Source organism: Microchirus variegatus (assembly GCF_963457635.1).
Source record: "Microchirus variegatus genome assembly, chromosome: 20".
In the NCBI taxonomy this organism is placed as follows: Eukaryota; Metazoa; Chordata; class Actinopteri; order Pleuronectiformes; family Soleidae; genus Microchirus; species Microchirus variegatus.
Genome location: NC_139821.1, coordinates 20,691,681 through 20,835,859, shown reverse-complemented (window position 1 = coordinate 20,835,859; position 144,179 = coordinate 20,691,681). Strand labels below are relative to the sequence as shown.

The 144,179-nt window shown below is 40.3% G+C and overlaps 6 protein-coding genes across 7 annotated transcripts; 1 reads left to right on the top strand and 5 right to left on the bottom strand.

The window, feature by feature from the left end:
* Positions 1-11,661: 11,661 nt before the first annotated feature.
* On the bottom strand, positions 11,662-32,270 carry gys2 (glycogen synthase 2; the record flags this gene model as incomplete). Its single annotated transcript, XM_083907112.1, has 16 exons — positions 11,662-11,871; positions 12,620-12,697; positions 13,827-13,990; positions 14,688-14,783; positions 15,727-15,853; positions 16,251-16,364; positions 20,131-20,209; positions 20,320-20,379; positions 21,515-21,621; positions 22,406-22,526; positions 22,606-22,723; positions 22,815-22,959; positions 25,815-26,000; positions 26,141-26,332; positions 29,107-29,288; positions 32,147-32,270. 16 exons carry the CDS (start codon positions 32,268-32,270, stop codon positions 11,662-11,664), a joined length of 2,103 nt encoding a protein of 700 aa, XP_083763238.1.
* A 4,945-nt stretch (positions 32,271-37,215) lies between these two features.
* On the bottom strand, positions 37,216-47,220 carry ldhba (lactate dehydrogenase Ba; the record flags this gene model as incomplete). The annotated part of the gene is made up of 7 exons (XM_083907311.1): positions 37,216-37,383; positions 43,209-43,332; positions 44,156-44,273; positions 44,350-44,523; positions 44,596-44,769; positions 46,042-46,159; positions 47,092-47,220. 7 exons carry the CDS (start codon positions 47,218-47,220, stop codon positions 37,216-37,218), a joined length of 1,005 nt encoding a protein of 334 aa, XP_083763437.1.
* A 14,765-nt stretch (positions 47,221-61,985) lies between these two features.
* On the bottom strand, positions 61,986-72,830 carry slc25a3a (solute carrier family 25 member 3a). Of its 2 annotated transcripts, none has more exons than XM_083906581.1 (8): positions 72,732-72,830; positions 72,060-72,226; positions 70,850-70,974; positions 67,427-67,606; positions 64,986-65,167; positions 63,673-63,845; positions 62,901-63,011; positions 61,986-62,454 (listed from the first exon to the last, which is right to left on the bottom strand). In XM_083906581.1, exons 2-8 carry the CDS (start codon positions 72,199-72,201, stop codon positions 62,294-62,296), a joined length of 1,074 nt encoding a protein of 357 aa, XP_083762707.1. In that variant the 5' UTR covers positions 72,202-72,226; positions 72,732-72,830; the 3' UTR covers positions 61,986-62,293. The 2 variants fall into 2 exon arrangements, with proteins under 2 accessions (XP_083762707.1, XP_083762708.1); XM_083906582.1 differs by lacking the exon at positions 70,850-70,974 and adding an exon at positions 69,625-69,749.
* A 5,780-nt stretch (positions 72,831-78,610) lies between these two features.
* On the bottom strand, positions 78,611-96,472 carry tmpoa (thymopoietin a). Its single transcript, XM_083907025.1, has 6 exons — positions 96,208-96,472; positions 87,979-88,096; positions 85,759-85,890; positions 85,209-85,372; positions 80,598-80,701; positions 78,611-79,669 (listed from the first exon to the last, which is right to left on the bottom strand). The coding sequence occupies exons 1-6, from the start codon at positions 96,454-96,456 to the stop codon at positions 79,249-79,251; spliced, it is 1,188 nt and encodes a 395-aa protein (XP_083763151.1). The 5' UTR covers positions 96,457-96,472; the 3' UTR covers positions 78,611-79,248.
* A 1,258-nt stretch (positions 96,473-97,730) lies between these two features.
* strap (serine/threonine kinase receptor associated protein) lies at positions 97,731-103,526 on the bottom strand. Its single transcript, XM_083906594.1, has 9 exons — positions 103,125-103,526; positions 102,487-102,622; positions 102,050-102,131; positions 101,808-101,880; positions 100,596-100,695; positions 100,374-100,511; positions 100,021-100,157; positions 99,602-99,751; positions 97,731-98,493 (listed from the first exon to the last, which is right to left on the bottom strand). Exons 1-9 carry the CDS (start codon positions 103,234-103,236, stop codon positions 98,432-98,434), a joined length of 990 nt encoding a protein of 329 aa, XP_083762720.1. The 5' UTR covers positions 103,237-103,526; the 3' UTR covers positions 97,731-98,431.
* A 2,037-nt stretch (positions 103,527-105,563) lies between these two features.
* Positions 105,564-125,079, top strand: LOC310941915 (protein bicaudal D homolog 1-like; the record flags this gene model as incomplete). Its single annotated transcript, XM_083907168.1, has 11 exons — positions 105,564-105,785; positions 116,107-116,319; positions 116,466-116,618; positions 116,690-116,994; positions 117,525-117,687; positions 119,188-119,694; positions 119,802-119,980; positions 121,742-122,135; positions 122,343-122,537; positions 123,188-123,339; positions 124,107-125,079. The coding sequence occupies 11 exons, from the start codon at positions 105,564-105,566 to the stop codon at positions 125,077-125,079; spliced, it is 3,456 nt and encodes a 1,151-aa protein (XP_083763294.1).
* Positions 125,080-144,179: the final 19,100 nt, after the last annotated feature.

Below are 144,179 nucleotides of genomic sequence, written 5' to 3'. Positions count from 1 at the left end.
CAGATTTTGGACGACATAGTAAAGTATGTCGTTTTTGTCAAATTTTGGACCAATTTTTTTTTTCAAAAAATGGTCACATTATGGACGACATAGTATAGTAGGACGTACTACATAGTATAGTATGACGTTTTTGTCAAGTTTTGGACCAAAAAAACGTTTCCAAAAAAAATGGTCAGATTTTGGACGACATAGTATAGTATGTCGTTTTTGTCAAATTTTGGACCAATTTTTTTTTTCAAAAAATGGTCACATTATGGACGACATAGTATAGTAGGACGTACTACATAGTATAGTATGTCGTTTTTGTCAAATTTTGGATCAATTTTTTTTTTCAAAAAATGGTCACATTATGGACGACATAGTATAGTAGGACTGCTACAAAGTATAGTATGACGTTTTTGTCAAGTTTTGGACCAAAAAAACGTTTTTAAAAAAAATGGTCAGATTTTGGACGACATAGTATAGTATGTCGTTTTTGTTAAATTTTGGACCAATTTTTTTTTTCAAAAAATGGTCACATTATGGACGACATAGTATAGTAGGACTGCTACAAAGTATAGTATGACGTTTTTGTCAAGTTTTGGACCAAAAAAACGTTTTTAAAAAAAATGGTCAGATTTTGGACGACATAGTATAGTATGTCGTTTTTGTCAAATTTTGGACCAATTTTTTTTTTCAAAAAATGGTCACATTATGGACAACATAGTATAGTAGGACGTACTACATAGTATAGTATGACGTTTTTGTCAAGTTTTGGACCAAAAAAACGTTTTTAAAAAAATGGTCAGATTTTGGACGACATAGTATAGTATGTCGTTTTTGTCAAATTTTGGACCAATTTTTTTTTTCAAAAAATGGTCACATTATGGACGACATAGTATAGTAGGACGTACTACAAAGTATAGTATGACGTTTTTGTCAAGTTTTGGACCAAAAAAACGTTTTTAAAAAAATGGTCAGATTTTGGACGACATAGTATAGTATGTCGTTTTTGTCAAATTTTGGACCAATTTTTTTTTTCAAAAAATGGTCACATTATGGACGACATAGTATAGTAGGACGTACTACAAAGTATAGTATGACGTTTTTGTCAAGTTTTGGACCAAAAAAACGTTTTAAAAAAAAATGGTCAGATTTTGGACGACATAGTATAGTATGTCGTTTTTGTTAAATTTTGGACCAATTTTTTTTTTCAAAAAATTGTCACATTATGGACAACATAGTATAGTAGGACGTACTACATAGTATAGTATGACGTTTTTGTCAGGTTTTGGACCAAAAAAACGTTTTTAAAAAAATGGTCAGATTTTGGACGACATAGTATAGTATGTCGTTTTTGTTAAATTTTGGACCAATTTTTTTTTTCAAAAAATGGTCACATTATGGACAACATAGTATAGTAGGACGTACTACATAGTATAGTATGACGTTTTTGTCAGGTTTTGGACCAAAAAAACGTTTTTAAAAAAATGGTCAGATTTTGGACGACATAGTATAGTATGTCGTTTTTGTCAAATTTTGGACCAATTTTTTTTTTCAAAAAATGGTCACATTATGGACGACATAGTATAGTAGGACTGCTACAAAGTATAGTATGACGTTTTTGTCAAGTTTTGGACCAAAAAAACGTTTTGAAAAAAAATGGTCAGATTTTGGACGACATAGTATAGTATGTCGTTTTTGTTAAATTTTGGACCAATTTTTTTTTTCAAAAAATGGTCACATTATGGACGACATAGTATAGTAGGACGTACTACAAAGTATAGTATGACGTTTTTGTCAAGTTTTGGACCAAAAAAACGTTTTTAAAAAAAATGGTCAGATTTTGGACGACATAGTATAGTATGTCGTTTTTGTTAAATTTTGGACCAATTGTTTTTTTTCAAAAAATGGTCACATTATGGACAACATAGTATAGTAGGACGTACTACATTGTATAGTATGACGTTTTTGTCAGGTTTTGGACCAAAAAAACGTTTTTTAAAAAATGGTCAGATTTTGGACGACATAGTATAGTATGTCGTTTTTGTCAAATTTTGGACCAATTTTTTTTTTCAAAAAATGGTCACATTATGGACGACATAGTATAGTAGGACTGCTACAAAGTATAGTATGACGTTTTTGTCAAGTTTTGGACCAAAAAAACGTTTTTAAAAAAAATGGTCAGATTTTGGACGACATAGTATAGTATGTCGTTTTTGTCAAATTTTGGACCAATTTTTTTTTTCAAAAAATGGTCACATTATGGACAACATAGTATAGTAGGACGTACTACATAGTATAGTATGACGTTTTTGTCAAGTTTTGGACCAAAAAAACGTTTTTAAAAAAATGGTCAGATTTTGGACGACATAGTATAGTATGTCGTTTTTGTCAAATTTTGGACCAATTTTTTTTTTCAAAAAATGGTCACATTATGGACGACATAGTATAGTAGGACGTTTTTGTCAAGTTTTGGACCAAAAAAACGTTTAAAAAAAAAATGGTCAGATTTTGGACGACATAGTATAGTATGTCGTTTTTGTTAAATTTTGGACCAATTTTTTTTTTCAAAAAATGGTCACATTATGGACAACATAGTATAGTAGGACGTACTACATAGTATAGTATGACGTTTTTGTCAGGTTTTGGACCAAAAAAACGTTTTTAAAAAAATGGTCAGATTTTGGACGACATAGTATATAGTATGTCGTTTTTGTCAAATTTTGGACCAATTTTTTTTTTCAAAAAATGGTCACATTATGGACGACATAGTATAGTAGGACTGCTACAAAGTATAGTATGACGTTTTTGTCAAGTTTTGGACCAAAAAAACGTTTTGAAAAAAAATGGTCAGATTTTGGACGACATAGTATAGTATGTCGTTTTTGTTAAATTTTGGACCAATTTTTTTTTTCAAAAAATGGTCACATTATGGACGACATAGTATAGTAGGACTGCTACAAAGTATAGTATGACGTTTTTGTCAAGTTTTGGACCAAAAAAACGTTTTTAAAAAAAATGGTCAGATTTTGGACGACATAGTATAGTATGTCGTTTTTGTCAAATTTTGGACCAATTTTTTTTTTCAAAAAATGGTCACATTATGGACAACATAGTATAGTAGGACGTACTACATAGTATAGTATGACGTTTTTGTCAAGTTTTGGACCAAAAAAACGTTTTTAAAAAAATGGTCAGATTTTGGACGACATAGTATAGTATGTCGTTTTTGTCAAATTTTGGACCAATTTTTTTTTTCAAAAAATGGTCACATTATGGACGACATAGTATAGTAGGACGTACTACAAAGTATAGTATGACGTTTTTGTCAAGTTTTGGACCAAAAAAACGTTTTTAAAAAAAATGGTCAGATTTTGGACGACATAGTATAGTATGTCGTTTTTGTCAAATTTTGGACCAATTTTTTTTTTCAAAAAATGGTCACATTATGGACGACCTAGTATAGTAGGACGTACTACATAGTATAGTATGACGTTTTTGTCAAGTTTTGGACCAAAAAAACGTTTTTAAAAAAAATGGTCAGATTTTGGACGACATAGTATAGTATGTCGTTTTTGTCAAATTTTGGACCAATTTTCTTTTTCAAAAAATGGTCACATTATGGACGACATAGTATAGTAGGACGTACTACAAAGTATAGTATGACGTTTTTGTCAAGTTTTGGACCAAAAAAACGTTTTAAAAAAAAATGGTCAGATTTTGGACGACATAGTATAGTATGTCGTTTTTGTCAAATTTTGGACCAATTTTTTTTTTCAAAAAATGGTCACATTATGGACGACATAGTATAGTAGGACGTACTACAAAGTATAGTATGACGTTTTTGTCAAGTTTTGGACCAAAAAAAGTTTTTTAAAAAAATGGTCAGATTTTGGACGACATAGTATAGTATGTCGTTTTTGTCAAATTTTGGACCAATTTTTTTTTCAAAAAATGGTCACATTATGGACAACATAGTATAGTAGGACGTACTACATAGTATAGTATGACGTTTTTGTCAAGTTTTGGACCAAAAAAACGTTTTTAAAAAAATGGTCAGATTTTGGACGACATAGTATAGTATGTCGTTTTTGTCAAATTTTGGACCAATTTTTTTTTTCAAAAAACGGTCACATTATGGACGACATAGTATAGTAGGACGTACTACAAAGTATAGTATGACGTTTTTGTCAAGTTTTGGACCAAAAAAACGTTTTAAAAAAAAATGGTCAGATTTTGGACGACATAGTATAGTATGTCGTTTTTGTCAAATTTTGGACCAATTTTTTTTTTCAAAAAATGGTCACATTATGGACGACCTAGTATAGTAGGACGTACTACATAGTATAGTATGACGTTTTTGTCAAGTTTTGGACCAAAAAAACGTTTTTTAAAAAAATGGTCAGATTTTGGACGACATAGTATAGTATGTCGTTTTTGTCAAATTTTGGACCAATTTTCTTTTTCAAAAAATGGTCACATTATGGACGACATAGTATAGTAGGACGTACTACAAAGTATAGTATGACGTTTTTGTCAAGTTTTGGACCAAAAAAAACGTTTTAAAAAAAAATGGTCAGATTTTGGACGACATAGTATAGTATGTCGTTTTTGTCAAATTTTGGACCAATTTTTTTTTCAAAAAATGGTCACATTATGGACAACATAGTATAGTAGGACGTACTACATAGTATAGTATGACGTTTTTGTCAAGTTTTGGACCAAAAAAACGTTTTAAAAAAAAATGGTCAGATTTTGGACAACATAGTATATAGTATGTCGTTTTTGTCAAATTTTGGACCAATTTTTTTTTTCAAAAAATGGTCACATTATGGACAACATAGTATAGTAGGACGTACTACATAGTATAGTATGACGTTTTTGTCAAGTTTTGGACCAAAAAAAACGTTTTTAAAAAAATGGTCAGATTTTGGACGACATAGTATAGTATGTCGTTTTTGTCAAATTTTGGACCAATTTTTTTTTTCAAAAAATGGTCACATTATGGACGACATAGTATAGTAGGACGTACTACATAGTATAGTATGACGTTTTTGTCAAGTTTTGGACCAAAAAAACGTTTTAAAAAAAAATGGTCAGATTTTGGACGACATAGTATATAGTATGTCGTTTTTGTCAAATTTTGGACCAATTTTTTTTTTCAAAAAATGGTCACATTATGGACAACATAGTATAATAGGACGTACTACATAGTATAGTATGACGTTTTTGTCAGGTTTTGGACCAAAAAAACGTTTTTAAAAAAAAGGTCAGATTTTGGACGACATAGTATAGTATGTCGTTTTTGTCAAATTTTGGACCAATTTTTTTTTCAAAAAATGGTCACATTATGGACGACATAGTATAGTAGGACGTACTACATAGTATAGTATGACGTTTTTGTCAAGTTTTGGACCAAAAAAACGTTTTTAAAAAAAATGGTCAGATTTTGGACGACATAGTATAGTATGTCGTTTTTGTCAAATTTTGGACCAATTCTTTTTTTTCAAAAAATGGTCACATTATGGACGACATAGTATAGTAGGACGTACTACAAAGTATAGTATGACGTTTTTGTCAAGTTTTGGACCAAAAAAACGTTTTAAAAAAAAATGGTCAGATTTTGGACGACATAGTATATAGTATGTCGTTTTTGTCAAATTTTGGACCAATTTTTTTTTTCAAAAAATGGTCACATTATGGACAACATAGTATAGTAGGACGTACTACATAGTATAGTATGACGTTTTTGTCAAGTTTTGGACCAAAAAAAACGTTTTTAAAAAAATGGTCAGATTTTGGACGACATAGTATAGTATGTCGTTTTTGTCAAATTTTGGACCAATTTTTTTTTTCAAAAAATGGTCACATTATGGACGACATAGTATAGTAGGACGTACTACATAGTATAGTATGAGGTTTTTGTCAAGTTTTGGACCAAAAAAACGTTTTTAAAAAAAATGGTCAGATTTTGGACGACATAGTATAGTATGTCGTTTTTGTCAATTTTGGACCAATTCTTTTTTTTCAAAAAATGGTCACATTATGGACGACATAGTATAGTAGGACGTACTACAAAGTATAGTATGACGTTTTTGTCAAGTTTTGGACCAAAAAAACGTTTTAAAAAAAAATGGTCAGATTTTGGACGACATAGTATAGTATGTAGTTTTTGTCAAATTTTGGACCAATTTTTTTTTTCAAAAAATGGTCACATTATGGACAACATAGTATAGTAGGACGTACTACATAGTATAGTATGACTTCTTTGTCAGGTTTTGGACCAAAAAAACGTTTTTAAAAAAATGGTCAGATTTTGGACGACATAGTATAGTATGTCGTTTTTGTCAAATTTTGGACCAATTTTTTTTTTCAAAAAATGGTCACATTATGGACAACATAGTATAGTAGGACGTACTACACAGTATAGTATGACGTTTTTGTCAAGTTTTGGACCAAAAAAACGTTTTAAAAAAAAATGGTCAGATTTTGGACGACATAGTATAGTATGTCGTTTTTGTCAAATTTTGGACCAATTCTTTTTTTTCAAAAAATGGTCACATTATGGACGACATAGTATAGTAGGACGTACTACATAGTATAGTATGACTTCTTTGTCAGGTTTTGGACCAAAAAAACGTTTTTAAAAAAATGGTCAGATTTTGGACGACATAGTATAGTATGTCGTTTTTGTCAAATTTTGGACCAATTTTTTTTTTCAAAAAATGGTCACATTATGGACAACATAGTATAGTAGGACGTACTACACAGTATAGTATGACGTTTTTGTCAAGTTTTGGACCAAAAAAACGTTTTTAAAAAAAATGGTCAGATTTTGGACGACATAGTATAGTATGTCGTTTTTGTCAAATTTTGGACCAATTCTTTTTTTTCAAAAAATGGTCACATTATGGACGACATAGTATAGTAGGACGTACTACAAAGTATAGTATGACGTTTTTGTCAAGTTTTGGACCAAAAAAACGTTTTAAAAAAAAATGGTCAGATTTTGGACGACATAGTATATAGTATGTCGTTTTTGTCAAATTTTGGACCAATTTTTTTTTTCAAAAAATGGTCACATTATGGACAACATAGTATAGTAGGACGTACTACATAGTATAGTATGACGTTTTTGTCAGGTTTTGGACCAAAAAAACGTTTTTAAAAAAATGGTCAGATTTTGGACGACATAGTATAGTATGTCGTTTTTGTCAAATTTTGGACCAATTGTTTTTTTTCAAAAAACGGTCACATTATGGACGACATAGTATAGTAGGACGTACTACATAGTATAGTATGACGTTTTTGTCAAGTTTTGGACCAAAAAAACGTTTTTAAAAAAAATGGTCACATTATGGACGACATATTATAGTAGGACGTACTACATAGTATAGTATGACGTTTTTGTCAGGTTTTGGACCAAAAAAAGTTAAAAAAAAAAAAAGGTCAGATTTTGGACGACATAGTATAGTATGTCGTTTTTGTCAAATTTTGGACCAATTTTTTTTTTCAAAAAATTGTCACATTATGGACGACATAGTATAGTAGGACGTACTACATAGTATAGTATGACGTTTTTGTCAAGTTTTGGACCAAAAAACGTTTTTTAAAAAAAAGGTTAGATTTTGGACGACATAGTATAGTATGTCGTTTTTGTCAAATTTTGGACCAATTTTTTTTTTCAAAAAATGGTCACATTATGGACGACATAGTATAGTAGGACGTACTACAAAGTATAGTATGTCGTTTTTGTCAAGTTTTGGACCAATTTTTTTTTTCAAAAAATGGTCACATTATGGACGACATAGTATAGTAGGACGTACTACATAGTATAGTATGAGGTTTTTGTCAAGTTTTGGACCAAAAAAACGTTTTTAAAAAAAATGGTCAGATTTTGGACGACATAGTATAGTATGTCGTTTTTGTCAATTTTGGACCAATTCTTTTTTTTCAAAAAATGGTCACATTATGGACGACATAGTATAGTAGGACGTACTACAAAGTATAGTATGACGTTTTTGTCAAGTTTTGGACCAAAAAAACGTTTTAAAAAAAAATGGTCAGATTTTGGACGACATAGTATAGTATGTAGTTTTTGTCAAATTTTGGACCAATTTTTTTTTTCAAAAAATGGTCACATTATGGACAACATAGTATAGTAGGACGTACTACATAGTATAGTATGACTTCTTTGTCAGGTTTTGGACCAAAAAAACGTTTTTAAAAAAATGGTCAGATTTTGGACGACATAGTATAGTATGTCGTTTTTGTCAAATTTTGGACCAATTTTTTTTTTCAAAAAATGGTCACATTATGGACAACATAGTATAGTAGGACGTACTACACAGTATAGTATGACGTTTTTGTCAAGTTTTGGACCAAAAAAACGTTTTAAAAAAAAATGGTCAGATTTTGGACGACATAGTATAGTATGTCGTTTTTGTCAAATTTTGGACCAATTCTTTTTTTTCAAAAAATGGTCACATTATGGACGACATAGTATAGTAGGACGTACTACATAGTATAGTATGACTTCTTTGTCAGGTTTTGGACCAAAAAAACGTTTTTAAAAAAATGGTCAGATTTTGGACGACATAGTATAGTATGTCGTTTTTGTCAAATTTTGGACCAATTTTTTTTTTCAAAAAATGGTCACATTATGGACAACATAGTATAGTAGGACGTACTACACAGTATAGTATGACGTTTTTGTCAAGTTTTGGACCAAAAAAACGTTTTTAAAAAAAATGGTCAGATTTTGGACGACATAGTATAGTATGTCGTTTTTGTCAAATTTTGGACCAATTCTTTTTTTTCAAAAAATGGTCACATTATGGACGACATAGTATAGTAGGACGTACTACAAAGTATAGTATGACGTTTTTGTCAAGTTTTGGACCAAAAAAACGTTTTAAAAAAAAATGGTCAGATTTTGGACGACATAGTATATAGTATGTCGTTTTTGTCAAATTTTGGACCAATTTTTTTTTTCAAAAAATGGTCACATTATGGACAACATAGTATAGTAGGACGTACTACATAGTATAGTATGACGTTTTTGTCAGGTTTTGGACCAAAAAAACGTTTTTAAAAAAATGGTCAGATTTTGGACGACATAGTATAGTATGTCGTTTTTGTCAAATTTTGGACCAATTGTTTTTTTTCAAAAAACGGTCACATTATGGACGACATAGTATAGTAGGACGTACTACATAGTATAGTATGACGTTTTTGTCAAGTTTTGGACCAAAAAAACGTTTTTAAAAAAAATGGTCACATTATGGACGACATATTATAGTAGGACGTACTACATAGTATAGTATGACGTTTTTGTCAGGTTTTGGACCAAAAAAAGTTAAAAAAAAAAAAAGGTCAGATTTTGGACGACATAGTATAGTATGTCGTTTTTGTCAAATTTTGGACCAATTTTTTTTTTCAAAAAATTGTCACATTATGGACGACATAGTATAGTAGGACGTACTACATAGTATAGTATGACGTTTTTGTCAAGTTTTGGACCAAAAAACGTTTTTTAAAAAAAAGGTTAGATTTTGGACGACATAGTATAGTATGTCGTTTTTGTCAAATTTTGGACCAATTTTTTTTTTCAAAAAATGGTCACATTATGGACGACATAGTATAGTAGGACGTACTACAAAGTATAGTATGACGTTTTTGTCAAGTTTTGGACCAAAAAAACGTTTTAAAAAAAAATGGTCAGATTTTGGACGACATAGTATAGTATGTCGTTTTTGTCAAATTTTGGACCAATTTTTTTTTTCAAAAAATGGTCACATTATGGACGACATAGTATAGTAGGACGTACTACATAGTATAGTATGACGTTTTTGTCAAGTTTTGGACCAAAAAAACGTTTTTAAAAAAAATGGTCAGATTTTGGACGACATAGTATAGTATGTCGTTTTTGTCAAATTTTGGACCAATTCTTTTTTTTCAAAAAATGGTCACATTATGGACGACATAGTAAAGTAGGACATACTACAAAGTATAGTATGACGTTTTTGTCAAGTTTTGGACCAAAAAAACGTTTTAAAAAAAAATGGTCAGATTTTGGACGACATAGTATAGTATGTCGTTTTTGTCAAATTTTGGACCAATTTTTTTTTTCAAAAAATGGTCACATTATGGACAACATAGTATAGTAGGACGTACTACATAGTATAGTATGACTTCTTTGTCAGGTTTTGGACCAAAAAAACTTTTTTAAAAAAATGGTCAGATTTTGGACGACATAGTATAGTATGTCGTTTTTGTCAAATTTTGGACCAATTTTTTTTTTCAAAAAATGGTCACATTATGGACAACATAGTATAGTAGGACGTACTACATAGTATAGTATGACGTTTTTGTCAAGTTTTGGACCAAAAAAAACGTTTTTAAAAAAATGGTCAGATTTTGGACGACATAGTATAGTATGTCGTTTTTGTCAAATTTTGGACCAATTTTTTTTTTCAAAAAATGGTCACATTATGGACGACATAGTATAGTAGGACGTACTACATAGTATAGTATGACGTTTTTGTCAAGTTTTGGACCAAAAAAACGTTTTAAAAAAAAATGGTCACATTATGGACAACATAGTATAGTAGGACGTACTACATAGTATAGTATGACGTTTTTGTCAAGTTTTGGACCAAAAAAAACGTTTTTAAAAAAATGGTCAGATTTTGGACGACATAGTATAGTATGTCGTTTTTGTCAAATTTTGGACCAATTTTTTTTTTCAAAAAATGGTCACATTATGGACGACATAGTATAGTAGGACGTACTACATAGTATAGTATGACGTTTTTGTCAAGTTTTGGACCAAAAAAACGTTTTTAAAAAAAATGGTCAGATTTTGGACGACATAGTATAGTATGTCGTTTTTGTCAAATTTTGGACGACATACTAAAGTATTACTGTTACTTAATGCTTATTCACTCCAAATAAATGCTATTAGTAAATGACTACTAGAGACATTATTAATGGTTTACTAATTAAGTAATGTGTTAAATTAATTAATGCTGAGTCATGCGTACATATGATTTTGCAGTTTTGATAAACCACAAGGTAATGATCAGGATTATTTTCCACGGTGGAACCGGGTCATCTGTTACTTCCACCATTGAGTTTAAGAATTAATCAAAATGTTTGTTTTACTCAAGGTCGCTTTTTGGACATGTTATGTATTTGACAACTAAATGAATTTCAATGACTTTTCAGTGTAAACAAGAAACCAACCATTGTTTAATTTTTTTATTTTACTGAAGGAAATTAAGGGTGATGTAATGATTGTATTGCCCTGGAAAACAAGATGTAGCTGAAGACAACATCTTTATTCTGTACAGTCACAGAGAAGAAACAACAGCGGGCCAAGGATAAAGCTCAGGGGAACACCACAGTTAAACTGAACTAGTGAGGAAAAGGTGGAGGTCTCGTTTTCTGTCGGTATTTTTTAAATAACTCAGCGAAGTGTGATCTCCACGACCTTATTACAGTACAGTTTATCTGATAATGAGTCAGGAACATTCATTTCACTCCATGTTTATTTCATACACTGAGCAGAAGCACTGAATAAACCTGTGAACCACCAGCACATCATGAATAATGAACGTCAGCATCCTTCTGTTATATTATCAGCCGCATAGTTTTACCGTATATGTTTTTTTCCTTTCAATTCGGCACAGCGCCCAGCCCAAAAGGAGCCCTGATGTTCAGCCTGTCCCTCTCCGCCTCCAAGTCTTCATCGTAGGGCTCGTGTTCATCATCATCACCACCATCATCATCATCGTCCTCCTCATCACTGTGGTGAGGGGTTGAGTGGACGGAGGCTGAAGGAGAGGCTGGCACCGAGTAGGGCCGTGGGTAACGGTAGCCCTCTGTCTAAGGAGGTAAAATGATCATTTAAAATGGGTTTTTAAAAAAAGCTAAAACAAATATAAAATACCCTAATTACTTTCAGGGTTATCTTTTAGGTAAAATCCAATTACGTTGTTCATCACTACACTTGCTTTGTGGATTGTACACCTTTCTTGTTAGTAAGAGGCTAATATTTATTGTGTTTTCTTCTAACACCTCAGTTTTGCTCTCCTTTCTCTTTCCTTCCTTACTTTCGTCATTTTTCATTTGAAAACATCTACTTTTAATCTAAAAACCCAATTGCAATTACAATTACAATTGCACATTTCAAATCCAAACAATAAACTGAAGAGAATAGTCTTGTTTCATGGAGCTCAACGGTGTTCGGCACCGTCCAACATGACGACCTGTCATTCATCCAAATGTTATACTGTCAATTAAAGCTTGACAAGTGTGGATCAAGTCCGTCAGTGAGCACATGAGAAACGTTATCATGTGAACACAAGCACAAAGGAGTGGTGTTTCTGAGATACTGGGCTTCACATAAGTCTGTTAAGGTTTTAAAAAATAAACTAAAAAAAAACTTGTTAGTCTAATTTCCTCCTTAGATGATTGGATCAAATAAAATGTCAAGTCAAATTTATTTATAACGCACATTTTCAAGCGGCTGAGCCGCAACCAAAGTGCTTCACAGAAAGTGCTTATGTGCAAATACACATTGGTCATTTGAATGTGAGAGGCCTGGTCCATTCACACACCGTCATGCACTAACCTTCAGAGTGATGGGGTCCATGGTGAACTTCTCGGGGAAAGCTCTGCTCAGTGCCAGGTGACGAGCGTGAACGTAGAACTGTCGAGTCAGCAGAGATTTACGTCAGCAGTTGCACAACATCTATTTCTTTCTGTGTTGTTTGCTTTTTTTTCATTTCGCTTCCAGTCGGAAAATATAAACGGTAGCACGATAAAGGGCTGAATGCACCGTTTAAAGCAGGCGCTTGTTTGCACTGCGCCACATGGACATAGATGAAGCAAAGGGACACAATAACAACACCAGTCAAACTGTAACTTCAGCAGAAAGCTGACCTGAAACCAGAAATGACATAATGCCAATGCAGGCAATGCAGACCTGATCATTTGAAGCTTTAAATCCTACATTTCGCTTTAAAGGTCTATTTTTTTCCAATTTAAGTGTCAGGGCCAATTCCAATTTCTATCTTAATCCTTAAAGTAATCCATAATATGGGCCTAAACTAAGATAATACAATAATTTTTTTATCTCTATTAACAAAGAAAATTTGTAGCTTACTCGTTTCGCTGCTTTCGGCGCCATCTTTGCTCTGTCAAAACACGCAATGCATTCTGGGTAGCCTTTATTACTGGTCTCGGAAAATCTCAATATTGAGGGCGATACAGCCCTTAAACTTGGCCTCCACTTAATTTTTCTGAGAATCAGGACAGCACTTGCACTAGAGGGAGCGCATTTTTGAGATTGAGGATTAAGCAAGGAATTGGAATTCAATCTGGTGACAATGTTACAGAACAGTGGTTTCAAATCTTCAAACTCAAGTCAGTCTTTCAAACTGAACAATTTAGGATTGCTGCCTCGTAACTTTGTTGTGGAAAAGGTGCAGACAACGATAAGATAAAAAAAGATAAAGTTGGAAAGGATGAAATTAGCAGATTTTTAGCAGATTTTTGTAAATATTCCCATTGCAAACAAAGGCCAGATTATAGCAGGTGTTGTATCAGATGAAAAGGGGATTTAGACAGAAACCCAAATCAGTCACAATCAATACCATTGTGACGTGATCCTCTCTATTAAATAGCATATTTAAATAAGTCTTAACTTGGTCTTTTCTATCTGAACCACAGCTCAAATTCACACCCGTGTCGTTCCAAAGCCAGTATGGTCTTTCATTATGGTCTGACTGTATCCCTCACGCCAGTCTTTTGATTGCTGGTGCAGCAGAAACCCTTACCCGGCCCAGGTATCTCCAGTCCAGCAGGTCAGACAGCCTCTCAGTGCGGTTACGCTGGATGATGCGCTGACGCCGCGACTGCTGGCAGAAACTGAACATGTACTGGGTCAACTGGTGACAGGTATCCTCAGGGGAACAGTACCGCCGGTCCACAATGTAGATCCCTGAGAGAAGGGAAAACAATGATTTTTTTTATATCACACATTTATCACCCTATAAATAACTCTAATGTACAAATACTGTATATGTGTGTGTGTGTGTGTGTGTGTGTGTGTGTGTGTGTGTGTGTTTGTGTGTGTGTTCTTGTACTTGCGGCATACTGAGGACCAGTGAGGGTTTTTAACCAACAAAGTTAGGTCATTTTTACGGAGTGAGAACATTTTGGCCGGTCCTCACTTCAAATCACTTCCTTAGGTTGCTATAACATGCTATACTCAATTAAAAAAAAAAATATATATATAGCATGGACAATATAGTATAGTATGACGTTTTTGTCAAATTTTGGGTCAATTTTTCAAAAAATTTTGGACGACATAATATAGTATGACGTTTTTGTCAAATTTTTGACCAAACATTTTGGGTAAAAACTATTTTTTTCACATGTTGGACAATATAGTATAGTATGACGTTTTTGTCAAATTTTGGACCAAAAAAAAAAAAAAAATCTAAAAAGTTTTCCAGCTCTTTTTGCTCTGGGGCTCCACCTGCAGACATTTTATGGTACTGCAACCAGTAGTTCTTTGTAGATGTCATTCATGAAGTAGATATTTGTAATTGTGTTGATTTATAAAGTGGAAATGCTGGTCCTCAATATGCAGCAAGTACAAGAATGTGTGTGTGTGTGTGTACGTGTGTCCGTACCATAGGCAGCAGGGTCAGACACATGCTCCTCCATGAAGCAGCCAAAGCCGGAGAGGTTGGTGGTCACACTGGGGATGCCCATGACAGTGCACTCACCTGGAAACAACAAAAAGCACAACTGCACAGCTAAAAAAAATGCAATCTTAGTCAATTAGTCGAACATGTAAATTGGCAACAATTTTAATATTTAGTCAAAGGTGCATTATGTAATAAATCATAAAATCCTCCTAATATGTCACAGAGACTCAGGAATAATGTTCATATAACTAACTGAACTCACCAACAACAACAGTACAGACAAAATATTTGCATTAAAAAAAAACATTTTGCAGACTGCAAATCATGTTTATGTTTTGAAATCATGTTTTGGCGCCACCTACCGCCGTCTACCAATCATTGCAGTCAGTAGAGTCTCAGCTGCCGAGCAACCACGGGTTGCCAGTTAAGTCAGAAAACCAAACCTAAAAGACCTCGGTATTTTGAATGTGAATGTAGTAACTGTTTTTGGCCACATTCTTACATATGGTGCCTTAAATAATAGCAATTGTTTAGATTTTACTAAGATTTATTTATGCAGCTAAATGCTGGTTTTACTTTTACAAACCTGTTCAACTATCTCAACAGGGTTTGCAAAGACGGGGCGATCAGGATGTTGCAGGTCAGTGTTATAACTTCAGAGGCCTCGTCTACTCAGAGTCACATTATCTTATGATCAGACGCTTTGAGGTAAGGTAAGTTAACTGTATTCCTGTGAGGACATTTTATCCATCCTCCACTGGGAACCTTCCTAGAACTGAAAGCAAAGGGCAGTCAGTAAGCAGCGCCCCCTGGGGACCAACTCCAGATTGAATATTAGTGCCTTGGTCATGGGCACTGACCTCCAAACTCAACACAGAAAGGACAGGGTTCAAACCTGGCACCTTCTTTTGCTATGAGACAGCAGCTCTAACCACTTGTCCACCATGAAAAATCTAAGGGAATGCAGGGTTATGTACTGTATATGTGTGTGACAGGTAGCAGTGTGAGGCTAAAAGGCTACCAGGTGTGTATCCCCATGGTTCGTAGTACGAGGGAAACACTCCGAGGTTACAGCCACGGACAAAGTCCTCATAGTCCATTGGCAGCAGAGGACTGGTGGAGGACAGGAACTCAGGGTGGAAGATGATCTGAAAGGAGAAGGAGAGGTTCAACAGAACAGCCTCAAAATACATAATGCACATATATATGGAGGATAAAGCAGTAGAAGATGGACGGATGTATAGAGTTTTTAGCAGTGATTTAAATAAGAAAATACAATAACAAAAGACCCAGTTTGATGATGTTGGGAAGCTAAAATCCAAAGGTTCATGAATGTTTTAGGGCCTATTTTTCCTGAACAAATAGTGAAATCTACCAACTGGCCAATTGCCATGAAAATAACGTATATAATATAGACATAAGATAAACTGAGATGGATGTTTGGTAATGTAACAAATGACACAGCTGTTTTGTTCTCACACAAAGGCCTGTGAAGGCTTGTGAGATAACCGTGACACACAGTTGGAGGAACATGGTTCTTTATACCTTAACACGGTCGCTCCTGGAGTTGAAGAGGCCAATGCGTCTGACATTAGTCAGGATGGGATCCGTCGAGTCTTCCAACATGTTGTGAGTGGTCACTGGAGGGAGGCTGTGTCTCTGCAGAACAGTGTGTGTGTGTGTGTTAAATAAGAGAATAAAATACCAATCTTGTTATTCTTGAAAATAAAAATATAACATATTCCAAACCCCCACCCTAAAATATACTTTTTCATCTGTTTGACTTGAAGTGGTTGTAATGGTAAATTCAATTTCTCTGTCTCAGAGCTAGAACTGCCCATCACCCGATACCTGCCCAGTACAGAATACCAGGTCCTTTGTGTATAGTGTATTGTATATTGTGTATTGTGTCTAGCCTGGGAGCCAGCTCCCCGATGCCTACAGTAGACAAAGAGGTGTGAAAGCATCATCTGAAGGTAGGGTCTTTGTCTATTGGAGGAATGCCAAAGGGAAGTTGCTCAGGTATAAATGTGGAGTGCACAGCAAGGATCACTCCTGTGAAGATTGACCTTTTCCTTGCAATGAAAATAAAAAATTGTCGGCCGGTAGAAGTTCTGTATTTCATTCTTCACCAGCAGCAGAGTCATATTTTATAAAAATGGACATCATGCTGTATTCAAGAAGACCTGGAAATAGTGACATAGACTTAATTTCATCCCAGAGAATGAGACCATGTCATACAGTCCATGTATGACTTGGTGTATGTGATAGTTGAGCAGTAGTAGAGTTGAAGAGGTTGCACCTCTCGTCCAAAATGCTCCTGTTGTTCTGAATAACTAGTATCTAGTCTCATGTTGTCTTGTTGTCTCATGGATGAGAGGTGAAATACTTCAGCTACACTAAAGCGAGTCCATTTTCCTACACCTTTGAAGATCTTCACTCGTGTTCCTCTGTGTTCTCGGCAGTTTCAGCCTTTTCCAAGCGCTCCGGAGAAACCCAAGTCTCCGTCATCAGAGGATTCCCAATCAGCTGGGAGTGCACAACAACAACAACAACAACAAGCCGTGGAAACTAATCCTCCTTTGAGTTCTTCTGTGTAGCCTGTAAAAACACTGCCAAATCAATGTGTCCCCTTAAGGATAATAATGTGATTCAATTAATCATTTAACATTTAGCTTGTTCCCAATGCATCAGGATAAGAGTCTTGACTGCTGTGAACTAAACACGACAGATAATCCATGAATCTACAGCAGCAATCACTAAAAGTACGACTTCTCCTGATGTGAGAACAGCGTCCGCTCAGTTCCCATCAGTGAGAATGATTACATGTCTGTGTTCATACATCACAAGTCCGACTGCACTGCATAGAACATCACACACTTCATTAGTGCAACGGTGTGATATAATGTGTTTGAGTCGGTGATATTTACTTTGAAGGAGCTGTATCTTCATAGGAAATTGATGATTTGACTTAAAGGTCCAGTGTGTAAGAAACAGTGACATCTAATGGTGAGAACGAAAATTGTATCTCTCTTTCTCTCTGCCTAAGGGAAAATACTGCGGCCTTTGCATATCTGATCCAAATTATTTCATTATAAAGTGATTATATATATATATATATATATATATATAATTTAGGTTACTCCCACTTGGCAATCACAACAATAAAAGTGAACCTGTAGGAGGTCATTTAACAGTTTAACAAACACAGAAACAGAATATACCAATAAAAATTGACCGTAATAGACGCACAGACAACGTTTTAACATCAGTTTAACTGCACGACTATACATGCAGCGCACAACACTTCAAATAATTTAAATGGGGAGCTACGATTCAAGGCGATATCCTTCCTAACTGCTCTTAGAAGTTTGTGAAAAAAAAACAAGTCTGTAATATAAAAGTCAGAGTGCAAGACGAATGACGAGGGCTACCAATGAAATGAACGACAAACTGAGAAGTAATCACGACGACAACGTCAGGGTGAGCCTCATATCCATCACCTTTCTCACAGTAGCAGTCGATACCACTCACACTTCATTTCCAGCGCCTGGAATATTGACGTTGGCATAAATTAATTTAATTGAGGGAGACCTTTTGTGTGGACGCAGAGCTTGTAACTGCGTTGCTGTAACATACATCACCTGGACACAGCAAGGCTATTGACCCACTGTCTGTGCCACAGGAAGCTAATCAAACTAAGCTGGTGACGTTCATTCATGCTATGTGCTCCATGGGATCCCCCTCAGGTCGTCCTGTAATTCATCTACAGCAGAGGCCGTCACTCGCATCGACCACTGCTGAGGAAATGTCTCGGCCATTCATAAAACGACAGCCTAAGAGAGTATGGAGATCAATCTGCTGCAGCATCTTCTACCTGCTATTTTCTATACATAGACACGGTATAACATACACATTCATGTATACTCAACAAAAATAGAAACGCACAAACTTGAAATGGTGAACAAAAATAGAGAATGTCATGTCATTTGCTCAGATTCTTTGTTTTGCTCAAACCCAGTAGTCCAGCGTCACTCAGCCACTCCTATTGACGACAATCTCAGATTGAGTATTTCAACTCACCAGAGTCATGGAGCATGGCAGAGTGGTGGTCAATATGTGTGACCAGTACACAGACACTCCTTATGGTCTGGTCAATAAAAGGGCACACCAAAATGTGGACTTTTGTCACTTGTCAATATGCCACAGATGTCACAAATCATGATGGAGCGTGCCATTGGCTCATGCTGAGTGCTGGGCTGAGCGTTACAGCTGTGGCAACACAACTGAATGTGCATCATTCCACTGTCAGCCGCCTGTGGACTCTTTTAAGAGAGACTGGAACCACAGCGAACTGCGTTCCAGTTCCTCGGAACGGCCGCCAACTTCAAGTGGCTCTGCAGGAGGAACGGAACAACATCCCCCAGACCACGATGGACGACCTGGTGATGTCCATGCGTCGCCGGTGTATCGCTCTGCATGAGTGGACACACACGTTATTGAAGTTTGTGAACTTAGACCATCGACCCCCATTGTGTTCTTCCTGCCGTTACTCCAGGACTTTTGTTTTGAAATTGATCCTAATGCTCGCAAATTAAAGCCAGTTTATTGAAAAAGGTAGTACTGTTATTTTTGGATAGTTACTCTGTTTTGTTAAATTTTAAGTTTTTCTTTGTGAGTGTTTATATTTTTGTTGAGTGTTAATATATGATTTATAGTAAGTCTGCATGCGTAAATATTCTTATCTATGTGTTATCGTATATAATACAAAAACATATGTGTATTTGTGCGTTAGGGTTAGCATTGGGTCTATGATTGTCCTCACCAAGTTCGCTGTACAATTGGGTGAGTGTGTAAGTAGATGCATGAATGTGTGTTTATCTGTGTGAATGCATTTACATTTTTTACTAGTATGTCGTCCAAAATGTGGTATAAAAAAAAATCATGGTTTAGTATGTCGTGGTAAAAAAGTCATAGTATAGTAAGGCGTCCAAAATGTACAAAATGTACACAAGTATACATACGGTTTATAAACCGTTTTTTCTAAACCAGGTAAGCGAGTGCTGCACCCTCGTACCAAAAACGCCATTTTAGCTACTCATTATATTATTGTACACTACATGCAGTCTTGCTTAAAACGATAATTTTCCTATTATATAATATTGCCAGTATACAATATTTCCAAAATATGCATAATGACTGCAAAAACACCATAGTAAATAGACAGTCAAAGCTTAAACAACAGCTATACATTCATGAAAACTCCACCATCCATGTTTGTATATTTGTCACCGGCCATTTTGCTATTGTGACATATTTCATATCCTTATATACACAGGATCATGTGACCTCGAACTGCTGGTAGTTTTGTCAGACAATCTTTAATTCAACAACACACAAAGACAAATCTGCAGCGCAACTGTACCTGAGTGGCGTAAATGGCTCTCTTCATCATGGTGAAGTCGTCTCGCTCCAGGATGGAGTTCATGTCCGGGATCGTCCCTCTGGTTTAGGACAGAGGACACAACATCGACACATTATCTTCATCCAGAGAATCATGTGGATGTATGAGGCTGATCTGAGATCAATGTCATCTCATCAATAACATGCTTACGTTAACAGAGCTTCATACAGCTTCTTTCCAAACTTCTCTTTCACAGTGTGAGCTGTGTCCCTGTCAGAGGCAAAGGGAAACCAGCCTTAGGACTTTTCATTCCAGACTTTGGGTGAATTCCAATTCCTTGCTTAAACCTCACTCTTAACCCTCAATCTCAAAAATGCTCTCCCTCTAGTGCAAGTGCTGTCCTGATTCTCAGAAAAATTCAGTTGAGGGGCGAGTTTAAGGGCTGTATCGCCCTCAATATTCAGATTTTCTGAGACCACCCTTGGGAGCAAGGGCTACCCAGAATGCATTGCGTGTTTTGACATAACAAAGATGGCGCCGAAAGCAGCGAAACGAGTACGCTACAAATGAAGTCTTTTCTTTGTTAAAAATCATTATCTTAGTTTAGGCCCATATTATGGATTACTGACGTCATTGTTGCGTAACATTTATTTTTATTTTACGATCTTTTGTCAATAGTCGGCCGGTGTGATTTACTTTTCAATAAGTCGTGGTGTGTGGTAACTGTCAGCTGAATATTTGTATGAGTATCATCTTATAACTAACTGACAACCTAATAACTTGACTGACAAACGGATCGTAATAAATAATCCTGACGTAAATGTGTTCTTCTTCTTCTATTTTTTTGGAGTTGACAGACTGGACGCAGCTTTGGCGTTATTCTGCCCCCTACAGTCTGAAGACGTATCTGATTTTAAGTGGCGTCCCATTTCTAAGTGACAAAATAACCCTCAACACTTGGTTTTGAGGCCAGTTAAGATTAAGGGTTGAGCTTGAGGGTTAAGATAGGAATTGGAATTGGCCCTAAGACTGGTTTAGGATTTATCTTCAGGATAACACAAACAATGTAAGCTGCCAAACTGTATCCAACAATTTTCAGTCAAAGTCTTCTCTCTGTACGGCCCTGAAAATAGATCCAAATGGATAGTGCGATCTGACATACTGATGGACTGCGCTTTATTGTTCAAACGTGTTAACACAACACATGCATGTGGTTTAAAACCAGTGAGTTATGTGACACAAGCTCTCTCCCCGGAGCCTGGTAAAATGATGCATCAAATCTACTCCTGGGGTCTGTGTCATACAACTTAATGTTCAAAAATCTGAACTATGCCTATTTGCTGCCTACCTGCTCCACCCTTGTACCTATCAATGTACTGTAATTCGGGGCTACAGTGTGACCTACCAGAGCTGTTTGCGTATCGCTTGTCCCTTCAACGACTCCACATTGAAGTTGTTGGTTTGTGCCGGCATGATGAAAAACACCACCACTGTCACATCGTTTTTGTGGACCTGTGGAGACAAGAGGAAGAGGAGGAAGGAGAGAACAGGACGGAAGTGGAGATGGACTAATATCAGTGATTCTCAACCCTGATTGGAATGATCAACGTCTAAAACATGCAGGGCAGTGGGTCCCCAGGACCAGGGTTAAGAAACCCCAAGTTAAAGACTTGGACAAGAATGCATTCTATACAGTAATGATGTTCCAACTCAAACCTTAAAAATCAACTCACGGTTAAAATATGGAGCCGAGAAGCAGAAGCTCCCCACTTAATATCATGTTACAATGAAAACATGGTCCGAAAGCTCACTGTCTTTTAAACACAGTCTGTAGCTGAGGCACATGTTTGTTAGTATTGTTTATTATAACAGTAATAATAAGACATTTGGTCATAATTATCCCATTATTAATTGTATCATATATAACATGCATAAATACACTTGTTAGGGCCCGAGCCACAAATGGAAGTGGCCGAAACGGCTCCTGGTATGAATTTTAATTACACATTCCACATTATTATTTATGTCATTTAAAATAACCGTCTCTGTTTTTTGATATTAAAAATTAATTTTGCATCATAAATAGTATTATTAAGTATACGTGTGATATCATGATGTAATATTGAGAACAGGACGGCCCCCTCTTGACAACAATAGAAGCAGTTTGAGACACCTGCCATAGATGGCAAAGAAATGTACGAAATGTTGTTGTTTTTTGTTGAAATTCTGTGTTAGATTTGTCTGTTACATCGTTACAGTGTCATGAGGACGTGCCAGTGTTTTTATTTGTATTTACCTGCAGCAGGTAGTTTAGTCTGGACAGTGACTCGAGGAAAATATCAGCTCCCTTGTTGGAGAACTCGTAGCGGCCAGCAATAAAGAAGAAAAGTGTTTTATCCAGGTTGAAGTCGAGATGACTGTTAGAAGAAAAGATGTCGTCACAACCCACATACGTCCTTTTTAGGCGATGACGAGTCCAGAAATGAAAACACATACCCATAAAAGTGTCCTCGGATAAACTCCTGGATGCGTGCCTTGCTGGTGGAGTGCAGGTTTTGGAACTCGTGCATGGCTGAGAACTTCTTCACATTCAGCCCGTTTGGGGTCACCACATCTGCACCATCAACACAGAAGAGGAGGGTTTTTAATGTCAGCAGGACGATCACTGAGGAGAGCAGGGCGGCTGTAAACGTCAGTTTCCTCACCTGGCCTCCTGTGCAGCATGTGGTTGGCCTCCACAGCAGTGATCTCTGACACTGTGGTGAAGACGTGAGCACAGTGGACTGCAGCTCTCTCCAGACAGTAGCGATGGTAGATCTGTCGCTCACCTGCCTCCTTGTCAATGTTGAACTATATCACAAACACACACACACACACACACATATACACACTATAAAATATATAATCATGTTTCACCGTCTATCGATCGACTCCGCTCCAGTTCACTAGCGTAGCTGCAGCAGAACAGACTCAGTGACACAAGAATTATGATTAACACGTGGTTGAAAGGTCAACGTGACGATCATGATGATGATGATGATGATGATGATGATGAGCGTGTGTGACCCCTGGGTGTGTTCTTGTATCTGCATCCAAAAAAAAACCTGCATAAACCATACACTCTTAGAAATAAGGGTTCCAAAAGGGTTCTTCTACAAGGGCTAAAGTTCTACCTGGAACCATTTGCTTCTGAAAGGGGTTCTTGGTAACACTAATGGTTCCAGTAAGAACCATTTTGATCAATTTTGAACCCTTTAAAAGCCCTTTTCCAGAATAAGGGTTTTAGAAGGGTTCTTGGTGGAACCCTCCAAAAGGGTTCCAGCCAAAAAGGGTTCTCCTATGAGGACATGCAGACCTTATATGGTTCTACTTAGCACTTTTATTTCTAAGAGTGTAGGGAGTGAGGGTTTTTTGGCTGGTCTTCACATATGGGGGTTTTCGGGGTTAAGACCTGGTTTTAGGGTTAGAGTTAGAGTTGGGTTTAGGTTAGGGTTAGGCATTTAGCTGTAATGGTTAAGGTCATGGTAAGGGGCTCAAGATCCTCATCATAGTGTAGAAATACTAATTCTAGATACCTGAGACTAAATGTTAGCGCCTTTGTAGATCTACTGTGATCTGTAAGTTGTAATGCACAATTATATATGCAAAAGTTCAGTAATATTAAATGTATATCAAGAAATGTGAGGTTGTTCATAATTTGTTTTGTGAAAAGAGAATTCATTAAATGTAAAACACAGGAAAGACTTTGGAGTTCTTGTTGTTTATAGGTTATTATGCTGTTATTTGACAGATCTGGCCCTCTTCAGATCAAATTGGGGGTCCCATGTGGCCCCTGAAATAAAAATTAGTTTGACACTCCTGGGTTAGAGTTAGAGTGTCGACACAAAGAATGCAAAAATGTTGTGGAGACATAAATCTTTTTTTTCTTCCTCTTTTAAGGAAAGGGACAACACATATTCATCAGCATTAAAATGTAAATATGTCAGGTTGTAGCCTGTAGTCCCTTGGCAAGGTTGATAAGGCATAAGGCACATGTGTCAAACTCAAGGCCCGGGGGCCAGATGTGGTCCGCCACGTCATTTTATGTGGCCCGCAAGTGATTCATTTGTCTTAAAAATCTGTGTTAAATTGGTCTATGCAGGTTTAAGGCGCGCATTGACCATAAACTACATTTCCCACAATGCATGGCGATTGCGTTACCCGCAAAGTGACGGCACCGCCGCTAGATGGCAGTGTATCATTGTATATGCATCATGCGACAGTGAAATTGAATAAGTAATAAATACAGAAAGTTATTTAGTAATATGTTACAGAGTAGTTACCTTTACATGATCTTTTGTTACATTTAGTTAAATTTATTCTGTATGACGGTTACATCTGGCCCTTTGAATGTAACCATGATGCTGATGTGGCCCTCAGTGAAAATGAGTTTGACAGCCTTGGCATAAGGGATAAAAATGAAAACTCAATGCATTATAGGGACTTGTCTTCCTAATGGGGACCAAAAGTAAGTCCCCATAATAATATCAGTAGTAGTTCTGGTTAAAGTTTGAGGAAGTCTCCAGGAAATGAATGGAAGTCAATGTAATGTCCACAGATATGGGAAGTGGTAGAGCCTAAAGTCCTAATTATTATTCTTCATTCCATACTCTGAGTTTGTTTGTTTGTTTGTTTGTTTGTTTGTTAAGTAACAAACCTGGGAATGCATATTCATTCTGTGTAAATGCATCTGGACTTCCTGCTCAGACTGAGTGGATCACTGACAGATAAGGCCCACGTCAATTATCCGTCCACAGCGAGTGGCCTTTAGGCCCACGCTAACCTTTCAGATTTGGGCAAAGCCAAATCAAAACAGCCCCGCTGACATGTCCACACGGCTCAGTATCACTCATGATGCTCTAAGTGGTCGTAACAGGCAGCGAGTTCTGGCCTGAACTTTACAGTCTGATAATTCATCTGACAGCTGCTACATAACAGACGTGATTGACAGGTGGGTCAAAGGTCACGCTGTGTTTTCTGATGTATGTGTGTGACTGAGTATAATTGTATTCCATTTCGGGCTTAAACAATAACAAGTTAGTCCTCAGAGGACATGTATTTATATCTTTGTGAGGTCCAAAGAAATGTACCAACTGATTTTTGTGAGGACATTTTGACCTTAAAGGAAAATGTGTCTCATCCACACAAATGTAAAGGCCCTTTTCAGGTTTTTTATGGTTATAACTAGGTTAAAGAGTTCAGGTTAGGCACTTAGCTATGTCAGAAATGCTTCACTACCCGTCTAAAAACACATCTGGACCAGATAAAAACAAGGGTCTGCAGTGGACTTGCCTTAGAATATAGATGGCTCAATGCAAAGAGAGCATTAAACACAGATGTGCTGGTGTTTTGAACACTTTGGGTGATTGTTATACATATTTTCACAATATTATATATTTAATTGATAATCAGTGATATCTGAATGGGAACAACAACGTTATAACGTTATAACCTGGGACAGTATGGAGCAGTCATTTCCAGAGACCGGGTCACATGAAAATTCTTTGGGCAAATACATTTCCTGAAATCTTCCCCAAACTTTTACTTTGAATTGCTATGTGTTTTATATGATATGCATAAATTGAATTGAATTGGGCCACGATCATCTTTCTAAAAAGAAATAGAGTCATTCTGTAGTTGTGTCAGTGTACAGCACGGCCTCTCACCTTGTCCAGGTTATTATAAAAGTCGGCGTTCCCAGCACAGAGGTATCGTCCCAACAGCGTGGCGTGTGTTGTGAACACTGTTGCCATGGGAATCCTACGGGAGCGGGACAGAATAAGGCCAAGTCCTGCCTGCCACTCGTGGAAATGACAAACGACATTTGGCTTGTCTCCGAGGTTGTCTGTCAGCTGGAACAGCAGATGAAACAGTGACATGGGGTCACATTCTCTAACTACATTACTGTGAAGCTGCGTCCATGCGTTTATGGACAGATGACAGTTGATCTGAGCAATGTGTGCTAAACATCAATCCAAAAACGGGGACTGACCTCTTTGAAGAACCAGGCGATCAAGGAGCCCAGGATGAGCGAGTCATTGGCCTCGCGGTCATGGTAGGGCAGGCCGATGTGGCAGGTGTGCCACAGGTCGCCCTTCCACCGATCCAAGTTCCAGGCAGCGGAGGCGATGTCAAACAGGACCACGTAGGGGCTCCCCTCGATCAGCCAGCGTCCAAAATGAACCTGTAGCATCAACACAAACACATGCACTGTTGGCTTTAACCCATTTAGGTGAAAACTGTGCCAAACGAGAGAACACCTAGACATCTCTTTACTAAAACCTCTGCCATTTTACTCTGCTTCACTTCAGCAGCATCAGACTTTGCACAGCTCATATCCACATGTTGTTACATGACCTCCATGTGTTTTTAAGCTCCTACTGCATGATTTAAAGGTGATATTTGCTTTAAAATGCGATATTTTTTAGGCGTGAGAAAAAAAATCCTTTATTTATGCTTTGTTCCATGTACATTTACTCTGACACAGTGGCATCTACAGTGAAACTTACACCTCTGGTGGAATCTCACAAGTGTTATCTTTATTTTGGTACTAAGATAATTCACATAGAGCTTGTAAGTGCAGAGATTTATACTATTTAGTTTGAGAATGTCATTTTAGAGCAAGGACTCCAAAAAGAGGGTCAGGGAAGAAGTGGTTAATGTGAGAATGTGATGTAGGCCTGTCATACTGTATGTTAACAACTGTTCTACTGTTTGGGTTTAATGGCACTTTGTGCAATAACATGAATAATTGTGTCGTGCAATAGCGCCGATACGCAAATAAAACATTTTGTCTACACTGTTGTATTGCGTACAAGCCTTTATAGCTCTGATGGTAGAGCTTGTATTATAGGCAGTATTTTGCATTGAAAATAGTGTTTTATAATATCAAAAAAAATGTGTGAATGTATATCTAAATAAACTCAATTTCCCAGAAGAAAAGCCACATGTGTAAGCTCTCAAATACCTTTTGAATTGTGTTCCTATATCTGCTACAGAGGCTGAGAACTCAGTCATTTAGTCAGCATTGACACAATTGCTGAATGTGAACCTCAGGTTTTAGAGGTCCTTTCTGTAATCACACATACATTTTCCAGGCATTAAAAGATGAAACATCATTTGTATGCGACTGTCAAACAAATATCAGCCTGGACTGAGGGAGCATTAGTGTGTATACAGCAGCAGCGCAACAGGCCAACAATCATTTATGAAACTACTGTTTGCTTTCGTGACATACAATCATTTGCACAGTAAATCTATTTTGAAGAAAGCTTTAAAACAACACTATTGCTACAGTTGCAGATACACACATACACAGACTATTTCACTATTTCACTTCAATAACTGAAGTAAGAGGGGGGTAAACATGTTTCATAGAACATGCACACCAAGGGTTGAACTGAATAAGAGCGTATATTTGTATATACCTTCAAAACAAAGACTTTTAACTCAAACATGAATGCTGGCACACAGACTCTTCTGTTTGATGCAGCCATTCAACCTGCACTGCAACAGATCATTAGTTTTAACAGTTTAACGGCTATTTGACTTGAGCGTGGAGTCTCTGTTATTCCCACTCTGCACCTGAACCTCTGTCCTTGCATCATGTAAAGCCATTTTCAGCCATGAACTCTGGATCGTGTAAAAAGAACTGGGTCATCGGGACATTCAGATGTCTATAGCATGCAGAAAGTGGTTCACTCTGCCACTCATCGCTGTATTTGCTGCATACTGCTGCATCCTCACGAGCTCACATGACAATCTTTGGAGAATGTCCTTCTGCAGACATCCAGAAAAGCTGCATAGTGTTGCTTTAAATAAAGCCATTAATTCCTGATGAAGCAGAGTTTTCATAGAGTTTTACACATAAAGCTCACAGTGACCACTGACTGACACATGGACGACCACATGCCACAGTGGCTTGACTTAGCATCATCAGGTTCTTTAGTATATTGCTGCCATCTAGTGGCTGATCATCACTGGGTTGTGAGAGACCAACATTTCACATCTTCTCACGAGCCACGAGGTCAACAAAACTCAGCCACTTCATTCCACAGAAACAACACCTAATAAACCTAATAAACTGGCACCTGCTACAATGTTCACAGGTCACTGTCTTTATACCAAGCAGGTTATTTAAGCTACTGTTTTTCTACCATTTCAAACCAAAGCCTCCTCTGACGTCTGGCATCAACACGACTTCTTCACCCAGAGAACTGACGCTCACAAGATGTTTCCTCTTTTTCAGACCTCAGCAGATCAGCTGATCAGTCTGGCACCAACAACCTTGTCGAGTCGAGTCGAGTCAGTTTAATTTCTATAGCCCGACGTCACAAACACAGGTCGCCTCGAAGCCTGTACAGCATGTAGAGTTGGAGCAAAAGTCCCAGAATCTATAGGAATAGGAAACGTTCCAAAATCTAAGTAACTTAAATACAGCTGGTAAATAATACACTGTCGCATAATCTTTGGCTAAAACATTCACATTTGATGCAAATACAGTTGAATATCAATGATCTCAATCACAGACACATTACTTACAGTGCTGCAGGGATAGTGAGGCCATAGCTATATGAAAGTAACGCTCCACTGGATCAGTAGATCACTTTATTCTTTATTGTGTGTCGGCAGCTGCTGAATGTAACTAAGAAAGTAACTTGTAATCTGAAGTTGCTAAATGACGTCATCGCCTAATTTGCATGATTGACCATTTGCCTGATACAAGTGTCCGAGTGTTTTTTTTTTATTTATTATTATTGAATGTATTGATAACGCCGAAATGACGTTGATTATCGTCGTAAATTTCGATAACAATACATTTTCCATATATCGCCCAGCCCCTAGCCATAACCTTAAACTAACCACTTCCTCAGAGATGAGGCACGAGCTCATTAGGACCAGGTTTGGGTTATAAGGTAAGAAACACACACACACACACACACACACACACACACACACCTGGCAGCCATTGTGGATGAGAGCGTCCATGGCCTTCCTGATTGCAGGGTTGGGCGGCTCGCAGGCTTCCACCTGTGTCTTGAAGTTCTGCTCAAAGTACGGCCCCATCATGAAGTAGTTCTCCCCCCACTCGTCCACGGTGACCTTGGCCTTGGTCTGGATCACGGTGTAGATTCCTCCCACTGCAGAGAGAGGACATTTAACTTTAAATAATAATAATAAAAAAGAAGCAGTTATTGTGGTCTGATGTTGTTCTCCTTAGTTTACAGTTACAAGTCTTTAGATTCTTTAGTCTCAGCTTCTATGTCCTGAATCTATGCTTTTTAATTACTACTGTTGTCTTCTTTGTATGAAGAAATACCTTTCAGTCATGTAGATAAATATAGATTACTACATGTAGATCATGAAGGTGTAGAAACATTTCAGATTGTTGCATTGTTTTGTTTTGGTTTTTTTACAGGACTATGATATAATGATATAATATACTAAAAGTTAGAGATATTCGACAGGAATATCTCTATGAAAAGTTCATGCTAGAGTGATATTTTACCATGAAAGCAGGGCCTTTACGTAGAAGGATGCAACAGTCATTTATTTATCTCAAACAAGAGCGAACAACAGTGAACAGAACATCTCAACGTCTCAATAACTTGGTAAATTTTAAAGTGTTCTCTTGGGCTCATGACGTCAGCATTTGAATACAAATTGTCATTGAGGCAGAACTTTTACATCAGACAGTTTTGACGGTGATTTTTGCAGTTAATCACCTTGTTGGAGAACAGCATGTTATTCAATAAGAACTGAAACATTGAACATTTGGACATGTGCATTCAAAAGTTTAGAGAAGGTTCACTTAAAAGTTCACTTGTAAAAGTTAAAGAGCATTTTAGGTGCATTCTGAAATTGAATCCCTAACTTTTTGTGAGTATATAACGCAATAAGGATATTAAATCATCTGCATCGGGATGGAAAAAGGAAGTGTGAATCCTGAATTGTTTCTAAATTAGTAGAAAAAAACATTCGACCAAAAACTGATGAATTGTCTGATGTTATCGCGTGAAATCAAAGCTGTCACTTTGATCACAGATTTACACTGAATTCAGTTTTCGGTCACAGCTTTTCTCCTGTGGTCCATCCACAAACAAACAAACATGCACACAAACACGAGGCATACAAATAATACAAACATGTTTTAGTAATAGAAGAAACCTTCTCTAAATGCTGGATCAAGATAAAACCTCATTTAAATCCTGTGTTTATCTGACGTTTACATATTTGCTCACACTGATGCTCAGTAATCAGCAGTGTTTTCTTCCCTATGCTGTGTTTAGTGCTGTGAGTCAGACTAAAGCACAGGGAAATATTTTACCCAGATGCCCATTTGGCAGCGAAAAGACAAATATTGATAGAAAAAAAGACTCTGAGCTCATAATGACGTCCAAACTGCATCACAGAGCGCTGGATATCAGAGGCGAGGGGGGAAACAACAGCTAATAACCAACCTATGACCAATCACCTGTGAACTGTTCGATAACAAGCGCATGTGCATGATGCATTAGAAACATATCAACTCAACAATCACTTTCAACACTCAGAACTATAGGAAACGCAGTCAAATTCAGTTTTAACTGATTAAAAACATATTTATGGGGTGTGTAAATATCGTCTGAGGCGTAGTTTTGTTAAAAAAGATATTATATATTGTGTAAATATTGAAATAATGATATATGTTAAAAAAACAGAATAGGTTTATACAGTAAATCTATATGCAACAATATTCTATATCATTCAATTTGGGCTAAACTAGAGAGGCTGGGCACCATGTGTGTGCGTGCGTGTGTGTGTGTGTGTGTGTTTATGTGTGTGTGTATGTGTGTGTGTGTGTGTGTGTGTGTGCGGTGTGTCTGTGAACAACAATCAACAACTGTGCTGAATGAAAACAGGAAAACTAAAATTCGACTGAAATCAGGCTCCCTTCAATCTGGACTAAAACAAAAGTCGACGGATTTGGTTTGACTGGATTATTGTAACAAACCTTAAAGGCGTCATATGTAAGAATGTGGCAAAAACAGTTACTACATTCAAATTCAAAATACCTAACTGGTTCAACCCTGCAATGATTGGTAGACGGCGGTAGGTGGCGCCACATGACGCCAAAACATGATTTCAAAACATTAACATGATTTGCAGTCTGCAAAATATATATTTTTAATGCAAATATTTTGTCTGTACTGTTGTTGTTGGTGAGTTCAGTTTGTTATATGAACATTATTCCTGAGTCTCTGTGACATATTAGGAGGATTTTATCATTTATTACATAATGCACCTTTAAGTTTGCTTGGTTTGACGTCACCACTGCATAACAAAACGTGAAAGCAGAATTATTACGAGTCAAAACCATCAGTTCTCCATTGAATTACATTATTAATTAATAATTGTACCTCAAGGCTCGATTCTGGATCCTTTTCATTTCTATATTTATTCCCTGAACATCTAGATTGAGCTATCTATCCATCCATGCATCCATAATAATATTATAGTTATAATTATTAGCCTTATTTCTTTGTTGTTTACTTATAAGGTCAGTATTAGCATAGTAATGGTGGTAGCAGTAGTAGTAGTAGTAGAAGTAGTCGCAGAATCCGTCTGAGCTTGTTATGATATTCACGACAAACATGTGAGGAGAATCCGTCAGTTCATAACTTATCAGCAGTTTAATGTTTAACTCAAACAGACTCTGACTCTATATTCAGTATTTGCTCAATGGGGGGGGGGGGGGGGGGGGGCAAAGAGTCAGATTTCACCAAAGGTATATTCACGTATTATGCCTCACTTATAAGCTAAATAAAAAAAAGGTATTAAAATGCTTTTGTGCAATTAGTTCAAATTTGTATGATTATTATTGTACGTGAAATGGCAGCCAGTGATAACTGACATTAACGGTGCCGCTGATTTTATTCCTAAACGAAAGCCTTACATTCACATTTGAAATTAAACAGACAGCGTGTCATCGGTATGAGGAAAAGTGGGTGTTGGTGACCTTTGTTGGTGACCTCCCAGGCCACCTCGAAGAGCAGCAGGTCCTCCACGGGCAGCTCGTCCTCCTCCCAGGCCGGCAGCACCCCGCTCAGGGACGTCATGGACAAGGACCGAGACAACGGCATGGTGAGAGTCAGAGTGGAGGAGCAGGACGCAGCCACTGGAAACACCTGAGATCTGATCTGGGAGCAGCGCGGAGAGAAGTCCCTCTAACTGACCTGCAGAGTAAGAACAACAGGAGTTGGAGCTTCCCCACCCCTCCTACTGAGGCTAACACACACACACACACACACACACACACACACACACACACACACACACACACACACACACACACACACACACACACACACACACACAAGCTTGATTGGGAAAAACAGTGTGTACAGTATTTCCCAATGAAAGAGAGTGGCACCATTTAATGCTGAGTCAGTGATTTCCAACTATTGTTTTACTCTTTTAGCAATTCCCAAATGTTGTTTTCCTGGTTTCTATGCTTAAGTTGTGAATGCTGAATCCTCTCCATTCACATCATTTTTCAGCCAATTTCAACACCTCAAACGTGCATCATATAGTCACACGTGTGCTGCTTATCTATCTGTGATGACAAGTAGCACTTTAAGCTTCTACTATGCTCAATGAATCCACTTGTGTCAAAGTAACTTGACTCCATCACCAGTTAATACCCTAACATAACCACAATCAAATCTTGGCTTTGAACTTAAAACAGTTCCTCAGAAAGATTAGGTTTAGGTCTCCATGAGGACGACAGATCCTGACAATGTCAGTGTTTATGCTAGAAAAGGACACACACACACACTTTTTTTTTTTTTTTTCACCTTTGACTTCTAACAAACAATCTCTGGTTTCCCTGTGAGGCCCCACGGTTAATCACTTACAGAAGCCACTTTTACTTTTGATGCTTTAGCGCCCCCACTGCAGCAGGAGTGAATTTAAATAACATTTTGGTGCTAATAGAACTTTGTAATATATGAACGAGGGTCGCAGGAGCATTGTGCTAATCTCAGCTGGACAGTTCAACAGTCAAATACACCATAAAATGAATGAATTATGAATATTGATGTTTCATGGGGGTTTGCCATGTGATTATAAGGCAAATAAAATGAAATGTCCAGTACAGTGAATAAGAATATGGATTTCTATCAATGTAAATAGTGTAGGAATCATTTTGGCTAATGTAAGTACTCAACAAAGTACCATTAGTTGTGTTGTTTTGGGGTATTTTCATGCAGAAATGTTCCATATTACACTGTATCTTCATTCAGCTAAACCTCAACCCCGTTTGTGCAATTACGTTACGAACGTACACCGACACGCAACCGAAGCCGCAAGCATTTCTGAGAAAATGTGATATGAATGATGCATTTCAGCACCAGAGGTGGCGGACAGCGTCGCAATTTACAGTGCAGAGACGCGGGGAGCGGCCGTGATTGGCTGAGAGCAGGAAGAGGCCGAGGTCACCTGGTGGAAACATAAAACAGGTCTGACGGAGGGAAGTAGCGTTAGTAGCTGCTGATGAACACTGTCACACAGACGCAGGACCTGGATGTCGTGGTCAAACATGAGGCTCGTGGCTCTGGCTGTGGTGTGTGGTCTGATGGTGGGTCAGGACGGAGCCAGCGGGGGATCAGTGGATCTGCCGCGGTACGACGCCACGCAGAGGACACGAGCAACAGGTGGGTGACCTGAGGACGAAGACAGCTGTTAGAGAATGAAATATAGATTTACAGTCCACAGCTCAGGGTTAGGAAGAGCAGCATTAAGACTTTCAGACACATTTTACATAACCAAACGGATTCAGTTTTAATGATTTCTTTGTTATATGGAGCAAAGAAATCATATTCAAGACGCTGTTTGTGTGTGTGTGTGTGTGTGTGTGTGTGTGTGGGCTTTACAGCACTCTATATACAGACACAAATATATACATACATCGGGCAAAAGACAATCAAGTAAAAATTAACTCAGAGTAAAAGCAGTAAAGAGGACAAGGGAATATAAACACTCATTTACTAATTAAAGTGCAATAACAAACAAAGAAGAAGAATATTCTCGGGCTGCTGTCATAGATTAATCTGTCATTTATTTATTAACTGGATTACTGGAGTAGTTGTTGTCTTGTTTTTGTCCACAAACAAAAATGATTCAGTTTTAATGATTTCTTTGTTATGAAGCAAAGGAAACAGACAGTATTCACATTTAAGAGGCTGAAAAAAGCAGCGAGATTGTTTTAATTATTAAACAAACAGACCAATTTAGTGATTATCAAAAGTAGTTTACAATTCATTTAGTAATTAGTAATTAATTTAGTAATGATTTTCTTCGCCAACAACGAAGGAGGCAGCTTTGTTATTTTGATACCCAGTAACATATAAGAATAAAAATGACATTAAAACACACTCACATTTAGGGCTGCAACAATAATAATATAAGTTTAAGTGTTGTTATTGTTTTCAATAACCAAAACTACTTTCTTTGATTTTTCAGCTTCTTAAATGTGAATATTTCCTTACTTTGCTCCATATAACAGAGAAATCATTAAATCATAATTTGTGGACAAAACAACACATTTAAGTATGTGTGTGTGTGTGTGTGTGTGTGTGTATATATGTATGCATGTATGCATTCATAGAATGTATAACTTTCATGCTGAGAAGAAGATAGATATTTTGTCAATAATTTGTGGCATACGATTGTTTTTCAGGGACTAATATGAAAATACTATTTATAATGTATGTATGAGTCTATACTGAATTACAAATATATTCCAACATTTAATAATTTAATTGACAATATACAGAGGAGTATTAATGTATTTTCAAATTAAATATTAATCAAGCAGTGACACTGCTACACAAACAACATGAAACTGTCAAAAAAAAAGTGAAAAAATTAGTAAGGGGATTTAATAATATAATAAAAAGTCATAATTATGAGATAAAAAGTCGAAATTATGAGATAAAAAGTAGAGATTATGAGATAAAAAGTCGAAATTATGAGACAGAAAGACGAAATTATGAGATAAAAAGTCGAAATTATGAGATAAAAAGTCGAGATTATGAGATAAAAAGTGGAAATTGTGAGAAAAAAGTCCTAATTATGAGATAAAATAGCCAAAATTGAGATGAAAAGTCATAATTATGAGATAAAAAGTCGAAATTATCAGATATAAAGTCATAATTATGAAATAAAAAGTCATAATATGAGACATAAAGTCGAAATTATGAGATATAAAGTCATAAATATGAGATAAAAAGTCAATTATGAGATAAAAGTCATAATTATGAGACAGAAAGTTATAATTATGAGATAAAAAGTCATAATTATGCGATAAAAAGTCGAAATTATGAGTTAAAAAGCCGAAAATTATGAGATAAAAATTCAATATGAAATAAGAAGTCGATATGAGATAAAAAGTCGAAATTATGAGATAAAAAGACGAATTTATGAGATAAAAAGTCGAAATTATGAGATAATCGTTAATGACTTTATAACTCATATTTATGAGATATAAAGTCATACTTTCGACTTTTTATCTCATAATTAAGACTTTCTGTCTCATAATAATTGTTTCACCCTAGGTGACAGAACATTTGTGTTGAATTATTGTTTACTTGTTTCACTCGTGTGTTTCCTCAGGGTCAGTCCTCCTCTCCGAGCACCGGAGAAGCGGCTCATCATCGGCGGCAGCAGCAGCGGCTGCGGCGGCGGCAGCAGACTTCGTGTCGGAGGAGCCGAGCCTGTGTTTCTCCCTGAGAGAGAACGAGGAGCCGCGGCTGCAGCTGTTGTGTAACGACCGCCGGAGCAAGTTCAACTTCAACCCGTTCGGACTCCGCTTCGGGAAGCGCTACAGCTACAGGAGAGCCGTGACGAGAGCCCGGACCAACAAGATCTCACCTCTGTCTGTGTTCTCGCGAGAACTGGAGGTGCCAACCTGAGGCACAGGTGTCTTTGTGGGAAAAATGACAGAATGAATTATCCTGATTAAACTTTTCTACTAAAACTTTACTGTGGAATTACTCTGTGCTTTGTGTTTTCTAAGTAGTTATAGAAATAGAGATATATATGTATATATTATATATAATATATAAAATGATGCACAAATAAATACATAAAAAATGATATATATACTAAAAGTAACACTTACCTAAGTAACGCTGACAGTGTAATATCCTGCAGTGGCATAATTAAACCACACGGTGGCACTGCACCTTTGCCTGCACTGTGATGTCACTGAGTACATGTAAAAAAAAAAAAGAAAAAGAAAAAAGAGATAAAATTAAATTAAAACGTGTATGAAAACATGAAGAGTTATAAATAAATATTAAATATTAAATAAAGCCTACAATTCAATTTTGTGTTTTATTTGAGGACTTTTGTCCCTTTATTTGGACGTTTAATTCAATTCTATGTAATTGTAACACTAAGCTTTAATGCTTTTTTATGAGGATAAATTGGTAGGAAATGGATGGATATGTATGTATATATGTATGTATATAGATACGTATAAAACCTGGGATTAATAAACAGTATACACTGCTCAAAAATGAAGAAAAAATATAGTTGTGATGATAGTATAATAATGATAATAATGGCAACAGATGTATATCTGCACCCTGAAGTTACAGGTTCCTACAGAACGAGAACAGAAGGCTTCATCAAAATAAATACATTCATAAATAAACAAGTGACATGACGTAGAATACAAGTAAATAAAGAAGCACATGCAGAGCTTCCTCCTCACAAGCTTCACTTTATTTTACACTTTCTCACACACATAAAGAGACAGACTTTACCAGTGGCTCATGGGTAATGAGGAAGAGGAAGAAGAGGAAGAGGACTATGGTGCTTTTTTGATAATTGTGCTTGATCCTGGTCTAAAAGCAGCTGAATCTCAAGGATCCAAACAGACACGTACATGTCCTAAAACAGTCTTAAATACAGAGATAGGTGTGATATAAAAGGAGAGTGTGCTTCATCATCACTGCTGTGGTCCTCGTGTGCTGCTTCAGATGTCCTTCAGATGTCCTTCAGATGTCCTTCAGATGTCCTTCAGATGTCCTTCAGGTCCTTCTGGATGCCCCACAATGTGTCGGCGCTCTTCCTCAGCTGAGAAACCTCGTCGTCGGTCAGCGTCATGTTGATGACGCTGCTCACGCCGCTGCTGTTCAGCACGCAGGGCAGAGACAGGAAGACCTGCTCACCGATACCATACATGTCCTGAAGAGACACACACACACACACACACGGTCAGTGTGTGAGGCTCAAATATAGGCGTATGGCAGGTGATTAGTGCCATTACAGTTAAACAAATCACATTTAGAGAAATACTATGAGGCACTGATTGTAAAGTTGCGCTAACATGCTAAACATGCTAAAATAAACAGCAACTTTTTGCCACATTTAGCAAAAAAACGTGAATTTTTTTAATGTTAGTTTTGACCAGATTTACCAGGTCTACTGAGGACTGCTGGGGTCTACGGAGGACTACTGATGACTACTGAGGTCTACTGAGGACTACTGAGGACTACTGAGGACTACTGAGGTCTACGGAGGACTACTGATGACTACTGAGGTCTACTGAGGTCTACTGGGGTCTACTGAGATCTACTGAGGACTACTGAGGTCTACTGAGGACTACTGAGGTCTACTGGGGTCTACTGAGGTCTACTGAGGACTACTGAGGACTACTGAGGTCTACTGAGGACTACTGAGGACTACTGAGGTCTACTGAGGTCTACTGAGAACTACTGAGGTCTACTGAGGACTACTGAGGACTACTGGGGTCTACTGAGGTCTACTGAGGACTACTGAGGACTACTGAGGTCTACTGAGGACTACTGAGGACTACTGAGGTCTACTGAGGTCTACTGAGAACTACTGAGGTCTACTGAGGACTACTGAGGACTACTGGGGTCTACTGAGGTCTACTGAGGACTACTGAGGACTACTGAGGTCTACTGAGGACTACTGAGGACTACTGAGGTCTACTGAGGTCTACTGAGAACTACTGAGGTCTACTGAGGACTACTGAGGACTACTGGGGTCTACTGAGGTCTACTGAGGACTACTGAGGTCTACTGAGGTCTACTGAGGTCTACTGAGGACTACTAAGGTCTACTGAGGACTACTGAGGACTACTGAGGACAATCAGTTTTGAATTTAAATCAGTTTTGACCAGATTTACAGCAATATTTGTGAATTTTGTGATATTTACTTCTCTTGTGAAAACATAATTTCATTGTATAATCTGAATAAAAAAATCTAAATCTAAATGATAAATATTAAATCTCAATGTTGAATATAAATGTTAAATATAAATCTAAATGTTTTGTTTGAAACTAAATGTTTAGCTAATATGCAAATTCACACTGCCGGTAAGCGGATGAACCAAAATAAAAGCTGGAGGAGGTCAGGCTGTGTTTATAAACTTGAACATTATGTTCAGGTTTATTTCCCCTGCTAGAGTGGATTCAATTTGTTATTTGATTGTATAAACACAGCCTGACCTCCTCCAGCTTTTATTTTGGCGCCTCATAAAATACATATTAATTATCACAGAACGTGTGAGCAAATAATATGGTATCTCTAGAGTAAATACAGTCTGTGTTCATACAGCACTTTCCTCACAGCTGCTTTACGCTACAGTTTTATCCATTTACACATTCATTAAGATCATCTACAGTATGACCAGTGCATTTTTATATCACAAGTCTTCCACATGCTGGGCTTAGGTACCTTTATTTCAGGCCGTTTCTCACCTGAAATAAAAACATTTCTGTCCCTGAACTCAGTTTTAAGATCATTTGAGGCAAGAAATTATCCATTTAGAGTCCAAACGTGTGTGTATTATATAAAATGTGTGAAATAAAATGTCATAACCCCCTCCTGTCATGTCTGTGGGGGGCCGGGGGGCTTGAGCACAGCCCCGATCTCCCACCACAGTGACTAATCTCTTGGGACTGCGAGGTGGAATCGAACCAGCCACCACCCGACTGGCACAACCTTACAGGTGCGAATGAAACCATTACGCCACACATCCCTTTGTGATTTAGGATACTGGTGTTTTTCAGTATTCACTTTGGATGTGGAACCTTAAATGTTGGAGTATAAGGGAATTGAACCCACAAGCTCAAGATCCTGAAGACTTCTCCTTAACCAGTTGAGCTAACCACACACTCTTGCTTTCATTATCAAACTCCTTTTTACTGTTTGTGGTTGAATATTGTATTCAAAAATCAGCCCATGCAAGACCCAAACCTGTACTCACAGGAACCAAGGGTTGGACCCATAATCTCAGGATCCTGATTCTTAACCTGTTGAGCTAATTCCACACCATAAAGGTACTTGTTCCAAGCGGGAATCAAACCAGGGTCTCCTGCTCCAAAGACAAGTGTGTAAACCATTACACTAACTGTTTTGCTGGGCACGTGTGCTGAACAGACGTTATCAAGTAGTTCAATACGTTGAAGTCATAGGTTCGATTATTGAAAGGCTTCCAAATTTTGCAAATAAGCACACAAGGACAAATAGCTCATGGGACTAAGAGAATGACTCAAGTTCCTGAGATTCGTGTGAGTATGGGTTCAAATCTTGCATGGTCTGATTTTTAGATACAATATTCGACCAAAAATAAATAGGAGTTGGAAGAATCAGCGAAGAGTCTGGAGTTAGCTCAACTGGTTAAGGAGCAGTACTCAGGATCCTGAGGTCTTGGGTTCAACCCTTGGGTACTGTGAATATGGGTTTGAATCTTACATGTACTGAATTTTAAATACAATATTCAACCACGAAGAGGAAATAGGAGTTCGAAAAATGAAAGAATGAGTGTGGAGTTAGCTCAACTGGTTAAGGAGTAGTCATCAGGACCTTGAGGTTCTGGGTTCGATTCCCTTATCCTCCAACATTTAAGGTTCCACATCCAAAGTGAACACTGAAAAGCACCAAGAGCTACCAAATCTCTCAGGGATGTGTGGCGTAGTGGTTTCGTTCACAACAGTAAGGTTGTACCAGTCCGGTGGTGGCTGGTTTGATTCCACCTCGTGGTCCCAAGACATTACTCGGTGGTGCGGAGCGGCAATAAAGTGGTGGAGTGGTGGGACCGGGGGAGGGGCAGGAGCTCCTGCCCCGGCGTTTCCAGAGACATGAATGGAAGCGGTTATGCCATTTTATTTTTAATTTTTTTGGTAATTCGGTGTGGGTGTGTCCCACGCCACCCCACCACACCTCCGTAAATCGGTGTGGGTGTGTCCCACGCCACGCCACCACACCTCCGTAAATCGGTGTGGGTGTGTCCCACGCCACCCCACCACACCTCCGTAAATCGGTGTGGGTGTGTCCCACGCCACGCCACCACACCGCCGTAAATCGGTGTGTGGGTGTGTCCCACTCCACCCCACCACACCGCCGTAAATCGGTGTGGGTGTGTCCCACGCCACGCCACGCCACGCCACGCCACGCCACGCCACGCCACGCCACGCCACGCCACGCCACGCCACGCCACGCCACGCCACGCCACGCCACGCCACGCCACGCCACGCCACGCCACGCCACGCCACGCCACGCCACGCCACCACACCGCCGTAAATCGGTGTGGGTGTGTCCCACGCCACCCCACCACACCTCCGTAAATCGGTGTGTCCCACGCCACGCCACGCCACGCCACGCCACGCCACGCCACGCCACGCCACGCCACGCCACGCCACGCCACCACACCGCCGTAAATCGGTGTGGGTGTGTCCCACGCCACCCCACCACACCGCCGTAAATCGGTGTGGGGTGTGGTGGGACACACCCACACCGAATTACCAAAAAAATTAAAAATAAAATGGCATAACCGCTTCCATTCATGTCTCTGGAAACGCCGGGGCAGGAGCTCCTGCCCCTCCCCCGGTCCCACCACTCCACCACTTTATTGCCGCTCCGCACCACCGAGTAATGTCTTGGGACCACGAGGTGGAATCAAACCAGCCACCACCGGACTGGTACAACCTTACTGTTGTGAACGAAACCACTACGCCACACATCCCTGAGAGATTTGGTAGCTCTTGGTGCTTTTCAGTGTTCACTTTGGATGTGGAACCTTAAATGTTGGAGGATAAGGGAATCGAACCCAGAACCTCAAGGTCCTGATGACTACTCCTTAACCAGTTGAGCTAACTCCACACTCATTCTTTCATTTTTCGAACTCCTATTTCCTCTTCGTGGTTGAATATTGTATTTAAAATTCAGTACATGTAAGATTCAAACCCATATTCACAGTACCCAAGGGTTGAACCCAAGACCTCAGGATCCTGAGTACTGCTCCTTAACCAGTTGAGCTAACTCCAGACTCTTCGCTGATTCTTCCAACTCCTATTTATTTTTGGTCAAATATTGTATCTAAAAATCAGACCATGCAAGATTTGAACCCATACTCACACGAATCTCAGGAACTTGAGTCATTCTCTTAGTCCCATGAGCTATTTGTCCTTGTGTGCTTATTTGCAAAATTTGGAAGCCTTTCAATAATCGAACCTATGACTTCAACGTATTGAACTACTTGATAACGTCTGTTCAGCACACGTGCCCAGCCAAACAGTTAGTGTAATGGTTTACACACTTGTCTTTGGAGCAGGAGACCCTGGTTTGATTCCCGCTTGGAACAAGTACCTTTATGGTGTGGCATTAGCTCAACAGGTTAAGAATCAGGATCCTGAGATTATGGGTCCAACCCTTGGTTCCTGTGAGTACAGGTTTGGGTCTTGCATGGGCTGATTTTTGAATACAATATTCAACCACAAACAGTAAAAAGGAGTTTGATAATGAAAGCAAGAGTGTGTGGTTAGCTCAACTGGTTAAGGAGCAGTCTTCAGGATCTTGAGCTTGTGGGTTCAATTCCCTTATACTCCAACATTTAAGGTTCCACATCCAAAGTGAATACTGTAAAACACCAAGAGCTCCTAAATCACAAAGGAAGCAGAGCCTATCGAGTTTCAGCTACTGCGCAACCCAGGAGTTCTGCCCCCTGTTGACAGTCTCCCCGTCCTGGCCCCACCTGGACTGACCATGGACAGGCAGACGTATCTTTTTGAAAAAATCAGACCTTTCTGTTCTGATGAGGCAAAAGACTTCACATGCCCAGCACCAAAGGTTACAGCACAGAAGAGGAAGCAGAAGAGGGTGCGTTTGTGATGTCATCATTTAGTCCGCATATCAACTGTGATGGACAGAGTGCGTACAGTCACATTGTGGGGGAGGAACTGGTATTGAGGATGATAATATAGTCCATGGTCTGGAAAATATTGAACTCTCCTTCACACACTTAGATATATTTTATTTGATATTTGAAGTATGTATCTATCTTTCACCTTTCTTGTTTCTCATTTTTATTCAAGTGCTTTTTGTAACAGAAGAATTTCCCTCTGGGGATCAATAAAGTAAATTCTGATTCTTATCAGTCCACTGAAGTACTTACAGCAAATAACATTACATTGACATGAACTACATTCATTCCTTTGTTTTCAAACTGCTACACTGTTTCTGTCCTGTGGGCTAACAGACATCAGATGTCACTGACAGCTAGACTGGGTGGGGGGTTGTGACCATGTTAATGTGATGTAAATGAGCAGCTATTGGCCTGGCTCCTCAAGTTGGTCAAGATCTTTCAGGCTGAATTTCTCCCTAAAGCAGTTTGAGGAGTGCCTACATTCAAATGGCCACATCTTCTTCAAAAATGATCAGATGGACATGTGTTTGACATTGTTGGAAAGCTTAGAAATCACTTACAATCTGTAAATAACTCCAAATGTCCCAAAGTAGACTTGTGAACCCTTTTGCCATGGCTGGACACATATGACATATTTATAGTTTGGCAGCGACGTTGTCGGCGGTGATCAGCGCCGATCAGGCATAGGCTTGTATTTGTAGTGTATTTATGTGATTTGTGCTTCTTTCAAACAAAGACAAATGAACAACGACACGATCCCGGCGGTTGGTGACGATCGCGGTAACCCTGACAACAAACGGCGGCGTCCCCGAGTGAAGGCTGAGTTTGTGTGACCGACCTTGACCATGGTGGAGACGGGGTGAACGCGGCTCATGTTCTTCACGATGCTCTCAGTCAGGTCAGCCACGCTCAGGCCGATGGCCCAGTTGGTGAAGCCCTTCAGCTTGATCACCTCGTAGGCACTGAAACACAACACAACACAACACAACACGCAGCTCAGTGGAACATATTAAACAAACCTTGTAGACCTGTCATGTGACCACATTCCTGAGCATGAACACAAATCCATGGTCAGGACAGATTATACACTGATGCTGATCCTCTGATCTGCTGCAGTGCAGAGGCGATTCTAGAGTCTGTAGGGGCCCTAAGCAAAAATTCCCAGGGGGGGCCCTTCCTTCCAACCAGTGTTCATCACCATTATGTTACAAATAATCTGACACCAACAAAAAATGAACGATGAATGTTCAAAAATGTTTTTTTTTTCCGAAATGAATGAAATAACATGGAAAAACTTTGTAATTAAAAAGTTTGTGAAAATATAAATGTAAAGAACAATAAAATACTGTAAATAACGTTTAGGAAATTAGATAAACTTAGTAAAAAAAATTCATTACACTGTAAAGAAGCCACATTATAAAACAATATAAATATATAGAACAATAAAATGCTGTAAATAACTGAAAAAAACATATAAACTGAGTAAAAAAGATATGCATTACACTGTAAATAATCCTCTTCATTTTCCAACTTGCAGAACAATAACTTCACACAGGTTAGTGAGGTGGGGCCCCTTTAGGGGGGTTTACTACTGAGATGTCATTGTTGTTTAAGGGGGACGGGGAGACGGCTGCTCACTGCACATTTCAGTAAAAACAGCCCTCAGGATCACAGACCCTGGTATATACAGTGGAACAGAAAAAGTACCCACACCACAGTTTGAGAACCATGGTTCTAGAGGTAAGCACACACACACACACACACACACACACACACACTGCGTACCTGTCCACGACAGCCTTATGTGTGTCCTTCCACTGCTCTTTATCAGCGTCCGTGCCGATGTCAGGATTGAGCTTCTGCAGGTTGACTCCAGCCACGTTAGCACCGCTCCACACAGGCACTGGACACAGTGACATGACATCAACACAGTGTTCATATAACCCGTGTCATTGATGACGACACCAGTGCGTACCCACCGCTCGTGTCTCCGTGCTCGCCCAGCACCCAGCCGTTGAAGGAGCTGGTGTGGATGCCCAGGCGCTCGGCCATCAAGAAGCGGAAGCGGGCCGAGTCCAGGTTGGTGCCGCTGCCGATGACGCGGTGCTTGGGCAGACCGCTCAGCTTCCAGGTGACGTAGGTGAGCACGTCCACTGTGGAGCGTTCAATGGTTATATTTATACGTCATTGTGTCATTATAACACGTCGACAGTGAGCGTGTTTACCAGGGTTGGAGACCACGATGAGCGTGCAGTCGGGGCTGTGCTTGACGATCTGCGGGATGATGGACTTGAAGACGTTGACGTTCCTCTGCACCAGGTTGAGGCGACTCTCTCCCTCCTGCTGGCGAACACCGGCCGTCACCACCACCAGGCGGGAGTTCGCTGTCACTGCGTAGTCTGGAGGAAGAGGAGAGTGTATGGTCTTTAAAGGTGCCATATGTAAGAATGTGGCCAAAAACAGTTACTACATTCAAATTCAAAACACTGAGGTCTTTTAGGTTTCCTTTTCTGACCTAACTGGCAACCCGTGGTTGCTCAGCAGCTGAGACTCTACTGACTGCAATGATTGGTTGACGGCGGTAGGTGGCGCCACATGACGCCTAAACATGATTTCAAAACATAAACATGATTTGCAGTCTGCAAAATGTTTTTTTAATGCAAATATTTTGTCTGTACTGTTGTTGTTGGTGAGTTCAGTTTGTTATATGAACATTATTCCTGAGTCTCTGTGACATATTAGGAGGATTTTATGATTTATTACATAATGCACCTTTAATGTACAGTATTTATATATTAATGAAGAGTTCTTAAAGAGAAAGAGTCTCTTAACAAAAGGCTCACCGAATAAAAATGATGTCAGCTTTTTCTAACTTGAACCTGAAGTTTGTAAAAACACTCTCACTCTCTTGTGCCAAACTCCATAAAGAAAATAGTCGTTTTAAAGGGACACTGTGTAGTATTTATGGGTTTATATGACTCAAAATCCACCTGCATTGTCTAGTCGCTGTATAATATTCTTTGTTTCATTTTCGTAGTGTTTCAAAAAGTCATGTAAAATAACATGGTCGCGGGCTGCTACTGCATTGCCACGACGCCATGTTTCTACGGGAGCCTGTATATGGTAAACGCGAGAGAACAAATCAAGCGTCGCTTTACTTGTAGCGGAAGTCCCGCCTCCTCTCTCTCCGCTACGTCTGCTACAGCCGCGGTAGCTCGCCCTCTCCCTCGACATTTGACCGGCTGAGGATACCGTAGCGCTCAGGGAAGGGAGGGGGTGAGCAGAGGAGCAGTACTTTGTTGTAAATTTCAGCCTCTCCTCTAGATGGCACTATAAACTACTTACTTCACCTTTAAGCTCACTGGGACACATGAGCCTCGTTTGGTTCGGTTGTGTCATTTCACTAAATCCAAACTAAGGATTTCAACAATCAATGTCACAAAATAACACATTGATTGTACTGTGATGTAAAATCACTGATTTTCTCTCTGAACTTTGCTGCAGGAGAGTGAACGGTTCACAAAGCTAGACAAAACTTCAGTCTGTCTAATGGCAAAAATGTGTTTTGCCAAGCTGGTGCCGCAGCAGCAGCAACAGCTGCAGCAGCAGCTTCAGCAGCTTCAGCAGCTTCAGCAGCAGCAGCAGCTTCAGCAGTAGCAGCAGCTCCTGACCTTTGTCAGCGACGATCTTGGAGGTCTTGAGGAAGAGGCTGCCGTGCTGCAGATCCATCATCTCTCCCTTCAGACGATCTTCCATCACGTCGACCAGAGCCAGCTCGTCACACAGGTCCTGACCACAGCACAATCACAAAAAAAACAGGGATTACTTCTATTGGTCAGCAGGGCTGGCCCAAGGCATAAGCGAACTAAGCTGCTGCTTAGGGCCCCGTGACCACTAGAGGGCCCCAAAGAGCAAATTGCTGTAGTTTATTTAGAATTTTTCTCCCCATTTTTACCAAAGCTTTTTTCACAGTTTTTACATAGTTGTCAGATGTGATTATAATTTATTTATAAAGCATTTTTATGACCTTGTTCCAGGTGCCTCTGTTTGTAAGTATTTGTTTATTTTATTCAATGCTGTGGTTTTTTTTACATATAAAAGTCAAATCTTTGTATTACAGGAGTGTATTTTGAACCCCCCCCCCCCCAAAGATTGTGCAAATTTTTTGATTTTCAGACCTTAATATCTTAATATTTTATTTATAAACCCTTTGTTTTTATGTATTGATTCTCTGTGTCGCCAGTAGGGGGAGTTGCTGATTTTGCCAAATATTAATTGAAAGATTTTTCTGTAAATTTTTTGTGTCAAACTAAAAATTCTCACATTTAGTTTTACAAGTGTATTTGTATTGGTGACAGAGTAGAATAAGTAGAATACCTTAAGTATAGCATGTGTGTGAATGATCAATAATCATTATTATTATTGGCAGTAACAGAGGGCCCCAAAATCACATTTTGCTTAGGGCCCCATGGAGGCTTGGGCCGGCCCTGTTGGTCATACATGAATATGATTTTGATGATATGAGTATTTAAAAATGCTGTGTATTGTACACACGAACACGACAAAGATTTACAGAGTTCACACAGTCAAAGGTCTCATAGATGGAAATAGGAAATATTCTGAATTTGTTCCGTGAAATACATACATATATGTGTATAGAAACATATACATATACATACTTTATGTAAGGACCATGAGTGTGTGTTGTTGTTGCTTCTCACCCGCAGCAGGATGCTGACTGCACAGGCCATGCCCACCATGCCCACTCCCACCACCGTCACCTTGTTCCTGGGAGCCTCGGCGGCGCCGCTGGTCATCGGACTGATGAGTTTCTCCTGAACTGAGGACATGATCGCAGCTGCAGGAGAAACACACAGAGGACATGTGTCATCATCATCATCATCATCATCATATGTCATAAAATAAGCTGCCTGTGGGGGGCAGTAGTGAGTCTGGATGGTTAAGTGCAGCAGCAAACGACCTACACCTTTATTTCAACAGGTTGGATCTTCAATAACAGGAGTTTACTATAATTTAAATGTAAAAACCTCCAAAAGGAGTCATGAAATAAACATTTAAAAGAGTTAAGAAAAAACACAAAGTAAAAAAGCGCAGTAAAATTTGCATAAAATACTCAAATAAGAATAGTATTGTTGTTATTGTGAACCCAGGTAAGCCATTGTCAATAATTGTTCGACCCAGTTTTTTTTTTTTTTTTTAAACAATCCAACATTCCAAACAAATAGGAGCTCTGTGAAAATGTTTCATGTTATTTTTTATCTTTTACTTCTGTCCCAAATTAAAGTCTCTATCTCTTATCTCTATTAAAATGAAATAATAAAAAAGTCAGGTTTGATGACTGAGCTGAAGCTAAACAAGCTGTGTCTTTGAGTAAAGGTTGCCCTTCGACTTCATGTCCTGCAGTGCAGCCAGCGGCCAGAGGGGGCGCCACTCAAACACGGAGGAAAGTGTGTGAGGGTCCGAGAGAGTCTGACCTGCTAACTTTAGTGTGTGAAGCTCAAAGATGGAGGAGAGAGTCTTTATCTGTGGTCTCTGATGTGAAGATGAGTGGAACCAATAAGTCATGGAGAGAAGATAATAATACATTCATTTTATTACTGAACAGTCTTTGATGACCTTTGATGTTCATCAAAAGTTTCCCCAAGTTTAGAAACACGAGTGAATTGATCTACAATGGGAAGCTTGTGCTCAAGAACCAGGGGGGAAACGCAGATTAGGATCCAGAAGAATTAAGAGTGGAATAATCCAGAAGGATTAAAGCGGACCTAGACCGGAAGTTCCTATTAACACCGTTTTTTAGTGTGTATCTGCGTCATTACCTTGTTTATGAAGCCCTGAAGGTTCAAAACAAACAGTTCAGTCACTGCTGAGAACGCTGTGTTTTATTGTAATCTCGGGCTCAGTGAGATCTCTGAAAAAACCTGGTCCGGTTACGTAAACAGTGGTTCTCCTGAACAGCAGATCGTCCTGCTCCGGGCACTAGTCCGGGCACATTTGGTTGCGTACATTGAACCGCAGAAGAAGAATAACGTCCGTTGTGGAGGTGTTTCACGAGCGACAGTGTCTTCTGACTCTGGGTCTGACTCCGGGTCAAAGTTCGTCAAAGGGACTGCGGCGGGGAGTTGTGAAGAAGCTATTTTTAAACATTGTTAAAACAATGTTTTGGTAATGAGTAGCAGTGCATCCACTGTTCCAGAGGGGGGAGCTGCGCTTCTGAGAGCTGACTTAAGACACTGAGGAGACGAGAAAGCAGTTGGGTGGAGAACTTTGACAATGAAGTTGTAAGAACTTTACACTCTACGCTCACAGCTCCCTCTTCTGGACAACCTTGTAATTACTTAAAACAAACTGGTGTACCTCTAATCCAAGCTGTATGTTTTCAACTGGTATGTTTTTGTTTTTCTGTCGACCAATGACTGTCCTGTAGAACACTGTGATCATATTCAAACCATTTCCACACTTTTCCAGAAAACACCGCCTAAAAGGGTTGTTAGTGTGATTTTAGTGGACAAAGCTGTTACACAGTGTTCACACCTCACCATTTACTTCATTTCCAGTACACATAAAAAAACACATTTGGTCCATTTTTTTTGAGGATCAGCGTTAAATAAACGACGAAAGTGCAGAGTCACAAAGTATGATCATGTGGTCAAAGGAGAGGAAAACAACATGATGACGGCTAATGCAGAATAGACTTTTTACAGGAATTCATTAAAATGACCTGAAGCTAGACCAGCTCCACCTGGTGGTCGGAGGGGTTGTCTGGCGCACATTGACAGCCACGCTTCCCTCAGTCTGCTCCAGAGCAGCCGTGGCTACACGTAGCTTAGAACCACAAGTGAGAATGTGTTCATTAATAATGGGTCATTTGTAAAGTACTTTGGGCGTCTAGAAAAGCGCTCTAGTACGGAAACATATTGCAAGGAGTCAATAACAGACCATAAAAGCATGATATACTTTAAACAGTCACCGATAAAGGGAAAGAGAGTAAGCTAACCTCGGCTTTAGTTCACCGTTTTGTAGTATCCACACAAACATGTCTGTCGCAGTCTGACACAAACTTCTTCTCTGCTCTCCTTTCAATTCTCCTCTGGTTGAGAATTTTTTAAAGGGGTACTGAGGCTTTTTAGCATTTTGACTGTGTTGGACTGCTGTTAGCTAATGCTAAAGAACATACTGGCTGCACCATCACTGTCAGTGAGTCCAGTATTCAATTCCTATAATCTTCAATGACAGACATTATCTTACATACCTTTTATCTAACATGTTATATCCAGTGGTGTGCACAGATGTTTGGAAGGGCAGGGGCAGAAGTTAAAGGGGCACCTACTGTGCCTTTAGGCAAGCATGTCCAAAGTGCAACCCAGCCCTTTTTTAAAAATATTTTGCTTTTGAGGCACTTTTTTTACCACTCTAGAGGATACTTTAGCCTGAGTCTTATGACTTAAATTGGACAATTTAGCGTGCAGTGTTTTGCCCCCATGGGTACGCCCCTGCTTATAATAAACTGCCATTGAGTTTTATACAACAGTTACAGTTAGTTCCAGTTGCGAGTGCACAGTGCACATTTGACCCTGTGACCTCTGTGGGAGAATTGAGAAATGTTGATACGACACATTTGCCAAATTGTCACATTCAGAGGCACAGTATATGAACAGGCAGGGCAGGCAACTGCTTGGGGCCCCGAGCTGATAGGGGGCCCCCCAACACTCAGAGTCTGAGGGCTGTTTTTACTGAAATGTGCAGTGAGCAGCCGCCTCTCCATCCCCCTTAAACAACAATGACATCTCAGTAGGGGGGCCCCACCTCACTTTAACCTGTGTGAAGTTATCGTTCTGCAAGTTGGAAAATGAAGAGGATTATTTACAGTGTACTGCATATCTTTTTTACTCAGTTTATATATGTTTTTTTCAGTTATTTACAGTATTTTATTGTTCTATATATTTATATTGTTTTATAATGTGGGTTCTTTACAGTGTAATGTATTTTTTTTACTAAGTTTATATAGTTTTCTAAAAGCTATTTACAGTATTTTATTCTTTATATTTATATTTTCACATACTTTTTTATTACAAGGTTTTTCTGTTATTTCGGGGAAAAAAATCACATTTTTGAACATTCATCGTTAATTTTTTATTGGTGTCAGATTATTAATAACATCATGGTGATGAACACTGGTTGGAACAAAGGGCCCCCTGGGAATTTTTGCTCAGGGCCCCTACAGACTCTAAGAACCCCTCTGATCACATTGTGCCATTTTTTCCACACAACCTCATTTTGAGGCCACATGTTCTAGAATCTAGAGTCTAGATCCAGGTCACCTTTATTTATAGAGCACATTTTAACCAGAGCTGTGGTCACTATTAAAGTTGATATAAATGAATCACTGTATGACCGTATATAGATTATCCTGTCGCGACTTTTCCCCCAATGTGTTCACACTACCATTTAAAGGTTATTTAAATGGATTATTAACAGATTTGAGGATGAAAATGATTTCTCCAGCATATCTGAACTGACGAATAAAGTTTCACATTTGCATACCATATACATTTCTTTCATATTAATAATTATTATAATGTACTAAAACAGAAGGACAAATGGAGGTGATGTTCATAACAGGAGTTATATTCAACAAAAGTGTTTCTCAGTGATGAAGGTTCTTCATTCATGTGATGAGAAATACAAATAAAGTCTATTCAGATGCTAAATACATGAATTATGAAGCCTCAGATTATGAGGATATTTGAATCTCTTCAATTTAAATCTCAGAATTATCTCCTTTTTTTTTTTTTAGAATTTCAACATACATTTCAGAATCATGACCTGTTTTTCCCATAACTCTGATCTACATTATATATATTCCAATTATTTAATAACAACTCCAGATTATCTGTTTTATTTGAGGATTCTGAAATACTTTTGTGCTCTAAAATCAGGATTAAAAATCTAAGATTTATGAGCTCAGTCATGTTAAATGAAGTTTCATTAAACCTTACTTTACTGACAATAAATCTGATTCTACATTAACCGCGAATAATGACCACTATTCTGCAATTCCAGGGGTTAAAACTTCAAAATATAAAATCTTTCCAATGAATATTTCTTCTTCTTCTTTTTTTAATGTTGTTCAGAATTGTGATTTTAACAAACAAAGGTTCAGCCCTGATTCGTATTGTTAATAAACCTTAAAACCTCAGAATTCTGACCCAGTTTTTCAAAAATTGAAATGTGTTGTTAAAGATAATCATTCTAACTTAGTCACTCAGCGTGTTCAAACAGAACAAAGACACCAGACCACAGTTTACAGCAGATCAGCTCACATCAGCGTTAACGTGAGATATGTGGCGTAGATTCAGACGCCTCGTGGTCGCTCACTTGTTCAGGAACAATGGAGCAGCCCAACGAGCACAAAGCCTCGCTCTGGCCTCCAAATTCACTGTTACATAAGCAGCTCAGCAGCTTCACTCACTTATTCACTCACTCACTCACTCACTCACTCACTCAGGGACCACGGCCATTTTCATTATCAAGTCAACCTGTCTTTGATTTAATCACATCAGTCACTTGATAATCTGGTTTTTTTCCCACTCTGATTTCAGAGCAAGTGATGTTATGTAACCACCTGTGTGTGTGTGTGTGTGTGTGTGTGTGTGTGTGTGTGTGTACGGTGATGCTGAGATAAACTCACATCCATCCAACCATAAGGAAAGAGCACTGCATGCTTTCAACTGTGCACAGTGAGAATAATAATAATGATAACAATAACAATAATATTAATAATAGTATAAGATGAATTCCCTCAGAGGCCAAGTTCAAGTTCACTGATGCTTCTTTGTCTGGGTCTCACACACACACACACACACACACACACACACACACACACACTACAATTGTACAACATGTGCCCAGAGTGATGGAGTGTAACACAACAGCACAGTGTGTTGCACCAAAGGCTGAAATAATAATCCACATGTATTAAATTAAAACAATTGTACACAATCAGAATGTTGACAGTCTGCTCTCTGACTGGAAGAACAACACATCAACTCCATCAGTGTGCGCGTGCACCTTTGTTTCCAACTGTCTCCTTCAGTCTCCCTGACATTCCACTGAAACTTGGCTTTTTTTTTTATTCACTGCGCATGCATCGCTGCGGAGGCGCTCGGGCACGCGCTCGTGACCACACAGCACAAGAACGAGGCAAAAAAAAACCAAAACAGCGCAAATACTCACATATGACAGGTGATCCTTTAAAGGCAGGTGTCCGCGTAGAGCTGAGAGTGCGCGCGCGCGTGTGTGTGTGTGGAGCTGAGCGCGCTGCAGTGAGGAGGAGGAGGATGAGGAGGAGGATGAAGAGGAGGATGAAGGTTGGAGTCTGTGACCAGACTCTCACACTGGCGGGGGTATGTGGGCGAGGGGAGGGGGGGGGGGGGGTGATGCTGCAGACTGGCACCGACTTACGCGCGCCGTTTAAATGGAATTTATTTATTCAGAATATACGATGACGGTTAACGCATTCTTTTCATTAGCAGGGGCGTCTATAGAGGCTTCAGGCCCCACAAACAGAGTTAGTATTATGGTCAAAGACCAATGTTCTCAATTGTAATTTCATGTGTTTTGGGCAGCCATCTTAGATTTAGTCTTATTCTTTTGCACTAAAATGCTTATTAGTTTTAGTCAAATTTTTGTAATTTCTATATGTGATATAGTTTTAGTCCAGTTCTAGTCGACCAAAACTCAAAAAAGGTTTCCGTCTAGTTTTAGTCAGTTGCACAAACAATTATCTGAAATGTCGTGCATTTTTTTCGTTTTTTTTTCGTTTTTAACTGGTCTGTTAAGTTATTGTTTACAGATTTTTGTTTTTTTTACTGGTCTGTTAAGTTATTGTTTACAGTTTTGTTCCTTGTCTTTAGCTGGTCTGTTTAGTTATTGTTTACAGTTGTTGTCCTGTTTGTCTTGTTTGCCTAGATTTATCTTATTTTTACCTGAACCTAATACGCACCTTATTTACATTCACTCTTATCTTATTTCTTTCTATGTACAGTTTTTATAACATTGTGTAATTGTTCATCTGTATACGGAGCTGCTGAAACCCTGTACTCTCCCCACTGTGGGATAAATAAAGCTATCGTATCTTATCTTATCTTATTTTGAACGTCTGAGGGATCACGCACTAACATTTATGTCCATTCTCGTCATCCATCCATCCATTATCTACCGCTTCATCCTCCATCAGAGGGTTGCGGGGGGTGCTGTGCCTATCTCAGCAGACATTGGGCAATAGGCGGGGTACATCCTGGACAGTTCGCCAGTCCATCACAGGGCCACATATAGAGACAAACAACCATTCACTCTCACTCTCACACCTACGGTCAATTTAGAGTGACCAATTCACCTAATCCCCATATCGCATGTTTTTGGACTGTGGGAGGAAGCCGGAGAACCCGGAGAAAACCCACGCACACACGGGGAGAACATGCAAACTCCTTGCAGAAAGGCCCTTGTTCCGAAGTTGTTCCAAACGGGGCACGAAACCAGGAACCCAGGTCTTCTTGCTGCAAAGGCAAGAGTGCTAACCACTACACCAACCGTGGGCCCCCATTCTCGTCATGTTTTAGACAAAGATTCACGTTTATCTCGGGCTGCATGTAATCCATTTTGGGGTGGGGCCTCTGTGCTAGTGCAATCAATGCACTATTATCTACGGTGGCCCTGAGATGCAAAACACAAACGCAAATCACAAAACACGAACGCAAATCAACAAAACACAAACACAGATCAACAAAATGCAAATCAACAAAACACGAATGCAAATCAACAAAACACAAACGCAAATCAACAAAACACGAATGCAAATCAACAAAACACAAACGCAAATCAACAAAACACAAACGCAAATCAACAAAACACGAACACAAATCAACAAAACACAAACGCAAATCAACAAAATGCAAATCAACAAAACACGAATGCAAATCAACAAAACATGAATGCAAATCAACAAAACGCAAATCAACAAAACACGAATGCAAATAAACAAACGCAAATCAACAAAACACGAACGCAAATCAACAAAACACAAACGCAAATCAACAAAACACGAACGCAAATCAACAAAACACAAACGCAAATCAACAAAACACAAACACAAATCAACAAAACGCAAATCAACAAAACACAAACGCAAATCACAAACGCAAATCAACAAAATGCAAATCAACAAAACGCAAATCACAAAAACACGAACGCAAATCACAAACGCAAATCAACAAAACACAAACGCAAATCACAAACGCAAATCACAAAACACGAACGCAAATCACAAAACACTAACGCAAATCACAAACGCAAATCAACAAAACACGAACGCAAATCAACAAATGCAAATCACAAAACACAAATGCAAATCAACAAAACACGAACGCAAATCAACAAAACACAAACGCAAATCAACAAAACACAAACACAAATCAACAAAACGCAAATCAACAAAACACAAACGCAAATCACAAACGCAAATCAACAAAATGCAAATCAACAAAACGCAAATCACAAAAACACGAACGCAAATCACAAACGCAAATCAACAAAACACAAACGCAAATCACAAACGCAAATCACAAAACACGAACGCAAATCACAAAACACTAACGCAAATCACAAACGCAAATCAACAAAACACGAACGCAAATCAACAAATGCAAATCACAAAACACAAATGCAAATCAACAAAACACGAACGCAAATCGCAAATCACAAAACACAAATCACAAAACACGAACGCAAATCAACAAAACACAAATCACAAAACACGAACGCAAATCAACAAAACACAAATGGTTTTGCATTTGTGTTTTGCACCTCAGGGCCACCGTAATTATCACTGCATAACAATGTTTATTTTAGCGGACATAAACTGGTTAATACGGTGGCCCCACACACATTGTGACGAGCCAGAACACAAGCAGCTGCAGATTCATAAACGCTGCAGATTCAAAAGCACAAACAAAAACACGTGATTGACAGAAACACGCTGCAAAAACAAAACGATGCAAAACTGAAAACACCAGCAGGAGAGAAAACACCAGCTTATTCAATAACTGAAGTGTTATGAGGACGATCGCTGTCGTGCAGCTCTACGATGAGCTGTTACGATACTCGGAGACGACTTAATTCTTACTTACTTACTTAAAAGTGTCTTAACTTGGCAGGAGTTTGCTCTGTGGTAAAGCTGTCATCATGTGACTGTGTGAGACCAATAAGGTGACAGCTTTTTATAAATATAATCCAATCTTCGGGAAAATAGTCGCAAAGACGAGGAAATACGCAAAAAAATGTCACTTTGATATTCGAAGTGAAGCACGAAGTGTGGTGATAATGAACTGGACTTAAAGGGGAAGTAAGTAGTTTATAGTGCCATCTAGAGGAGAGGCTGAAATTTACAACAAAGACCTGCTGCTCTGCTCACCCCCTCCCTTCCCTGAGCGCTACGGTGTCCTCAGCTGGTCAAATGTCGTTCTCGTTGTCTTTCTCCGTGTCAGCAGATGAGGTTCGTGAGGCGAGGGAGAGGGCGAGCTACCACGGCCGTAGCAGACGAAGCGGAGAGAGAGGAGGCGGGACTTCAGCTACAAGTAAAGAGACGCTTGTTTTGTTCTCTCGCGTTTGTCCTTACAGGCTCCGGTAGAAACATGGCGTCTCACTGCTAACAGTGGCTATGCAACCAGGGCCCGCGGTCATGTTATTTTACATGACTTTTTGAAACACTACGAAAATGAAACAAAAACTATTATACAGCGACTAGACAATGCAGGAGCACATAATATGTATAAAAAAGTGGATTTTGGGTTATATAAACCCATAAATACTACACATTGTACCTTTAAACCAGGTTTGAAGTAAACCGGTTTAATGATTTTAGTTTTTAAAACTCAGAACAGACTCCAAAATGTGCTCTAAAGGAGCAACTCCAAAATAAAACCAACCAAACACTATTTAGATATCTAAATATATAAGTATATATATATATATATATATATATATAAAATGCCATCTATCTCTGCACGTTTAAAGGGATTTAATTCCTCGCTTTGAGCCGTTTGTTTTCCATTAGAATAGAAAAAGTCAAAGACACATATCTGACTCTTCCTTCCTGCTTCATAACATTCTTATTTCTTTCTTTAGTTCATTTCACCTCCATTGATCCACATGAGACGACGTGTGCATTAAACAGGACATTAAATGTGACGCATTAGAATCCTAGAAACTTCCTCTCTTTCCACCACATGAAGCTGCTTCACTGAGCAGTTCAAGAGCATGTGAACACACTGTTCTCTGCATTCCCCTGCTGACGCTGACACACATGATGATGGTGATGACGAAGGCTATGGTGACAGAGGCCGGTGCCCAATAGGACATCGCCGTCCTGGCCTCTGTCGTTATCCAATGGGATTAGAGGATGCTGATGTCTGAAAGGCGTCCGCTCAGCCGTGTTCAGGGCCTTTGTGTTCACGTCTGTGTGCGTGATGAGGTCCTGCTGTGACCAGTGGGGAGAGCCGGGGGAAGGGATTTGATTGGCTGGTTTGGGAGGGGGTGGAGCTAACGGACTGTTACATAACACACACACACAGCCTGGTATATCCTTAAGACTGTAGACGGCTATAAGAAGGAGCACAGATATTAGTGTGAAAGAAAAAGATCACATACTGTGATATCTTTTAGGTTTCGTTTTCTGACGTAACTGGTTCAACCCGTGGTTGCTCGGCAGCTGAGACTCTACTGACTGCAATGATTGGTAGATGGCGGTAGGTGGCGCCACATGACGCCAAAACATGATTTCAAAACATAAACATGATTTGCAGTCTGCAAAATATATTTTTTTAATGCAAATATTTAGTCTGTACTGTTATTGTTGGTGAGTTCAGTTTGTTATAGGAACATTATTCCTGAGTCTCTGTGACATATTAGGAGGATTTTACGGCCAGTTGATTTAGATTTATGATGCTTGATGCGTATACAATGATACAGTGCCATCTAATGGTGGGATGCTGTCACTTTTGCGGGTAACGCAATTGCCGTGCATTGTGGGAAATGTAGTTTATGGTCAACGCACGCCTTAAAGCAGCATTGACCTATTTTAACACTGACTTTTAAGACCAATTAATCACTCGCGTGCCACATAAAATGAGGTGGCGGACCACATCTGGGCCCCGAGCCTTGAGTTTGACACATGTGCTGTACAGAATATACCACTTCAGAAATGTAATGTAATGTCATTCATTTACCAGCAGATACTTTCACACAGGATGTGGATATGAGACACAGATTCACAAGAAAACAAGTTCAGCAGAATCTACGTACGCTGGAAAGAGTAGTGAAATATGGTATATACCGGTCAAAAAATGTACTCAAGTTAAAGTAAAATAGTAGCTCATTTAAAATGTACTCAAAGTCAAATCTGAACCTTTACAAATGAAAGTGCTGACAAAATAAAATATGTAAAGATATCAGTAAAAATAAAAAAATTCTGCCTCTTTTTTTTTTAAATCTGACGGCTGATAAGAGATCAGTTTATTTATTTCAAATGTCAGTTAACCTTATCAGAGATGCTGCTGACTCTGGGAACTCCCTGCATGTGTTGTTTTTGTGTGTCAATCTCTACAAAGGTCACAAATGCTTTAACGTTGAGGGTCGCATGGATTCCACTCAATATCAGCAGATTCTGGAGAACAATGTCCAGGAATCAGTGACAAAGGTGAAGTTGTGTCGGGGCTGGATCTTTCAACAAGACAACGACCCTAAACACTGCTGACCTGAATATTATTGAAAATTGAAAATTTGTAGTGTGATTTAAAGAGGGCTGTCCATGCTCGGAAACCATCAAACCTGACTGAACTGGAGATGTTTTGTAAAGAAGAATGGTCCTTAATACCTTCATCCAGAATCCAGACTCTAATTAGAAGCTATAGTTAGCGTTTAGAGGCTGTTATTTCTGCAACAGGAGGATGCACAAAATGTTTCTAAACGTATGCACATGCCTAATTCTGTTTAAATAATTCTTGCAGACTTCCTGTAAATCATATAAACTTTATTTCACTTCTCAAATATCACTGTGTTTGTCTCCTATATGATATATTTACAGCCAATGATTTATAAAGGAAAATCATGAAGATTTACATTTGCATACCACTGTATTTGGACACATTTACATGTTGTTTATCTTGTTTTTTGGTTTTATTTTGTAGTTGAAGATTGCACAGTTCAAAGCAAAGCTATTGAACTGGTTTGTCTGCTGTTGTATTTAATTATTGTTCAATTCAAGTTCAGTATCACCACACTTTGTGCTTCACTTTGCACGTATTTTTGTCCATAATAACCTTTAACATAAGGCAAATCATGTGATGAGTTAGACAGTACTGTCAGTACTTACAGAGATGCAGCAGTCGCCTCAGTCATCGGTCACGAGTGAAGCCTGTGTCCATGGGGGGTGGGGGGGGTGGGGGGGTTGCTCAGGACAGAGCGCCTCCATCTCAAAACCTGGAGATGAAACCCAACAATCAACTGTGAGGCTCTGAATTGCTCAGAGGTTAATATGTAGTGCAATTTCTGGCCTCTGGGGGCAGTGAATCATCCATCCATCTTCTACCACTTTATCCTCACGAGGGTCGCTGGTGCCAGTCTCAGCTGACATAGATACACCCTGGACAGCTCACCAGTCCATCACTGTGACACAAAGAGACAAACAACCATTCACACTCACACCTGTGTCCAATTGACCTAATCCCCACATCGCATGTTTTTGGACAGTGGGAGATATGAGGCGCCGATTGTAAAGTTGCACTAACATGCAAAAATAAACGTGAATTTTTTTGAATAGTTAGTTTTGACCAGATTTACAGCAATAATTGTGAATTTTGTTATATTTACTTCTCTTGTGAAAATATAATTACAATGTTAAATCTAAATGTTTAGCAAAAATGCAAATTCACACTGCTGGTTATTTAATTGTATAAACACAGCCTGACCTCATGCTTTTATTTTGGTACATCCGGAATACATACATGAATTTGCATATTAGCTAAATATTTCGTTTCAAACGAAAGATTTAGAGAAATTTAGATTTGACGTTTATATTTAACATTTAGATTTAGATTTTTTATTCAGATTAAACATCGAAATTATATTTTCACAAGAGAAGTAAATATCCCAAAATTCACAAATATTGCTGTATATCTGGTCAAAACTAACATAAAAAAAAAATTCATGTTTTTTAGGCTAAATGTTGCTGTTTATTTTAGCATGTTAGTGCAACTTTACAATCGGCGCCTCATAGGGAGGAAGCCGGAGAACAGCCTCCATCATGACTGACAGCACACAGCACTGTTTTATAACTACAGTATGTTCCTCTGTCGCAGATAAAAGCACAAACTCGTGGTGACGACCCATGAAAACTGAGCAGGACACTGATGTGACACACTCTGCTCGGCTCCATCCAGACTTGGTTCAGTAAAACGGAAAAACATTGTTGTCTGTGATGATATAAAGGTGACGGTGATGATGGAACTCTGACCAGATGTTTCAATCATGTGCTGGAGATAGAAGATGTGTGAGTGGATAACGTCGCACATATGAAGCTCACACACACACACACACACACACTCTCTCACACACACACAGGTGCACCACTAAATGTGTAAATGACAGCTGCGAGCGGAGCTCTGGGAAACATTGTTATCCTCACTGTTGCTGATGTTTGATTCAACGAGGCAGCAGTGACACCGTGATCTCACAGACACGGGGGAACAAGTAAATGGACTCCATTTCCCATGACCCCTTGCAACCTCACCCTGTCAGCAGGCCCTGCAGTGCTTTCCAACAGAAGAGGAAAAAAAGAGCGTTGTTTGCCATTGTGAGGAAAGAACAACAACACATTGGAGACTAATGACGACAAGCAGCACATGATACACTCACACAGTTGCATTAGTCCATTACCCTAAAGCAGGGCTTCTCACTCCTGGTCCTGGGGAGCCATTGTCCTGCAAGTTTTAGATGTTCTCCTGCTCCAACACACCTGGACCATTCAAATAAATGGGTCGTTATCAGGCTGCAGCAGAGCTGACAGATGAGCTGACCATTTCAATCAGGTGTGTTTGAGCAGGGAAACATGTAAAACGTGCAGGACAATGGCTCCTCAGGCCCAGGAGTGAGAAACCAAGTCGCCCCAGAGCAAAAAGTGTGTGAAACACCAGGGCTGGAAAACGGCTTTTGTACCAAATTGAGGAGCTCAACATGTTTACAACCTAAGGAAGTGATTTCAATGAAAACAAAGTGAGGACCGGCCAAAATGTCCTCACTTTGTAAAAATGACCTCACTTTGTTGGTTAAAAACCCTCACTGGTCCTCAGTATGCCGCAAGTACAAGAACACACAGATCTACAAGATGTTTGAGTCTAATCAAATATTTCAGAACCACCTCATATTTTCATTAAGATAATAATAATAATAATAATAATATAAGGATAAATTGTTCACTTCCAAAGTATCTATGATTTATTTCAGGCCCTTGATGAAGAGTCCTTGCTCCGCTGAGCTAAAAAGCCAGTTCCTCTTCATGAGAGGACACCCTCTAGTGGTGATTTAACCACAAAAATGCAGTACATTAACAGTAGTAGTTTTGTGGTCTTAAAACACTAACATGTGATACACACTGTGACCTCAGGCTATGGCATCATCAGTGTCTCAGTTCCTTTTACAACAAAAGCAAAATGGCCTTTTAAACTAGAACCATTTTTAAAAGGTCACAGTTGGGTGTAAATCAGAGTAATGATGGCCAGGTTCAGTTGAGCCGTTTCACAGTGTGTTCATGCTGACTCACTGTCACACTGTAATAATAATGTCCAGGTTGCTGCACACTGAGAGGCAATGCTGCCCTCTACAGTACAAAGCTCGCCAACGCAATCAAATCAAAGTCCTGCTAAAAAACATGGTCAAAATGGCTGCTGAGAAAAAGAAAGACATTTAGACAAAAGACATTTACTAAACTGGATTAAGTTTAACTGTCCAATACTGAAGAGACACGGGTGTTAAAATGCTTACCATTTCGACTTAATACTTAGATTTCATTTGTTCACTTTCTCTGTGGCCCATATTATCAATTCTTAAATTGATAAGGCCCCGAAAAATGCATTGGAGTTGTCATTTCTGAGAGAAATCAGACCGATTAAATGAGATTCCATTGTGACATGGAGGAGTCAGACTTTAGACTCAACACACCTTACCAACTCCGTAAATCTTGCTCAGTGGTACTTTTACAGGGCCGTTTAAACTATTGCCAAGTTATTTCGACACTTCATGAATTCCATTAACCTTAAATTTCGCAGACGGACAATATTTTTCAAAGCACTTGAATAAACCAGTGGCGATGACTCCACCAGCTGCTCACTCTGGAGGATCCGCCCCTTGGATTGCAGCACATCTACTGTGTCCAGAACCAGTTGTGTAGCCTGCACTTGTCTCCCTGCAGAGCCAACAAACTGGTACCATGCTAATTAAAAGCTGTACACAACAGAAAAAAGAGAGCAGAGGAGATGTTTGAGGGAATTTCATTTTATTAGAATATCCACATTTATAACTACTGACAAACCGATAAAACCAAACCGGTGAATATTTCCACGTTGGTACTCTTGGTTAGCCGAGAGCGACAGCCCCACTGTTGTTCTTTTCAAATATACAGGAGTAGCAGCAGCTTTGCTCTCTGTGCAGAGCAGTAATTCGCTGACAACATAAATATAGAAAACTACTGTGTGTGTGTGTGTGTGTTTGTGCACGGTGGACCTGGGGAAACAGATGAGTCGGCTGGAGGCTGAGGCTCAATTAAAGGAATGAAGGAGAGGCTGAACTTTTTTACTCTGTGAGGCCGAGCTTCTTCTTCAGGGACTCGGGCATCTCGGGGGGAGGAGGGCGGGGCAGGCGGAAGTACACCTTGACAGAGTCGTAGATGAACCACTGCAGTGCGGTCAGTGTACCGATCATGATGATACGGGCAACCAGACCCTTCCACACACCTAAACACACACACGCAAGGAGATAAACGGGATTAACAAAGAGTACAATTCAGCCCATGTCCTCACTGTGATCAGACAAACGACAACAGACTCAGCTGGGCTCACACGAGGGCTAAGCCTTTTCTGGGCAGACAAGTCAACAGATCACAGTGATAAAACACAGATTCCTTCAGTGACTTCAAACACATAAACCAGCACATGCTGTGTGTCCGTCCTCCAGGTTTGCAGCACTGGGAGATTTCTGTCTGTTAGGACAGTTGCCAGTGATGCAGGTGAGCTGGAGGACAGGTAGACTGCTCTCACACGCCAATGACTCAAGCACCTCCAACTGTACAGCCAGAAAGCTGCTGAGGAGCGCTGCTCTGAGAACAGCGCCCTCCAGAGGTGGATCTAAGGAGCGTGTTGATCAAACTAAATCATGACCGCTGGATACTGTAGATACAGACCTTTGGGCCCAAGTTTCTTGAGGACCTGGACAGCAGTGCTGCCCTTCTCCTTGTTCAGCACAGACACCACAGAGTCAGCAGGGTGAGACACGATGGCACAGAACACACCAGCTGCACACAGAGAGAGAACAAATGTTCAAATTAAAACATGTTATACAATTCTACATTTGCATGTATAAAATACGTAGTTAGATTTTACCAATATGTCCCATTATAATATACATTTGTTTACGTCTTTGTGGCAGCAGAAAGAAAACGTGACTAACCAAATAAGTACAAGTTCCTTTTCATGCACACTTTTATAATACTATGTATTACAATATATTAGAGCTGCAACGATTAATCGATGAATTGATTATTAATCGATTACTAAATTAATTGCCAACTATTTTTATAATCAACAATCGGTTTGAAGCTTTTTTCATTATTAAAACAAGATTTCTGATCGTTTCAGCTTCTTAAATGTGAATATTTTCTTGGTTTCTTTGCTCCACATAAGGAAATCATTAAAACTGAATCATTTTGGTTTGTGAACAAAATAAGACATTCAAGAACATCATACTTTCCAGCTTTGACAAACACTGATCAACCTTTAATATTTTCTGACATTTTATGGACCAAACAATTCATAGATTGAGAAAATAATCCACAGATTAATCGATTACGAATATAATCGTTAGTTGCGGCTCTATAATATACATTACTTGTATTTGCTTATTGAAAAATGTAGACTTTATTATATTTGTGAACTGTAAAGTGGATGCAGACTCACCGATGTAACCTGCCACAAATGTGACGACCAGCTGCTCAGGTTTGCTGCACTCGCTGCGAGGTTTGGGAACAACAAATTTGTAGAGCAGCTCGACCGTGCGCTCAAAGCAGGCAAACTTCATCATGGTGTAGGGGATCTGTCTCATCCACAGGGGAACCACACCCTTGTAGAACCTGAAATAACAGCAGCAGCGTTATTCATTTTACAGATCAGTGGCAGTTTGTTAACTTTGTGCTCTTTGCTCAGTGTCCGTCCTCCAGGTTTGCAGCACTGGGAGATTTCTGTCTGTTAGGACAGTTGCCAGTGATGCAGGTGAGCTGGAGGACAGGTAGACTGCTCTCACACGCCAATGACTCAAGCACCTCCAACTGTACAGCCAGAAAGCTGCTGAGGAGCACTGCTCTGAGAACAGCGCCCTCCAGAGGTGGATCTAAGGAGCGTGTCAGCATCAAAAACAAGTATTCCATTTCATTTTGAAAAAAAAACACGACTGAATAATGGAAGTGATTAGTGATGCGCGGGCCGACCCGTAACCCGCGGGTCTCGCGGGTTACCTGCGGGTCGGGTTGGGTCGGGTCAAGAAATGTTCACTTTATTGGCGGGGCGGGTGGGGCGGGTCATGAAGGATTAAATATGTCTGGTAAATCCACCTGCGACCTGACGTCACAAAAGCGCCAAGCAGCGGCCACAACAAACCAGTATCAAAAGAAGCGGGGAAGATGGAAGAAGTGAGGGAAAGATTACCGTCGGGAGAATACAAAGTTAAAAGAAAAGAAGGACAAGCTGCTAAATCTCATGTTTGGGACAATTTCTGTGAGGTAATTAGTGCAGTAGACGACAGCAGCATTGGTTACATGAAGTGCAATTCTTGTGATACGCTATCCAAGCATGAGAGCCACAAGACGGGTACGTCCAGCATGACACGACATGATTGTGGGGGGTCTCAGAGTAGTGTAACCGGCTTCCTAAAAAGTAACAAAATTCCAACGCAAGTCATTATCATATTATTTTATGATTTATTTAATTATTTATTGTTTATTTTTTATACGTAGGCTATATATATATATTTTATTAAGATTTTAATTTGTCGTTTCCAGTGCCGCTGTGTTCAAGCACATTTGTCAGACAGAATAAAAGCCTTGTTCAATGACATATTTAACGTGTATTTAATAGCAGCGGGGCGGGGTGGGGCGGGTTGTGAAAACAGATGCGATTGTGCATGCGGGATGGTGCGGGTCAAATGATTAAATAAATGCGGGACCCGCGGGTTGGAAAAAAACCCGACCCGCGCATCACTAGAAGTGATCACTTACGCCCAGATTCCCTCCTCATTGTACATCTTGGGAAGAGCCTGTCTGAGGGTGTTGGCGAAGCCCGGCTGGGTCTGGACACGGACTTTGACAGCCTCCATAGGAGCCAGAGCGATGTCAGCAAAGAACTCTGCGCTGGCAGAGGCAGCCAGGTACAGCGATGTCCTCCACAGATAGGTATTCTCCTGTTAGTGAGACCACACAAAAAAATGGTCAGAGAGTTGAAGTGAACAGAGCTATTGTAACTCCACAAGTTGTTCCCCGACTGGCTGCAAAAAGCAGAATGAATTTAACAGAGGTCTGCCTCAATGAGACACGCAATAATGATGCACGCCTCTGTTCAGCAAATCCAGCCCACAACTAGCAGGCGAGCATTATTGACCATGGGCCTCATTTATAAAACTGTGCGTACAAAATTGGCGTTCGCCGATTTCCCTTTATAAATCACAATCCACTCTAAATGTGGTCGCACCTGTTTGCGGGTCATGCCAAGCCCATATTTGCCTATAAATATTCAGAGAAACGCCCCTTATAAATATTGATTCATGACTGAAATCATGCCTAAATCAGAGAGAAAGGCCAAGGACATGTGAGGTGGAAGTACTTGTCGGGGGAGTAGGAAGGCTTTATTGTTTGGTGTTCTAGAGTGGCAGCATGTGGCGGATAAGGTCAATGCGGTTGACTCAGAAGGTGGACGAGGTGAAAAAAAAGTGGTCAGACATTAAAGTAGACGCAAAAAAGCGCCTGGTGTCACAGGCAGAGCGTCTGTGCCACGGGCGAGGAACGGGCCAACCGGAGCTCACCCTGCTGGATGAAACACTGGCGGGGATCATTGGGGAATCCCTCCCGAGTGGAGTGGTGACGGAGGTTTAGGGGGACACCCATGCAGGTGTTGCGCCAATGAAGGTATCCCCGACAGAAAGTGTTGCCGCGGAGGCGGAGAAACAGTGGTGCGCTTGCTTTCACCCAAGTAAATTAAAACAATTGCATTGTTTAACTATGTATTTTATGAAAACTTCCCATACTACTCTATAACCTCTGGCAAAGATATGGGGGAAACACATTATTTCAGACTGTTTACCTGTCCGCCATAATTTGTATCCCCCCATATTGTTGGCTAGAATAGAAGAAAGCTGTTCATAAAGAGGTTATAGAGTACTATGTCAAGTATGCATAAAAAAAATCATTAAACAATGCAATTGTTTTAATTTACTTGGGTAAAAGCAAGCGCACCACTGTTTCTCTGCCTCCGCGGCCAGGACAAACACTTTCTGTCGGGGATACCTACATTGGCACGACACCTGTCGCCAGAAACCCGAGTGTCGTGAGCACTTGAAGGACTGGCACGGCGTGGTTTCTGCGGGTGCTCCTCTCTAAGGCTGGCCCCAATGCCGCACACAGATCCAAGAGGACAGCTCATGGGAGTCGGAAACGGCTCATCGGCCACTCATCACTGTTGGCCAGTGGATCTTGCTAGTCTCAGAAGTTCCGCTCCCTCCGCATCCTTCCGTTTGCCACATCCTCCAACAGTGCCAAAGCAGCCATTGTGCACCATGACGCATTGCGAGTATCTGCCTTTATATGCCCATCGATTAGGTATCCTGATATCAGTGTATACATAATTTGCCCTACTGTTGTCTTACTATTGTCCTAAATCATATGTTTCCCGTGTGCACTCCAGGGAGTTTGTTTGTTTGTTCATTGTAGAAATGTATTTTTTTTTAATCCATTTCTTGCAAATAAACTGTTCATATATGAGAGGTAAAATAACTATTTATTTTACACGATCAGTTTCACACAGTTTCTCCCGTTTCTTTTTCTGCCATCAGTGGCGCAGTTTCTCCTTACCCCAGGTATGTGCGTACGCATGGGTCAGAGTTGGCATGGAGGACCGCACATTTTTCCGTCAAGTTCTCTTTTTATAAATCTCACGGTTTGCGTAGAGAGTGGCGTACGCCTTCTTTTGTGCGTACGCAACGTTTATAAAGAGGCCCCAAGAGTTGAGAAGATCAGTCCCACAACCTCCTGCAGCCGACGTAATCCCAGCGTCACCGTTTGAAATAGACTGCTCACTGACGAGAACAGTACCGAGTGTGTGTGATTTTCCGCCCGCAGTAGACAAAGTAAGATGGAGTGAATTGTGTGTTTTTGTAGATTTGTCACGGTTATTACAACAACAAAAAAATGGCCAGGGGTCTGTAAAGTCACTGTTAAGTTGTATATATACACTTGCCTGTATAAAGGAGTTTATTAAATCCTTATATAAAATGTATATAAAATCAATAATAATGATAATATTCAAGCAAACAGAGCATCCATATTGGTACAGTATCGTATTGGAAGTGAAAAAAGTGATGGGTGCATCCCTAATGATTGATTAATAATGAGTCTCGCACATAAACGGATGGCCTTGGCTTGTTTGTCGATTTCCTTCATGGACTCACCTCTCCCAGCAAATCACTGTAGAAGACCTTGAACACTTCGTAGAAGCCAAACTTGCACAGTCCCTGCATGGAGTAGCCGATGAAGGTGGGAGCCCAGCCCTTTGCCAAGCCTCTGACGCCATCTTCCTTAATGGTCAGTGAAAAGCCTTTGCCAATGCTCTTATATTTATCTGGGTCCACCTGAGGAGGAAAAACAACACGGTGAACTCACAGGACAATGAGTGATATGGGAGATGAAGCTCAGTACATACGGCACAGTAGTCCACTTGTTTTACTTCCTATGTGATTTAGATGGATGGTTTGGTTCAGGAAAGTTTATTTTCTGATACTAAGGCAATGAGTAAAAATGCTTTAAATGAGACTTCAAATGACTTATCTTTTTTAAGTGGCATTAGACAATTTTTCAACATCTAAGTGTTCCCCCGGCTGTGCCATGGTTGCTCAACTCGGTTTACAATCCAAACAGTCTACACGGTTTGGTTTGTTTCCCATTACTATAGAACCTTCTAAAAATGGACATCACAGTACGGCTGCATGATATTCTTTGACACAGACTAGTGACTAATAAAACAGTTTTCAGTGTATCGACTAGTGACAGTCACTGAAATGAAATACAGTGGAAGGGGTTGTGATGTGGCTCGTCGCTTGTTAACGTCGCTTTCAGCAGTGCTGCCGTTAAATATTGAGATTTTAGACATTTCCAGGATTTTTAAGTCTTTAATCTAAAGTTCGGCATCATTTGACGCCGTTTGATTCATGAATATTTTGACCAATACGTGTCCAGCAGTGGGTCAACATCCCATTTAGTATCTGCTCAGCTCATTTGGAACCTCACGAGAGCAGGTACCAAAAAAAAAAAAAGAGTGCCAGTTACCATCACTAATCGAAAATCAAAACGTTGAGTCGTGCACATCCACGCACCATGTGAACAATGTGAAAATCAATTGCATCATCGATGTGCAGGCTGTGTGTGCAGCCCTGATCTCGTTTGTGCATGCACCGTCCGTGGACAAACTGAACTTCCGCCCCACCAGTAGGTGGAGTATTAAGTAGGGCCTCGACAACTTATCCATTATAACCAATTATTAAACTAGTTGGCAACTAATTTAATAGTCAATGAGTTGGTTCTACGTTATTACACGTATAGTTGCAACCCCCTAATGTGGGGCAGTAAGCTGGATGCTAACTGCCATAAAAGAAGAGAACCAATGCCACGCCTTACTTGATTCTTGAAGAAGAAAAATTTGAAAAATGGTGGAGGCGGACACAGCAGAGAAAAAAAAAATGTACCGCTCAAGTCGTCAAATGTATGGGACCACTTCACTTTAATGCCTTCAAAGAGCAGTGTTCTGTGCAAAATGTGCATGGCTGACCTTGCATTGCACAGCAGCACAACATCGCTGCATGAAGAGGAAGCATGGAGCCATGGGTGAAGGAGATTCAGGCCAAGTCATCCATCAACACAACTGGAGGAAACGGAGCGTATTTCTCCCCATTAAGTATGTTTTTAAATTAGAATGAATTTGTGCCGTCAAAACTGACAAAAAATTGCAAAAAAAAGTACATGCATTCTGCGCTAATTAGCACGGTGTATGACGTGGCGTGGAATCATATTGTGCTTTTTTCCTATTTATCCAATAATAGAATTGAAAAAATTATCGACAGATTCGTCCATTATCAAAACAATCGTTAGTTGCAGCCCTAGTATTGGCCCCTCCTCCAAGCGTCAAACTGGTGACCCTCTAACCACCTGACACCAAAACTTCTCTGCCCAATGGGCCCTTCAGCTGTGAGGCCACTCAAACCAGACGTGTCCAAGGGGGCTGTAGCATCGCTCTCTTCTATGGTGGGAACGCATCCTAATCCCACCATTCAGACAACGGTAAAGTTGGATACAACAGGACCCTGACGTGCAAGTATACCAGGGTCCGCAATACGCGCCGCGCATATGCACAAAAGTATACCGAGGTCTTTTGTCATTATGTTGTGCAATCAATACTTCATAAGTTACGGATAAAATCTCATCTATTGCCACTCAAAAATGTACCGCCATTGCTGAACTAACTAATTATAGTTTAAAACTGTCCAATGCTGCGGGTCAAATTAGTTTGTCAAACAGTTTGCACAGTAAAATACACTCAAACTGTTGAAGATGCTAATTCTTGATTGCCATTGTGAGGTTCAGCCTCCATACAAACCTGCAGACGGCACTTGACAAGGTCGAGGGGCACCACTGCTGTGTGTGTGAGACCGCAGCTCAGGATACCCCCAAACCCACACAGGGCATAGTACTTATTGGAGCCAAACTCGCAGCTGACACCCTCTGTGAAAGGGAGGGGACACAAAACATGCATGCAACATGCAGGGTCACGTGCGACAAAAAAAATCATCACAAAACCAGAGCCTCATAATGAAGAGTTGTCACTGTAAAACACGAGCAAAGCCTGGCTTTAGACTTTTAGACTGAACTCAGTGACACGACTCTTCTTTATAATGCTCCGTCAAGAACATGCCACCATTTATTATGATCACACCACCAATAAAAATCAATGTACACATAATCCGAGTATGAGCTAAGACCACAGAGGTGCTTTACAAGACAGGCCATTCAGTACAGAATCATCTTCATCCAGCTGATCCCTTTTAAAAGCCACACATTTAGAAATGTTTATCATTTTAAATGCAGCAACTGCTTTTTAATTATCTTACTAACCAATGGAAGTTAACTTGAAGAAAGTTCTCATCTATCCATGTATTTTTATAGATGAAAATATGTCCAGTGGTGCAGAAAAGATGCTTAACACTCTAAATGTGGATGGGATCTGGACATCTTAAATGCACGGTTCAAATAGTAGTTGGTAATCTGTCTAAAATGCAAAACATCAATGTGGTCAAGAAATTTAGATTTAAATAAATCAAGAATGATATATGCATGATTGAATCACATTTACTCTAAACACAACTGCATAATGTACGTTTAGAATGAATCATTTCTTTTTACTATAGTCTTACCTGATAGGAAATGTTAGTCAGTGTGTGTTAACGAGGAATCATGTCAGGTAGAACTGTCTGGTATCAAATATCACAGTAAACAGTCTGCACATGTTCTCCCTGAGGTTTGACATGTCTGACCTTCACTTACTCGAGTCCTCTACTGAAGACCGAATGTATGCAAGAGGTGGTGGGGTTGACAAGGGCACTGACCATTCAACACACGGGAACATTGGTGCAGAATCATGCGGCTGTGTTATGATCACTCCAACACTTTACCATCATGGAAATCAATACATGACGGTATGACCTCACATCTTGGCTGACAATTTCTCCCATGCATATTGGTGTATTTAAAAAAAAAGGGACAAAACTGTTATGGAGAGGCGGGGTACGGCATTAAGAAAACGGCTCTAAGCCAAGGAGACAGACCTGCATTCTGCATTTGACCAGATCAAGGGGAACGACAGCTGTGTGTGTGGTGCCACAGCTCAGAATCCCACCAAAGCCACACAGGATGAAATACTTCTGTGAGCCGAACTCACAACTGTCACCCTCTGAAGAAACACAGGGATGGTTTAATACACGTGTATATGTGAACTATGGGTGAATAAAGGTTTAAGTTTGGCTGTCTCACTGATTAATGTCTGAAAATTCATGTGTGTAAAAAAGGAGATATTTTGGCCCAGCTTCAAACATGTAGTATATACAAAACTGATTGACGAGACAAGTATATATTATGCAATACTTGTTTTGAAAACAAAGAGCCAGGTACGCTGGATTATTGTCCAGCCAAACTAGATCCACTCCCAAGTGACAAATGTGATCAAAATGCACCACTTCTGTTTGGTTCTCAAAAACCTCACCACGGCTAAGAACAAATTACACTGAAGATAATTGAGAGAATGTATGGATGTAGATCCTCAAACCAACTATACTTTGCAATAGTTAAACCCAAATTGAAATTTAACTAAAACAAGTCAACTGTAAACAGTTTGTCGTGGACTGGTCAATCCAAATTAAGAATCCAAGAAGTGTCAAAATAAAGACCTGCTTGACTAGATACACCCGTTAAGAATAAAACAATGCTTACTAATACACACGTGTATAGTTGAATTACTATTCTGTAACCAGAGAAAGGTTTTTAAAAAACCCTGATAAAATTATCAGGCTAGGACAGTCTGTTCTTGATCTCCTCTGAGCAGCTCATAGAGAGGGGTCATATGCATGTGCAAAAGTACAAAGTTGTGCAACTTGTACTTTATAAATATTGCATGCTCATTACTGAAACCCATCTGATTTGGATCAAATCCAGTGCCTAACACAAAGAGTGATAAACCAAATGCAATTAGCCGCTGAGCAAGGGCAAACTTCTACTTTGTCCTTCCTTGTCCTCCACAGACAGGCTGTACAAGGCCTCTCCTGGCTGTCTTTACAAGTACATCCTTCATTGCACATAACGTGCGACTAAACTGGATAATTATTAACAACAATACACACGGTCACCTGTGCTTGATTATGAATAGGTTATGCTAAATTCCGCATTGAAGGTAGGTCATAAGCGGCAGGATGTAGCCGGCTAAGCTAGCGCAGCTAGCGCTGGACCGGTAGCCGGCCTTTAAGTCGTGTGCCGGGGGTTTACCGTCTGAAGTGGCGGCTGCTGCCAGTCTGCGGCTCTTCTGTCCAGGGAGGCTTTGTTGCGGTTCTTCCACTTTCTGGAGGCTGAAAAGGGGGGCGCTGAACGGGTTACCCCGGGCCAGTTGCGTCAACACAGTCGGGTACATGGTGGCGTCCTGCCTGCTGGCGGAGCTGCGGTACAATGAGTAACTGGTCAGGTTGAGCTAGTTCAGCTATCGAGCAGCGGCGACTGTTAGCACAACCCGCCCACCACGCACTCACCGCACCGGGACGCAACGTCACGTGCTCGTTAGCTGTGCACGGAGTCAGAATGACTGTAAGCAGGACATGCTAACCATAAACTGCCAACCAAAACTCCTGTACACAGGCAAAGTTCACAAAACTAAGCTGAATATAGAATCACATCAAGAAATGTTAATATAATATAATAATATTAATAATAATATCGACGCGTGTCCCTCCGCGTTTATGAACGATTTCCCAATCTTTACATGGATGCTAACATGCTACGCGTGCTAAGCTAACCTAGCCGCGTCAAGGTGGAAGGTCTTCAGTAAGGCGCATAAAACAGCACAGATTAACAGAAGACGAACCTCAGTACAAAGTTAACGCCACAAAAGCAGCCACCTGATAATTTCCCCGATAAGAACTGTTTTAAATAAATTACAGCACTCACTCTGCTTGAGTCTTAAGATGGCGCCTCCGCTTAGCTGCAACCGGCGGCTCGAAGAGAATGAACGACCTCTCTGTAAAATGATTTGTCCTCTCTGACGTCACACAAGTGGACGACTGCGTCATCTGAAGGCTGCAGGAGAGGATGCGGGACTACAAGTAGGCGTGACTATAAACCGGGGTAGGGGGTCGGGGAACTACAAAGTCTTCTTCTAATGATAATTTCCGGCAGTGACACAATGAGAGGTAAAACGCAGCGCCCCACAGTGACATTTGAAAGCTCCCAATCCATTGCAGTTCAAAGTTCTTCATTTTGAGCATTGTTGCCTTTAACATGAAAGACCTGTGTCTTTCATGTTAAAACAGTCACACTTTAAAGGTGCATTATGTAATAAATCCTCCAAATGTCACAGAGACTCAGGAATAATGTTCATATAACAAACTGAACTCACCAACAACAACAGTACAGACAAAATATTTGCATTAAAAATATATTTTGCAGACTGCAAATCATGTTTATGTTTTGAAGTCATGATTTGGCGTCATGTGGCACCACCTACCGCCGTCTACCAATCATTGCAGTCAGAGTCTCAGCTGCAGTGTAACCACGGGTTGCCAGTTAGGTCAAAAAACGAAACCTAAAAGACCTTGGTGTTTTGAATTTGAATGTAGTAACTGTTTTTGGCCACATTCTTACATACGGCACCTTTAAATGTTTTGTCTTTTGCAACGTAAAGCTGAGGCCAAGTTTCAATGAGAAGAAATTAAGTCAGTTATTAATTACAAACCACACCAAATTTGTTCTTAGAGAAACAGAATACAAAATGTAATCTAAATACTTTTAAATTACTCCAAGATCAAATAATACACATTATACGCAAATGAGTGCCACAAATATTCATTTATTTATTTTACTCGTAAAGCTTCTCAAAACATTTTCTGTGCAAAGGAAAATGAATCACAATTATTTTCACAGTGACAATGTACCTGTATTTGTACATCTTTATCAATTTAGCAGACTTGGTTTGTTTGGTTTGGTTCAGTATTTTGCTCAAAGGTGGTTTGCATCAACAGCAGAAAAAGCCACTCACATCATAGTGTGGATGTTGTTTTGATGTTTTGATGTTTTTAAGGAGCTGCTGGACAGTTGAATTTCCCTTCTGATCTATCTATCTATCTATCTATCTATCTATCTATCTATCTATCTATCTATCTATCTATCTATCTATCTATCTATCTATCTATCTATCTATCTATCTATCTATCGGAGCAGATTCTGTAAGTTTAGGTCAGGTCTGGTTCAAGTGCCATTTTATGATTAACGTATGAGAACAAGAGATTGGTGAACTCAGAATTCGAGCTGCAACTAACGATTATTTTCGTAATTGATTCACCTGCCGACAATTTCTCCATGAATCGTTTGGTTCAGAAAATGTTACAAAGCGTTGATCAGTGTTTGTCAAACCTGAAAATGCAGATTTTCTCCAACGTCTCGTTTTGTCCACAAACTGAAATGATTCAGTTTTAATGATTTATTTGTCATGTGGAGCAAAGAAACTAAGTAGTTCACATTTAAGGAGCTAAAACAATCAGAAATCTTGTTTGAATCATGAAAAAAGCTTCAAACCGTGGATCAAAATAGTTGACAATTAATTTAGTCATCAATTAATGTATTAACTGTTTCAGCTTTACTCAGAATTAATTCATTCCAAGATACATTTTGGTTTTTTTTAATAAAGTCAGCTCACCGTCAAAGTGCATCAGGGCAAATGGATCATTTCCTGATTTTCAAAAATTCATTAAAATTACTAATAAGAATTAAGCTATTGAAGAAGAGATTGTGTGACCTCTTTAAGAGTCTCAGGTAGCATGGACATGTATAAATAGAGTGTTTGTTGACTACTACTTCGCTTACGGCCATACCACCCTGAACACGCCCGATCTCGTCTGATCTCGGAAGCTAAGCAGGGTCGGGCCTGGTTAGTACTTGGATGGGAGACCGCCTGGGAATACCAGGTGCTGTAAGCTTTTTCAACAACCAGATGGTGCTGCTGCTGCTGCTGCATGTATCACACAAAATAGCAGATCAATTTATGTCTCATTCAGTTTAAAAAGCCCTGATTTTCAAAAATTAATTCAAATTATTCCTTAAGAGATATGCAAATGTTTTCAACGCATCCTTGTGCGAGGGGCGACGTTGACTATTACTGTGTACAATTTCAAGTCATTCCAAGATACTTTTTGGGGTTTTTTTGGAAAAAAAAGTCAAGTCACTGTGCATCAGGGCAAATGGATCATTTCCTAATTTTCAAAAATTCATTAAAATTATTTCTTAAGAGATATGCAAATATTTTCAACGCATCCTTGTTCGGGGCGAAGTTGACTATTACTGTGTAAAATTCCAGTCATTCCAAGATACTTTTTTTTTTTTTTGAATAAAGTCAGCTCACTGTCAAAGTGTATCAGGGCAAATGGATCATTTCCTGATTTTCAAAAATTCATTAAAATTATTAATCAGAATTAAGCTATTGAAGAAGAGATTGTGTGACCTCTTTAAGAGTCTCAGGTAGCATGGACATGTATAAATAGAGTGTTTGTTGACTACTACTTCGCTTACGGCCATACCACCCTGAACACGCCCGATCTCGTCTGATCTCGGAAGCTAAGCAGGGTCGGGCCTGGTTAGTACTTGGATGGGAGACCGCCTGGGAATACCAGGTGCTGTAAGCTTTTTCAACAACCAGATGGTGCTGCAATCATTCATTAAAATTATTTCTTAAGAGATATGCAAATATTTTCAACGCATCCTTGTTCGTGGCGACGTTGACTATTACTGTGTACAATTTCAAGTCATTCCAAGATACTTTTAGGTTTTTTTTTGGAAAAAAAGTCGTCACTGTGCATCAGGGCAAATGGATCATTTCCTGATATTCAAAAATTCATTAAAATTATTCCTTAAGAGATATGCAAATATTTTCAACGCATCCTTGTTCGGGGCGAAATTGACTATTACCGTGTACATTTTCAAGTCATTCCAAGATACTTTTTTTTTTTTTGAATAAAGTCAGCTCACTGTCAAAGTGTATCAGGGCAAATGGATCATTTCCTGATTTTCAAAAATTCATTAAAATTATTAATCAGAATTAAGCTATTGAAGAAGAGATTGTGTGACCTCTTTAAGAGTCTCAGGTAGCATGGACATGTATAAATAGAGTGTTTGTTGACTGCTACTTCGCTTACGGCCATACCACCCTGAACACGCCCGATCTCGTCTGATCTCGGAAGCTAAGCAGGGTCGGGCCTGGTTAGTACTTGGATGGGAGACCGCCTGGGAATACCAGGTGCTGTAAGCTTTTTCAACAACCAGATGGTGCTGCTGCTGCATGTATCACACAAAATAGCAGATCAATTTATGTCTCATTCAGTTTAAAAAGCCCTGATTTTCAAAAATTCATTCAAATTATTCCTTAAGAGATATGCAAATGTTTTCAACGCATCCTTGTGCGAGGGGTGACGTTGACTATTACTGTGTACAATTTCAAGTCATTCCAAGATACTTTTTGGGTTTTTTTTGGAAAAAAAAGTCAAGTCACTGTGCATCAGGGCAAATGGATCATTTCCTAATTTTCAAAAATTCATTAAAATTATTCCTTAAGAGATATGCAAATATTTTCAACGCATCCTTGTTCGGGGCCAAGTTGACTATTACTGTATTAAATTTCAGTCATTCCAAGATACTTTTTGTTTTTTGGGGAAAAAAGTCAGCTCACTGTCACTGTCAAATGGATCATTTCCTGGTTTTCAAAAATTCATTTAAATTATTCCCGAAGAGATATGGAAATATTTTCAACAGATCTTTGTTCAGGGCAACATTGACTATTACCGTGTACATTTTCAAGTCATTCCAAGATGCTTTTTTTTTTAATAAACCCTCGTGCGAATAGAGTAAATTACATAGATGGTAAAATGTTTACACAAACTATCATAAAGTTTAATTAGTTCAGTGACAAAATGCAGGCGTCAACAAACGTTAACTTTGTAGAAATTAAAATGTGCTTCTTTTGTTGTTTGACTACTTTGAAAATTAAGCTAGCTGCTAGCCAAAATCATTCTCGCATGTGCATATGCTGTAATCATCAATGCCAACAAAACTAATCAAATCAAACAATAATATTATCTGTAATATGAATCAATAAAATAAAGTTGCTACTCACCAAATAATTAGTCAGATGGAGATGGATGAGGAATGGCAGGTGAACAGCTTCACATGTGCAGCTCAGGCAATGCTCTTCACAGAATGCATGATACCGTTATCTAATACATTTAAATGGGAATACATTAGAGTTCTGTTAAAAAAGAAAACAGTAAATGAGCTATAATTTCACTGTTTGTATGAATATTAACAGTAAAGCACTGTCTATTTTTTTTTTCTTTTTTAAACACCTTAATACTGTTGAAATTCTGCCGTAAATTCACATAAATCATTTACAGTGTAGTGTTTCCAGGAGGCTAATGTGGAAGTGTTGCTCAAAGTGGTTGAAGATGGCTTCACAGATGGCATCACTGTCTGGAACTGGCGTCCATTTTGTAAACTTCCTTTTCCGTCCAAACTCAAATGTTCTCAGTTCTCCGCAAGTCAGTAGGGGTCGCTACGCAAGGTTGTTGTGCGTCTGGCTACAGTGAGCAATGGCGTCCGAGAGAGAAAAGACTGTTGTTGTTGTTGTTGTTGTTATTGCTGCTGCAGCGGAATAACATTGAAACGCAGATACTTTTCATGCAAAAATGGAGACGTGAAAGACTGAGGAGACGCGGGTTAGGGTTAGGTGATGGCAGGCCAGTTTAACAGCCTCGGCCACCGCGTTGCATTCTGGGACGTGGCGGCCATGTTGATGGCATCGGGAACGTAAACAAACAAACGGCAAGTGAACGAGGAGAAGAAGCATAGTTGGGAGAAAGAAAATAAATAAATAAAAAATATATATTAAAATCCAGAAAAGGATGTGGAATTTACCGGGATACGTTAAATAGGGAAGCCAGCGACCGGTTGGTCGGCACTGAGGGACATGGGTGAAGAAACTCACTTCCGAATGTCAGCTGGCAAATGAACTTCTACGCCGTGTGCTCCCTCATATTTCTCACCAGGGCAGCCACCGCATGCCCGGTGATGCCGCCCAGAAACTGAACGAGGACCCATCGCAGCCCTTGCCGTCTCCATTGTCCCTTGACGGAGTGAGCTGGAGACGACGTAGAGGGGTCTGCGTAACCAACGTAGAGCGCTTTACGCAGGAGTATGGTTCTGGGACTGCAGTTGGTACCAGTGACGAGCTTTAACTTGGGTCGAGGATCTTAACCTGTCGTAACAAACAGCCAATCGGATCCTCCGGCTCTGGCCCGTAGAGTTTTTTTTGGGTCTACCACAGACCCTAAAGGGCCATGGAGAAAAAAAAAGCGACATAGAGGGAAAAAAAAATAAAAATGTTTGCGTTATCTCGCAAAGTTTTGCCAATGCCTCCTCACCGCAGCCGGCTGTCAAACCTCCTAACACTGTAACAGTCCGATAAGTACTACATATATATAGATGATACATATATTATATATTGTATAGATACCGATTTATTTATAGTATTGAAAGAATTGATAAAATTGTGGCTATGGATGTGTGGAGAGAGAAAAGCGGACCCAATACTATAAATAAATCGGTATCTATACAATATATAATATATGTATTATCTATATATATGCAGTTCTTGTGGGACTCTTAAACCGGTCTTAACATTTTGATCAGGAGTGTGTATATGACAGAGGCACAGTAACATGACATCGTATTGGGTAGATGTTTATTATTTGTGACAGTGGCTACATAATCACGTAGGATACACTGGGACATTCAATTTTATTATAAGAGAAGATTAAGAAAATATTGGCATAAGGTTTAAGAAGATATAGAAGCATTCAATTAAGATGAGAGGCCTCCACGTCTCATTAACAAAGATGGTCAAGTACAAAACAACATTACACGTTCAAATTGGAGACTTTAAAAGGACTGAGAGACAGAAGCAAAGGCAAAGAGTGAAAAAAAAAATATCTAAAAATATTTCTCACACACACACACACACTTACATTAAACAAAACTCGGTAAAAAAGAAAAGAAAAAGTGGAGTCCACATGTTTTCTGAAGTACTGTGTTTGTGTCTCTCAATGTGGAGCAGTGGCTGTCTTTGTGACCCCAGGGACAGTGAGGCTCAGGTGCTGTACTGTCCTTTCACATGTCATGGAAATTCGTAGAAGTGTCTCTGAAACAGTCGCTTCACTTTAGGGATTCAGTTAAAAACTCATTTATTATGAAGGAGGAAAAAAGGCATATATATATAAAATTAAAGATGGATGACGATAAGGGGGGTGAAGAGGTAACCTCACAGCACCTGTGAAAAAATGGCTACAATGCAGATTCACACTTGAAAACAAAAAGAAAAACCATGGAAGCAGACGGTGCTTCTCCTTTCCCTCAGATGCTGAGCTCTCTATGCTGTGCTGCCGCCGACCGCTTCTTTGTCTGAGGTTATGAATGGACCGATGCCGTTGGTCTCCATGGCCTGGTACACCAAGAACAGGAAGGCAGCCACGATGGCCAGCAGGAACAGCTTAATCCACAGGGACATGCCACGGCGTGCTACTTTGGTCTGACCCGCAGGGGGCGCAGCAGACAAAAGCCTGGCAGAGGAAGAGGAGGAGGAGGAGGAGGAGGAGGAGGAGGAAGTGGTGTTGGAAGTAAGAGAAGGAGGCAGGCTGCTGACTCTGTTGACAGTGCGGCTCTCTGTGTAGCAGGAGGAGCTGCTGGTCTTGGTGATCTTTGGAGAGAACAGGCTGTTTTCATTGTTCCACAGGTCGCTGGGCATCAGCGGGCGACCGGCTGCTCCTTTGATGGGACGCCGACAGGTGGCGCTGCAAGAGACGAGCATTTTTCACAAAATCAGACTTTTGTGTCCAGACATGACTGGACTCTCTGTATATGTTGTCCTGTGCACCCACATTTGACGTGTGGCTTTTAAACACAGACAACAACAGCTGTCCAGTTAAGGTTTAGCTGTCCACGCTTTAGTGATAGCTTCAGGATCATTTCCAGTTAGGACAGTAATATTGTGTATCGCATTAATAATGATCCAAAAGACCATTTAAAATCCTGGGCATTCAGACTAAGAAAAATAAATATGAAAGAGTCCTGGTTTCTTTCACACCTTGGTTCAGCTCGTCTGGACCATGTTTATAAAAGAGCCCTCACTGTCTTAAGGTTCTGCTTATTGTTGTTGTAACAAAGGCTTTGTTCAGACCTGAAACTAACATCATCCTGAGAGATTCAATCACAAGTGGACACCTTTAAAAACAACTATTCACACCACAATCCTTTTTTTGTCTGCACTGCAGTGTATTTACATATAATATGTTCAATAAAATGGATCTACAAAGTAAATGTTATTCTATTATGATTATTAAAATAATATATAACTGTTGTGGAACGCAAGTTTCCTCTGGTGGTACTTGGAGGAAAAGCGGAAATACTGTTCTACTCTAGATACCAGGTTATATGATCAGAGTGGAGCTGAGGAATTTTGACCGGAATGCATAGAAAAAACCTTATGTCTCACTCCAAATTTGGCTTTGAGAGCTCAATCTTTGGTGCTTGGTTTAAAAAGGAACCACATTTCTAAAAGTCCTGTCCCAATTGATCAGTCTCCCTCTACACCAGGCCTGGTGTTTTAAACTAGTATGACTATACAGTTCATAGTGTCAAGGGCCAAGAGAATCACACAATACACAGCTGTTGTGTACTGATGAGTGTAAATACTGAGTGAATAAAAGCTGAATCACTTACGAGATTCCTGTTGGACTGTTGAGGTCATTGTGGAAGAGCTCCTTCAGAACGTGCTTCTTCTCCACCACTTTAGTGTTCTGTTCACTGGCTGTGATCTTCTCCACCTACAGAAAAGAAAAGGTCAAGCATTCATTAGAGAGCCATCACCACTGCTCCTGTCATAATGGAAGAAAATACCACATTTACTACACTTCAGACACCTGCAGGTGCACATGCAGACCAGCAGAGGGCCCCCTGCCTAACACTACACACCTCACACCACGTGACAACTTGAAATGAAACCACATCTACACCATTTCCAGTGTGGAACAGAGCAGAGTCTCCCCTGACAGCGTGGACATGAAGTCCTCTGTCCTCACTGCTCTGATGGAGGACAAGAAGCTGGTCTTGGTCTCAGCAGCTGGACGTCTGCAGAGCCACACTCGCTGCCCACAGACGACATGTGTGAACCAGCCAACAGTTCAGCTGTTACACAAGTGTCCCTGCAGAGGCCTCAACAGCTGCACTCACACCAAGTATGCAATTCATCAGAACAACTATACAGAATAACCTATAGAGAGGGAGGGAGTTTCAGCTTCTTGTGTTTCAAGACCATGCAGCTTTCAGACATGTGTCACTGAGTGGTGGAGTGAGAGAAAGAAGAGGAAAGAAGTGGTGTTGTACCCCTGCTGCAGAGACACTGCAGGCTTTACTGTGCAGCTGTGACACAGTCCAGGTGGACTCCTGCCTCCGACTGGGCGACACGTTACTCCGGGGGCTAAAGTAGAATGGGTCGACTCTGGTGAGGTGAACCAGAGGAGAGGAGACGCTGGCAGCAGCTGGTGGTCGGTGTCCTTCAGGCTGACTCTTCAACGTGAACGTAACCCACATGAGATTATTAGAGAAGTGATCAAAAACACTCCAAAACATACCGACAAAAAACATGCTAGTTTTCTAAATACACTCGTTACAGATTGGTTCTAGGGCTGCAACTAATGACCATTTCCATATGCAAATTGCCAGCTATTTATTTCATGTATTAGTTTAAGAGTTGTTGATAAATAATGTCACAAAACTACAACGATCTTCAGTTTACCATCATCAGTAGTATCAGTCGATCAGCTAGCATGACGGAACAGATGATGACTATTAATGAATGCAGATGTCAATGAGCTGAAATGAAATGTGAAGCTTTACTTAAAAAACAGCAGCAGTGCAAACTCTGGTTGGGTCACGTCATCCTCATGCAACCAGTCACGAGGTAATTAATAATTTATTTTATGTATTCAGTCCTCACAAGACCAAGGTGCCCTGTTCAGCAAAGTATGTTTTTTGCAGTTTGTGACCCCCACGAGTTTCCCCTCCAAGATTTGTCAACAAATGGCATCAGTGGATAACAGAAGGGGAAAAAGGCACCAAACAGCTCAGAAGTTATTGATGATGACGATGTGTTGGTCCTTTATCCTGACAAAATAGCAACTCGCTTTATCTACACGTGACACCCCCCCATCACCTCAGGTGCAGGCTGAGATGGTGCTCATCTCAAAGACATCAGCAGACAGTGGAACCAACCAGCCAGTGAGTCCATGCATACATCAGTGAGAGAACCAACGGCCTGCTACAGCCTACAGCTACCTGAACACGTCTGGACAACGTAGAGCAGGGTTCAACACGTGCTGGACCCTCAGGCTCGTGATGAACCTTCCAGTTAGACTCTAACTGGACTGGATCTCTCAGTACGGGCCTGAGGTCGTCAGGTATGATCTGCTGGAACACCCAGACCAGGAGTACAGAGAAGAGGAGGGAGGATGCAAAGTGGTGATTACACACTGATGCTGACAAGCCGTTCAATAGCTCTAATTCTGACAGTTATCATAATCTTGAGCAGGCTTTTAGCCAGCAGGGGGCGTCCGGCAGTCCTGGGGACTAAATAATAAGAAATTAGACGCCCTACTTTTAGGCAGGACATCCTAAAGACACCCTATTTTATACTATACTATAGAGAAAGTGTAATTTAAATACTTTAAGGCCACAATATACTTCTCCGGCTGCGTAATGCATTATCTGACTGCGTAACCACGGAGACCACTTGAGCCTTCATACTTCTGCGTCGTGGACGGATACGCACTGCAATTTCACGCCCGATCATTAGGGGTCGCTGCGCAAGGTTGTTGTGCTTTTGGCCACAGTGAGCAATGGCGTCCGAGAGAGAAAGACTGTTGTTGTTAAAACAGTGGCCATTTCTCACATTTCTGTGTCACGAAACGCAGTTTTAAGATAAGTTGAGGAGATAAATTGGCCATTTAGAGTCTAAACATGTGCTGTGTGTGTTAAGATATGACGTATTTATAGTTTGGCAGCAACGTTGTCGGCGGTGATCAGCTCCGCCTCTGTGGATGCTTGGTGCGCACTGTGAGCCGGCACAGAGCAGCTTAGCTCGGCCTGTCCTGAGGACCAATCACAGCTCTTGCCGTCTCCGTTGTCCCTTGACGGAGTGACGGACACTTATATAAATATTTTGTGCAGTCGGAGATGACGCAGAGGCTCTGCGACAGGCTCTGCATAACCTACGCAGAGCACTTTACGCAGGAGTATAAATTGGGCTTTACACCAGGGGTCTCAAACTCAAATGACCTGGGGGCCACATGAGGTTCAAGTCTGGTCAGTAGGGGGCAGTCAACTGAAGAAAAGCCCAACTGTGTGAGGAATAACAACTGGTGAGTCGGGGTGGGCGGCGTTAGCTTAAAATAATATTATTCCATCGTGATCCAACAACAACATTTGTGACAATAATGTAAAATTAAAGTAAAACATGTTTGTTTTGATGCGCAAAGACAAGGGCTGGGTGCTGAATCGATTTTAAATTTAAATCGGATTTATTTGTTTGGACGATGTTAAAAAATGGGAAATGTCTAAAATCTCAATATTTAACAGAGGAGTCTGGTCCACAAACATTTAAGTGGCGGGCCACATGAAATTGATGGAAGGGCTGCATGTGGCCCCGGGTCTGCTTTACACTTTACTGTAAATATTTCCACCTGGATCAACCCATTGATCCCACACTGGTTTACACACACTGGTTTACACCTGAAAAAGTGGTTTACGGTTTAGTTACACTTTTGGCTGTTGGTGGAAAAAAAAGTCCCCTCAGAATATGCATTCATAAAATGACGTAGAGAGAGAGGAATGCTAATGGCAGTGACAGACAGGAAGCCAAAATCCTGATGGAATTTTTCCTCCCCTCCCCCCGACTCAATATAGACCACATGCCTCTCATTCCTGGAGGCCTCGTCTTAACAGGTTGAACCTTCACCGTCTGAACACCAGGTGGAGCCGCTCACAGAGACCAGCCATCAGCACAAGGTTAGATTATATGTCACATGCTGAAGATCAAGCCTTCACAGTATCTGACAAGTAGTTTCACCACCAAATTTACATGAATGAATGTTAAAATTGATTCAAACAGGAAACTTGAGGTCATTTTGTCAGGGATCCAGGAAAGACGGAGCAGTCATTAGGAGCAAGGTCTGAGTAAAGTTCACACACTAACTGCTGGACACATAAATGTCCAAAGCATCCAACATGTGTGCGCTGCAGCAGCTAATCCACATCATGTGCTCTAAGTCAGTGAGTGAGCAGCTCTCTCAGAATGAACCCACAGGCTCATACTGTGATGGGTGTAACTGCACTCCAATAAAATGAAAAAACGCTTTCTTTGCTGCTGTTGGAGGAAACTACATAATCAAAGGCAGACTGTGGGTGTCCCTCACTACCTGCTTCACATTCCACAGCAACAATTCCTCAAGAACCACTACTTCAGATCGTCTTGGTCAAAACCGACAGTTTCACAGCAGCCTCATATCCAAGTGAAACAAACAGTAACCACTTCTTCCCTGACCCTCTTTTTGGAGTCCCTGCTCGAAAATGACAAACTAAATAGAGAAAATCTCTGCAGTAACAAACTCTATGTGGATTATGTTGGTATCAAAATAAAGATAACACTTGTGAGATTCCACCAGAGGTGTAAGTTTCACTGTAGATGCCACTGTGTCAGAGTAAATGTACATGGAACATTTTGGATTTTTTTCTCTCGCCTAAAAAAATATTGCATTTTAAAGTAAATATCACCTTTAAAATATGCAGTAGGAGCTTGAAAACACATGGAGGTCATGTAACAACACAAGGACATGAGCTGTGCAAAGTCTGATGCTGCTGAAGTGAAGCAGAGTAAAAAAAATTTTTACTCTGGTTTTAGTAAAGAGATGTCTAGGCGTTCTCTCGTTTGGCACAGTTTGGCACCATCTGTGCCATTTGAGATTTCTTAAAATGGTACCGCTGGAATCTGTGGATTCTCCGCTGTCCAGCCGACACATATTTTTTTGTTTACATAATCACGCTGACGCTCCGGTGCTGCTCTTCAATTTGTGCGCTGTAACGTTTTGTTTTTCGCTCCTGCGGGTTTGATCCATCGGCGTTTCATAACATAAGAATGGTCTATATGAGCTTTTAGCGGAGTTTCTGACCTTTCTGTGGGTATGCAGCATGTCTGTGTTCGTTAAAGTTAGACATGGTTTTATGACCCATTTGTAGCTGCCCCCGGTACCGGAGGTTAAAGACGAGTATTTAGGTTACCGTTTGGTGCTGGCTGCTGCGGGTGCGTGTGGTGATGGGCGTCTTCCCTCGGCTCCTCAACGGTCTCTCCACCACTGGAGTTGGTTCAGGCTCTGGTACCACCTCTGCTACAGGTTCTGGTTCTGGTTCTGGTTCTGGTACTGGTACTGGTACTGCTGTCACTTCTGACAAAGCATCGTAATACACTCAGTCAACATCCTGACCAACTTCAAAACATTATATTAGAACCTTGTTTTTGGGAAAAAGTGACAGTCCTAGTAGGCTTTTAGTAGGCTTTTTATATAATAGTCTGGTGAGTGTAATATTATTATATTATTGTATAAACAGTGGTATGCAAAAATGTTGGCACCCCTGTAAATCTTCATGATTTTCCTAAATTTCAGTTAAATATATATCATATAGGAGACAAACAGTGATATTTGAGAAGTGAAATAAAGTTTATATGATTTACAGAGAGTGTGCAAGAATTATTACGCCATTAGATCACTCTTCAATAATAAAAGAACACAAAGATGGTCAAGTATAAGTCTAGCGCGTGTGTGTGTCTTACCATCCTCCTTGTCACTGTACAGGTCTGATTCAGAGTGACCATTGTGGTTGACTTGCTGTGGTGGTAGAACTGCTGTGGGCCCATTGTCCAGTAGCTTCTGCAGCTTCTTCTCGTACAATTTACGCGTGGACGCTGAGGAACAGTGACAGGCACAGTCCATGTCAGCATCACAGTGAACACACTTATGTTTACAACTCTGACACCACTATATATATATATATATATATATATATATATATATATATATATATATATATATATATATATATATATATATATATATATATATATATATATATATATATATATATATACATATACATATACATATATATATATATATACATATATATATATATATACATATATATATATATATATATGTGACGGACATAAACTATAATATCATAAACATTCACTACAGTAAAGATTTAAGTTAACATGTAGGCAGGAATATAATTCCACTATTCTACTGAACATATTAGAGATTACAGCCACAGTGTGTTGGTGTTATTGATCATAAGTCCATAATGACCGTTCTGCATCATGTAAATCAAGTGAGCCGTGAGTGAGACGGAATGACTGTTCTGGTGCAAATGTGTCAGAAACTTTTTTACAGGGAGATTCTGTAAATACTCTCTCCTCGCTTGGACCATTGTTTGTTATTCTGTTATTCTAGACGGGTTTTCACAGAAATTATGTGAAGTGATTGAGATGGTGCTCCCAACATTTCAGATTTCATTTACAAACACCCCCTCCCCCCAACATTCGGCTGGCTCAGGGTTACTTTTAATTACTGACACGTGTTTGTACAATGATGTTTTTGGGCTCTAAAGGAAGCCGTGTGTCTGCATGTCATGCCTCTTGCACTCAGAGAGAGACAAATTCAAGGACTTTTCAAAGACTTTCCAGGACCAGTTTGTCCTGTGCAGGCTTAGGCTCCGTCCCAATACCTCCCCCTCAATATATTTACCCTTGGTTTTGATCGCCCTCAACCACAAGTTCCCCTCGTTGAGGGAAGTGGTATTGGGACACCACTACATGCAAATTAGCATAGTGAACGTAACGAACGTGCTAACCTACGTCACATGTTGACAATTCTACCGGTGGAGCGTGCTACTATTTCATTCAGGAAAAATGCAGCAGATCCAGCTGTTTGTTTTTCTCCGTCCTCGTAAACGCTAAATCATGAGATTGAAATCTGACAAGTCCAGGGTATTTGCGTTCAAGTGAACGCTGGTTCACACATCCACACACACTGACAAAACTACACACATGTAGCAGAGCTAGCTGGTGGCTGTTTGCCGGGTGCTTCGAGAGCGTTTGCCCGTCACGCAGCTCTGCGTGGCGGGCCTGCTCTCTCGGGGCGCTCGGCGGGTAGCCGCTCGCTAGCTAGTTAGCTATCAGCTTTCATAAATGGTCACTTATTTTCTGACATTAGTGTTCAAAGCGCAACGGTCCTTTGGATGTATATCAAACCAACATATTCCAACACAATTCGACATATTTGTTGAAAAATATCGGCCGACTCGCTGAATTTGCAAAGCATCATGGGTAAATTCCTCTTCCACTTCTTTTTAAGCCTGCACCAGAGCTCACTACATTTTGAGGGTTGATTATAAGGGGAAAATCGCATTTCCCCTTGCTCCACCCTACACGAGAACGCACAAAATGTAGGGTTAGGGGAAAAATTGGGATAGGGCCTTAGTCTACAGAACAACAAGCAATGAATATAACATATCAACAATTTCTTTTTGCACAAAGTTCAATCACTTTCAATGACTCTATTTAGTGAATGGAATTTCCAAACATTGGGGAGATCTCTTTTTTTATGTAGCCAGCATAAAGGGGGAATTTAATTTTCCAGTACTGAGAATACGAGACACATCATGGGAACTCATTTATAGTCACTAATGATCAACTGAATACCAGGGTCCATTTTTAACCAGGGTTTGGCATCAACCTTTACTTTTATTTGTTCATGATTTGCCTTCATCTGCAATTTGTTTGAATGTCACCAATTTGACATAGTATATGTTGACTGTCATGTTGAACTCGGTGAAAAACACAATCCCGAAAAAACCCTTGGGTCCTACATGGCATGTCATTAGCGAACATACCAAAGACTTGTGAATTCTGTCACCCGAGTGCATGTGTGTGTCTGACCACAGCCTTTACTCTCACTAGCCTGCTGCCGTTTCTGACTACATGTGGACTCACCCACGACTGGCCCCACATCCGCGCCATGCTTGAGCAGCTCTTCCCTCAGGCCCTCGTCGGTCAGCACGGTCACGTCCACCTCGTCCAGCTGAACCTTGTCTGTTTTCCTGGTGGCTTTCTGTTGGAAAACGACAGAGCAGCCCAGTCAATGAAGTAATTGTCGCGTACAGATTAAAAACACTCATCAGGGTCACATCGAAAGCTGTCATTGATTTCTTTCTTTGTCCTGAGGCGACGTAAACAGTCAGTTATGACATCAAAAGCACCAGCCGACAGCATTTGTCTCTGGGCGCGTGCGGGTTTGTGCACCATCTGTGACGAAAGCACTATATTACCATGATAAACTTGACTGCCAGAGGATAGTTTGCAGCTGTGTCATTCACGGAAATATCTACTCAACAACAGCCATGTTTGACTTGAGACAAAACAGTCCTGTTGAAATGCACACAATACAAACGTTACAACTGTGTACACAGTAACAGTGAAGCGAGAGCAGCTCTTTACGCGGCTAAAAACAAACAAAAATGGAAGGAGTTTGTTACCTTGCTGCAGGGAATTTGTCTGTAGTCTAATAAATGTAGGCTGATTTTAATGTCACATAGGAGGGACAGACTGTACATACTTAAGTTAAGCATTTAATTGTATTGTGTTTTTTTTATAATTAAATGGTTATATTTTATGAGATGGAGGAAAATACACCAAAATCTGCAAAACATATGGGCCTGAAATGCATCAAGTTTTACACTAACCACAGCACATATCTTTATTTTATAGACAAATAATTTAAAAAAGTAAATTCCCTTTATGGAAAGCCGAGTATGTTGAGCTTTCACACACACACACTCATGAGAACTGTGCAGGTAGACTCCACAGTTCAGAAGATCCCACAGCTGCTTCGTGTCACGCACAGCCAGCACATGTGACTGGGAACAGCAGCTTTCTTCACCTTTCTAAAATGAAGTTACACAGAGTGAAAGAGTGGAACAAGCGGCACTTTCTCAGCAGAGATTCCTGCCATTTTGATGATCCGATAGTAAACAAACCAGCTGCCCCTCCATCACTCAGCCGACAGGAAATTACTGTGTTTGAAGCCAGCGGCATCTGTAATATAGTCCTGGGTCTCCTCCCTCACGACTGAGCGAGGCTCTGCCTCTGAGTAAATACTGCATGCACGCAAGATATGCTTTGCAGGTTTGTGACGCAACTACACAAATTAAACATGCAGCCATATGTTCAACTGACAGAAATATGCTGCAGGAATGAATGAATTGAGTATGGTTCAGTGTACAGGGCACCACAGACTAATCACCTGATATAATCCACACCGTAAAGATGGACATGGACTGCAGGGCAGTAATTGGACACACATGAGTCTGTAACAGTGACTGGGTTTATTCTCAGACAGGATATCAACACTGATCTTCTGTTTCCTTTGGATTTGGTCAGAATTAATCCACCTATGCATAACATTGTTGTGACGCATTTCTCTCACTTTATCCACTTTAGCTTAAAAACACAACTCAAATAATCAATTTAAAATCGGATTTGGAATTTTAAACACATCGCTGTTTGCATTTGCAAGGCCACAGCATGGACCTGTGTCAGGATCAGAGACGACTCACAGAAAGGATCTTCCAGCAGGGATAATCTAGTTGTTCTAGTTTCTTTGCTTCTCTATTACAGTAAACGGCATATCTTTAGCGCAATATCCCGGTGCATCAATTATTGTACTGCATGACGAAGGACACCGATATTACCAAATATTGAGCCCACCCCTGTTGTCCATTGTGAGAAATATAAAAGACATGATGGCCGTCGTAAAGCTGACTTTTTAAATTTCCGCAATATGAAAATAATTCCTACTATATTTTACACAGACTGGACCTTTAAAAAAGTGCTTTGTTGTCCCATAAAACAATCTCCTCAAAGACTGACCATTAGGGGTGGGGGAAAAAAATCGATTCACATAAGAATCACGATTCTAATTATCCACAATTAGGAATATATTCATAAACTCGATTCGATTTTCAAAAAAAATAAATAAATATATATATATATGTATATATATATATATATATATATTTTGAAGTTTCTATTTTGAAAAAACACAAAATACCAGTTTGTGTTATTTGTGTACAGTTTATTTATAAATTTATGGTAAAGTTATTTTTTGTACAGTAAGTAAGTTTTTATTTGTTTTCAATTAATAAATGTTATCTTTTGTCTTAAGTTTGCCTTTGTGTGATCACATTATCTTATACAAACTGTATTGTTTTGATGCCATAATTGACCATAAAGCTCACATAGAGTGGTCCAGTTGCACATATGTTAGTTATGGAGGTCTACTTACATACATTAACTTGTTTTTATGGTCAAAAACCTCCTAGTTGCTGTAAAAGCTGATAAGAATTTCTCCTTACTGAAGCTCTCCTCAGCCGCGGTGTTTTAGACTGAAATCTCACCCCAGAAGACAGACTGTGTTGTGATTGGCCTGCCAGCGTAGAGACTTCCCAACTGTCTTGTGATTGGCCAGTACCCGGAAGTGACATATTCAGCACACCAGCTCTCAGAAGCACAGCTCCCCCCTCTGGAACGGTGGAAGCACTGCTACTCATTATCAAAACATTGTTTTAACAGTGTTTAAAAATAGCTTCTTCACGACTCCCCGTCGCAGTCCCTTTGACGACCTTTGACCCGGAGTCAGACCCAGAGTCAGAAGACACTGTCGCTCGTGAAACACCTCCACAACGGACGTTATTCTTCTTCTTCTGCGGTTCAATGTACGCAACCGGATGTACCCGGACTAGTGCCCGGAGCAGAAGGATCTGCTGTTCAGGAGAACGGCTGTTTACGTAACCGGACCGGGTTTTTTCAGAGATCTCGCTGAGCCCGAGATCACAATAAAACACAGTGTTCTCAGCAGTGGCTGAACTGTTTGTTTAGAACCTTCAGGGCTTCTTAAACAAGGTAATGACGCAGATACACACTAAAAAACAGAGTTAATTGGAACCTGTCTAGATCCGCTTTAACACACTATGCATCGTATACATTTTATAATCGAGAATCGATTTTGAATCGAACCGTGAGACACCCAAAGATTCACATCCCTACTGCCCATGTTGATGTGATCAGTGAGAGCACAGACTGAGAGTGAATGTGAGGAATGTGCTGCCACGGTTCAAAGCATGAACTGAACGTGAGAGAGAGCTCCCTCACTGGCCTGGCTCTCAGTGGGCCCAGAGCAGGGCTGGGTCTGGATACGAGCCAGTCAGTTTCATAATCACTCGCACTCACTGCAAAAAAGAGGAAGAAAAAAAAGGAGGGAAAATGGAGCCTGAGCTCCCGCCTCTATGAGCCACACCCCGTTGAACTCTGAGCTCATAGCTTGGCGTTGGCCCACGGCTCTGTGGAGTAAAGTCACTACGAACACGGTCACACTTTCCTCTACAACTCCTCGCCAAACTGAGGACGGAGTGGTTCAATGGCGAGACGAGCCAGGACCTGTGGCTGCATGATGTAACAGAGTCTGAATGAGTAACAGTGGAGTGTGGTTTGTGCTCGGCTGTGATTAACCACAACTGTTTGCAATAGATGACATACATTCTTCATAGTAGAGCACCGTGGTAGAAGGGGAGAAACGTTCATGCTCGACAGACTGAAAGTATTTGAGCCTTTAAGGTTCACTTGGGAAAAAAAAGGCTTGTAGGAATTTAAAAAATGTCAGGAATTACCTGTGTTCCGTATATCCACCTCCACCACTGACCAGCAGCCTTTAATCACTGTAACACAAGCTCTGACTTTAAAGATAAACAACTGTGACATTACAACTGCACTGCTTCACAAAACAAAGGATAGGCCAATTACCACAGCCTTGACTTTTTACTACACAAGCACATGGAGTCAGTCAGAGCAGAGTGTCTTCCTCCTGACAAAAGCATTTCCTCCATGAAGACGCCAAATCCAATAAGATCAGTGCAGCTGAAGCTCTCGTCTGCTCTGAGTCCTCGGTCTTTAAAGTGTAGAGCAGATGCAGCGTTTGGCCTCTACACACATTAATATGTAAGAAAATAGTGACTGAGAAAATACTGTCGAGTAAATAGTTATGAAGACACACAATTTTTGTCCAGTTTCCCGTTTAGGTTTTTTATGGCTCACTAGCTATGTTTACAAGTAATCGGAATAAAATAATGTCATGTATAATGTCCGAAAACAAATGTAATTCCAAACAAGAGGGCTGGTGTATGCCAATGGTCAATCAGATTTGTGTTTGTATAAACACTCCTAACTTCCTGGTTTGGTGGTTACGCGTTTGATTCGTACTAAAGTGCAGCGAGAGGACGAGGAGACGCGTGCAGTGGAAGTGAAGCTTCTTCTTCCAGAGAATTAGACAACACTGCGTATGTCAATATGGTCCATTCCAACTGAATGTTTGATACGTGATCATTTAATTTTGTGTCAATGGAAACGATGGAATTAGAAATTTCAATCGAATGAATCTTTTCGGGATTGGAGGAAGTTCTGTGGAAATGGAAATCTAGCCAATGATGCACTAGAGTCATAGTTAGCATGATGATTCCTCAAATGCTGTAATGATATAAAAACCCTCAGTGTTTTATCAGCATTTCACATTTCATATCTGGACCTGTAAGCCAATTAAAATAAGCATGAAATTCCTCTTTGTTTACACAGCTATTTGTGTATTTTTCCACAGATTACAGTTACAGGCATAGAGACCTGACCAAGGTTTAAATTGTCAAATTAAATTATCCAAAACTAATCACTTCAGGCGTTCTCATTGTTGGGACTGTCAGGTGTAAATATGCCATCAGCTCTCATCAACTAATAATTCTCTTTTAACTCAATCATATTCACTCCACAATTTCCTGGAGTGAAAAATGTCCTGTTTTATCACTATGGTTTTAATGATACGCAGGACAATTATGCAGCCTATCCAGCGACTGCACATGGGTTAGGGTATAAAATATACAAATGTTCCTGAGTGGGATCCTTCTTAACAATGAGAAACTTTAAAAAATATTGCATTATTTTATTGTGTGCAGTTTAGAGAATGTCCACAGTTTGGTTTGGAGTCTGCCTATTTATTTTTTTGAATATGAAAATTTCCTACAGACAATCTATAGCATCCTTAAATGTTGTTTACCTTTTTTCTGGTTTGGCACAATGTTTGAGGTCAGGAGCAAAATTATAATATAGCAGCTCAGGCAACTAAACAGGCTGCAAAAGACGCTGATCTTCACAGAAACACAAAGTGTGGTATGCTTTTCTACACAATCAGACACAATCAAAACTGAATGCTGCATTTCTGCTGTTTTCTACCCTAGAGAAGGGAACATCTGCAAAGGGTACGCAGAAATAACTCTCATGGGATCCAACATGGCGTTGCACCTGCTCATTAAGCCAGCACCGAGGCATCCACTCCACTTCTACTCAGTGCTACAGCGTGGTTTGATCACACTCACACAAACAACAGGGGAGTGGAAAGAGTGTGTGTGTAAAGGGAGACCGGTTTTGGAATAACCCAGTTTGTGTGTGTGTGCGCGCGCATTACCTTACAGCATTCCTGCTACTACACCTTTAAATTACCTCCGTCGTATCATATACTTTGCAGTTGAATGATTCAAAGGTGCCTATATAACCCCCCCCCCCCCACACACACACACACACCTGCACAATCAACAGGTGAGACTTGTTTGACAGGTGATGCTGACAAATCTAACCTAATAAGTCATGAAAGATGGCTCAGCCTCACTATCCTCACCTCACAACAGATCTGCTGCTGCACCCAGGCGACCTTTACCCATGCAAGGGCTAAGAAAAGGAATTCTTGCCGCACACAACAAGGCAACTGTTCTTCGACGACAAGCGGAAGCACAAGAATGAGACGAACACACATGCATCATCGCCCACGTGTGTGACATGTTATTTCTGATTCGCCACTTCTGGTTTGCTCACGCCCGTCATTCTGTCTGTCGTGCACAGACACGTCCTGTGGCTGCACACCTGCTTCACTCCACACTTAGACCAGGCAGCGGCTAAGGACAGGTGATGCACAGACCACAACAAGACAGCGGCGAATGAGGCTGTTGTTTTAACCAAAAAGGGAATATAAATGAGACCTGGTGTGCATTTAAGTAACAAAATGTTAAACAGAATTTGCAAACATAAAGGGAAAATTAGGAAATGTAAAACCGTGGACAGTGTTATTTAAAATCAGTGTTAAATGGCTTTATATTCTGGCAGCCATCAGTGATCTAGACAGTTTTCTCCGTGATACGAGTCTATTAAGACTCCTTTAGTCCCTTAGGACTATTTTATTTCTACTATTTTTCTTTGCTTTCGATCCTTTAAAATAAGTAAAATATTATCATTATTTAAAAAAAAAATAATTACTCTGTGTTTGAAACTATAGCTGCACTTGTAGTGACCAATTCAAATTCCATACGAGGAAACACAAGACACACAAAAGAAGGCAGGGAGGTCATCGACTGATAGGGATGTGAATCTTTGGGTGGCTCACGATTCGATTCAAAATCCATTCTCGATTCATACAATTCTCGATTAAAAACTTGATACAATGCATAGTGTGTTATGGCAAATTATGGCATCAAAACAATAGAGTTTGTCTAAGATAATGTGATAACACAAATGCAAATTTAAGACAAAAGTTAACATTTATTCATTCAAAACAAATAAAAACTTACTTACTGTACACAAAATATAAAAAGCATATATAAATGCTTATGCTAGCTGCCTTATTCTCCCAGAAGTTACAAAAATAAACTGTACACAAATAACAAACTGGTGTTTTGTGTTATTTGTGTACAGTTTATTTTGTGGTTTTTCAAAATAGAAAAATATATTTTTTTTTTTTTAAAATCGATTTTTGAAGTTTGTGAATCGATTCAGAATCGTGGATGATAAGAGTCGTGATTCCTATGTGAATCAATTCCCTCCCCCGGCGCTATCGACTGAGGTGAATTATCATCACTGAAATAACCGAGCGATGCTGAGAAAGCAACACATGGATCATCACAGAAACTGGAAGACTGAGAGCACAAACCCTGCCGTGACAACCAGCTCCCAGCAGCTGTTTACACATCCAACAACAACTGTATTCTTTTACTTTGAGGACGGGATCACGTTTGGTGTTACTGGATCACGTTTGGTGAAACAGGTGGAGTCACTGTTTCAACAAGTCCGATCAAAATCACCAAACTGATTCAATTACAGCGTCAAAAAGAGCAGATGATGGCACGAGAGCCACTCGTTCAAACCCTGCACACTAAACAAACCAGTTTTGATCAGTAGATAAAGTCAAGGCTGCTGTTGATTTGCTGCTGTTATCAACAGTGATGAATGATACTCCATGTCAGAGCTGTAGTGTGGGGGGTGGAGTGAGTCTGGGTCTGAAATGATCAGAGGTTTGGCCTCAAATTCATTCACAAGTCTTTTGTAAACGGATCAACGTGCAGAGTAGGAAACTAACAAAGACCACGAATAAGAAAATGAATGAGGCCACTTTCAAAATGATCATGGATGAATGATGAACTCCAGTTTCACTCTCAGCTTTGGTCCAGAAAGTTACAAAGACGTCTTTGGGGCGTGGATCTTCAGACACAACAGGGTCCATGAAGGGAGTGTGGGGTTAAACCATTCAGTTTACTTATTTATTATTATAATTATCGACTGGAACTGTGAGAAGATTGTAAAGCTGCATATTCACGTTCATTTGATTTGGTATCAGTTGTTTGTTTTTTTAAATAAAGTTTTCCGCATTTATATTAAACATTTATTTTAACACTTAATATCTAAAAAAATAGTCTATTCTGTTTTTGTAAACGATTGTTTTCTGCAATTAAATATGCATTTGCAATACACAACGACTCCATGTGCGAGTTAGGGTTTGAAACTCAAACGATTAATCGACGATTGTAATAATTATAAATGACTTCAGTGGCGGGTTAATGGTCGACTAACTGTTCTGATTGTTTGTTCTAGTACTAACAACTGGTCTTCATTTCATACCAATACATACATAATGACGTTACTTACGATTAATCGACTAATCTGAAACTCGTGGATAAATAAAGTAGCTGCACATGAACCGGTCACAGTAGAAGTTACATAAACTTATTGAAGCTCAGTGTTTGGTGTGAGTCTGTGAAAACAACAGAAGAACACGGACATGAGGCCGCTCATGGAACTCACTCTGCCCGAGGATCGGCTTCTGCTGGAGACCACGGGCGGCGGCAGCTCCTCGTCGCTGGAGAAGGCGTCCCATGTCGCGGCCGTGTCCATGGCGTGTTTCTTGTTCTGAGCGGTCAGGTTCTTCAGGTACAGCTGCACGTACACGTCCTTGGTCGGGTTGCCGACGGGTAGCTCCACGTTGTTAGCCAACAGCTCGCTCTTCAGCTTGTCCTTGGTGAGTATGGACGGGTCTTCCAGGTACTCTGACATATCGGCGTGCGGACTCGGGGACAGAGGCGCGGAAACACGGGCGAGTTAGCTAGCTAGCTAGCACCAAGAGGGAAAAGAGGGAAACACGGAGGGGGAATATACTCGCAGCTCAGCGGCTAACCAGCGCCTCCTGCTGGAAGTAACCGGTAACGCAGAACTATTGGCAACGGGGGGGAATGAGTAAAATCAAAAATAATAAAAAGTGAATAATAATAACGAGACAAGATGCTAAAAACCACGTGTCTTCATTCTGTCACGCAGAGGCGGTAATGAAGTGTTTTTGGAGGAATGAAGAGCATGGACAGTCACGAGCATAGGCATATAACTGTTATATGTCTATGGTCACGAGGATGACCGGACCGGAAGTGATTCCATGTAAGGAGCGCCTCCCATTGGCCAGTCGTTGTTGTAAAACTCTTCCTCATTTGTGGAACAAGCAGGAAGTCCGCGTCACGTGATGCGGACACGCCCATTGACAAGTTTGAATAGGAGGTTTGCCGTTCCCCCTTTTTTTAATATATTTTGCTCTATTCAGTAAAGCTTTCTTTTCCAACATTTTACATTATCTATTAAAACACTACAATTACATTGTATAAGAGAGAAAAAAAGTATTAAAAGGGATGGGGTAAATAATAATCGAAGATTATATAAAAAATCCTTTATTTGGATTTTATTTTCAATTCCTCCATGATATACACTATATATTGCAATGTTACTCACGTCTAAGTTTTATCAATTAAAAAATATATACACATATACATATACATATGTGTGCGTTTGTTTTATATTGGTCCAAATAAAGGATTTTTTAAATTTATTTTTTTATCTTTGATTTTATTTACCCCACCCCTTTTAATACTTTTTTCCCCTTTCTTATACAATTTCATTGTAGTGTTTTATGTCCACTTAACTTGTTGTGCTATTGGTGTACCCTTTATGTTCTAGATTTTTCAACTATGCTGTGTCACGGTAAATTGTGACCCCTTTTACTTAAAAATCTGGTTTCTTGTTCTTATTGTTATATTTTAAAATTTTAAGTGCTAATAGTTTATATTTAGAGATTGTTGTTTGTCATGCACCAGTGACACCAGAACAAATTCCTTGTATGTGTTAAATCATACTTGGCAATAAAAGCTTTTCTGATTCAGATTTGTATATCAAACAGCCACACAACAGCCCCATGCTTCCCCCAGCCGGCAGAGATGAGAGCAGAAAACGACACCCAAGCCACTTTGCTCTTTTCGCATTACTTTCAAAGAAAAGAGTAATGCACAGTTTTATTATTTTATCACTGGACACAAATGAAGACAGAACCCAAAATGGGGAAAAGAAAACCCAATGACAATTCTTCCCTTTCCACTTTGTCACGAAACAATATTCTTCTTTTATTCGGACACTAAACATCACATACTCGACCAGTATGATGGCAGCGAATACTCAAAGCAAGGTCTCTGAAGAAATGAAAGCACCTTTAAGCACAAACTGTGCATCTATCACCAGTATTCTTGTAACTATGAACTGAAAACAAAAGCCTTAGTCCAGCTCAGTCATTACCTTAAATGTGGAAACCAAAAGTGATCTTAGCAACATGTGATTTGGGGGAATTCAGGGTTCAGGGGTCAAGGGAAGTTAAAATAACTTTTAAACAGACAGACAGAACTGGGCTGAACAGAGAGAAAGCAGGCAGCGATGGATGTGACACATTCACAGCTCTACTGCTTTACTCTCCAGCCCATGCTGTCCACGTGACTACATAAAATCTGTGTGTGTGTGTGTGTGTGAGAGAGAGAGAGAGATGGTTGGTCTATGACAGACAGAGCACTCGTAATATCCACATCAGTTTCTGATGGATGGAGATGCTCTGAACTCTGCTCCTTGCTGGGGCCTGATAGAACACACTGGAACACCTCTTGCTTTTCCTTCTCTTCTTCCTTGACGGTTCTCATCTCGTTTCAAAACAATAACTGCTTTCTCCTCAGGCTTTGATCTCAGGCGGCGAGTTGTACAGTGGCTCAGAGTTCTCTGTCACCAGGTCCTCTGAAGAGCAAAGACAGACGCACAACAGAACGAAACAAGACAATGAAAAATCACTCCAGATAACTCTGTGGAGGACAACATCTTTGACAGAAGCATGCTAATAGTGAGGTCAGAATTTCAGGGTCAGCTTTCCAACTCAAAAAGAAGAAACTCACAAACCCTCAAATAGGATTCCAAGATGGCTGGCACTCCTCTCAATAGTAAACGTTTGTATCCTTATTTTTTTCCCCCCATCTTCTCAACTAAACTGGACATTTTGTGGATAACGTCCCAGTTCTGTCTTCCAATTTAACTAGAATGCATTATTAAGCCTCATAAAATCAATGTATCCATACTGAGGCAGCAGAACATGAAATCTGACACCTTTAGAACTGGTATTCATCCACACCTGGCAAATCTGCATCATGCTCGATTCATGCGATTTCCCAAGAGAGACAGAAAGGACCGGCCCACCACCACAGTCTTAAAACTGATCATGATTTCTTATTCCTGGTTGGTTAAAGGCGTATTTCATGTCACAGTACTGCCCCCCCCCAGCTTTCTCTACCTGCAACTCACACTGAACAGACACATCTGTACAGTCAGACGTTTAAAATACATACTTTGCTAAAACATTCAAATTATTCTGCCCCAGTGTCCTGTTATTGTTGTCTTTCTTTATTCAGAGTGATTTGAAAGCCCATTCAGGTGGAATTCACAGCCGTCTCATGTGATCCAATCATCAGTGGGCCACTTCTAAGTTAATTAGTTCACAATTTTGCAATGGAAAGCATCAGATTTCACTTCATGCTCTGTATGCAAATACACGCTTAATTAATCTTAATTATGGAATTAAAAACAAGAACGGCCTCATTGTGATCAGAGTACCAAGGTCCGACGACCAGATGTGAACAGGACCAATAGGCACACTCATTTAATTGTAATGTGTTGTAATTTGCTGATAAAAAGCAAAAGCACCCTATATCTGTTTTACAACAGTCTTCAAACATTCCCATCATGACAATGTTTTTTAAAATAAATAAATGTGCTCTAAACTCTAAATGTATGCTGAAATGTTGGAATATTAAGTGTAGAGGGCATTAAGTTGCAACATAAGCTGGATTATTACCAGGGAGGACGCACTTCCACAGGCCGTAGGTTTTGCCCACCGCCGTCTGCCACAGTCGGAGGGTGCCGTCCTCAGAGCCACTGGCGTACAGCTCACCGTCTGGACTGAACCTCACACAGTGCACTGGACCAAAGTGACCCTTATAGGATTCTGCATAAAAGAGAAGCAGCAACAGCGTAATATGGGAGGGTTAAAGACCAGAGTTTTTGGTGTACTTTTTAAACAGTGTTCATGTTTTACTTCATTACCATTTTGTTTTTAAATAAGTTAAACATAACAGGAAAGTGAAGTGAACAGGCAGGAATGTTGCATCTTAATTCCCTGCAGTACTTTAAAGTGGGGGCACCCTGCCTCAGCTCAAGTACAGATCCTCACTTATCAAGATCCTCAGCAACAGTGGTGCAAGCTTTGCTACTCACCAAGCTCTTCCTTAGTGCTGTAGTCAAATTTATAAAGCTTGAAGTCTTCTCCACCGGCAACAAAGAAGTCCTTATCTGGGTGGAGGGAGGCCGAGTTAATGGGAGCTGGAGCCTCCACAGTCTTGATCAGGTCCAGGCTGGAACATGGAATCACATTTAAACAACGTCAGACAACCAGCAATAGTTCATCTTAATCTTTAATCTTATATCTCATCTGCTATAATGCTAATTTATCACTAATGACCAATTTATCCGAGGCTATGAGTGACGTATGATTTGTGCGACTCAACGAATCAATAGCCTAATATTTCCAACTGTCATACACCCTAAACGTAACGTGTAGTTGCACTTACGTCAGAGCATCGTAGAAACCAATCGTCTTCCCATAAGTGATCACAAGAATCTCTCCATCAGCCACGTACTCCATGCTGCTCACTGATGTTTCAAATGTCAGCGTCTTCACCACCTCTGTGGAGGTCCTGTCCCAGAGTCTGAAAACACACACACACAGGTTCAGATGTGATAACTGATGCAAATACAAGTCAAACCATGAGAAGCCCTCTTCACCGACTCACCGTATGGTTTTGTCATCAGCAGCTGAGAGGATCTGCTTATCGTCATTACACCATAAGGCTTTCTTTATGGCTGAGGTGTGACCTGCAATCTCTTGTGGAGCTGAAACACATGGGCATTCATCAGTCAATGATACAACAATGACTAAGTTTAATATCTATCTATAAAGCAAGTTGCGTCTGTGTGCGTGTGTGTCTGGCATCCTTGATTTTCACATTTTTTGGAGTAATTTTACTTTCCGCTGCTTTATCGCGCTGCACCTTCGCCGATTTATTTAACCCATTGACGCCAGGAAAGCATTGCCGCATTTCTTCTATAGACACCGGTAAAGTGGATACGTCAATTTTCGGGGGGTCTTCAGCGGAGAGATTTCTGAAGGCAGTGATTTTGAGGAGTTTCTCGTCTTCGATGACGTCATCGCTGATAACTTCGAACTCACTGAACCAATGGACAGGGATTTATTGTTAAGACATAATTATGTTTGAAGTCGGCGATAATGACGATAAATACCACCGTAATCGACGGAGTGTTTACAACCGCTCAGCAGGGGTGACAGTGGATTTACCTGCAGAGACTGTTACAGTCATTACATGCTGTTCTTGTTCTTCACACTCTATCAGGACTAAATCAAGGCACTGACACAAGTTGATATTACTTTATTTTCTTACTGTTTCTAATTGAAAATAGTTATTCACTTTACATTTTTGTATATAAATAAACAAAATTTCACAGGAAAGCCACAGGTGTAAGCTCTCAAATACTTTTTGAATTGTGTTCCTATATCTGCTACAGAGGCTGAGAAATCAGTCTTTTAGTAGCCATTGAAGCTCAGGTTTTAGAGACAGGTTTTCCAGGCGTTTCAGGCCTTAATGGGTTAAGTCAGAACTGGCTCCAGTAGAGGGCAGTGCTGCAATGACTAATGCAGAGAGCATTAGTCAGTGCATTAGTCACACACGGAGAACACGCAAACTCCATGCAAACTGCCCTTGTTCATTTTCCTATTTTTATATTGAAAATAAATACAGATATTGAAATAACGATATAATAAAAATAACGACAAAGAACGACAGATTTAACTAATTCAAGTGCCATTGTGTGAGAGAGGACAGGAGTTAGCGATAAACCTGTTACATTTGCATTTCTTATCCACACCAACGTACAAGTTAAATGTAGCTGAGACAGCCTCTTGCCTCTTGTTTGACACATTCACTTACCTGCCTCTGGGCTGCTGAGATCATAGATCCGCAGCAGCTTGTCGTTTCCTGCGGTTAGGAGGAAGTTGCTATCCTGAGGAAGACAGGGCAGAATTAAACAGAGAAATCATATTAAAACAGAGAAAGCCCTCAGAGAGCACAAATGTGTCTAAACACTATGACTCCTTGTTCTAAACCATAGTGAAAGGGACAAAAAAGTAAATATACAAAATATGTGCGGGTAAAGTGAGATTTGCACTTACCTTCGTAAAGTTGACGGTCTTGACTATGTGTTTGTGTGCCAGTGTGAGGACCTCGTCTCCACTCACTGCATCCCACACCTTCCTGAAAAGTGTAAAACGTAATCTGTTAACCGACAGCAGTGTACTGTGACGAGGTCTACTTCTGGTTTCTGAGGAGAAGATGAAGTGATCTCCAAAAAGAACTTTATATATTGATTAAACATGATGATAACATTGATACCAGACCAGGGAGGTTTTTCCTTTAAACAATAAAAAAAAAAGCAGTGAACAGTAATAATGACTTAATAATGAAAGTTGCTCATGTAAGTGCTCAATAAACAAACATGTCTAATTTGTACTGTGATGACACCAACACCAGTCGTGGGGGTTGAGGAAACGTGACATTCAAACAAAACTCAAAGTACAGCCTGTCTGCCTCTTTGACAGAGTCCACTCACGCTGTGAAGTCGGCAGCGGCGGTGGCTGCTTTGGTGGCATCTGTGTTCAGAGTGGCTCCCCAGACAGCACCTTTGTGACCCAGAAACGTTCCGATCCAGTCCCCTGTGTCTCCCTGGCGCAACATGGGCTTGCCATCTGACAAAGACAGGAACGCAGATGTTACACCGATGAGTGGAGACATAACATGTGAATAAGGTTGGGTACCAAACTCTGTGCTTTGACCGATACCAGCTAACTGAAAGCTTAGTGTGTTTACATAATTAATAAATAGTGTTTATTGCCAGAAGAGTCAGTTTATTTATAAATACTATGGGCTCAGTGAGTGTGTACATGTATGATATGTATAAGAAAATAAAGTACAGGGAAAGGGCACCGATGAGTACTAATACTTATTTCAGGGTGGTATGGATTCAAATGTGAACAGCACCCATCAGCCACAGCAACCTTTGGATGCTTTGTTAGATGAGCACCACACAGCTATTTCAAATAATGACTTTTAACCATAATAAGATCATAAATGTGGATAGAAATGGCTATAGATTGATGTCCACAGGTGTTAGACCGGATTGTTTTGTCCAGGAAACAGCTCATAAGTGTTGTATTAAAAAACGTTACACTTTTACAGTGTTTATCTTACCTTTACAGGCGCTGATGAGGAAGTAGCCAAATGGAGTGATTCCACTGAAGGCCAAGTCAACCACAGGCCGGGTATGACCGGAGCAGGTGAGCGGAGTCTGTCTCATCGCCATGGTGCACTCGCCGGGCAGGAGACGGTTTATACTGTGGGAGGAGACGGGAGAAAGCTAGCGGCTAACTAGCTAGCTGGGTAGGCTAGCAGGTTAAGATAGAAGACAGCAAGCTAGCAGAGACACTTGCTGTATAATTCCCGTTATCCGACAAGTGAGTGCTGGGTGGCCTGATAATAACTAAGTATTGACAACCGGATATTTATCAGATTAAATGGCACGTCTCCCTCCCAGCGAAAGACTGTCGTGCTAATAGCTACAACATTGCAACTAACTAGCAACGTGCAACACCGCTCAGCTAGCACACAGATGATGTAGCCGGTGTTCCGCTAGCCACAACAAGACTTGCACTTCCGGTGTGATATTTTTCAAAACAAAAGCACAAACTGAATAGCTCTTGACTCACTGGGCAACTGGTTCAAACATGAAACACAGCAATGTGAAATGAACCATATCAGTGGTACACTTAGTTAACATTATCTTTATTTCATTGTTTTTTACTTGTCAAAGGAACTAAAACTGGACACATACAGCTTTATTTTAACTGAATAGCAAAAGAAAATTATTAATTGTGTTATAGTGTTATAAGCACGCTAGAGAACACAGACTTACACTTTTAATAGTCGTTAACAATAAGAAAGTCATTTAATTTCCCTATCCGTATTTTTTAAAATCATCCCGTGACCAACGAATTAATATATTTTTTTTTGTTTGGCATAACCCATTGGCTACTATCCCAGGCTATATTTTATTTTGAAGGCTAAAATTGACAACCTAATGTGATGTAAACCACACTCCTGTCCTGTGTATGCTGCCCCCTGCTGGACAATAATGCGTAACACTGCACCGTGTGGAGCGCCAGCCCCAACCAATCCCAGGCAATTTACACATTTTAATGAAAGTCTTTAGTCCAGACGGACAAAAATAGTCTGGCTGGATTTTGTACGTGCATGAACATTGACGACTGAAAACAGTGACTTGTTGCGTCACTGTTTTCAGTCGTACTGTTTACAGTAAACATAGAACAGGAGGAACATAAAATAACACCAATGATGATAATGAAGGGCTAATCCTACCTGGCTTATACCCTACCTATAGATGGGATTGATTTACTGTAGAGTAAATGTGGAGCCCAATAGTAAGTGGGGGAGCTAATCTTACCTCTCAGAAGTCTCAGAAGCATCATTTGTTGCCTAGCAACAGAGGTTTAACAGTGGTCTCATCTGTTTAGAGTTTTCAGGGCCTGTCAAAAGGCTCCTCCTTCAGCTCCTTTGTTTTAGAGAGACCTGGCTGCAGCTGCTGTATTATTACTCATTTGGCTTTTAGTCAATTACACTTTGTTTTGCTTTTAAAATTGTGTAAATATTTTGCATTGTTGTACAATAGTATTTACATTGGGGGGGAAATACTGCTAAATCACAATAATATGGCATAACTGAAAACAGTATATATATATATATATACAATATTGTTATGGGTAAATATCCCGCTATAACACAGTAATATATGACATAACTGTATTTACAGTACTTGATTAAATGAGCGTAACTTACAGTGAAATACAGTATCTAGGATATATACTGTGAAAATACACAAACACACAGTAATAGTTACTGTGAATATACGTTACAATGTACAACAGCATCATAGTGATACATAGATGATGATGCTGCTGGTGTTCTCCTGGAATTAAAGGTGTGGCTTGTTGTGGATTTTAACATGGAATATAATAATAATAATAATAATATAATATAAATGTATATATATATATATACACACATATAAATGTATATATAATATAATATATAAGCCTTTGAAACATGAGGTACATGACATGAAGGAAGGCTGCGGCACTGGAAAACCTGTGCGTAAAAGTGGTCCTGTTTGACTGTATGAGGTGTGTTGCTGCTGCTGCTGCTGATGCTGCTGATGCTGCTGCTGCTGCTGAAGCTGCTGCTGCTGCTGCTGCAGGATGACAGGGAGCGGGGAAGGTGCCTTGCTTCACGGCTGCGGGCAGAGATGGCGCCCTGATGCCGGTGAATAAGCAGAAAAACAGAGCAGAGGGAGGGACAAGGGATGCTGCATCATCCAGAGCATCACATGGCAGCAGATGATGACAACGCTCTGTGGATCTTCACGGATGTTTACTCTCCTTTGTTTTCCGTCTGCATGAGATTTGGAGCAGCGGTGTAAACCTGACAGGCGAGGCGGTGGTGGGGGTTTGTTGTCCGCCTGCTTTCTCCCTCCTCCTGCGGGGCTCTCTGCTCATCCGACGCAGAGAGGAGAGGGCGGCGGCGGCGGCGGCGGCAGAGGGAGGGAGCGCCGGGGCGATGGCCGCCGGGGGAGCGGGATGCGGCGGCGACACCGTGGAGGAGTGCCGGGTCGAGGTGGAGCGCCTGACCCGGGAACTGGCGGAGGCCAACCGCGAGAAGATCCGGGCGGCGGAGTGCGGCTTGGTGGTCCTGGAGGAGAACCAGAGGCTGAAGCAGCAGTACGCCGAGCTGGAGGCCGAGCAGGAGGCGCTGAGGCTGGAGCTGGAGCAGCTGCAGGAGGTGGGATCAGCAGGGGTATGGCTCGTTACTCGAAAAAGTAACGCATTGTTTGTTAGAAGTCGTTGCAGACACGTTATCACTGAAACCCTGGGAGAACCATTAGATACTAGAACAGTTATACATGTTGACTGTTGTTACTCTAATAAGTCTAATAATAAGTGATTCTATTATAAGCTCATGATGGTGGACGTTGACTCAGTCCAACCACACAAGGCCCTGCTTATGACAATGGAACATTATGACTGAACAACAACAAACAAATAAACACACAATGATGGAAATGAAGTAAATACAAATATATGAGATATTTATATATTGATATATTTAGAAAGTGAGATAACTTTGTAAAAGTTGAACAAACTTTTTTACAAACCTGTGGTCATTATAAATATAAAACTATATTATATTGATATTATACGATGAGCCAGTTTTAACTGACTCTGAACGTGTCGTCATGGATGTTGTTGGTGTAAGTATTTCAGAAAATGATGATCAACTGGGGGATTTTCAAATATATATATAATAATATATATATAATATAGGGTTCTCTGGGTGAAAGGAGACCCCACTAGGTGCCACTTTATTAGGTACACAGAGTAAAAGAAGTGACCAATGATAATCCTGATGTCTTATGACAAAGAGTAAGACTAGTTAGATAATACCAAAGAAGTCTGTCATAGTGTGTGTGTGTGTGTGTTTGTTTGTTTGTTTGCCCAGAACTGTCAATTTTCTGTCGACCAATCACTGAACTGCAGTGTGCATAACTCCGCCCTTTAGTTGATTTCGTAAACCAACAGAAGAGTGTGAAATACAGGGATGGGACACACTTTTGCACTGAACTGTCCTAAACTGGAACGGCAGCGACAAACCTGGTCATTCATTCTCAACTCGAGCTTTACATCTCTCTAATAATGTTTCCTGTGCATTCTTGCATTGCATTCTGGGTCACCTCTGCTCCTTTCGAGTCTGATAATAAATATGATAATAAATCTCACCTGGTGATACATCTAATGTTGTTGTGATCAGTCTGCATCAGAGGGCAGCACTTCCTCACATGTAGTCATGTACTGTGGAGAGACTCCATTTCACTGAGTTTGTTCACTGTAATTCAGAAGCTGAGCTGTGCAGTCTGGTGAAGGTCAGTGTGTGTGTGTGTTTGTGTGTGTTTGAAGTGTGCGGCAGCTGCAGTTACACTTCATAACCAACTGTTTTCTAGTATTTTCAGCAACGGATGTCTTGATAGCAAAGTTCTGTGGGAGTTTGTTGTTTTGTTGAGAGTTGAGCTGGCAGCCAATGGTGTATGAAGTATGGGAAACTCCACAAAATGATCACATGACAACATGACTTTGGTAGAAGTTTGGAACACTAATTATTTTTTGGCTAAGATCACTTTATTTGCATTACTTTGAAATGTAATTATGGCATTCATTGACTGTATAGTGCACTTTATGCGTGTTCTTTTGCGAGAGCGTGCACTGTTTACTGTTTTTAAAACTAAGACATCCATCCAGCCATTGTTAATTGGAAAATCGCCATAGAAAAAAAAATGTAATAATGCAGAATTTTAGCATTAAAAGGGAGCAATCTCTGAAGAATGGTCCTGTGTGATCATTCCTCTTATTTTTTAAAAATAAACCTCAGTCCCTCTGGCTGAATCCGCCCATCTCCATTTCTGCATCACTAACTCGGTGCTTCTCGTTTCACCTTATTGGAACGAATATTGATCCAACACGAGGCCTGTTGTGCAGGGAGAACGGTTTTGATGATGTGCAAGACATAATAGATTTCTAAATGAACGTATCATTAGTTTCTCTGAAAGACAAATGCCACTATAAGTGATCACAGCCATGTGAATGGTCACAGTTTCATAAGAGTGCTGCTTTCCCTCCTCTCATATCATCAAATCCCATTTTAAGATAAATCAGAAAAGCAGGATTAAAGCTCTCCTCATCCTAAATGATTAACTTTACATGTTTTGTGGCTGTGGCTGTGTCTAGAGACAAAAATAGTAAAATAACGTGGCTGTATTTATTTAAATCCTCATCATTACAGCTCGCCCATGGTGCCGCACACCTGAGCTGAGCTAACGTCCTGCACAAATTAAAGATGAAGCTCAAATCAACGCCACAGACTCACGTGGAGCTAATTAGCGGTGAGCTGCAGCTGTAGCTCTTCATAGCCCAGTGGTGGCGCTGTATGGGGGTTCCCTCCTGCTGCAAAGAGTTGCTTTTAAAAAGAAGGAGAGATACCACTCAGATTGTTTAATTGCCTGTTTTCCTCACAACACCCCTATGATTAATGAGAGAATAAGCGACATTATTTTGGCCCGTTGATAACCATTCATCAGCATTAGCTCCATGTGCTTTGGCATAAATGTCGGATTTGTTTGTAAAACCAAAAGTTTTGAAATATATCAGTGTTAATGTTGATAAATATTAACCAGTTTTATCCTATTTATTATCACTGAATAACTGTCTTATAGCTCAGCCTGTAACTCAATGCTGTATAACACATTCTCATGCAGATTTTCTGATGGATTAAAACACAGTCTACCAAAATGTATATTCAGTGCTGAAATCCATCAGTGCAATACAAAAAAAAGTGACAAAGTGATGTATTTTCTTTGTGGTTCTGAGCTGCAGGTAACAGAGATAGAATATTGTACTTATTTACGCTTATTTGCTGGGCCAAATTTACTTGTGTGTATATAAAACTGTACATAGTCGTCTAGATGATAAAACAACAACAATCTCCTGTCACGAAACCTTGTGATTACCATTGTAATTTAAAGGTGCATAATGTAATAAATCAACATACAATAACAAACTGAACTCACCAACAACAACAGTACAGACAAAATATTTGCATTAAAAAAAATGTTTTGCAGACTGCAAATCATGTTTATGTTTTGAAATCATTTGGCGTCATGTGGCGCCACCTACCGCCGTCTACCAATCATTGCAGTCAGTAGAGTCTCAGCTGCCGAGCAACCACGGCTTGCCAGTTACGTCAGAAAAGACGTCTCCATCACACCGGCTGAGTTGGAAAATAGGTCTTATGTCCAAAATTCAGAACTATCTCTTTAAGGTACAGTAAAACGTTACAGATCCAAAGAGTTCACTGTGCACCTTTAATCCACGGGGATCGAGCGTCACATCACAAAACCTGACAGACTGAATTTATCCGATCCTTGTAATGCTTTCCATTATTCCATGAAACTGCAGCATCCTGACAACTTCAACTTCCTGATTCACTTCCATTCATCTCCCTTTAGAGAGTCACTGAGCGTTTACAAGAGCCTGGAGCTTTGTGACAAACACTCAACTCTGCAGTCTGCCGGCTAAAGTTAGCGTTGTTGTCAATGGAAGGAGAAGTGTGGCGTTAGCATAGCATTAGCATTAGCAACAGGCAGTGTTATGCAGACTTGTATGTCAGTAATCTAGGTCTAGTGTTTACTGAGAGTTAACACTTAGAACACTTAGAGCAGGGGTTCTCAAAGTTTTGATACCTGAGGGCCAATTTAGGAACCCAACATTGGACTGAGGGCCGCCAAAGGAAAAAAAACTGAAAGAAATCACATTTGTAATAACTATGGCGTCTAAAATTTGACAAAAACGTTGTACAATACTATGTCGTCCCAAATTTGACAATTTCTTTCAAAAAACAAATTTGGTCCAAAATTTGACAAAAATTACATATATGCCGTCTCAAATTCGACATTTTTTTCAAAAAACAATTCTGTCCAAAATTTGACAAAAACGTCATACTATACTATGTCGTCCGAAATGTGTCAATTTTTTGGGAAAAAATTTAAATGCCAAAATTTGACAAAAACGTCATACTATACTGTGTCACTGTCATCCAAAATTTGATGACATAGTAAATACAGTTTACACTTATTGGTCTGTATCCAGTAATGTCCAATAAACATTTAACAAGCTTAGTCGCTCCTGGATTAAAACTATCAACTGTAATTAATTGCGGGCCGCCAGAAATGTCTCTGCGGGCCGCCATTTGCCCGCGGGCCGCACTTTGAGATCCAATGACTTAGAGCACCTGTTCCATGTGAGCACTGAGGGTCAACCACAAAATCCGTAGCTTGATGGATTTCCATTGCTACGTCTCCATCTTCTTGTGCTCGCCGTGAGCACGTTTCATAGCAGAGATTCGCCTCCACCATCCCTCTGCCTCTCCTATTCGCCCATCTCTGACCCTTTTGGTATCTACAATCTTCACTTTCATGACGAAATCAGCAGGCGAAGAGACAATTTGTGTGACATATTGCCTGATTTATGTGTCGTCTCATCTCTAGAGTTGAAAAGTGCAGTATCCTGTCAGGGCTCTGACGTCAGCTACCAGAGCTCATTATTCTATGGTTATGGAAAACCAAGTCAATTTAATTTTAAAGTGATTGGAAGTACAGTATATTCCATTTCTGTCAGTAAAAGCTTCTAAATGTTGCTCACTGGACCTTTAAGAAGCTGAGTAAAAGCCAAATTAGCAAATGTAATTGTGAGAGAGCGTGTGTTTGTGGGTGTGGCCACATGATAAAAAATGAAGTAAGTGCATCAGTCATTCTGTCAGGGCTAAAAACAGCACAGGAGTCAGTGATCCCCATGGACGCTCCTCCTGCTCCTGCTGCTCCTCCTGCTCCTCCTCTGTGATGTCACACAGCCAAAGTGACGCCTCCCTCCATGTTGTTATCAGACTCTGCCTCTCTCACTGTCAGTGATGTTAAAGCCACCTGAGCTCATGGCTCCTGTTTCTGTGCTGATACTGGAGGAAAAAACCCATGATGGCAGCAAAAACACTGTCAAGTGACTATGAGTCAAGGTGAAACACTGATTTGTACGGAGCCCTGCTAGGGTCAGGTGTGGAAAATATCTAAATAGTTTGTAATCCGTTCCCTCAGTTTTGGAAATCCGTGCCCACGTTTTTGCCCAGTCCCTTGATACTTGAAAAATAGGATTGCAGCGGTAGCCTAAAATAGGTGGAGTCAAGAAAGTCGTAGAATAGAATCCTGACGGCGTCAGTGTTATTTACCTAATTATTGTATATAGCATTCTTAATTACATTTTAACGCTTTTCTTATTTTTTTATGATTTAAAAAAAATTAATTTCATACAGTAAAATAAGCTCAAGGGAACGGATTACTAAAACTGAGGGAAGGGGTTTACTAAACCGAGGGAGCAGATTCCCAAAACCGAAGGAACGGTTTACTAAACCCAGGGAACGGATTAATAGGAACGGTTTACTAAACTGAGGGAACGGATTACTAAAGCGAGGGAACGGATTACTAAACCGAGTGAACGGTTTACTAAAGCGAGGGAACGGATTAGCAAACCGAGGGAACGGATTAGCAAACCGAGGGAACGGTTTACTAAAGCGAGGGAACGGATTACTAAATCGAGGGAACGGATTACTAAAGCGAGGGAACGGATTACTAAATCGAGGGAACGGATTACTAAAGCGAGGGAACGGATTAGCAAACCGAGGAAACGGTTTACTAAAGCGAGGGAACGGATTACTAAATCGAGGGAACGGATTACTAAAGCGAGGGAACGGATTACTAAAGCGAGGGAACGGATTAGCAAACCGAGGGAACGGTTTACTAAAGCGAGGGAACGGATTACTAAATCGAGGGAACGGATTACTAAAGCGAGGGAACGGATTAGCAAACCGAGGGAACGGTTTACTAAAGCGAGGGAACGGATTACTAAAGCGAGGGAACAGATTACTAAATCGAGGGAACGGATTACTAAAGCGAGGGAACGGTTATATTTTATATTTTTTAAATATAATACAGATATATTGAACTCTGCTCTCTGTTAGTTATGTCTGTGGCACAGACACATGCACAGAAGCACTTAAGAGCAGACTGGATGCTAAAAAATGCATGTTTATATCTGTGTGTGTGTGTGTGTGTGTGTGTGTGTGTGTGTGTGTGTGTGTGCGTGAATGTAGAGCCGAGGACATTATCAATTATTAAAATGACCGTGAGGTTATTTCTGAACATAGAGCTCCAATTTCACTGTTTGCAGGATGAAGGTGTTTTTTTGTGTGTGTGTGAGGATTAAGGGTTAGGGTAATCTTAATCTAATTTCACTATACCAGTGTCTAAAATACATGTGAGGAAGAGGATGAGAGCATGAGCATTGTGAAAATAATCTACTTAAATAAATTTGCTTCACTGAAGAAATTTCACTGGGCTGGCCAATCTCTGGGATTTAACCCCAGACCAGGATTTTTCCATCACCAAACTTGACTGTTTTCTGGGTGAATCTCAGATCCATACGGGCTCCAGTGGTTATCCTGCAAGAAAACAGAAAACAGCTAAGAAAACAGCTTTACCTTGTCTTTCTCTGGAGAACGTTTGCACATCCCAATAAAAGCATGTGAACTATAGACGATAATAAAGTTAGTCAGTGTGAGGATTCTGGTCCTGTGATGATCATACAGTCCAAACATGGCCTTTGATTTACCATCACTCACTTTGAGTATGTTGCAGTGATCCAGGGCACAGCAGCTGTCCACCATCTTCACTTGTAATGAATACAGCACAGATAGATATGTATATGGATTTGAAGAGCGTCGCTTCCTGTGTTGTTTTGTTTCTGAGGGTTGCATGAACAGATTGTGTGACATGAGCTGCTGGAGCTCTGTAGAAGAGAATAAAAAAACAAACATGAGCTGCTTTGTGGTTTCAGCAGCAGATAAAACACCAGCATCCAACAACCAAAGTATCAGGAAAAAACATTGAAATAACATTAAAACACAAGCAACGGAAACGTTTTTCTGCAAATCCCAACAAAAACATCCCTTATTGTTGATAGTAGAAATAACAGCAGATACAAAGCTGAAAACAAGTTCAACTGTAAATAAATGTAAATAATGATTTATGTCCAACTGCAGTGTTGATCTTTGTTATTGTTTAATATGTCCATTCATCTTCATCTGGTCTGGTTATGGTGGCTGCAGGTCATGCACGGTGGAAAGTGTCACCCATTCACACCCATTCACACCCATTCACTCACACTTTGATGCGATTTCTATCACACATCTTTCTTACCCAATGTGGGGTTTAGTGTCTTGCCCAAGGTCACGTCGGCAGAACCGGTAATCAAACCCACAACCTTCCATTTGACTGTGACTACTCACTCCACCGCTGACCCATCATTGACCCACAAACAAAGTAAACTACACAAGCAAAATGTCTATTCTGACTAAAATGGTTGCATTTACTGACAAAGAGACGTACATTGATTTGTCATGATGCTTCCAAATGTGCTTTCTGTGGCCTCACTTCTCTGCTGTCTCTTGGACACAGTTCTCCCACACTTGCAGGGTTCATATTGATCCATGCGTCTCAGAGCTGTTGACACAGATAACAGAGAGAGAGAACATTGGAGGGAAAGAAAAAATCATGGTCTACAAATGAAGATCATTATTTCTTTCTTTCAGAGGGTCTCAGTGAAAAGTCCAAACAGCCCAGACTGTATTTGTAATGATGTGCAAACAGAGGCCGAACAGCACTTTCACATTTTAAAAAACACGGCATGGAACTGGACATGATTTATTTAATTAGGAGATAACAACACAGTAAATGCCCAGTAGTAAGCCAAGTTGTACGCCTGATTTCACAACAGAAATGATTTCTTTGGACATATTGTGCACCTTTTGAAATGTCATGTGTTGCACTCTCTCACCTCCCCCCATTGGCCTCTCAATGGAAGAACATCACCAGCTTCATAAAACTGTTGTGTTGAGTGACAAACAGTCACAATCTTTCATTAAAAACAGCAGTTAGTGTCAGTGTAAACTGTAAAGGCTTTAAAGGCAGTGGTGGAGAGTAAACCATTCCATTTGTGTTCCTGTAACTGAGTAGGTTTTTGTGTACTTTTAACTTACTTTTTGAAAATGTGTAATTTTGCTACTGTACGCTCCATTTTAAAGCATATCTGTTACTGAGTGAAACATATTGGCCTGAATTTTATTTAAAGGTGCCATATGTAAGAATGTGGCCAAAAACCGTTACTACATTCAAATTCAAAACACCTTTTAGGTCTCGTTTTCCCACCTAACTTGCAACCCGTGGTTGCTCGGCAGCCAAGACTCTACTGACTGCAATGATTGGTAGACGGCAGTAGGTGGCGCCACATGACGCCAAAACATGATTTGCAGTCTGCAAAATATTTTTTTTAATGCAAATATTTTGTGTGTGTGTGTGTGTGTGTGTGTGTGTGTGTGTTCTTGTACGTGTGGCACACTGAGGACCAGTGAGGGTTTTTAACCAACAAAGTGAGGTCATTTTTTACGGAGGGTATACATTTTGGGCCAGTCGTCACTTTGTTTTCACCGAAATCACTTCCTTAGGTTGTAAACATGCTATACTCTGACAGAGGTCCTTAATTTGGTACAAAAACCCGTTTTCCAGCCCTGGTGTTTCACACACATTTTTTTTCACATTTGTTCTGGGGCTCCACCTGCAGACAATTTATGGTACTGCACCCAGTAGTTCTTTATAGATGTCATTCATGAAGTAGATATTTGTAATTGTGTTGATTTATAAAGAGGTTGTTTAGGACATTTTTTGCCAAGTTTATAATAGTTTTGGATTTTTCATTAGTTTTAATTTTTCATTAGTTTTGACTTTTTGTTTATAAAATGAGTTGTTTTTAATTAGTTTTTATTTTTTTGTAAATGCTTAGTTTCAGGTTAGTTTTTATTCATTTTCGTTAGTTTTGTAAACACACAATTCCGTTTCAGTTAGTCCTGTTTTTTTTTTACACTCTAATTTTATTTTTATTTCAGTGAACAAACACGTGTTTGACACCTTTGCTCTAACTGCTGCACCTTAAACCCACTCTGACATCCTCATCCACACAACCAGTAAACCACAGCCAATTAACTCTGACTGCATTAGTGTGCTGACGGATGGAGTGAAAGAGGGAAGTGAAGCAGAGCCAGATAAAGGTTTTCTGGTGTGATAAAAACAAAGTGTTCTGTGGCGTCAGAGAATGAGATGAATTCTTTTTGAAGCTGCGTGGTTCAGTCCTGTCCTGTGAGGCCAGTGTGTTCAGTCACAGAGGAACAGTAGGACACTGTTCTGCTTCTCAGACACCTCTGTCCTCTGTCTTCTGTCCTCGTCTCCTCGTTTGTGTTTTGGCCTCATCCTCGTCTCTCAGTCTGGGACAGGATGAAGTGATGAAGTCACAGTTGGCAGCGGAGCAAATAGGACACTGGTCTCAGAGGGAGAGTGGAGGCAAATGGCAAATCAACATGTGGTCAGTTCATTCCTCCCAGACATCACCTCCTGCTTTTTTACTTTAAGATAAATGTGGAGATTATCCTCTTCATTTAAGGTTGTGTGTCAGAGCTGATTGTTGAGTCTTATCTCCACGTTTAACACTCTCAAAGTCACAACTTATGGTATTGGTATATTTTTCTTTCCACACACATTTTTAAATGCCACTGTGGATGGATGATGGCTGGATGGATGGATGGATGATGGATGATGGATGATGGATGATGGATGATGGATGATGGATGGATGTACTTTATGGATCCCAGACTGGGAAGTTTGTGCTAAATCCTAATAATGTGATATTTAGTCATAATAATGTGAAACTATCTCATAATTATGAGATAATAAGTCATAATAACGAGATGCTTAGTCATAATTGTGTGATGCTAAGTCATATTTATGAGATACAAAGTGATAATAATGAGATGCTTGGTCATAATTGTTCAGGCATAGAACATAACTGCTTAAGTCATAATAATGTGATATGATGTCATAATATTGTAATACTATTTCATAATTAGGAGATATTAAGTCATATTTATGAGATACTAAGTCATAATATAGAGATGCTTAGTCATAATTGCGCGATGCTTAGTCATAATTGTGAGATACTAAGTCATAATTGTGAGATGCTAAGTCATAATTGTGAGATGCTGTCATTTATTAGATTCTAAGTCATATATTTGAGATATAATGTCTTTATTATGAAATAGCATCTCATAAGTATAGCATTGTATAGGATTAATTGTGTATACATTCTTTTTTTTTCATATGGCGGAACAGGTTTCCATACTAATCTGTGCTTAAAGTGAGAATTATTTATTATATTATAACAGCCACAATAAATGTTTTTTTTTGTGCACAAATTTGTAAGAACTGCTGTGTCGTTATTACGAGCAGAAATGTTATCATAAGTTTTGACAATGCTTTTGGATTGTGTGTCCTGTAAACAACAACAACTACGAGTTATTCTGCTCTTATTAAATCATTATCATGTCCTCTCCTGCCCTATTTCAGGCCTTTGGTCAGGCTTACTCCACCCAGCGCAAGGTGGCTGAGGATGGGGAGACCAACGAGGAGACGCTGCTGCAGGACGCCGCCACCAAGGAGGCCTTCTACATGGGCCGCCTCATGGAGCTCCAGTCGGTGCTGAAGCAGAGTCGAGCCATCGCCTCCAACGCTCAGGCTGACAACGAGCATCTGAGCAGCCTTCTGCAGGACCTCAGAGAGGTACAGTACAGCAGCTGTGCATCACGTTGATTGGACAAAGGATGAGGAGGATCAATTTTCCATGATTCTGTACAAACTTTGAATCACTTTTACACCGATTCACGTCATTCTGAGTCGGCTTCAGCTCTTTGTTTTTGTCTCTGCAGAGCAACGAGATGCTGGAGCTGCAGCGCAGCCGCATGAGAGAGGAGATCAGGGAGTACAAGCTTCGAGAGGCTCGGTTGCTCCAGGACTACACCGAGCTGGAGGAGGAGAACATCTCTCTGCAGAAACTGGTGTCAACGCTCAGGCAGAACCAGGTACAGGCTTTTTTATTTTCATGCATCAAAAAACCTTTATACTCTATCCACATTCTGGTCCTGTGGTCCAGGTGGAGTATGAAGGCCTGAAGCATGAGATCAAAGTCCTGGAGGAGGAGACGGAGGTCCTGAACAGCCAGCTGCAGGACGCCCTGCGACTGAAGGACATCTCTGACGCTCAGCTGGAGGAGGCGCTGGAGTCTCTGAAGAGTGAGCGTGAGCAGAAGAACCACCTGCGCAGGGAGCTGGTCCACCACCTCAGCATGTGTGACGTGGCGTTCACTGGCAGCGCTCACCTGACGTTCACCTCGGCTCCGCCCAGCGGCACCGCCACCCCGACCACTCTGCTGTCTCCAAGCACAGAGGAGCCCACCAGGTGAGCACAGAGCACTGAGACAAGCTAGGGTTAGAAGAACACCATTTAAGGGAGGAGCTGATATTTAATATTAAATATCACTGGAATTGCTTCTTCAAACCCATGTCTTGACCTTTGACCTAATTTATTTTATTTTGATTTATTATATTGGTTTTTTGGTGTTTTATTATTATCGTGCGGCTGTTATTGTTGCCCATGTTTTATTTATTGCCTCTTGCAGGGCCGGCCCAAGGCATAAGCGAACTAAGCCGCTGCTTAGGGCCCCGTGACCACTAGAGGGCCCCCAAGAGCAATTAACTGAAATAAAAATAAAAGTTTGGATTGCTGTAGTTTATTTAAAAAGCTTTTTTCACAGTTTTTACATAGTTGTCAGATGTGATTATTTAACTTTATATTTTATTTATACTGTTGTTGTTGGTGAGTTCATGTTGTTATATGAACATTTTTCCTGAGTCTCTGTGACTATGTGTGATGTGATTTATTACATAATGCACCTTGAAAGGTTTAAATGTTCTAATCCAATGTGCCAGATGTAATGGCCACCTCCAGAGCGGGGCGGGAGCAGGAAGTGCGGCCAGGCCGAACGGAGAGTGCCGAGGACCGGGACGGAAGGCGGAGGGAGTGACCACGTCAGACCTCTTCAGTGAGATGAACCTGACGGAAATCCAGAAGCTCAGGCAGCACTTACTGACCGTGAGTCTGTTCCCTGACCACCCGTGAAAATCAAAGAAATACCAACGTCGGTTGATCGTTCCAAACAAGTGACATGCTTTGGCTGAGCTGGGTCATAAATAGCAGCTGTCTCTTCTGTAAAAAACAACAACAACAATGCTCTTGAATAATTTAGTGTGGAACCATGCTGACAGACAGTTTTCCCCACTGTGTGAAGCACTCTGCCGCTCACTTTAACTCTGTCTCTTTCTTTCACATCGTTCCAAAATCTCAGGGTTTTCCTCAAACTTTACTTCGTGTTAACCAATGAGTCAAATCTTGCTCAGATTTGTAAATGCACACATTTGTGTATTTATGTACGAGCGTCTCACAGCTCTCAGTGGGGCTGGGCTGCAGAATAATTTATTTATACCTTCTGACACACGACACGACCACTCTACAGTGGATGGGTTTTCACTGCTGCTCCTGATGTCCGCACTATTCTAACGAATCCACTGTTTTTGCAGCATTTCAGTTTGTTGTTCCCACTAGGGCGTGCCTTTGTATTACACCTTTGTATTAAATGGATGTAAACACCTTAAAACGTGATGGAGCTCACGTGAAGGATTGTCTCCAATCAGATCTGAATGGATGGTTCTACTACACGTGTTTTTGTTATAAATGTAGTCACAGTCGGGCAGATTTGCATGGAAGCAGCAAATGGGGACAAGAGAAAAAATAAGTGTAAGCCACTTAGCAAAAGACCCACTTAATATAATCTACTCTATTTTAAGTGCCTGTCTGCTATGTTATGGATATGTCCTCAACTTTAGCTTGCTGTTAGACAGCGTTTTCTGACCCGAAATTGATGTTTGTGTCACTTCACACAGTCCAGTGTCAAAAATAGCAGTTGCACTGCCTCCATCAGTACGTATGTGCTACTTGGGGAAATCTGAATCAAACACAAAGGCCACACAATAACACATTTAGACTTAGTGACGGAGACAACAGTACATAGCAACGTGTATAAAATGTGATTTAACTTCACAGATTTTCTCTTTGGACTTTGGTGAAGGGAGTGAGCTGCTTACAAAGCTGCACATAACTTTTAAGTGCACGTGCATGTTCGTTATATTCAAGCCATTGCTTAATAATAAATAATAAAACTGGCTTAGTATGCGAATCAGCTCAATGCAAGTGTTTCTCAGGATAGCGGTGTTAACATATTATTGTGTCACTCGCTGACATTCCATAAATGCACACAGGAAGTGATTGGGTTTACGTCACAACTTATGGAGTGAGGCAGTTTCATTGTCATTTGGCTGAAAATGGTAAGAAGCACCCACAAAATATTTCACAATTTGATTATACTGCTAAAAATAAACCTGGACCATTAGCAGTTTGATGGGATAAACACTACTGTGCAGCAGGGTGTTCTTCCAACTGTCCTTTTAGCACAAAGTGTAAAATGTGTCAAATACAGTATATGAAATATCTGAGAAAATTCAAGAAAATACATATCTGTTGTACTTCCCTCTTCAGGTTGAACGTGAGAAAGTAGCGCTGATGGCAAACCTGCAAGAGTCCCAGACTCAGCTCCAACACACCCAGGGCGCCCTGACCGAACAGTATGAAAAGACTCTCCGTCTTAGCCAGAAAATCACTGCCCTCCACCGTCTCCATCGAAGGACCCTTCTCAACCAGGAAGCCCACAGCAGCGACTCCTCCAAACTGACTCCAGAGGAGCTCGACAGAGATTACGAGGAGGCTGAAGAGGAAGGCGATGCTGAGGACTATAAGAGCGAAACACTGACCAAAAGTCAGGTGTTTTCATTCCAAACACCTGGCCTGGAGATCATGCAGTGTAAGTACCGTGTGGCTGTGACAGAGGTGGTGGAGCTAAAGGCCGAGGTGAAATGCCTCCGCGAGAGGCTGGCTCAGGCCGGGGAAGGAACTGTGGGGGAGAAGTCACGTCCAAGAGCTGAGCTCCAGAAGCTGGAGCTGCAGGTTGCGTCACTGGAGAAGATCTGCCGTGAAGGACGCGAGAAGGTAACGGTGACAGAGATGTTGACTGTGGCTACAACAAGGAGAATTAACCAGAGCTAAAGGATGTCTTCTTCCTCTTCCTCTTCCTCTTCCTCTTCCTCTTCTTTCAGATTTCTAGTCTGGAGTTGGACTTGAAGGCAGCTCAGTCGGCAACCAATGAAAGCCAAGGGGCGTTGACCGCAGCTCAGGATGAGCTGGTGACGCTGAGCGAGGAGCTCGCCCAACTCTACCATCATGTGTGTTTGTGCAACAACGAGACGCCAAACCGGGTCATGCTGGACTACTACAGGTCTCACTCTCACTATCACTTAGATCAAGGGCCAATTCCAATTCCTATCTTAACCCTCAAGCTCAACCCTTAATCTTAACTGGCCTCAAAACCAAGTGTTGAGGGTTATTTTGTCACTTAGAAATGGGACACCCCTTAAATGCAGATATGTCTTCAGACTGTAGGGGGCAAAATAACACCAAAGCTGCGTCCAGTCTGTCAACTGCAAAAAAGAAGAAGAAGAACACATTTACGTCAGGATTATTTATTCTGATCCGTTTGTCAGTCAAGTTATTAGGTTGTCAGTTAGTTATAAGATGATACTCATACAAATATTCAGCTGACAGTTACCACACACCACGACTTATTGAAAAGTAAACCACACCGGCCGACTATTGACAAAAGATCGTAAAATAAAAATAAATGTTACGCAACAATGACGTCAGTAATCCATAATATGGGCCTAAACTAAGATCATTTTTATATCTCTATTAACAAAGAAAATACTTCATTTGTATCGCACTCGCTTCACTGCTTTCGACGCCATCGTTCTTATGTGAAAACACGCAATGCATTCTGGGTAGCCCTTGCTTCCAAGGGTGGTCTCGGAAAATCTCAATATTGAGGGCGATACAGCCCTTAAACTTGACCTCAACTTAATTTCGGGACAGCACTTGGACTAGAGGGAGAGCATTTTTGAGATTGAGGATTAAGATTGAGGATTAAGCAAGGAATTGGAATTCACCCCAGATCTAAACATATTTCATATACAGAGCTTTATCAACCTCTGGAGTCCACAGCAAGTTCTTGAGCTAGACGTGTATGCAGCAGCTTATCCAGACCAGCAGTCTTCTGTCTAAATGAGTGGAAAGACTTTTATACCTCAATACAATGATGTCACACTTTCAACTGTGGCTTCTCTTTTGTTCATTGGATTTGGCTCCTCCCACTTCAGCTGCTTAGCTCTATATTTGAACAAATATATTCATGTAATCCTATAAAATGGGAGAAGAGGGCGGCCAGTGACGAAAGCTCAGGGTATGCTGGTATAGCTGGTGTTTGGCCAGAGAGAGAGAACATACGCATATATTACAATATGTGTGAATCATTTACTTTGCACTGTCAAGATTTGGACCTGGATCAATAAAAAACATTACTAGATACTGATATACATGTGTTTATGTATACACTTCTCTACTGTAAATAGGCAGTTTGGTTGTTACAAAGCAGTATTTCTTTTATGTCTGGTTACATGGTCTTTTACATTAGTGCAGCCAGATGGACTGTAGTGAAACAGCTTGTGGTCATGGGTTGTTCACACATCATCACGCTAAACTGTCCAATCTTCCCTCGCCTTTTACCGCAATATAAATACTGGGGACAACGGTCTGCATTAAGCTTTTACTTGCTTGAAAAAGATTCCCTGTACTTGTGGTGGAAACATGGCTATAATCCACATCTAATCCAGCATGGCACAGCTTTTACCCTCACTTTGTCCTAATATGGTTCAAAGTTGATAAATGTTGAATGTGGTATTCCACATATGGACAACAGGTGCCTGGTGTGAAGAGATTATTGTGGGACTGTGGTATAATTTGTCCTGATAATCCAATTTTGGTCCAGACTTATCAGCCTTTAACAGGACTGAAACTCTTTTGGAATATATTTAGCAATCAACCATTAGCAGGTTTAGGGATTATTTCACCAAGGAGTTATTATTTATTTGCAGCAGATATCCACTGGAATAACATCATTTCATTCTTGATTTATTCCTCTCTGTAGACAGGGCAGAGGGCTTAGGAACGTCAGTGCCAGTCTCAAAGCCATGTCTTCGGACAACAGCAAAGTTCTCCTCACACCGCGCCTCGCGAGGCGTCTGGCCGCTGTTGCCTCGACAACCTCAGCTTCTGGGGAGTCGCGGAGCTCGTCTGAGTCTCCGTCCAAAGAGCCCCTGTGCAGGGAGGGTCGAGGGGAGGAGAAGGACAGGGACAGAGAGGGTCTCCTGGTGCCGCCCGAGCAGAGTCTACCAGGCTGCACGCCTCCTTCTCAGTCACCCAGTATTAGTGCCTCTTCATCATCATCGTCGTCATCGTCATCACCTGCCTTGGAGCCTCCTGGTGAGCTGCGCAAGGAGCCACTGAACATCTACAACCTCAACGCCATCATCAGAGACCAGGTAGAACACAGGGGACGTAACAACCTTGGTCCTGTTCTTCCCTCTCTAACGTTTAATCCAGTATCAGAATTACCATCAGCGACCAGATCAGAAACTTCTTCTCATTTCCTGTCCTTTACATTCTGCCTTCTCCTCATTCCTTGACAGCTCCAGAAAACTCATTTCCTCTTATCTCCTACTGTTCTTACCTTGTCTCTCGTCCTCCAGGTGAAGCACCTGCAGAGGGCAGTGGACCAGTCCCTGCACCTGTCCAGACAGAGGGCTGCAGCCAGAGAACTGGCCCCTCTGCTGGACAAGGACAAGGAGAGCTGCATGGAGGAGATCCTGAAGCTCAAGTCTTTGCTGAGCACCAAGAGAGAGCAGATCGCCACTCTGCGACTCGTGCTCAAGGCTAATAAGCAGGTGAGGGGTGAACAGAGGAAGGTTTTACGAGTACTAGAAAGTGCATTTCCTTAAGAAAGTGCAGCTCGAATGCTTAAAGTTGCCATCATCCACATTATTACAAATAATCTAAATCACAGATATCATCTAGTGTCATATAACAAGCTGTGAAAACAAAACATATTGAGCTGAGTTTGTTGTGATGCATTTATTTTGGACCATCATTATATTTGAATTGGTCTTGATTGCATGGGACAAATTACAATGGTTCTTATTCCTCTGGATCTTCCTTCCAAACCAGATATTAGCACAGCCACTCTAATGCAAAATGACTTCATTCTTAATGGGTTTGGTTATGGTTAGCTAATTGGTTTTGGATTTAAAGTATTTCAAAGTCCATGAAGTAGATAAATCATCTAACTTTTTTCTACACTTATACAAGGATTGTAGACTTTCACGTTAAAAACGTTGAAACAGTTATTTGAAATTAATACTTAAGACTCTGCTTTTAAGAAAGTTGGTCATTTTCTGTATATATTCTGCAGATAAAGCTGCTTTTTATGTGTTTCACACATAATGTTGCATATTGCAAAAAAAATCAAATTCCTGTTTTTCATAGCAGCATATTTTCAGACATCTCTGTGTGTGTGTGTGTGTGTGCTTTCACTCAGACTGCGGAGGTGGCCCTGGCAAACCTTAAGAGTAGGTATGAGGCGGAGAAGTTCATGGTGACCGACACCATGATGAAGCTGAGGAACGAGCTGAAGGCCCTGAAGGAGGACGCCGCCACGTTCTCCTCTCTGCGAGCCATGTTCGCTACCAGGTCAGAAACAAAGCTTCCACTGCGCCCGTGTTTTGTTAGATGAACAATAACAGATGACTCAAATTTGCTGCATTTCTCTGATTCAGAAACCATCAGAGACCCCAGAGGAGAGTGAAGTGTGGACTTACATGAGTGGTGTAATTTGGCCAGAAAAGTGACTCCATTTAATGTCAATGTTCCTAAAATAAATCCTGTTATTGGACCCACTCTGTCTCAAAGGGCAGAAAAGCCAATCAATGCGCCAGATTCACCAGATATCGATGCTTCTGCAGTTAGTGCATGCGACAGTGCCTTCAGTCCAAGTGTCTAGTTCGACGAATTTCGAATTCCCGAGAATGCATGAATGCAATTCATCCTTTGCCCAACGTCCTCTGCCCTTAGGCAACTGTTTTTTTTTACACTAATCAGCACTCATATGTCAATTTATTTATAGCCACCTCTATCTTTTTTCTACACACAAACATGTTGACATCAGACATCTGTGCAATCAGATTCGCTTAAAACATGCATGCAAATAATTAAAGGGCGGGGGGAGTAAGATTCGATCGTACAGTATGTCCTCATAGGAGAACAGTGAAGGGATAACCTTATTTGGGTGCCAGATAGATCACCCTTGCAGGCCCTTGCAGCAATACCATCTAATGAAGGCAAAAAAGCTTAAAAAGAGAGAGTTAGATAGCAAGTTGCTGTTGTTAAGTATGTGTCTTTGGTGGATGCAGTCACCTCAGTCATTGAGTTATTCTTTTATATTCTCTCTCAATCCTCAGATGTGACGAGTACGTGACCCAACTGGATGAGATGCAGAGGCAGTTGGCTGCTGCTGAGGACGAGAAGAAGACTCTGAACTCCCTCCTCCGAATGGCCATCCAGCAGAAACTGGCCCTCACCCAGCGCTTGGAGGATTTAGCTTTCGATCAAGAGCAGACCCACCGCACCCGTGGGGGAAGGCTGACGCGAATGAAGACCAGCACCCCCAAAGTAAGTCTCCCATCCTCGACTTCGGCCTCCAACCTAGTCTGCACTTCAGCTTTGGCCCCAGGCGACCTGGCTTTCTCTGGCCTTACTAGTCCCACATCGGTTGCTCTCGATGACTCCACTCTGTCGTTTTGCCCCTCTGTGCTCAGCGCAGCTATGGCTCCTCCCCTTACCTCCCCTACCACACATATACCCTCTCGTAGTCCATCGTTACCAGCCATCGCCTCATTGGCTGGCCCTGTAGTGCCGGAGAGCCCCCCATCTCTGGAGGCGCCCTCCACTACCTCAGCGCGGACCCCGCCCCAAACCCCTCTGAGGCTGCCTCACTCCCAGTGGACCGTAGGTGTGCGGACGTTTGTGGTCGACTCCCACAGTTTCAATGTCAACGTCTCCCCTGCCCTGCCCCGTAGTGTAGGCCTCTCCAGGCACAACACCTCAGACACAGCCCCCTCTGCACCATCCACCACCAGGCCGACCCAGCCAGGATCTGCCCCCTCTTCTCCGTACCGGTCCCCTCTTGTTGGGCTCAGGCGCTCCACGTGGAGCCCCACACCCCGAACTCGGCCCCTCACTAGCCTGACACGCTCTCCTGTCCACTATTCTCCTTCCTCTTTCTCATCTTCCTCTGCATATTACAGCTCCTCCTCTGCTTTTACTCCCTCCAGCTCCTACCTCCCCCCTGGCCCCTCCACCTCCTTCAGCCACACCTCCCACTACACACCCCTGTACCCCAGATACAGTAGCTCTTACCGGCCCCGACATTGAACACTCTTACTTTAAAATCCTTTACTGTAAAGCCTTTTTCAGCCTTTATTGAAACTGAAAACTCTCACAATGCCTCTGTTTTCTTCACCTAAGAGGTTGGGGGCTCACAGAGAGGAAGACACAGTGGTTTCCTGTTTCCCAGTCCCTGTTTCCTGTGCCTAAGCCTTGGCCAAGGGGTTCTGAATGTTCAGTGACTTTGCTCAGGGAATCGACATAAGGAGCACAAGCGCCTTCCTTTTATTTTAAGACTGCTGATTGGTCAACTGGATGGCATTTAAAAAAAAAAACACACTTTTTAATGGGGGTTTTAAGTGTTCAGGGTTGACTCACATTGTAAGAGATTGAAATAGACACAGAGACATTCAGATGATGGATGGACATTTGAAGGACTCTTTATGACGGTCCTGACACATTTCAGTAACTACAGTCAGTGTAACGTCCAATACGTTTGAACTGATAGTGATTCTCATATACTATGTGTTGTGTTTGGATGCTTAAAGGTGCAGAATGATTCAAATGAACCAGGTTGCAAGCACTCGAAGGTGGGGTGAACACACACTTTCTGACAGTTTTAAAGGCATTTATGGCGTTAGGCTGCACCCACACTACCACAAAACAGATCTGTGTGCAGACAAACATTTCTAACACCTGAGAACTCCAATCATGTGATCGTTTTTTTTTTTTTGCTTAATTTAAGAAAGTAATAAGATAAAACAATGGTGAAAACAAAGAACAAGGATTTCTGTTGTGAAACATTGACCGACGCACAGTTGATGTGTTTTAAATGAAAACAGTCGTAGTGTGGATGTAGCCTTCAACTCTGTAGTGGTTGTAGTTGCGAGGAAAATCAAAGAATTGACCCGATATTTTTTCATGCTGGAGCACAAATGGACAGTCGCTGTTATGTTCCCATGTGATCATTGTATCAAACAGTTGCAGCAACGTTGGACACAATTCCAGTATTTGGTGTAAGAGATGTCTGTTGTGAATCACGAGTCAGCAAAGAAGTTATTTGAAGCATGGTGACTCCTTTAAGTCTCTCTATGATTTACCTAAAACCCCCCACACAGATGCACACACCCAGGTTAGGACATAGTAGCTGCGGGTGAGGAGAGTTGAACTAGTATTCACCGGGAACTTTGCCAAAGTGAGCACTGCGGAATCCATCAGTGCACCTCAACGACTGTTCTTCATTTCCTGTCAGCGGTTGTTGTCAGTTAAACCTTAAGCAACACGTCTGTCCATCTCTTGCACCACCCAGTGGTTTGTTCTAATATAGCAATGTACTTAGCTATGCATGTTCACATTTGGATGCTCTTATACTGCAGACTTCCTCCCCCGTCCACATGGGAAATGTACCTGATGGAGGTGCAGGCTGAAGAGCACTCAAACATGGCACATGACCAGTGTAGGGTCAGCTGAAGGTCATCGTCTCGTCATTGTACACGGAATGAATCTGAATTGGAGTCAGCTGTGAGTGTGTGTCTCAATAACCTGGAGCTGAGGTAGAATAACTATGAAATACACCAGTGATGTAAGTGTTGTTCGTCAGGAAGGTTGTTTCCCCAACACTTTTATACATTTTAAATAAAAACTACAACAATATTCAAAGCTGCTCTCAGTGATGTCATCTTTTGGGTACATTTGTTAACTTTCCTCTCCTACGTCAGGCCAAGCCATGTTTGGTGAGGTCAGGGCGTTTATTCCAACAAAAAACTTAACGTCAAAAGCAGAAAGGACTGTCTCTGTGGAGATTAGATAAAGTGTTATGGGATATCGGAGAAGTCACTAGATTTAGGCTCCATTAGCTTTACCACTCAGTTTTGAGTGTACTTGTGTAGCCATAGTAGGTCCTGATTAATGCTGAGGTAGAGTTGTAGGGTGAGGTTTTAGGGCTAACTAACCCTTCAAATGGACATGTTCTGGTGGCACAATTGTTTTTTTTGTGAGAGATTTTTAACAGATTGACCAAATCCAAGGTGGCTAACTCAAAGAGGGGTCGTACCTATGTTCCCCGGGTTCTATGTTCCCCGATTGGGGAGCATCGGACCTTTTTTTTAAAAAAAAGGGTCCTATGTTCCCCACTTTGTGGAAGCCTGGGTGTGGAGCTCCAGGGTAAAGGGTAAGGGTTAGGGTAAGGGGTAGGGTCCTATGTTCCCCGGCCCTTTTGGGTGAACAGCGGGGAGCATAGAACCCTTTTTTTTAGAGAAAGGGTCCTATGTTCCCTGGTCTCGTACAAATCGGGGAACATAGAACCGGGGGAACATAGATACGGTCCCCTCAAAGATAACTTTGATTAGCATGTTGTGTAGCTATGGGGGTCGTACCTATGTTCCCCAGGTCCTATGTTTCCCGTTTTCTCCCAAAAAAGGTCCTATGTTTCCCACTTTGTGGAAGCCTGGGTGTGGAGCTCCAGGGTAAAGGGTTAGGCTTAGGGTAGGGGTAAGGTAAGGGTTAGGGTTTGGGTAAGGGTTAGAGAGAGTGAGTTTCCCGGTTAGGACCCTTTCTCTAAAAAAGGGTCCTATGTTCCCCGGTCACATACAAAGCGGGGAACATAGGACCTGGGGAACATAGATACGGTCCCGTAGCTATGCTAACCACAACAAAACTTGTGTGCAGTGTTTTATACATATCATAAACTGGTCAGTGAGTATTTTGAGGCGTTGAAAGTGTTTCCACGTTCTTCCAAGTTCCTACAGTCCATGATAGCAATACAACCACAATGGCACAAAAGCTTATGTGACGACACACACACACACACACATCAGTTTTGTAGGTTTTAACCAGCACCTTAGTTTGGTATCTATGGGTCGAGGTAAAGATGATAAATTGGACTGGGCCATGCTGTCAGACAGACATGTTGTTTCCAGTCTAACTAAACGACTATTGTGACACACCATCGTGGCTGACTTCAATGAGAGCATCAGTCTAACATCACTTTAACAGTCTGAGGCCGTCCTGCAGAGCTCTGTCCAGCTACATGGAAGTGCACCAAACTCAGGGAACGTGAGACACTTCATCTGACGTGCAATGACCCCAAAACCAAACGGGAACGACCGTCATCGCGTCGTGTCATTTTAAGGAGACGACGCGTCTTTCAGGCTAAGCTGAGGTTTAAGTTGAGCAAACATTTATAACCATTTCTGTCGTTTATATCTCACCCAAAGACAGAAATCATGAGTGACCATTAGAGAGATGAGAAGTGAAAGCTGTTGTCACAGCGTATAACGGCCTGCCTTTTAAATGGTGAGGTTCTGTGTGGAACAGCCAGCAGTAGCTGCGCTTTGAAAAAAATACAACCAATACATCTCACCTTCACCCGTCAGCCCTCTTGAGTTTTGACTCTAAATTTGGGCTATTTTCTCTGCTTCAGTGTACGCTTCTCTGGACATTGATGGGTCAGGTTTTTTACAGTATTTTGAGGGTCATTAGCGACTTCATTTACTAATGTCTGGACAGGATGAGAGAAGAATTTCAACAAATAATGAAATAAAAAAGTGTTTCAAAAACAATTTACAGACCCGAGCATTAGTTTCCATTACTTTCTAAAAAGTGGTTGATTGTGTAGTTTAACCTTCTTATCTTACAACACATGGACTCATTGGACCTCTAATATCATGGGCTCCATTGGGCTGACATGGTTAGTTCACACTGTCAAATCACTAATACATCTTTATACTACTGTATATGTGACTCACTATCATTAAACCTGACCAGTTCAACATCCTCAATACCGTATTCCCTGTGTCTGTGTGTGCCTTACAGTATACAGTACTGTATATATACTGCATATGTACATACCTACATATGTACATATATATACAGTACGCACACAGTGTAGCTTAATAAGAAATACTTGCTCTGGTTATGTTTTGAAGTGCTTCCTATACTTTTCATTTCCACATCTGCACCGTAGGTTCAAATGTTGCCTTTTCTGTATTTTGGATTGAGCGTGAAACGCTTCATTTTGGGAGAAGAATGACTCACCATGTCTGACTGAAACTGTAGATTTGTCTTTGTTTTCGTCTGACATCACTATAATAGAATACAGCACTTGCCCACGACCCGTTTTAACTTTTGTTCCAATGTAAACGTTTTTTTGTCTTTCCAACACTGACCCCTTTAAATAACACTGCTCCTACTTGTTTTCATAACTCTGTTGACAATGTTGCACCTTTAAAGTCTACAACACGTGTTTTATCATATGCAACATGGGGCAAAAACTCACAGTCACTTTTATTTTGTGCTTGCCAGCTTATATTATGATTATTTAATTTTTTCTACTTTCTACTATGTCTGCATCTGATTTCAAAGTCATTTGCTGTATTCTGTTTGAACAACGATTTCTCGATGGTTCCCTTTGAATGTTTTCCGATGCACTCGTTGTTGGACTGAATTGTCATTCACAGAACGTCCTTTAACTTAGATACCACGTTTCCTCAAATAAAAGCCAGAGGTCAATAAAACTCTGGATAAATGAACTCCTGGTGTGTGTCATATCACGTGTAAACCACTTTGCTTTATCATCATTTAATGTCACGAGGCTGAGTGGCCTTCAAGTAAACATGACCTTCTGTTAACTTTTTAAAGTAGAATATATATATTTTCTGCCTGTTCTTCATATAAATCCTTTAAAGTAGACTTCTAAGAAATCAAGAATTTCCTTCCTGTGCATCATTATAGGAGGCTTTTAATTTGAAATGGTTACAGGAGATGATATAGAGATGATATAGAACTACCTGAGTAAAGTGTGTAATGCAGTAATATTAATAAGCCAATCCTAACTCTAATACCAATAATACTAACAGTCAGCTGTGATTGACCATTTGCTTCCTGCACCTTAATAACCTTTGGTATTTCAGCCATTGATCAGCAAAATGTATCATGTGAATAATGTTAAAATCGTTGTGGCTCAAAGTGAACAAACAAAGTTAAAATGATGAGTTTGATCCCTGATGAAACAGGGACTGGTTTGACACCTGGTCTTAGGGCCAATTCCAATTCCTATCTTAACCCTCAAGTTCAACCCTTAATCTTAACTGGTGCTCAAAACCAAGTGTTGAGGGTTATTTTGTCACTTAGAAATGGGACACCCCTTAAATGCAGATACGTCTTCAGACTGTAGGGGGCAGAATAACGCCAAAGCTGCGTCCAGTCTGTCAACTCCAAAAAAGAAGAAGAAGAAGAACACATTTACGTCAGGATTATTTATTCTGATCCGTTTGTCAGTCAAGTTATTAGGTTGTCAGTTAGTTATAAGATGATACTCATACAAATATTCAGCTGACAGTTACCACACACCACGACTTATTGAAAAGTAAACCACACCGGCCGACTATTGACAAAAGATCGTAAAATAAAAATAAATGTTACGCAACAATGACGTCAGTAATCCATAATATGGGCCTAAACTAAGATCATTTTTATATCTCTATTAACAAAGAAATTTCATTCATTTGTAGCTTACTCGTTTCGCTGCTTTCGACGCCATCTTTGTTATGTGAAAACACGCAATGCATTCTGGGTAGCCCTTGCTCCCAAGGGTGGTCTCGGAAAATCTCAATATTGAGGGCGATACAGCCCTTAAACTTGGCCTCAACTTAATTTTTCTGAGAATCAGGACAGAGCTTGGACTAGAGGGAGAGCATTTTTGAGATTGAGGATTAAGAAAGGAATTGGAATTCACCCTTAGTTTGCCTCAGTCTGTTACGTGATACTGTTAGAGTTAAAGTGAAGGACCAGTGTGAGCTGTGTTGTTGGCTGAGGTTTAAAAAAAAGGAAGCCAGTGTCGACTCCTCTCTGTGATTCCCCCACTCAAACCTGACTCTGTGAATCTGAACCAGTCCCACAGAACAGAACAGAACCCCTGCAGTAACATCAGTGTTATTGTGAGGCTCTTTCCTCTCAGTGATCCAGCTCAACCGTATCCAGAAGACAGGATCACGTCTCTCAATAGTCAAGGCTGCGTCCTCACAGTGTGGATTCATCATCCGGATGTCCCGGTTATACCACAAATTGTCTTTCACATGCGACACACACATCCGTCACGGCCAACCATATCCCACAATGCTCTGCGTTCCAGCAGCAGAGCAATAAGAGTGGCAGGAATGCAGCTTTGAGCTGTTTGATGAAAATAACCACACGACACACAGGCTTAACGGAGCTTAAACCTTTAAGGTTCTACTCAACCATTTGGTCGAGCACACTTTAAGTCACTAAAGCTCATTGAAAAATGCATCAAACTGAACTCACTAACACTTAAAGTGACTTGTTCTGTATGTCGTACTTTATGAATTATGCAAAGCAGGTTTATTATCAACAGACGTCTCAACTGTTTGGTTAGAGGCCTGTATCTGAAATACTGTAGGGTCTTATTTAAAATATAAATAAAATAAAATAAATGAAAATCAATAAAGGTATTGATTGTTGTTATTATAAGTAAATAAAATTGATAAAATAATAAAAAATGCAAAGAAATAATTTTTCCTTTGCTTTTTTACCTTAAAGGGTTAAAGACAAATCCAAACTATGCAATAAATACATTAACTCTAAAATAATAACAATGCAAAAGAAGATATATAAGATAATGATATAATAACATAAAATATGCCTTTTTATCATTCTTTTATCAAGGAGAAGATGAAGCTTAAGCAGCTTTATGTGTTGTTCCAAATCAGAAATCTGTGCGACGATAAGTTTTTCTTGTAAATCATACTCTTCATTATAGGTTAGTATTACTCTTATGTATAGTAAAGTATTTGCAGATACACATTACATGGTGGGATGATCTGCGCTGATGCTTCTCCATTTACTGCAGTGTTACATAAAATAATGATTAAACAAACTGGTACAAACTGATATATTTAAATATATCTGATGTTTTAGGACATTTTGGGCTTAAATCAACAGTGAGGTTACACAGGGTTGAAAGGACTGTGAGGGCCTTTAACCTCTCGGTGTACTTTCTCACTGCACCTGACGTCCACCTCCTTCAGGTGTGCAGTGATGCAGCCTCGACTATTGGGACACAGCGACTGCTCTTTCAAATATTCTAATATTTGGCTTCACTTCAAAATGAGGTCAGATGATCATCTTAAAATACTGAATGGCCAGATTTAGCTTGTGAGAGCGACCACGTGGCGCCATCTAGTGGACTGAATTTGTCAATTGATCTGCTTTATACTAATCGACAGAAAGTTTAATGTTTATTTTTAACAACAATAAAAAAGATATATGTTGGTGAGCACAGCTAACGTTTAAGAAGGGGGCCCCTGACTGTGATTGGACAGCTAGCCCATCGCTATCTGATCTGTATCTGATCTGTATCTGATCACAGAATTCTAATGCCTGGCAGGTGTAAAGGGGCCGAAAACGATAGAGGAATTGCAGACGTCTAGTTCTCTCTCAGATCACTTGATTTAAGCATTTTAGAATTACTGATAAAGTAATTCTATGTAAAATGTATATATATATATATATATATATTATGAGAATAAAGTTTTAATTCTAGGATAATTAAGTCAGAATATTACAAGATTGTTTTGATCATTATCTAATGTATTATTATTATTATTATTATTATTATCATTATTATCATTTTGCACGAAAAGCAAAAATGGCTTTTGTGCAGTAAAATGGCATTCTCATTTCAATTCCACAATTGTGGAAAAAAAATCTACGAGACATATTAAACCATATTTGTCCAAGTTAACCTAGTTCCCTGGTGTCCTAATGAAACATGTCTGTGACGTGCTTTGGTCAAAATACCTTAAGGATGAAGCACCACAGCAGTTCAATCACCTGACAAAAGGCTCACTTTTGAGTGCCTGTCTCTTTAAATATGCAAATGAGACACAGGAAACTACATCAGCCTCACTGAGGCTAACGGCAGCTAACAGCAGTTAGCATTTGGAAAAGCCATCATTTGCCGACTCTAGCCGACACATTGCCGTCATATATAACAAGTAAATCCTCTGAGGCTGGAAGTTTGTGTAGAACTCTGTGCTGCACTGTGCAGACAACAATAGAACACTTTGCAGATTTACGCTCTTCCGGATACTATCGCCCTCACATTTTTTTTGTCAACATGGCGAGTCCCAAATACAAGTATTAAAATGATAAAAAAATATATATTTGCATAATATGTCTCCTTTAAAAAGGTATTTAAAACATGTCAAAATAAGTGATTGTCACAAGAAGATATTTTTGAGGATTGTTTTGAAAACCAAGAACATTTCACACATTTACATGTGGAATAAGGTCCAATTTGACCCAAACACCTTTGGAAGGTTTGAATCCTGTTTGAGTATAAACGGAAATGAAGCAACAATGTTACTGTGGTATTTTCAGACTAATCGAGCATTTCCCTCGTTTCCGTTTACTGGTCTTCAGAAGGATTATGTTTGACTGTGGTGTCAGAGTGATGTGTGTGTTTATGTGTGTGTGTCTAACAGTGTGAGTCTCTTGCAGATAGTCAGTAGTCTTCTGCCTCAGTGCCGCTCCTCGTACCCTCCTCGCAGCTGAGGGCTGGTGCCTCCTCACCTGTCCACAGGTAACAGCTTTTCACCTGCTCTGTCTACACATCAACACACTCACAACACACTCACAACACAAGTTCAACACAGGATATACAAATATAGTACTGAGCAGGTTTAGGGATGCAACTATTTTTTTATTTATTTGCTCATGGCCAGAGGAAGAAATTATGACACTTTTGTGTTTTCTTGTGAGTTTCTTGACACTGGAGGAGACACTCGGTGTAGGTTTGTACTCAAAACCTGATCACAACAGAAGTGATGACACTCCCTCTTCTCATCTCCCAATAACCCATGAGCAACACATTAAACAAACCACTATAAACAAGCACAAACTGTCTGCAGAGCAGCTGTGACTGGTCTGAGGGAAGTCCTCTGCAGCAGCTGCAGTGATGATCGGGCCTTTAAAAACTGCAATCAACCAATCAGCTCCCACACACACACACACACACACACACACACACACACACACACACACACACACACACACACACACACACACACACACACACACAGTCATTCAATCAAGTATGCACACCTGAAACTCATCACACACACACACAAGGTAAACCACAGGCCTGAGGTCATAACAGTGGTTTTTCTCACCTTTTGCTGCGCTGCCATGAAAACACTTACTCATATTCACAGTATTAAGTGAAATGACTAACCACAACCAGGGCAACATGAGACTCAATCATCAGACAATAAGTCTGTGTCACAGTCTGGGACATGATTTTACTGTCAATGTGGGTTTGGGTGACGGTAAAATTGGTTGTTAACGTGATTAATTTGCTCTGAGAATCCTTAAATGTGAAATCCTAGTATGTCTTAAATATGACACTCATGTGCAACCTTTTCAACATTGTTTAAAATGGTAAAATGGACATGAGGCGACTGTGATACTGAACCACAAACCTATTTGAGAGCAGTTTGGGGTCAGAAAACACAAACTTGCACAATTAACTCGTACCAAGTCAACAGCAGTCCAACACATAAAGCCCAATTTATACTCCTGCGTAAAGTGCTCTGCGTAGGTTACGCAGAGTCCTCTGCGTCGTCTCCGACTGCACAAAATATTTTTTAAGTGTCCGTCACTCCGTCAAGGAACAACGGAGACGCCAAGAGCTGCGATTGGTCCTCAGGACAGGCCGAGCTAAGCTGCTCTGTGCTTGGCTCACAGTGAGCACCGAGTGTCCACAGAGGCGGAGCTGATCACAGCCGACAACTTCGCTGCCAAACTATAAATACGTCATATCTTAACACACACAGCACATGTTTAGACCCTAAATGGCCAATTTCTCGCCTCAAATTATCTTAAAACTGCGTTCCGTCACACAGAAAAGTTAGAAACGGCCACTGTTTTAACAACAACAGTCTTTCTCTCTCGGACGCCATTGCTCACTGTAGCCTGAAGCACAACAACCTTGCATATCGACTCAGTTATTTTTGATAGATTATGCTGAAAGGCCTGGATTTCACAGAAATGTGTGTTGCCTAAAGTTCTGTTGTGGTATTGGACGTAGCTAGCTTCTTAGCTGCCGGTCGGTGAGTGTGTTGATAAGTAATGGTGTGCTAAAAACGTTCCCTTTTAACTAAGGCTGGCTTTACACCGCAACGCTCCCGGGTGAAGCCGACAAAATATTTGATCAGATTTGCCTCCTGTACGCATTGACGTCAGATCCATGTGCAGTACAGACAAACAACAACAAACATGTGGGATTAGAATCCATCAGTCGGACATTCAAGTCGCCTTAGCTGCTACTTCGCGCTACTAGAGAGAAGTGGAAGGAAGTTTCAACGCTCCTGCTGTTGTTGTATGGCAGTGCTTCACAGTGCCACCTAGCCACCTGGCATGCAAACTACATCAAATTTCACACACTTTAGCGTCGTCACCGTGTGCGTGCATATTTCCACCCAAAGACGCTTGTGTAAACGCGAAATAAAAAGTGGGAACACAACGCCACTTTTGCGCTTTGTGTTCATATTGTTGTCGTGTAAAGCTAGGCTAAGTGAATTATCCAAAATGATGTTAAGTTTTAGGACTTTTAGTCACTTAAATCCTCTGTCATTTGTGACTTGTTGCATAGTATAGTCTTAGTACTTCCATTGATGCAGCAGTGCATTAGCACAACAACTCATTTTAGATATCAAACAACTTGTATGCGCATAAACTTTCTCGCGTGTACAGGGTAGGTTTATCTCTAAGGTAAGAGTGACTATCTGGCCACTTGCTAATCTCAATATTTTATGGAAGCTAAGTCAGGCAGACTATTGCCGTCAGCTAACACTAATTTACTTAGGCATTGTTCTCTGTCCTTAATTAACAACGAAAGCACATGTTCAGAATTATTCGGTGGAGGACCATGGAGGTACATGCTCGTCACTGACCTCTGGTGACGTTTTCTAACCCAAAACTGCACAAGCATTCTCGCTAGGCTTGGAATGTTTGTATGCACTGAAAGGGTCCTACATTTGTCCAGACTGAAGCTGGCAAACTATGTGTTGTTAGCATGTTAGCATTGTTATTGGGACCGTACCTATGTTCCCCGGGTCCTATGTTCCCCGCTTTGTATGTGACGGGGGAACATAGGACCCTTTCTCTAACCCTAATCCTAACCCTACCCTTTTTCAAAAAAAGGGTCCTATGTTCCCCTGTCACATACAAAGTGGACCTTTTTTGGGAAAAACGGGGAACATAGGTACGACCCCCATGTTATTCATAAACAACAATTAGTAGGGTTCTCTGGGTTAAAGGGTGAGTTTAACCACCAGGAAGTAAATCCTTTTAGAATAGCCACCAGGGGGTGACTTCACTGGTTGCAAAATGGAATGGAAGTCAACGGGAAAATGATCTTCCACTTGATTTACATAATCGGTAAACATTTTCCTGTTGAGTTAATGCTGTCCATCAACAGTTTTAGCTCTTCTCCGATAGCACACGACGTCAGTTTTGTAAATCACGTTCCCATTTAGAGGGAAATAGAGCACGGAACGTGTGAGCGGACACCACTGTGACACCTGGACGATCAGAGATGTAGCGTTAGCATGGGATTGTCAACTAAGATATCATTGCATTGTCCTTTGCATAGACGGCTGATGATAGAACAACATTGACGTTGCTGTGGACGTTCATAATGACCTCTCCCTCCTCTGTCCAGCAGCAGAGCGTCGACTCTCGTCCATCACTGACCTCTGAGTGCCTCCTGTGACACGACTTACCCACAACACTCTCCTGGACATGTTTTTGTCCACAGGACCCTGTTGTGTTGTCCACTGAACTTACTCTGCACACACACACACAGCACCACAGCAGTGACAAAATGTGTATTTTTTACACACTCCCTGTGTATGTGTATTTTTTGCCTTGTTGTTTACTGCAATCACACCACACGTGACAGGTGGGTTTTATTAAGTACGATCATCTATGGGGCTCAAGCCTTCAAACTTTCCGCTTTTAAACATTTCAATCAACTCTATGTATTTACATTTACATCATTATTATTGGAGAAAAACATCGAAGACAAAGCACAAGCAGATATGTGTGAGTGTGCATGAGCTTTGATGAAACGTGAGGTTCTGACCCAAATAAACTGTATTCTCAGTTACTTCACTCAACCATAATGAAATGACATATATATATATATATATATATATTTACAGATGTGCAAATTTGAGGCTGATGAAAGCCATTTCCTGGTTATCAATATCTTTATATTTAAAATGGTTTGTGGAAGAAAAAGATCTCAAAGTATCGTCACCTCCTCTCCTTAAAAAAACCCACACCAAGATCTTGACATGTTGTTAAACTGTTGATGATAAAACTACTGTTTGCCAATATTTATTCAAACAATTTGCAAATTTAACTTTTCCAATAGTTTGGAGAAGAGTAAAAGAGTAATATTTTCTGGGAGATCAGGAGCAGATTTCCTGGGAATTTTGTGTGAATTTGCAACTGGGCACATTTGACCAGAACTATATGAGGGTTAAAGCTGGGAAATACTGTATATATATATATATATATATATATATATATATATATATATATATATATATATATATATATATATATATATATATATATATATATATATATATGTATACTTTTTGAAAATAATGCTACTTAATGACGGTGATTGATGGTAACTCTATTTTTAATTAAAGGTCCAGTGTGTAAGAATGTCTGAAATCTAATGATGAGATTATATAATAATGGTGCATACTACAACAAACAAGATAATATACAAGTATTATTTGAAGGCTTCATATTTTTTTTCAATTCTAAAGCAATAATACAATTGCACAAGTGTACTATAGCAGATTCAGTTTCTGTGAAGGAAATCTTCAAAATGTTACACACTGGACCTTTAATTCTAAAGTAAAACAGGTTTAACAGGAGTTTTGACTCATGAGCTTGTGATCTGTTGTTATTATTGGTGATGATCAATGTAACTGGGAATACTGTTCAGACAAGTGTGTCAGTGCTGTCGTTGGACCTGTGACGGTGTCAAACCACGATTGTCCTACACATACCCATAATCCTTTGCACTCTGCTCACTGTCTGTCATATAACTGAAGCTGGATGGTGTTGAAGCTGCCACTTATTAAACTGAAGCTGTTGAGAAAACTCCAATGATACACTGATGTAAAACGACGCTGTCACTATTTGCAGCTCTCTTTAAAGGGGGAGGGACTGAGGAGATGGGAGGAGGGGTCTGGAGGATGGAAGGATGTGAACTTTGAGCCGTGATTAAAAAAAAAAAAAAAAAAAGACAGAGGAGACAGATCTTCGACCTGTGGAGGGCAGCGTTGTGCTGCTCATTGTCCAACAGAAATCATTAGAAGAAGAAGAAGATGAGAACTTTGAACTGAGATTGTGGACTTTGGGATGCGATTGGGGGCTTTGTCCTGTGGAGGGCAGCGTTGCACCTCTTCCTGAACAGAACTTATGGGAAGAAGAAGAATCTGTTGAAGAGACAATAGCTAAAGTTACAAAGAGCCTTTACTCACCACAGTCGAATGGACTTTACGAAACACTCACAGTAAATATCACACAGCAACGCTATTGAATCATTACATTTTATCTTCTTACATCCTATGATTAAAAAAAGAAACTTGAATTCAAACTCCTCAAACCCCCAAAAACAAAGTTTTTAGTCGTCTGCGCTGAGTGATTTACACACCGTGACCTTAACTCACCGTCAACACTCATTATCATTATAACATTATCAGGTTTACCAGCATTAATCCTGAGAGGGATCTGTGTTTCAGTGACTAACATCATCATCATCATCATCATCATCATCGTGTCAGGATGTTAGTGTCGTTCACCTGGAGAGAAAACATGAATCAGTATCTGTGAGAGTTTGTTTCATTCATGTGATTAAAAGCACATATTAAAACATTAGTTTTCCTTGTTTTGTACCTTGTTTTGAATCCAGACGCAGGAGCACACACGTGGCGTTTCATCAACAAGTGACTTTCGCACTTTAATGTGACTTCAGAATATATATATACGCTCCCAATAGGTAAGTTATATCATATTAACATGTTCAATTACGATTAGAAATCTGGAAAACTCTGATTTGTCCCATGATGTTAAATGATCTCCCCTGTTAATCCCTCACACTATGGGATCATTTGGCCAGATTGTGGCCACTTATCCTCCAGAACCACGAGATTTGGTACGAGCCAAAACAAGTATAACCTACTTTGGAGAACATTCTTTTAAATTCATCATCAGGCTAAATGTGTGTTAAAGGTGCATTATGTAATAAATCATAAAATCCTCCTAATATGTCACAGAGACTCTGGAATAATGTTCATATAACAAACTGAACTCACCAACAACAACAGTACAGACTAAATATTTGCATTAAAAAAATATTTTGCAGACTGCAAATCATGTTTATGTTTTGAAATCATGTTTTGGCGTCATGTGGCGCCACCTACCGCCGTCTACTAATCATTGCAGCCAGTAGAGTCTCAGCTGCCGAGCAACCACGGGTTGCCAGTTAGGTCAGAAAACGAAACCTAAAAGACCTCGGTATTTTGAATTTGAATGTAGTAACTGTTTTTGTCCACATTCTTACATATGGCGCATTTACTGAGTACTGAGTGGAGGATTTAGAGGCATCTAGTGGTGAAGCTGCAAACTGCAGGTGGCTTTAATGGTCGCCTTCAATTAGCATTAAATCTCATCCAATCCACTTTATTTATGCAGCACATGTAAAAACACAATGTTCTCCAATGTGTTTGAGCATAGAAAAAGATAGAAAACTAAAATAAAAATATAACCAAGGAGTAAAATTTTAAGATGAGATTAAATGTTTCCATGGCAGAGGCCAGTTACCTCTGTTTTTTGCCTTGTTTTAGGAGAAACAAGTAGAAGCTTGTTTACTTCCTCTGGTCAGAAGTGGAGTGGCTGCAGTCTGACACAAACTGGTGTTTTTTTTTTCAAAATAGAAAAACAAAAACATATATATATTTTTCAAAAATCGATTTCTTGAATCTTTGATTCAGAATCGTGATTCCTATGTGAATCGATTCCCCCCCTCATCCCTACTGCTAACCACTGCCTGTGTTTATAACACATTACTTTAACATCCAAATGAATTATCAAATTCAAACTGTTTTTCTTGCATAAGTGAGTTTCTCTCTCTCAGATTGCTTGATTTACAGTAGACTAAAAAGTTATTATGAAATTATCGATATATAATATATATATATGCAGTATGTGATCCTCGTGTTACTGCATCCTTATTATTTTACACTTCTTCAACAGAAGCTGAACAGGATGAGCCGTGTTTACAATGCAGAAACAGAGCTGTAATGTGGCCACTAGGTGTCAGTGTGAGCCCATGAGTCAATATCAGAGAGTCTGAAACACCATCATCATTAAGGGCAGTATGTGAAGCTGCATCAATCAATGTGGCTTATATATATATGTATGTATATGTATATATATATATATATGCATGTATATATATATATATATGTATATATATATATATATATATATATATATGAGGAACAATTACTAAATGGTTACATGTAAATCACTTCCTGTACAGAGGGAGCTCACATTGAAGGATTCTGGGAAACAAATGGCTGTTAGTAGGAAAGAGCCAATCAGAGACTTTCAACTTTCAATCTTTGTCCTGAAAACTCTACATTTACCATCTATCCTGTCTGCCCATCCTTTACCTTCTTCTCATCTCCTCCTATCTTTCCCACGATTTGATGATTGAAGTTTATTCACAATCAGTGAATTCACAACTTTTGAACCCATTGTGATCCAACTCACAATATTTTTGCATAATATAATAATATTTCTTCTGCCATTTCTGACAAATCTTACACTATTATTATTTAAAACAGAGAAACAAATGAATGACTCTTCATTTACTGCATGTTTCGTCTCAAATGATGTGATTTTCCTGATGTGTAATAAGTTATTGGAAATCATGACGTCATACATGTTTTACTGTGTTCTGATTTAAGGATCGTTATAAAAGATGTGTTCAGGTCTCTCTGTTCAGTTTGTGACCTTGTGGAAATATGGAACGATGTGATAACTTCTGCTGACTCGGCCATTTCAATACTTTCATTTTCTGACTTGTATTTTATTGTTCCTGATTTCATTTTATCTTAAATTCCTTTTTTACTTATATATTACTTTACTATCTTATGTATAATTTTACAAATATGGACGACTGGAATAATTAGTTATCATGGCCGTTTATATTTATAGATATAGATAAAAAAAAACGGCTATAAAGCTTACATAACTAATTAAATGTCATTATTTTGTATGATTACTCTTCGTAACCTCATCCGGCTGATTTCCTTGTATTAGTTTATCCTTCAAGAATGCACGATATAAATGTTGATGTTAAGGTTAAGAGTGTTATTTGAGCAAAGAAGTAGAAAAAATGAACCTTTCACTCGTCCATACGTTCATGTATCTACGAGTAAAAAAGATTCTTCCTCACAAAAACCCATAACGTCGCCTTGTGGAGTTTGGAGGTAAATGTGGAGGCGAGGACGTAGAATAATGTACAATATACTTCATTATTTTACGAGTTTGCTTTATCGTTATGTGACTTTAAAAGTACATTTTTAGTAGAAACTTGATCTCTGACGCCTTTTATGATTTTGTTTCAGTTTGTTTAACTGCTGTTGTGTTCTATGCTGCAGAGGACATGACCCGTTTAGTGAAGGTCAAACAGTAAACAACGACAATGTATCTCTGGTCAAAACATGATGATTCCTAAGCATTACTACAGACACCACAGTCTGACGCTCACTTCCTGCAATGTTTTATGTGAAAGTCGCTGAAATCCGTGCATTAAATTCTAAGCGTCGAGCTCCTCTAAAACTTTTAATAGTCTTCAGTCCGATAAGAGCAGCGCTGTCAAGGGACCTTCATTAAAGTGGACTGAGGAGATGGTTTTAGCAGAGACATGAGCTGATAAACTGACTGCTCTCATTTTCATTTAGAGGCGGGTCATACCACTAACCCCCATACACACACACACACACACGTTTGTGCATCATTCATAGTGAGGACCCTCATAATGCATTCCCTAAGTCCTTACCCTAAGCTTTACCATCACAGCTAATGAAAGATTCATTTTGAAAGCTACAAATAGTAACGCACCGTTTTTCGCACATACTTTTTCACCGTGGTCACGTGACCACAGCTCCGTGCATGCACACCGTCGCTTGTGTCATTGGGTTTTCGTAGGATAATGCACGGAAAACAGTGTGTGTACGAACGTTTTCATACGGACCCGTCATGAGAATACCCTGAAACCAGTTCATAACCCTCAAAAAGCCCTTTAAAGGGGAAATAAGTAGTTTATAGTGCCATCTAGAGGAGAGGCTTAAATTTACAACAAAGACCTGCTGCTCTGCTCACCCCCTCCCTTCCCTGAGCGCTACGGTATCCTCAGCCAGTCAAATGTCTTTCTCTGTGTCAGCAGATGAGGTTCGTGAGGCCAGGGAGAGGGCGAGCTACCGCGGCCGTAGCAGACGAAGCGGAGAGAGTGGAGGCGGGACTACAAGTAAAGAGACGCTTGATTTGTTCTCTCGCGTTTGTCCTTACAGGCTCCGGTAGAAACATGGCGTCTCGCTGCTAACAGTGGCTATGCAACCGCGGCCCGTGGTCATGTTATTTAACATGACTTTTTGAAACACTACAAAAATGAAACAAAAACTATTATACAGCGACTAGACAATGCAGGAGCACATAATATGTTTAAAAAAGTGGATTTTGGGTTATATAAACCCATAAATACTACACATTGTACCTTTAAAGACAAAATGTCCTCAGTCCGTATGGTTTACATGTGTGTGGATCCTCACAAACAACAACAAGACAATCAGAGACGGCAAACCTCACTCACAAAACAAGCCTCTGTCGGCCTCTGTTGGTCATATTGGCAAGTGCAAATGTGGAAGCACAAATAAACAAACAAACAAACACTAAAAACCATACCACACAGAGGTCTACACTGTACAAACAGGAGAAAATAATGAAACTAATAAAAATGTAGAGTTCGCCCAATGATGAATGATACTTGTTAAGAATACTACATCTGTATATCATCTATATCATGTTTATATATCTATACTGCTCTTATGCTAAACTGCACTTTATTACCCTGTACTTGTACACATACATGAGTAATGACAATACAGTTGAATCTAATCTAATCTGATGAACCAGCAACAGTGCGCACATCTGTTGTTGTGTTGTTAGTAACAGGAGGCGTTCAAACGCACAAAAACAACACAGAAATGACAGATTTAAAAATGTTTTCTTGTGCTGAACAATCAACAATAATTTTAAATGATTTTTATGATCTCAAACATCGTTTACATAAGAGATTCTGTGTGTTTGAGCCTCAGTTGTGTGAAATGTTTTTTAAATACATGTACAATACTTACATATTGACACTGGTGCTTCTGCGATGATTCTGGCTGAGATTCAGACACAAAAAGGAGCCGGTGATCATCGTTGTTTCTCGATAGCAGTCGTTTGTGAAAGTCACACGAGCAAAGGACAGACTCTACTTCTTGTTTACACCTGCTCACACATGCTCACCTGAACCCTCATGTGATCAGAGCGGAAACAACTGGTTTTACTAAAGGCTCTGACGTGTAAAATAGATCAAGTTTTTAACTTCAATTTTTATTTTTATTAGTTAAATGACACAGTTGTACTATTATACATTAGGACGCTGAGCTTGTCAGGACCGGTGGTCCTCAGGGAGACCTAAACCTGGTCCTAATGAGGCAGAACTGGTTAAGTTTAGATCTAAGCTAAGATCTGAATTATGGTTTCGGTTAAGTTAGACCTGGTTATGATTAAAGAAGACGGTGAACCACAGTAACAGTAGTGTTTGCTTTTATTCAGGTAGCAGCATCAGTCGGCACTGACACACACGCGCACACACACACGCACACACACACACACACGCGCGCACACACACACACCTGCAAACTGAACAGACATTTACAATCAGAAAAAAAACAGTGTATTTGTTTTTAAACGCTCTTCAG

Excerpts from the sequence above, each read along its gene's own strand:
- strap (XM_083906594.1), bottom strand. The coding sequence starts at position 103,236 with ATGGCGATGAGACAGACTCCGCTCACCTGCTCCGGTCATACCCGGCCT. Across the intron at positions 102,623-103,124 it reads CCTCATCAGCGCCTGTAAAG|ATGGCAAGCCCATGTTGCGC; the intron begins GTAAGATAAACA and ends TGTCTTTGTCAG. Across the intron at positions 101,881-102,049 it reads AGACCGTCAACTTTACGAAG|GATAGCAACTTCCTCCTAAC; the intron begins GTAAGTGCAAAT and ends TGTCTTCCTCAG.
- slc25a3a (XM_083906581.1), bottom strand. The coding sequence starts at position 72,201 with ATGTACCCGACTGTGTTGACGCAACTGGCCCGGGGTAACCCGTTCAGC. Across the intron at positions 70,975-72,059 it reads AGCAGCCGCCACTTCAGACG|AGGGTGACAGTTGTGAGTTC; the intron begins GTAAACCCCCGG and ends GTGTTTCTTCAG. Across the intron at positions 63,012-63,672 it reads ATTTGTGGCAGGTTACATCG|CTGGTGTGTTCTGTGCCATC; the intron begins GTGAGTCTGCAT and ends CTCTGTGTGCAG.
- tmpoa (XM_083907025.1), bottom strand. The coding sequence starts at position 96,456 with ATGTCAGAGTACCTGGAAGACCCGTCCATACTCACCAAGGACAAGCTG. Across the intron at positions 88,097-96,207 it reads GAAGCCGATCCTCGGGCAGA|AAAGCCACCAGGAAAACAGA; the intron begins GTGAGTTCCATG and ends GTTTTCCAACAG. Across the intron at positions 79,670-80,597 it reads AACAGTCCAACAGGAATCTC|CGCCACCTGTCGGCGTCCCA; the intron begins GTAAGTGATTCA and ends CGTCTCTTGCAG.